The sequence below is a fragment of the Hyperoodon ampullatus genome (genome assembly GCF_949752795.1).
Source record: "Hyperoodon ampullatus genome assembly, chromosome: 15".
In the NCBI taxonomy this organism is placed as follows: Eukaryota; Metazoa; Chordata; class Mammalia; order Artiodactyla; family Ziphiidae; genus Hyperoodon; species Hyperoodon ampullatus.
In genome coordinates this window covers 16,230,828-16,375,006 of record NC_136928.1, presented here as the reverse complement: position 1 = coordinate 16,375,006, position 144,179 = coordinate 16,230,828, and the positions used below count along the sequence as shown (strand labels likewise).

At 40.3% G+C, this 144,179-nt stretch overlaps 3 protein-coding genes across 6 annotated transcripts; 2 read left to right on the top strand and 1 right to left on the bottom strand.

The window, feature by feature from the left end:
* Positions 1–27,001: 27,001 nt before the first annotated feature.
* MGAT4A (alpha-1,3-mannosyl-glycoprotein 4-beta-N-acetylglucosaminyltransferase A) lies at positions 27,002–112,593 on the top strand (the record flags this gene model as incomplete). Of its 4 annotated transcripts, XM_079721036.1 has the most annotated exons (16): positions 27,002–27,095; positions 27,813–27,839; positions 48,892–49,059; positions 51,617–51,757; positions 67,328–67,461; positions 87,271–87,317; positions 88,106–88,219; positions 89,959–90,034; positions 97,701–97,815; positions 98,930–99,060; positions 102,050–102,157; positions 102,273–102,466; positions 104,297–104,375; positions 105,029–105,095; positions 112,325–112,437; positions 112,567–112,593. In XM_079721036.1, the coding sequence occupies 16 exons, from the start codon at positions 27,002–27,004 to the stop codon at positions 112,591–112,593; spliced, it is 1,635 nt and encodes a 544-aa protein (XP_079577162.1). The 4 variants fall into 4 exon arrangements, with proteins under 4 accessions (XP_079577162.1, XP_079577164.1, XP_079577163.1 ...); XM_079721038.1 differs by lacking the exon at positions 27,813–27,839 and having other exon boundaries at positions 48,892–49,032; XM_079721037.1 differs by lacking the exon at positions 27,813–27,839.
* A 5,424-nt stretch (positions 112,594–118,017) lies between these two features.
* Positions 118,018–127,795, bottom strand: UNC50 (unc-50 inner nuclear membrane RNA binding protein). The gene is made up of 6 exons (XM_079721487.1): positions 127,783–127,795; positions 126,432–126,715; positions 125,554–125,674; positions 121,551–121,690; positions 121,361–121,462; positions 118,018–119,465 (listed from the first exon to the last, which is right to left on the bottom strand). Exons 2-6 carry the CDS (start codon positions 126,709–126,711, stop codon positions 119,329–119,331), a joined length of 780 nt encoding a protein of 259 aa, XP_079577613.1. The 5' UTR covers positions 126,712–126,715; positions 127,783–127,795; the 3' UTR covers positions 118,018–119,328.
* A 199-nt stretch (positions 127,796–127,994) lies between these two features.
* On the top strand, positions 127,995–136,479 carry COA5 (cytochrome c oxidase assembly factor 5). Its single transcript, XM_079721488.1, has 3 exons — positions 127,995–128,192; positions 133,704–133,787; positions 135,953–136,479. Exons 1-3 carry the CDS (start codon positions 128,094–128,096, stop codon positions 135,992–135,994), a joined length of 225 nt encoding a protein of 74 aa, XP_079577614.1. The 5' UTR covers positions 127,995–128,093; the 3' UTR covers positions 135,995–136,479.
* The last annotated feature ends 7,700 nt before the right edge of the window (positions 136,480–144,179 follow it).

Here is a 144,179-nt window from a genome sequence, read left to right as displayed (position 1 = left end):
CCTTTACATTTACTCCTAACCAGGGAAGTTAGAACCAGGCTCTGCCAAAGGCAGTTAATCCTGAGTTATAAATGCCTCCTGGTGATTTCTTTCTAAGTCAACGATGTAAATCCAGGAGATTCAACCAAGGAGGTGTTTTAATTCATCTGTGGAAAGATGGGGGCACAGTTAGAGAAACTAAGGGGCATTGCCCTGCTGTGCACCAGCTGTCTGGGCATTCATAGGTCCAAGGAGAGTGATAACCACCACAGACAAAGATAAATCCTGTTGGGGCACAAACCACTTCCACTAAGGTGGGACTATGATGGATTCATCTGCAGGGATTGTTGCATTTGCCCATTCAAGCTGGAGGTCAGTTAGGTTTTCTCTGAGTCTGAAATCAAAAGTTGTTCTAGGGCTTCCCTGGTGGCGCAGTGGTTGAGAGTCCGCCTGCCGATGCAGGGGATGCTGGTTCGTGCCCCGGTCCGGGAAGATCCCACATGCTGCGGAGCGGCTGGGCCCGTGAGCCATGGCCGCTGAGCCTGCGCGTCCGGAGCCTGTGCTCCGAGGTGGGAGGGGCCACGGCAGTGAGAGGCCCGCGTACCGCAAAAAAAAAAAAAAAAAACAAACCCAAAAAACTTGTTCTAAATTCCTGAGGTTACTCCCCTATCACTGGCAATACGGGTTATGGTGTTATCTTTCTAGGCCAATGCCAGAGTAAAGGGAAAAAAGACAAGAAAAAATGGTTTCATGTTTAGTTAAAGTGTGAAGTCTTGATCCGGCATCTTGGGAAGAAGCAGTCTGCGTCACTGCCAGCTGCTTCTCTTCCTCATCAATGTGATTTGGAGGTCTCCAGGGTCGGCACAAGACAGATGTCAGGTGGAGCCTTTTTCGGCTGTAAGATGTGTATCTAAGGTTCCAATCCCTGAAGTTTGGCTGCCATCTGGGGATGAGGAGGACCTGGTATAGTCTCTTTCAAGGAAAGTCAAAGGCCATCTTTGCTCTTACTGATTCCAAATCAGAAGAGTGGGAGAAGATTAGAAAAATTAGCTTGGAGAGTCCTAGCTAGATATTTGAAGAAAGTATAATTTAGGATCCAGTCCAATTTACAGCTATATAACAAAACCTCAAAGACAATTAACAGGCCTAGAATCTCGTGTAGACAAAGATGCAAACATAATTTTTCCCTCTACAATTATTCCCATTTCTTTATCAAAGATAATCATGGTAAAACTAATCTGTTTGTTTGCATTAAACTTGGCCTGAGTATTTACATAAGTGTGGCAGGAATAATTTATTGGCCATATAAGTTCTCTTTAAGACTGCTTTGCTGGAACCTTGTAAGCAAGGTATAGGTCGATTTTTCCAAGGCATCCTGTTGGCTCCATAAGGTCAATCTTAGTTCCTTAAAGCTACCTGGTCATATCTATGTGTATTTTTCTCAAATATGACAATGCAGTAGAAGCCTTGGTAATATAGCCAACATTTCCAATTGTGTCCTGTTACAAGGAGAATAATTTTTATTGATTTATGCAAATAACTAACTGTGTTGCCATGGAAAGATACTTAAGAGCTTCCAAATTCTGAAGGGATCAGGGAGGGAGAAAGGAAACTGTTTCATCTTTTCTTACAAAGGTATATTTTATCAAATTGTTGTAAGTCATAGACAGCTTGAGAGAAAAAGTTTCCTTAAACATGGAAAAGCAAAACATTAAGGAACCAGCAATGTTTTAAAACAACAGGTCATAAAAATTATAATCCTCCTCCTCAATTCATTCGGTTCCATGTTGTCAATTTTTGTTCTGCTTGAATCCAGTCTGTCTATTAGTTCCAGAAATTCTTACCCCGTTCAGTTTTATGATCTTAAATTTATGAGAAACCTGTAGTTGTCAAAAGTCCTTTCCATGAATCTTCTTGAAGATGAAGCACTTTTGCAGGAACACTTTTGCATCAGAGTAAAACAATAGCTCTTTGAAAATGACAAAAGACTTAAAAAAAATGACCATTGTTAAAGATTTGACGAAAGTTCATTATAATGGAATTGATAAGGAAATTTTGTTATTTCTGTGGCACACAACATTTTAAGATAATATCTAGAATTATGACTGATAGCATTATACCAGGACATATCAGAATTTTAGGAGTTTCATATAATTTCTGGAATGCTTATATTAATAACATATATTCACACAGATATAATCTAAGAATGTTCAGCATCACTTATTTGACAGTGCTTCCCATGTAATTTAACAAATAAAATAATCCTAATCAGTTTAGTATCTTTCTTTTTATAAAAAGAGAGAACAAATCTTTGGAGATGTTCCAGGGTCCATCTGGAAAATCCCAAGATTACCTCCAGGTCAAAAAAGACTTCATTTAGAATTTGAATTTGGGGAATTTTGTCAAAATTATAAAAAAAGATTTGGACTTTTGACTAAATAGGATCACAGATCATTATGAAATGACACTTAATTAGCTACTTAACCAAAAAGACAATAAAAGGTTTCAAAGGCAAATGCAGAAAATTATATAGTTGTGAGCAAAACTTAGTTCTTTTAATATCGAGAAGACTCAGTTTTCTTAATTCATCAAAGACCTGATGAAGACATTTGGTAAGACACAAAGTCTTTGTTTTCCAAGTAGACTACCTAAAAGGTGAAGGAAAACCTTTCATAATCTCTTATCAGGAGTCGATCAATGGTCCAAGAAACATTTATCCTTTTAGCAAATGAAAGAAAATTAAGTTTTAGCTTTATATAAGTACACTACTGATATTAAAGTTTATTTTTAAAACCCTTGTAATAGCAATTCAATTCTTAGACAACTTGACCATGCAAGATTTCCTCTCCGCCCTCCACCCTCTCTCTCTTCTCAGCTTTCTATGTCCATAGTTTTTCCTTCATTTTCTTCCTTCCATCCTGAAATAACCAGCTTTATTTTAGGACAAAATTATTTTCATTTTCCTTAACAAAAACACATCTCCATATTTGATACCTTCTCTTGGCCAAAAACATATTCTACTTTCTTTGCATACAGAGTTGTTTCCCTTATTATTTCTAGTAACTTTAATCACATACCTTAGATATTTTAAACCTTCAGAAACCTTAATTTCTAGTGAAAATAAAGAAGAAAACAATTTTGAACTTTTACCTTAGCATTCTGTGGCTTGGCAAATTTATAAATACTTTTTATAACTTCTACAAATATGTGTCTCTTCATAGTACAATTTTTATGGAACATGCTTACTAATAAACCCATATGTCTTTAATTCTTCTATAAAAGGAAGCCAAAAATGGATAAACCTGTGTTCAGTAATTAATATTTCATTACTTTATCTTACTTGGAAATAATCTAGGTATTCAATGAATTTCCATCGTTTAATTTAACTTAGGAAAACTCTAAGGGTGTAAGTTACCCAAGAGATTTGGGAAACTGTTTAAGTAGACATATAAAATAATTACTGCTAAAGAGTTCTAAAAATTCATCTAAAAACTTTTATCTTACCTATGCCTATTTATTTGTTCCTAGCAAGCATACTTACTCATGAAAATTTCATGAGACATTAAAGCAGTTAGCCATCATTTCAAGTTATGCATATTTTTTCCTGACAAATTTTATAACAGAGATAACATGAGCTTATTTGACTTTTAGTAAACCTAGGTAGAATAAAATTGTTATACTTAATGCTGATAATTCCAGACATGTCTGTATTAAACTAACAAATTTAAACTAGCTTTTATTTACTGCAAATCATCCTAGATCGTGTGAACTTGAAAAATATTTGGATTTGTTTCTATTATGTTTTTGAAAATTTTTATGAATAGTAGATTTATATAGGTGCTTGTTTGTTTAAGCCAATTAAATAGAGCTCTTTTACAAAGTAATTTTAGTAACACCGTTCAGAAGTAGAGAAATACCATATCTAAAACGTACATCATAAACATATAAACACAGAGATCTTATAACTCTCGTTCAAAAATTTTAGCCACGAATCAAGTATAACAATAAAAAACTCACTGGCTTATAAATAATAGTTGGAATAAGTTAACTTTATCCACTCAGATGGCTAATGCTTTTTACTATTTGTGTAGGAGACTTTTAAGATTTGTATTTGCCCTGGATAAGTAACCTTATGGAGGATGTGGTAAGGGAGCCTTTATAGCAGTTTGTATTTTTAAAATGCCTCTTTCCCTTTTTATTTTTCCTTCAGTCTCCAGAGAGAGTGGACTGTGTTTACATTTCAAAGACATGATAAGATTTACAACTTCAAGGAACAGCGAAAGAATGCAAGTTTTTTCCTCAGGGTTTTGGGATATATATGTCTATTGTCAGAAATCTAGGATAATTATAGTTAACATTTTTCGTCTTTTTCTTAAGTACGGGACAATTTTGTTTCTAATATCCTGATCTTTTATAATATCTACAAGCATTTTGAGGAGAACAGATGAGGTTTTGGGGACTGGGAAAGATAAGTGGGCTGTGAATTGCTTCTGGAGTTGCATTTCTGGTTTTGTAGAGATTTGCAAGACGGTTGCTTCTAATTCCTCAATGAATTGGACTGTAACTTAAATGACACCATAAATGATCTACCAACCCAATTACACTATCCCCAATTAGCTTCTTTCCCTCTGGGTACACTGTTTTATTTTAGCTTAGGGAAAAAGGCCTAAAAACAAAAATTCTTATCAGGCTCTGAGTTCAGTCAAACCAGTGGCCTGCCTCCCATCTTATTTTACCTTTCTTCTTATCTATCCATTCATCTCAGGAGGTAATCCATTTACAAAAACTTCTATGGGTCCTGCCTGGCTTTAAGAAATTTCTTAACTATGGCCCTTGATTTCGCCTTTGACCAAGGAGTAAAAGATGAAGAGGATGGTATGTAGCTTCAGGTGTTTTTTTTTTTTTTTTGCGGTACGCAGGTCTCTCACTGTTGTGTGGCCTCTCCCGTTGTGGAGCACAGGCTCGGGACGCACAGGCTCAGCGGCCATGGCTCACGGGCCCAGCCGCTCCGCGGCATGTGGGATCTTCCTGGACCGGGGCACGAACCCGCGTCCCCTGCATCGGCAGGCGGACTCTCAACCACTGCGCCACCAGGGAAGCCCTCAAATGTACTTCTTAAATGATCTCACCTAATTGGAACGCTCCTCAGGATGGCCGTTGTACTTCCCCGGAGAGCTGATAGCAGCTTGGTAGGACCCTTAGCCACAAATGGGGTACAACCCACATTTCTGTCCGGCCATATTTTTGGGCCCCCAACCTGACAGTTACCAAGCCCAGTTCTCAGGACACAAAATTTTAGGTTGTCTTTAGTAAGTTTGGAGCCATTTTTGCAAACTATTTACAGCTCCTGGGGCCATAGTTTTTAGACATAAAATCAGCAGGAGTGCCAGAGGTGGGACGCTTGAAGATCCCATTAACTAAGTCTTTGGGTTATTCGGAGCCAAACTAATACCTAAAAGGGATGTGCCACTGGATGGGGGATGGTGTGGTGGTTTACAGTGTGCCTGGTTTTGCACACACACTTTCTTGAGGTTGGCAAGTGACCTGGTGTCAATCTAAGCTGTTCCGTGACCAATTTATCCTAACACAGGTGTCTTTGGGTTTGGTGTCGAGCTCCCCAACAGCTTTTAAGTGTTTGATCTGTGCGCACCAATTTTTGCAGCTTTTTGGCCTCTGAGATCACTGTTAATAATAGCCTTTATCTACACAAAACAAGACAAACATGTGCACCTTAACACACCGGCAGTAACCATGAGATGTTACTACAGCCTGGCCAAGAGAAGGCCATGCACATCACCAGCAATTCCCAGCGTGGACTAACCCAGTAGACTCCAGTATGTGGGCTAGAACTGGGGAAAGGGATTCCAAACACCTGGGGAACTGCAGACTGAACCAAGGCTAGGGACTCGGGTCCCGGATGAGACCTTCTGCCGGCTCCTTCTGACCTGCTAAGCTCCGCACTGGAAAGCCAGTTAGATGGGGAGCTTAGTGCAAAGACAGCAGAGCTCAGAAGTGAGAGAGAGCTTAGCCACGGCCTCAGAAACAGCGAGAGGAGACAGCAAACCCAGAAGGGACGTGTTTCTCGCTGTCCCCAAAGCCGTGGGAAATCTTCTTTGGTCCCGCTACTACCACCAAATCTGTTAAAGAACAATAGTTCAACTGAGTAAATTTAAAGATCAAATTGGATTTATTCAATAATTCATAAATCGGGCAGCATCCCATTCGACAATAGGAAGGAGCTCTGTCAGACTCTGGAAAGGGCAAGGTTTTCAAAGGTAGAAAGGGGGCGGGCGGAAAAAGGAAATCATTATCAAAGAATGCATTGTTTCAGACAAGGTCTCCCTCCTAAGGGAACCAAAGGGCCTATAGCGGGGATTACCTCACCAGTGCTGACCAGGTAATTCCAGGTGGACTGGTTAAAGGTTACATTTCACCGGTGGGGGCGGGGTGAGACTGCCTCTAGGTTAGGTAGTAAGTCTCAGTTTGCTGACGTGGGGTTTAGCACGAGGGACTCCATTTTGGGCCTGCTGTCTCTTTTTAGCACACCTTATGATTTAAAATCATATTTTTCTGAATAGTATGAGGAAGGAGAGGCAGGAATGCTCGTGGTGTTTTTGAGGGAAAGTATCATGAGTTCATGTTGGTAAACAGGAAGCTGCAGGTCCGGGGCAGGTCTGAGTGCCAGGCTGAGGAGTTTGAAGCTTATCCTTTCCAGCAGATGGTGCGCCCCACGCACCCACCGCTCCCCAGTCCTCCCTGCTAAAGACTAACTTCTTATTGCTGGATGCACCCCGGTTTTCGGTTCTAGTTCTTGGCTTCAATCCCTCACAAAGCCCAGATGTTATCCCCTTTTTATGTTTACACTTGATTGCGGAGGTTTCTGTAACACTCTGTCAGAGGCTGAGGTCAGCAGGGCTGGTCCTAATGAGGAGGCAGGAGAAATGAGACAAAAACGCCTGTACAGTTTATGAAAGGCGGACAGATCAGGAGTGGGCAGCTGAGTCCAAGTGCAGGGGAGACAGGGAGAGGATCAAAGGCTGCGTCTGAGAGTCCAGCCTCAGCTCCTGGGAACAAGAGCCCACACAGAGGTGTGGGAGGAGAAGATGTATTTTGGAGAAAGGTGATGAGCTTGGTTTGAGAAGGGAAAAGGACAGGAACCAGTTTGTAACATGTTCTGAGAGCCCACTCTGGGCTCGTTCTGTGCTGGCTGGTCTACAGCTGGGGGGACAGTCAGGTGAGGATGCAGCCAGCGAGTCCGAGTCAGGGGGGCCAGCTCACCAAGAGGTCTGCTGGGGGCAGAAGTGGAGATGGAGGGGTGCGCTGGTAGAAAGGGGGAGGACTCACAGGAGGAGGGGGATGGAGGGGCCGAGGGCTGAGGACTGGACCTTGGGTCCCTTGACATGACAGGGCAGGAGGAAGGCATAAAGTCCGAGAGGCAACAAGCAAGGGGTGGCAGGCTCAGAACAAGGAGCGGCACAGAGTAGTGACATGCAGTGCAGAGCAGAGGGAATCTCAGAAAGGGCCTGGCAGAGCTGAATGCTGCTGAGAGGGTCTAGAAATCAGACTGGGAAGACATGTCAGATTTGGGAGTTTGTCGGTCCTGGGAAAAAATTGTCCACTTGGCAAGGACAAAGATAGAAGTAGACCTCTCCCATCCACATTTTGGTATATTCCACACAGGATGGTTTCCTGACTTGCGTACATATATATGCTCTTTCTTTTTACAAAGTTTGAATTGTATTTTTCACATTGACTATTACCTGCTTTTATTACACTGAATGTAGTGTGCTCGCCGCAGCGTCTGGATGGGTCTGGACTAGGGCCAACTTCAGGGGTGCTGGAGGGCTGCACCTGCTGAGGCTGCAAAGCAGGGGGAGAAGCCACCATCCCCCGCTGGCTGGGCCACTGCCTGCCCCAGGTGTGGCTTCCCTAGCGCCTTCCTGCCACAGCACTTTCTCCTCACCCTTTGTCCAGTCTTAGAAGTTGAACGCTCCTGGAGAGGGTGCTGTGTTACACCAGCACTCACAAAGGCTCGGCCAGTCATGAAAAGAGGAGAGCTGAGGATGAGAAAATGTGTCCAGTTGTCAGCGTTCCCTCCCGCGGCTGCTCCAGACTCTCCCCATGTCTATCCGTCCTCTGATCCCATTCTCCTCCGCCTTCCTCTGGCTTGAAGGACAAGTGTTTTTTGTTTTTGTTTTTTTTGCGGTACGTGGGCCTCTCACTGTTGTGGCCTCTCCCGTTGTGGAGCACAGGCTCCGGACGCGCAGGCCCAGCGGCCATGGCTCACGGGCCTAGCCTCTCCGTGGCATGTGGGATCTTCCCGGACCGGGGCACGAACCCGTGTCCCCCTGCATCGGCAGGCGGACTCTCAACCACTGCGCCACCAGGGAAGCCCAGGACAAGTGTTTTGACAAAATATCAAACCTAGGAAACCCCAGTGTCAGGTACCTTCCCCCAGAGTATTCGATACAATGGAAAAGATCCCTGCAGGGTGGCCCATGTCCCGTTCAATGTACAGATGTGAAAACTGGGCTTGTAAGAGTTAAGTATAACTGGTAACTAGGAGTGGCCTAATTACTGGATTAATATAATATATAACATATATTCTAATATGCAACACGTACATTATTAAAATACATACCACAAATTCATATATAAGACATGTGCTGGGGCCCTCCCTGGTGGTGCAGTGGTTAAGAATCTGCCTGCCAATGCAGGGGACACAGGTTCGAGCCCTGGTCCGGTAAGATCTCACATTCCGTGGAGCAACTAAGTGTGTGCGCCACAACTACTGAGCCTGTGTGCCACAGCTACTGAAGTCTGCACGCCTAGAGCCCGTGCTCCACAACAAAGAGAAGCCACCGCAGTGAGAAGCCTGTGCACCTCAATGAAGGGTAGCCCCCAAGCGCAGCAACGAAGACCCAACACAGCCAATAAATAAATAAATAAATAAATTTTAAAAAGAAATAAAAATAATCCTTAAAAAAAAAAAAAGGCATATACTGAATGAAAACCCTGGGAGTCAAACTAAGTCTAAGAGCCACACCCATTGGTTCACATTAGGACGATGAAGACTAAGAGGGTTTCACAGAGGTTGGAAGCCAAGGTCCACAAGCCAGATATGGCTAGAAAATGTGTTGTGTTTGGTTCTCCTGCTATTTTAAAATAGGATAATTAACATGAGAATCAGAATTTCAGTTTCTTGGGAAAAGGTGGGTCTGGGCTTCCATCACCAGGAGGCAACAATTGGCAGGGAGTTGTGCAGTGGCTTCCCCTTCAGACAGCTGTGTGCTCTCCAGTTCACCCAGATCCCACCGCTCCCTCTGGCCTCCCTGCATCAGGGACCAAGCTCAGCTGTCATTCAAAATTGTGACTGAGCTGGAAATGTTCTCACCCTGGCTCTTGTCACTTGTCTTCATGCCTGTCTGGGTCCACAGGCCTGTGTCAGTCTTGGTGTAATGCAGTGTCCTTGCCAGGATCATTCACTTGAAAAAACAATTTATTGAGGAATAATTGACAAATATAATTGTACATATTTAAAATGTATAACATGATAATTTGATATATATATACGTTATAGAATGATTACCAAGATCAAGATAATCAACGAAGGGAAAATCCTTAAACTGAGTGGTAAGTCATAACAAAGTACTAATGTTTGGGCAGCAGAGAATCACCAAGAAAAGTATTTTTATCTGGGGTAACCCCAGTGTCCATAAAATCAAACCCATATAAATAAGGGCCTATTCTGCGTAGTCTCAAATTTAAGCTGGAAATTAGTCACATTTGATGTGAAAAGTAAGTAGTTTTGTATTTTCCTTAATTCATTTAATTTAATCATACAAGTAGAGTGGCCTCAAAATGTAACGCATCCCTAAGCTGAACGCAAAAGATGATCTTTGGATAGTAATAACTTCTCCCTCTCCTGCTTCTGAGATTTAACACCATCCAAAAAGCTGTAACAGTTTTGGGAGAAGCCGTTATTTTGCAAAATGTGCTTTTCTTTCTCTGCCTATGTGTAGGGCCATTTAGGGAACAGCCGTGTTTGCACAGTAAGGTTTTTGGTGGAAAGTTGTTTTTGCAAGAGACACTCATTTAGTGTTTCCATATTACTGCATCCCTGTTGGCAGCAGGATGAAATGCCGTTAGAAGGTGAAAGTTACCATCTGCAGCTCAGACGCTGGGAGCCTCAATGTTGAAAAGAAGTGGACAAATCCTAAAAAGGACCAGGACCAACACTACATAGTTCAAGTCATGTGTTTTGGTACAACCATGGGTTTTTTTCTGTAGGATCCAAGAGGGTTCTGCTGAGGTTATTTTCTTGCTTCCCTAGTGGATCAAGGGGAGATCCACGGACTATCAGTACTTTTCCTGTGCATGATTCTCCTCTAATTGTTCACTTATATGGATCAATTAACTAATTTTTTATTGAGGTATAGTTGATTTACAATGTTGTGTTAGTTTTTGGTGTACAGTAAATATACTCTTTTTCATATTGCCTCCCATTATGGTTTATTACAAGATATTGAATATAGTTCCCCACGCCATACAGTGGGTCCTTGTTATTTATCTATTTTACATATAGTAGTGTGTATATGTCAATCCCAAACTCCTAATTTATCAATATCCCCCTTTACCCTTTGGTTACCATCAGTTTGTCTTCTATGTGAGTCTGTTTCTGTTTTGTAAATAAGTTCATTTGTATCATATTTTAGTTTCCACATATAAGTGATATCATATGGTATTTGTCTTTGTCTGGCTTACTTCACTTCGTATGATAATCTCTAGGTCCATCCACGTTGCTGCAAATGGCATTATTTCATTCTTTTTTATGGCTGAGTAGTGTTCCGCTCTATAAATGTATCCCATCTTCTTTATCCATTCATCAGTCGATGGACACTTAGGTTGCTTCCATGTCTTGGCTACTGGCTACTGTGAATTGTTCTGCTATGAACACAGGGGTGCATGTATGTATCGTCAATTAACTAATTTAAAGACATTCTTTAAACACTCATGGGCCAGGGGCCTAATCTACACTTTCGTCTGGGCGTAGAGTGTGGGACCCAGTGGTAGGGGGTCGGAGTGGGACTGGGATTGGGGGTTAGGGAGAGAGAAAGAAAATGAGTCAGACCAAATGGCTGAAAGGATCATGCAAACTCAGGAAAAGGCCTGAGGTGGGCTGCAGCCTGTGGACAGGTCAGTGCCACTCACCCTGACCCTGAGCTGGGTTCTGGGGTGCAGCCTCGCCCTGCTGCTTCCTCCTCTCTCGACGTACCCCTCTCCTCTGTCTCCCTCACTCCAGCTCCTTTGGATGCAGTGGAAATGCTCAGAATATTGAGTTCCAGTCTTAGTCGGCCTTTAGCTGGTGATATAACCTTGGCCAAGATGTTTTGTTGCTCTGGCTGGTGGTTTCTTTTTATGTACAAGTAAGTGCTTGAGCAGAGGGGATAGGGTCCCACCTAGCTCCAAGAGTCCCCATTACTGGGCTTATGATATTGGCAGATTTTTCAGCTCGCCTACATAACTGTTTGCCCTGAAACAAGTGATGTTGAACTTAGGCTGTGTCACTCTCTAAAATGAGCCAGTCCACAAATAAAATGAATGTTTGAAAGCTTTCTACGATGGTGTTTAGTTTCTGCAAAATTCCTAGGACTCCTTTAATACCTTTGCAATGGTGGGGGAGGGCAGCACCATGACCAAGGGCACAGACACCTGCAGGTTGCCCGGGCTGACTCCTAGCTCAGCTACTACCTCGTTTTGTGAATTTAGGCAACTTGTTTGATGTTTCTTGCCTCCGTTTCCTCCTGTGTAAAGAGGTAAAATGAGAGTCCCAACCTTTTAGGGTGATTGTTAGGATTAAGTTAATTAATATGTATAGATCTCTTTGTGGGATGCCTGGCAGAGTATGAATGTTCTGGGAATGCTAGCTATATTTACTATAATTTCTTTCTTATTTGCAATTATAGAAAAATAGCAGAGGCCTAGGGGATGGTTCAGAATACTAAGCTGATAAATCCAAAAGGGCATGCTGAGTAGGAGGTGGCCAGTGATGGGGGCGATCCTGATTTATCATTTAGATCTCCTTTTTCTGGCTTTTCAAATATTTCTGATCTTAGGAACAAAACCAGGATGACTTCACGCCACCCTGCAAAGCACAGCCCAAGCTGTCTTCACTTCCTTACCACCCACACATCCTCGGCAAATGGCCATGGAGCCTTTGCTGATGCTGCTCCTCTGAAATGTCCCTTGTGAAGGTGGCCCGTGACCTAGCTGGTAAACCCAATGGTTTCTACTCACCCCTCATCCCTCTCCATCTTGCTGGTGTTACCTCCTCTTTCTCTTAAATTCTAACGTCCATGTCTCGTTCCTGCGAAAGAGCAACACCTCTGTGTCTCTTAACAACTCCATTTCAGTAGGGTCAAAGTTGAAGTCATTTTCCTCCTAAACATCTCCTTCCCTGTGATCTCTGCTTTGGTTTGGAAACCTGCCATCAGCCCCATCAGTGGCCTCAAAATCTCCATGCCTCGGGACTTCCCTGGCAGTCCAGTGGTTAGGACTCTGTGCTTCCACGGCAGGGGACACGGGTTCGATCCCTGGTCAGGGAACTAAGATCCTGCATGCTATGCGGCGTGGCCAAACAAAACAATGCCTCTTCTGCCCTCCTTCTCTCACCTGTCCCTGCAGCAACCCTAAATTGGGACTGACTAGCTGTCCCTCGGAGGACCCACCCTCCCTCCCCTACCACCCACTGTACTGGCTGCCACCAGGAGGACCTCCTGACCCTTAGCTCTGAACGCCCATTCTCAAAAACATCCGATGACTTCACATTATCTACTGAATAAAGTCCAAACTCCTTATGCTAGTGCCGAATCCCCCGGCACCCACTGCCCCTACAGAAAAAAAAAAAAAAAAAAAAAACCTGACCCCAAACCCCAATCTTTCTGTGCAACCTCGTTTCCTGCTATACTCCCTCACTCCAGACCGACTGAAGAGCCGAGTTCAATTGTCTGTGCCACATGGTGTTTGGTGCCAGAACACGGTAAGCCCTCAGCAAATATTTGTCGAACAGGAAAGAAATACGATACGTTGTCAAATAGGAACTATGGCAAATGCTAAACTTCATGAGGAAGAAGCTTCCTAAATATTTGTTCTTCTCTGCAGAGGCCAAGATGATGACTTTTCCCCTAGTGCTTGGAAGGTGAAGAAATTGGAACATACTTTCACTGCAAGGTTGAAGCTTTCGCTTGAAAGGAGAAATTATTTCAGGTTGCTGGGCAGAAGGTACTTTCACAATTACAATAACATTTGACAGACGCTAAAATGTAATGTCCCTTTATAGGAAGGCAATGAAACGATGAATTATAAGGACCATTAGATGATTGGAAGGATTTTTTTCCCCCCTCTTTATCAGATTTTTCTAATAAAGACTCAATTCTCATTTGAGGCAAGTTCTTTTCTGCACTTTCCCGATACAATTCCAATTTATTTTTCCATTAGCGGGGAGCAGTTCTTAGATTTTTTTCATTATAAGCCCACAGTGCCACGTCCTGCCAGAAGTGTCAGGGTCCCACTCCCCAATACTTCTGAATATCACCTTCCTTGCCTCTCTGTTGTTGCTGAATGGCAACATAAATGTGGCCAGTGAGATAGGATTCAGGCTGGAAAATTAGAAAACTGTTAAAAAATATATATATCCCACAGGGAGTTCTCGTAAACGCTGAAATACAAGACGATTTATCTGTGTGATCTCATGTTCTGGGTTTGGGGAAAATGAATGGAATGGAGAAATTATGATCATCATTATTAGAAATAGGTCATTTTGGGGGCTTCCCTGGTGGCACAGTGGTTGAGAGTCCGCCTGCCGATGCAGGGGACGCGGGTTCATGCCCTGGTCCGGGAAGATCCTACATGCCGCGGAGGGGCTGGGCCCGTGAGCCATGGCCGCTAGGCCTGCGTGTCCGGAGCCTGTGCTCTGCAGTGGGAGAGGCCACAGCAGTGAGAGGCCCGCGTACCGCAACAAAAAAAAAAAAAAAAAAAAAAAAAAAAAAGAAATAGGTCCTTTTTGTCCTCTCTAAGGTGGTTTTAGGATGTGTATACGCATAAGTCACACGTTGATGGAACATTTACTTTCTGGGTCTCCAGCCACCTTGATGAGGTTTGGCTTCTTGGTCTCGCTACCCCTTCAATCCATGCTCAATTGTATTAAATTCAAGTTTTAAACTGAAAATAAGTATAACTACATACGTTTTTTCAACTAATGAGTGACAGGAGTGTGGAATTACGGAGTGCATAATAAACGCCGTGGATGGTCTGAAAAGCCTAAAACATTTCAGAATGTTTTGGTTTCGCGTTTGAATGTGCATATGTCATCTTGTAAGAGCTCAGGGTCCTTCACAAAAACAATCAAGCCCTGGGGACTTCCCTGGTGGTCCAGCGGTTAAGACTCTGCACTTCCACTGCAGGGGGCACGGGTTCCATCCCTGGTTGGGGAACTAAGATCCCACGTGTTGCAGGGTGCGGCCCCCCAAATGAAAAACAGCAACAATAAAAATCAAGTCCTATTTTTGAAGATCTGGCTGCCTTCCCCAAATTCCTGACTCCCTCTCCTCTACCCTTTGTGCAGAGTCATGTGATGGGAAGTTTCGAGAAGAAAAGGAGCACAAACCCACAGCCTCCTGGACAAGTTCAAATATTTCTGTCCCTGTCCTGCCAGTACTAGGCACCCCCATCCTCCCACAGCAGCTCGGCCCCAAAGGCAGCTCCAGCCAGGGGCTCACTCAACTGCTTGGTCTCTGCTCCTCCCCGACCTGCTGCTCTTACCCTTTTGCGGACTCACTTCTCTCTTTTTTTTTTTTTTTTGCCGTATGCGGGCCTCTCACTGTTGTGGCCTCTCCCGTTGCGGAGCACAGGCTCCGGACGCGCAGGCTCAGCGGCCATGGCTCACGGGCCCAGCCGCTCCGCGGCATGTGGGATCTTCCCGGACCGGGGCACGAACCCGTGTGCCCTGCATCGGCAGGCGGACTCTCAACCACTGCACCACCAGGGAAGCCCCTCACTTCTCTTCACTTTCTATCTTTTGGCTTCTTCTACCTTTTTGCTCAGGGCTTCTGCCTACTCCATCCCCTGTCTTTCTGCTTCTGTCCTGAGGCTGAAGGAGACTGTATGTCCTTGTTTCAAAGACCTTCAGAGATGAGATCTGATGAGTTCCCTTGGTCTCAGTCCTGTTTAAATCACCCCTACAGGGCAGGTCCGAGTGTCAGGGCCCTATATCCTGGGATAGTCTGTAAAACAGCTAGGACATCTCACTGTTGTGAATAAGAACTTTTGATTTTCTATCTATCTGTCTACCTATGTATCACTTGATTAATAATAGGAAAATGGTTACTCAGTACATTTAGCTGGTTTGGTGTGTGGAAGCCTTTTAGATAACCTGGAGTCTTTAGGAGAAAAACCAATAGGAACAGGAGGTTCTCAGTGATGAAGGGAGGGGTCAACTATTCAGCTGGTGAAAGAAGTCTACATCCAGGGAAAGGAAGATGGCTCAAGGCTGTGAACCAGGCCTAGGGGTCCCCCAAAAAGGAACCGGAACCCAGCTGGCACAAGACCTGAGTTCCTCTAGAAGGAGGCCTCTGTGTTTGTACTCAACCGTGTTCAGGTTTTTTGCAGCTCTTTTAAAATTGTTCTCTTGCCCCCTAGCCTGGGAAGAACTTGCTGGCTTCTCCCTTACTTCTGGGATAAGACATGCCTTCCCATTGCCGAACCAGAGGCAGGTCACTCTTACAATGTGTCCCCTCAATAAGCACTTTTAAGTTCACAAAGCATATTGCTGTCCAAAAACGTTTTAGAGAATTTTGTCAAAGTTAATTTTACAAAGCATTCTGTGGAGATGGTCTTGGAAGGTTTTATTGACAATTCCGTGCACCAAGATTTTCTATTCAGAGGACGTTCTTGATTTCTTGTACCATTTCTACCTTCCCAAACGCTTTCCATAGAAGCTGACTTGAGCAAGGCTATTGAATGGAACGTTCAGAGTTCTGGAAGATTCTTTTCCCTGAAGAGACACCTTAGCTCTCACTCCTGTTCGTTTCTGAAGCGATAGGGCATTTTCAGTTGTATCTGAGACACTAATATTAGAATGTCCATTGACCAAAGAGAACTGCCTACCCTCTACCCTCCTTCATCTTATCTTAAGTTTTGTGATTTTGATCCTAGGCCAGTGTGAAATTTAAAGTAGGAAGCACAACCAAAGCAATGAGCAAGTATTTACTAAAAGCCTCTAGTGGAGGTGTGTAGACAGCATGTACAGTAGCAGCCCTGCAAATATTTATTGGATGATCATAAGACACATTGTTTTTTCACTCAGGTAAAAACATCACAGCAACTTTCTAGCTGGGGTCAATGACATGAGGACACCTCTAGCCTTGAGGATTTTTGTTACAATGTTGCTTTTTTATCCAGCAATCTTCAGTGTGTTCCTCTTACCAAAGCCTGAGACCGGGTACAATTTTCATAACCTGCCTTGTTTCCCATGATGCCTCTGTTTACTCCCCCTGCCCAGGTGCCATGAATGCTGGTGCACTGCGCTCTTTGTGTGTGTGCTCCTCCTTCTCTTGTAATGCTTATTTCCTTCCCCCCTACATGTGCCCAAATCCTGCACCCGTTCTTCAAGGCTCAGAGAAAGTGTGTCCTCTTCCACAGAGTCCTCCTTCATTCTGTCAAAGAATGCTGGCAGTGGCTCCCATGTGCCTGCCATACAGTGATGAATAAGATGGTCCCTGACCTCAAACAGTGTAACAGCTGAATGAATGAGGCAGATAAGTCAGCAGACGATTATATCGGTGCTGCCCAGCTTTTCTTTTCACTAAGTAAAACACAGAGAAAACAATATTCATCATGCGCCCCCAGCCTGTTTGTAGCTGGAAGGTTCCAGCTGCCCCAGATCTGACCCAACTACTCCAAAGACTGAGAGGCACTGAAGCTTGCCCTTCCTCTAACTAACACCAGCTTGGAAACTCAGGGCGACGCTACAGTGTGATAAATCCACTGGTCGGAGTAGGAACAGAGTACCATGCGTCCCTCTCCCAGTCTTGGGGGAAAGGGAAGGCTTCCTGGGAGGTGGCATCTAGCTGAATCTTGAAGAATGTTAGCTAGCCAAAGAGGACGGTGGGGTGGGGCTGGGGAGTGAGTTGCCAGAGGCAACAGCATGTGCCATTTGGTGGCTGGCAGGGAACGGTTCAGGACGGCATGGCTTGGCTTGAGGGGCAGAGGCTAGAATGTGGCTCTGGTGGCAAGCAGGCATGAGATGAGGAGGGTCTTGGGTGTGCCTCCAACCAGACTGTGAACTCCTTGAGGGTTAAGACCACATTTTCAATTCTGTGTCTTCTAAACTGCTGACCACCTAAGGGCTCCGTACAGCATCAGTGTTTGATAGAAAAGTCTCTCTTTACTAGTGACAGCATCGTGATGGCTGCCATGAGACATGTGAACAAGTCTCTCTTAAGAATGATGTGGGGCTTCCCTGGTGGCGCAGTGGTTAAGAATCTGCCTGCCGATGCAGGGGACATGGGTTCGAGCCCTGGTCCAGGAGGATCCCACATGCCGCAGAGCAACTGGGCCTGTGCACCACAACTACTGAAGCCCGCATGCCACAACTACTGAAGTCCGTGCACCTAGAGCCTGTGCTCCGCAACAAGAGAAGCCACCACAGTGAGAAGCCCGTGTACCGCAATGAAGAGTAGCCCCTGCTCATCGCAACTAAACAAAGCCTGTGTGCAACGATGAAGACCCAACGCAGCCAAAAATAAATAAATAAAATAAATAAATTTATTTAAAAAAAAAAAAAAAAAGAATGATGTGAACGAGAAAGGTGTTTTCTACAGTTTGTGTTAGTCCCACTGGAGCAGAAGGATCTGACAGGCTCCATTCCCTCTTGTTTCCAGGACAAGCTCTGGATTCTCTTTAAAGAGTGCCTAACGTGGTTTTTTATTCTGACACTGATTTGGTTACTTAGGCATTGTCTTGAGCCTCCCATGCTGTTGCCTTTCTATCCTCTGCTGTGTGATGCCAGATCTGGGAGTGAGCTGGCTGCAGTTGCTGGGCTTCCTGGAACTGGCTTTCTGTTAATATCTGCCCATAGGAGGCAATGGTTGGAGATTAGAAGGCAGAGGAAGGAGAGAAGCTTCCTGCTTCTGGAAGTTGTTGGCAAGAGCTGCAAAAGCAGTGGGGGTGGGGTGATGCCTGTCTCGAGATGCCCAGGCTAAGGCAGCATCTTTTCAGGGTTCCAGACCAATAGCAACAGTTCTCCAATAGCGCATCAGCAGATGCAAGCTCCAGGTGTCCACCCAGGGGCACTAGCAGTCTCTGATCCTTGGGTATCCATCCTGCGTCCTCTTTGCTCTTCACGCCCCTTCTTTCTTCATTCAGCCCTTCCAACACCTTTGCAAGCAATCTGCTCTATAATATTCCCTCCATCCAAAATACCTAGGATAGTTTCCTTCCTTCCCTTCCCTCCCTCCCCTTTTTCTTTCCTCCATCCCCCTTTTTCTCCCTTTCTTCCTTTCTCTTTCTTCCTTTCTTCCTCCCTCCCTTCCTTCCTTCCTTTCTCTCTCTCTCCCTTCCTTCCTCTCTCTTTCCTTCCTTCCTTTCTTTCTTTCTTTCTTTCCTCCCTTCTTCCCTCCCCCCCTCTCTCTTTCTCTCTCTCTTTCTTTCTTTCTTTCCTTCCTTCCTTCCTTCCTTCCTTCCGGTCCATGGCTGATATAGACACATACTTGTAGAGTTGTGTTCAGTTGCTATAAAAAAGGGGACAGAAACACTAGGTCTATGAAAAAGATGACAGAGATTATGTTGTCCTGATACCCAGAAGTCCAATGGCCTGATATTTGGCAATCATGGTCCTGGGTATATTATTTGAGTAAAGGTTTTTATCCGGTTTGAAATGTATTGATGGAGTAGCATAGTTGAGCTGCTCAAATTGGTTTTGTGCATGGATGGAGTTCAGATGCAGGGCTGTTGATCCAGCATCTTTTCCAAGTACCAAATTCACAGAGGAAGAAAAAGAAAAGAAAAAAGTGGCCAAGGCTCTGAAATTCTCCAGCACAAAATTCTCTTCCATCATGCCTTTGGAGTATACATCAAATAGAATAAAACCAGTGAGTCAGCTTTAACGGTGTGGCTAAGGCACTTAGTAGGGAAGAGTGATCCCTCCAGGCCTCCTAAACTTCCTGCCACGTGGCATTGCCGAGGGTGCCTGTTCCCAGTAAGATGGTTGGATTCTCTTTTGTTTTGGGGTTTTCTTGAAAAGTTTTTGCAGTGTCTTATATACATATATATACACCACTGGCCACAACACTTGAGTATGGTAAGGGCTTATAATTCCATAATCATGTAGCCACACAGCCTGGCTTTTGTCTGAATAACCTGGTAGGTACACCTACCCCGACAGTGTGAATGTGAACGAATAAGAAAGGCATCTTTCATGGGTTCTTTCACAAAGAGATGAGTGAAGGTGTGGGGAGAAAGTGTAAAAATGAAAAATTAAAATAATTTCGCTCTCTGCTATCCTTCATCTGTATAAACTTTAATGTCTACCTAGAGCTGAATATTAAAGGTGGTGGTTGGTTCTATTTGAATTCTCCCATTAATTTCTTGGACCTCATGTGCCCTGTCTGATTACACAACAGAAATACTGTGTGCCTGTGTCTGAAACACTCTGTGGTTAACAAAGAGTTAATACGCTCTTACTGCCCACCCTGGTCCTAGTTCCCCTCTAACTTCTAGACTAAAGGGATAGAACACACCATTTATCAAGTAAAATGGGAGGGCTCCTACCACCTCTACATGAGCCATTAAAGAAAAAAAAAACAGGAATGTGATGTGATGTGATTCCTCTTGAAGCCTTTACAATCGAAAAAAAGATCCCATTTGAGCCAGTAGCCAAGAAACCAGAATCACGACATTTAACAGCACTCATAAATGATGCAAGTTTGATGGTTCGTGCATGCAGCGGGTGGGAGCAGAAAAGAACTAAAGATCATGTGTTTGATTTCTTAGAAGTTGATTGCTGCAGGCGCGGCCCCCACCAACAACTACTCCCCATCAAAGTGATAAAAGGAAAAGACTAGCTTCCTGTGTGTACTCTGTTTTTAGGTCAGATGTCACCTCCAGGAAGCCTTCTCCGCCCTGAGAATCTGATTGAGGGTCCATCCTATCTTCTGTCCTGGTAGCTTGAGTTTATGGTGCTGTCTGCGATCTCCTTCCTTACCCACCTCTCCCGCTAGTCGGTGAGCACCCCTGGGTAGGCACCAGCTGCCTCTGCACATCTTAGGCACTCCAGAAACATCTGTGGAAAGAACAGCCACCACATCACAGTTTTGTTGGAGACGGAACATAGAATGGTGAAGTTACAGGCAGAACTTCTAGCCTAAGTCCCTCCCCAGTTTCCACTGACTGTGTGAACTTAAAGGCCAGGATAAGGCAAAAAGAGAAGATGCAGAATAACGGAGCTAGAGAATCATCGCGGAAAAGATAAAAAAAGAGAAAAAGAACTAGACTGGACTCAGTGGGGTTAGGAACCCCTTTAATTGTTTATTAAACAAGTTCCAGAGACCTAGTTGGCAAATCCAGGATCGTGTGCTCTGCAGAGTGAGGGTGAATGATCAATCCATTCTAACCCATACCTTGGCATATATCGCATGCCGTTCTGACTTCTTAGGACAACGAACTGAAACCCAGGCCTTCCAGAGCTAAAACGTGATTGGTTTGTGACAAGTTTAACTGTATCACCAGATTTCTTCCAAAACCTGTCCTTCTGCTGCCAGATGGAGTAGCAACAAATGATCAAGAAGGCCCCCTAAGGAAAGCAGTTCTGTTTTTCCTGCTTTTTGTCTTCTGCTGTGGGTTCGCCACTAACCTGCTTCCAGGGGGAATTCCGCCATCTATCCTGAATAAGCCCATTGAGTCTGTAGTTGAAGCTTGTCCTTTGCAGCTTTCCTTTTTCTCTGACATATGCCTCTGCTTATAGAATATTTGTGAATGCTTTCATGTCCTTCCCTCACTGAGAGAGAAAAAATAGAGAAAGTGGAGAGAAACGCATCTTTTTAATATTCATCCACTTAACAACATTTTGTCAGTTGCTGAAGGTGTAAGCAGAGAGGTACAGGAATGGTGGAGGGGCTCTGGAGTCAAACTGACCTGGGTTTGAATTGTGGTTCCATCATTTACTAGTGCCTACATTACTATTTGTATCAGTGTGTATGGTACTACTGTTTGCACTATTAACCTTTCAGGGCCTCCAGTTTCTTCCTCTGTAGAATGCAAATAGGAGCTACCTGGGCTATTTGGTTTTTTGTCCAGTCTCGTGGATGGGGCCTTGTCAAACGGTAGTGCTTTCTTCATCTGCAAGGAAATTGCTTGCCTGTCATTGAGCATTGTAGAGCAAGGCCTAGGGCTTTCCATTCCCAAGAGATATTTCAGGCAAGGTGTATCAAACAATGTATCAAAGGTTTTATCCGAGAGTGGTTTCAGCCTTTATTACTTACATCTGGTCATGAAATTGTTGCCAGTTTGCTACTAGGAAATGTCTTTGTCATAGATTACAGGAAATCTGGCCCTCAGGCCAGTTACTAACCCAAGTCACAGTACATACAAGATACAAAGAAAAACTGGGGCAGACAACTCGGTCTTTCTATAGATGATTATCTATTTGGTTCCGAAGTTAACCTCCAACTTTTTGAAAGGGTGATAGATTAGGACATGTGGCTCAGGAGAAAGGGGCAGGACAGCGTAGTGTAGTGGAAAAAATCAGAGGCTTTAGCACCCAAACGATCTGCATTTAAATCCTAATTTATATTATCTTCTTCCCAGTCGCTTAAGCAAGTCCTTCTCCCCAAGTCCTGGTCTCCTCGTCGGTAAACTGGGGATAACGATGCCTATCGCTGGGGATGTCGCGAGAGCCAGAGACATCTGTGAGGTGCCTGGACGCGCGGGGCCTCGGAAGCTCTTGCTGGATTAGGTCGGGAGCCGCCCCGGGACCTGTCACCGGGAATGCCTCCCTGGCAGGATGGCGGGGACGGGACCCCAGCTGGGGGTAGGGGCTGGGGCCGGGGCACCCCGGGTGGTCGGGTCGCGCCCCAGGCGGAGGCTGGGGGCTCCCCGGGGCCTTTTGTTGGCAGCCTGAGCGGCCTCCACGCACACGCCCGGGAGGATTAAAGCCAGATGTGGCGGCCGGGGGACACCGAGCGCTCAGAGGCCGGGACAGGAGACCCAGACGCCGCTCCAGACCCCGCGGTGGCGGTAAATGAAGCGGGGGAGATCTCACGAGAATGATACAGGCTGCGAGACGGCGCCCCTAAATGACAGCCGGGCTGGCCTCTGGCGGGCGGCTCGGCCGCGCGGGGGCGCCCGGTGGACGGCGCGCAGCACCGGCGGCCAATGGCTGGCGGGGTCGCGGGCGGGGCCGGGCGCGGGGGCCGCAGCGCTCCAGCGGCGGGGCGGAGCCGCGCGGGGAGGCGGGGCGCCCGGCAGCAGCGGCGGCGGCCACAGCAGCCTCCGCGGCGGCCGCGGCAGGACTGGCATCGCCGGCGACGGTTGAGGGGCTCGCGGCGGCGACGGCGGCGACGGCGACGGCTGCGCGCGGGCAGCTTCGAGGTGGTGTGCAAGGCGGCTGCGCGGAGGGCGCGGGATTGAGGGGCGGCCCTGGGTCGCGGGAGATCCACCTGCTGGTAACGGAGCAGCCTGCGCCGCGGCCCGGCCTGGAGCTCTTGCGCCTCCGGCTGCTGCGGGGCCGGCTCGGGGCGCGGGCGGGCCGGGCCTCGGGGCGGGGCGCGGGCCGGCCCGCCTTGGGTTCGCCGTCAGCCCCGCTCCGCCGCCGCCGCAGCCCCGGAGTGCTGCGCGCTCTCGGGGTGGCCGGCCGGCGCCTGGTGCGTTCTCGGCGCTCCTAGGCGCGGCGGGGCTTGTCGACTTTGGGGCAAAGTGGAGGAAAGTGGGGGTTTGGGGATGCAGAGGGGGAGAGAGAGTTGCCCGCAGGACCTGCTGCCCCAGGGCGCACGCCTATCCCGGAGTCGGCGGCGTCCCGGGGCCGCGGGGCAGGTGCGGCGGGGGCGAGGCGGCCCGGGCGCAGGGGCTGGGGCTGCTGCCGGGTCGGCGAGGCGTGCACAGTCCTGGCGAATTTTCCTACAAAGTCAAGACCCGTCGGTCCTCTGTGCAAGCGCACCCCCATCCCCAGGCCTCAGTTCCGCCTTAACGAGGAAGCTGCAAGTGGGACCCTCGGGTTGGGGCCAGGTGATTCCACTGAGTGTACCCGGTGACAGCGCGAAGGCGTGTTTTATGAGCTGGCAGTCAGACCACTCGCGCGCCCGCTTTTTATTTCTCGCAGCGTGTGTTTGTTTCTCTGGAGCCCGTTCATTGCTTACAATCCGAATTGCGAAATATAAGCAGGCGCAGTGCATGTTTTCAGTGCTTTCCATATATTTTGCTGTTGTGCTTTTGCTGTCGGACGACTTCTGATAAAATAGAATGACAACGTCGTTCGTTCGAATTTAGAACCTAAATTTAGAAGTGAATAATACGCGTTTAGTGGTTTATGTTTCTTTTTCTGAATGTTTAAAAAAAAAGTTCCATTAACAGGTTATCCTAACAAAGGTTTCTTTAGCCCACACGTGTAAATCTGAAAACGCACAGGACGACGAAATTATGTAAGCTGTATTGACGAAAAATAGAAATCCTTTTATAAACGGAAAACCAATGAATTTTAACATGATCGCGGTGTATAAAGTTGTAGGGCTTACATCACGGATTTCATGATGGCCTTTCCTTCAGCCATCTCTGTCCTGTCTGTGGGATGGTAATTAAGCCATATGTTAAGTGTTTTCGGCCATAGAACGTATTGACTGTTTCAGAGAACACTTTAAAATCCAACAAAGGTTATGTATCTAATAATAACATAAAGGACTGCAGCCCTTAAAGGACTGTTAATAAAACAGATTTTTCAGTGTGAGATCTAGAGTTGAAAGTTCCATACAGCTTTGTCAGGATGGAGAAGATAATCAGTAACTTAAGCCACTGCCCTTTTTGTTGTTAAGAATTCAGATGTGTTAAGTGATAGTCACAGAGAGTGTCGAGGTGTTAGACTGAAGTTTTTACAAATGTGGACAGTGATGAAAAATATGTGTTACTTCTTCTCTTGCTTTAGGTAGTCAGTCAATCCAAAGGGCTCTTGGCTGTCCAGCCTCACCTCTCCTGTTTTGAGAGCATGGGGATCATTGGTTTTACTCTTGTTCTGTGCAGTTAAACTTCATTAATATGGAAACCCTAATTAAAAATGTATGATGACATTCTTCCTGAGTAAAATGTTCTTGTATTTCTCTTGCAGAATTTCAGGTCTTATTTGTTGGCAGAGTTCATTATAAGTATTTTCTTCAAACCAGAGATTAATTACTTCCTGGCTCCAATATTTAATATTCCTTATGTTTTTCCCATTACCAATACTATATCTATAGTCTACTTTGATTATAGTGTTCATTCACTTTTACTTGTCTCTCTACCCATTTATACTGAATTTTATGGGATTTATTTGTATTTAATAAAACTATGTTTCAAAATATCCTTTATTTTCTGACTCTCTGCTTCTCTACTTCCCCATGATTATTGACTGAATGTCTACTCTAATAACCTGTATACTTTTAGTTCTTTTACCAGGACAGAATCCTTCTTGAAGTAAGGTAGGGCTAAGGATATAGCAACAGAAAGTTATATGAATTTTTATATGATGCCACAACAGGATTAAAATTCCAAGTTACATAATTCACTGAGTTACCCCTTCTCTTTTTATAATCAGAATTCATTATCAAGTGCTTATTGATATAAGACAATATATTAGGCACTTTATGGAAATGAGTTGAAATTCTAAGATTTCACCATGAAGACTGTTGACATGGATATGTTAGAAGATGAATAACTTTGGTTTTAGAAAATTATCAAACTTGAACGTGAGAATATCTTTGGAGTTCTTTGCGGAGAGTAAGGGGAGGGGAGTTCAGTGCTTCTAGAATATTATACCACAGAGCTGCTGGCCAAGGAGGATTAACAGGCTGCCTGGGTGTGAGTGTGGTGGGGAGGGCCTAGCCCAGGGTACAGGAAGTGAGAAATTCGTTTCAAGTTTTAAGTTGAAACTTTGAAATTTCCTGTGAATTTTGCAGTTTATTCCGTAATAGATCCATACTGGTTGTAGAGTATAATTATTTTTTTTAAATTCACACTTAATCTGTTGGGTAAAGGTAACACCCTGGGATGATTCTCTAGTGTAACCTGAGACTTGGAATATCCCTGGCGCTTCTAGGGGCCCCGGTGCAGGTGGCCTAGTTTGAGAGGCAAAGGGTGGGAGATGAGGACTTGGACTTTGGAGTCATGCAAATTAGGGTTCTGTCTCTGGGTTCATTTTTTTTGTGTGTAAAATAGGGTCAGCAATGCCTGCCTCACGGGAGTTGAAGATTGAAGATTTAGAACGTGTGAGGGACACATAGAAAACCCTCAATGAGTTGTAGTGTCTATCATTCTTACTGTTAGTCCTGTGCCCTAGCGATATCTTTTTTCACTAGTGGAGGTTTCTAGCAACATCACTTTTACAAACCAGCTGAGATGGTAGTTTCTGAATTGCCTACAAATGGCCGCTTTAATCAGCTGCCCTCTTCGCCATAGGGAATTGTCCCTTGGACTTCCCAGGCCTTTTTGGAGGTGCATTAACTCACCCCACTGGAGTGTCACTTAGTGGATTGTCAAGTGCATCTCATGGTCCCCCTGTGGCCACCAGGAATCAATGCACATCTTGTCGTGCCTGATATGCCCTGAGGGAATGAGACTGGCTATGCACAGAGCTGCCTGAACCAGTGACTGGCTGCAGGTTTTTGATTTGGTTTTATTTTTTAATACAGTTAACATTTATTGAGAACCTATTAGGGGCTAGGTGACTATGCTTAAGTACTTCTCAGGACATGATTTCATTCTGTTTTCTGAACAGCTTTGCTAGATGGGAGGTGATCTCCAGATTTCCTGAGTTAAAGCAATGCTAAGTGATTAGTCCTGGGTCCTATGGTATCCTGGTTGGATCGCCGCATTTTCTAAATGCTGAAATAGTCCCAGCTTACACCCGGGGAGTAGGTTAATCGTTGGAAAAACGACATTTATTTTACGATGATGATCAATAGCAATCATAACTGTAACCTTTTTATTATTTATGAGAACAGGAGGATCCAGGACAGGGAGTTTTCTCATTTTATGGATGAACCACAAAGCCAAGATAAGTGACATGCCTGAAGTCACGCAAGCAGTGATGGAGCTGGATCTAGGACCTAGGGCTTTTGACCCTCGTAGGTTGTAGTCTGTCAGTTTTCTTTAAAAAATTTAAAACATTAACTATTATTGTGCAACAGGAGGATTGCAGAGAGTGAAGATTCTGTTACTCAGGAACCATTGTGTGATCATTAGAGTTCTCAGCTTGGAATCTGTGGCTTATTATTTAATGAGCCCCACCGCTTCCCCCTTTAAGTAAGTAACCATAACTCTGTTTCCACAGGCAAAACAAAACCAATGAGGAGGGAGTATAGTTGGAAACTTTTTTCCCTGGAGAAGAACCATATCATTCTAGTGTATTAAATGTCATTTGGATATGGGGGTAATCTTTACAGATACAGTTTAGCCCAGGCAAAAATCTGTTTAAAACAGTGACTGATAAATGAAGAAACTGATATTTTGCATCACTGAGCAAGTTCTTCTTTCTCCTTTCCCCCTGAATAGGAAGAAAGAAGCCTGCAACATCCACCTATGAAGACCGTGTAGACAGTCCTGAATAGTAATTGTGGATGGTGTGGCTGCCAGGCTGCTTCTGCCGAGCATCTGAAATGAACTGCTCCTATTGATTGTTTTGATTGGCCCAGAGCCAGGAGTACTGGATTCACCTGACTTCAGGATAAAAAGAAAACAGTTTTGGTTATCATCATAAACGTATGAACCAGTGTGATGTTGAAATGAGATGAGGCTCCGAAATGGAACTGTAGCCACTGTTTTAGCATTTATCACTTCGTTCCTTACTTTATCTTGGTATACTACATGGCAAAATGGGAAAGGTAAGGAAAACATCTCCAAAAATGTGCATGGCATGTAGTAGGTTTTTTGCTTTGTCAACGGTGCGTAGCTGCTTGAGTTAAATGCCCCTACCATCTGCATGTTGCATGCTATCTGCTGGCGGCCTGCCAGTTTCTTTCTGACACAAAAATGAGGCAGTATTCTTGGATGGAGAAGACAGAATTTCTCATTTGAATGGGGTTTGTTTTGTTTTTGATTTCTTGTAATTGCACTTGGAGAAACATGCTCATCAGTGGTTTATATTATAAATGGCAGCCAAGTCGAGTAATAAAGACTTTTGTTTTGGCATTTTATTTTTTATTATTAAATATCATAAATGTTTAATAAGCTTCCTTGTACCGGATGTTGTATAAAACGCTTAAAAGGGCAGTCGGCGCCTTCATGAAATTTACATGCTGATTATACGAATGATTTGGTGCTGTGTAGTTAATGATTTAACCAGCATGTGCTGACAGATTGCTCTTTAGGCAAAAGTATTTTTGAAGTAAGTGAGGAGAAATTCTGATGTGAAAATTTTAAAAGTTTAAAAATTAATTTTGTTTAGACTATCAAACTGTGTTTCTAAGGAAGGTCATCTGTTTAGTGATTGGAAGTATATTCAGGGCTAATGCATTTCTTTGCTTTGTTTGAAGAGAAAATATTTACAGTGAATTCCTACCCCTACTGTTTACCTGTTTCCTTTCCTTATATTAATCTAGGGAATATTGATGGCAAGAAGAATGGAGGTGAGTATTGTGTTTGGTTTGTTAGAGTCAAGGTAGACTAGTAGTTGTCACCTGGTTATTGGAAGGTGGTGTTGCTGGCATTATTTTATTGACTTGTATGAAAGTAACTGAAAAGATGTGTTCACGACTTAATTTTTCTCTGGTGTGTGTATTGATATGTGTATATCTGTGTGAGTATGTGTGTATATATGAAATAAGTTGATATAAGTGGGAAAACATGTTCTGTGCTTTGAGCAAGTGTAGTATTGTTATTGTTTTTCTCTTTTTCTCTGAGTTGGACTCTAATTTCGGAAGGAACTGTTTGGGGAAAATGAATGAAATACTTGCTGAAGACCTTCCTTCTTTGCAGACAAATATATACATTTTAGATTTCATTTTTTAATCGTACCAAAAGGAGAAGACTTACTTAAGAAGAACTTTGGGGCTTCCCTGGTGGCGCAGTGGTTGAGAGTCCGCCTGCCGATGCAGGGGACACGGGTTCGTGCCCCGGTCTGGGAAGATCCCACATGCCGCGGAGCGGCTGGGCCCGTGAGCCATGGCCGTTGAGCCTGCGCGTCCGGAGCCTGTGCTCCGCAACGGGAGAGGCCACAACAGTGAGAGGCCCACATACCGCAAAAAAAAAAAAAAAAAAGAAGAACTTTGAGTAGTTAATCAAACTATTGCTTGTCCCTGACATGAACAGAACAGATGACTGGCCTTAAAAGTCTACTTAGGAAATAAGAGAATTGACCCTAAGAAGAGTATATGGATTTTTTTCTTATCAGGAAACTTATCTATTCAGAGAGTTATAGTAACAGAAACTTGACCCTTTTTACTGTGTCTTATTTAAAGGATTAAAACTTTTGGAATCTCCATTCCTTTTATCTTGTTTCATATGTAAAGCTATTATAAGCATTATTTTTTTGTGTGTTAAGTTGTCTTTAGAATCAAAATTAATTTCAGAAAATATAAAGATCCTTCCACCATGTAGTATTAGAGATACACACAAAAAGCCTCCTCTCTTTGATTATCACTCTTTGAACAGTCTGTAATCCTTCTGTGCATACTTTTCTGCTCAGTGTTTTGTCCGGACTCTTTCAGGTATCAACAGAGGTCTCCTGTTGTGCTTATGTAAAATCCCCTGTGCTTTAATGCCATCCTTTATGTAACCACTCTGACTGCTGAGCATTTGGATTCTTTCTAGATCATTCTGGCAGTCGGCCTGGATTTTCCAGAGCCAGCCTCATTTCAGATGTTTAATTCTTATCTACTCATAAACCACGTGCTCTGCTTTTTATATTGAAAGCATGGTTTCTGTAATCACCGATGTTTCTGGACTCATAATTTTTAGTTTTCATTCATTCATTGGTCCCTTTCATGTACCTGTCCTGTGCCTAGTACTGTGTTATATGCTGTGAATATGAAAAGGAAGAAGACACTTCACACCTTTGGGAAGCTCAAGGACTAGTAGGGGAAGATACAAGTAAAGAATGTGTTACCATCAGATAGGCTAAGATAGAAGCAGTAACAGAGTGCTGTGGTTGTGCTGTTAGAAGCATATTATATGTTATATATTCTCTCATTTAATCCTCATAATGACCTCGAGAGGTATTATTACCCCCTTTCTATACATGAGGAAACCAAGGCAGAGTGGTAGAGAAACTTGTCAAGATCATACATTAAGGGGAAGAGTGAAGTTTAAACCCAGTAAAGCTGGTTCAGAGATTATGCTCTTAGCTATTGGTCTACTGCCCAGAAGAGCAGAGACCAGGCAGAATAGGGGACAGTAGGCATGTCAGGTGGAGGAGGCTGCTGTGCATCCATGAACTTCTGCAAGGGTGTGGAGCCTTCGTGCTTTGGAATTATGAGATGCTCATTGTGATTGGCACGTAGGATTCCAGGACTGTCCCAGGGTTTAGCTGGTAATCCCAGTGCAGTTCCTGTCATATTTGTCATAGGTCTTCATTTACTACTTGGAAGAATACATGAGCTGGTCCACGGGATTGGCCTAAGTTGAGGAGGATGTCAGAAACCCAACCAGGAAAGCTGGAGTTCAGGCCAGGGTACAGGTTTCTGCAGGGTATACAGGATTCTCACATAAAAATTAGGCAGAATTCCAACTGTGTGGAAAGCACAGGTTGGGAAAGGTGTAAGCAGGTATGAGAGTGGGACAAGGGTAATTACATGTCTTACTTGTGTGCGGGGGTGGGGAGTGGGAGGAGGGTTCTCCTAATGGACTTGCTGTTTTGGTCAGGCACAATCCAGAAGTTTCATTCCAACCTTTTTCCGAATATTTTTCTCTTTTTAGTACTATTTCCAAAATACATTTATATCCATTTAATATAATATTTTTCTTCCAGTGTCCACATTTCGGTCACAACTTGTCTACAGGAGGTCCTTTTAAAAAGGCTATTGTCTTTATCTCTTTAGAACTCTCCCTGACATCTTTGGAAGCAGCCTTGCTTTTTTAATTCTATTTCCATGCTTGCAGACATGTCCTGTTTTTTTTCCCCCCCTGTCAGAAGATGTGGAATTAGTTATGCCTTAAGAGTCCTAGTTCCTTTCAGTAGGAATGATATTAGAGACCAAAATTTTGGTGCCTGTGAGACTCCATGATGGACAAGCGTTGCTGTTGTTCTTAGGAAATGGTCATTGGTTGGTTTTTCCAATTTAACCCATCATGGTGCTGTACCCTACTTTCCTTTCTTTATGAGGTTTTATGGAGCACTAAGACCTTGTCCTGTGTTGATGAGCTCCAGCTCTCTAAAGAGGCATTCCAATATGATTGCAGTTCTGTAGGGCAACTGGGCAGCCTGGGACTTGTTACTTAAAGGAGAATGTGAAGTGGGATAGGAAAAGTTTGCCTACAGGTTTCTCTCTTTCTTCACATGGTGGCACATGGCCAGATGTTACTTGAATTTACCTCTTTGTTGGTACTGGCAGGCTTCAGTGTAGGGAAACTTCTGTTGGCACCTTGATTGCTATTTCAAAGTACTAAAAAAAATTTTTTTTTTAAATTTCTTCACAAATCCTGTGTATGAGTTATGGAAAAAGGAGATAAATGTTCCAGGAAATGTAATATTCCTAAACTGGATGTCTGGTGCCTTGCAGCCATGATAGAGTTTTCCCTGGTACCATGTTGTTCTTTCATTAAGTCAATGGAGGTTAAGTTTAAAAACCTGACCTTCAAGGTTTGTGTTGTGAAGTTTTTTTTTTGTTGCCTCTCCTCATTTGAATTTAGCTCAAGTTGTCTCTTTTGTAACTCTGCAGCATTCCTCCGAATCTTTTATCTGTTCCTGTTTTTCCCCATTTCACTTTTAGTCAGTGATAAGGTTCTATTAGTTTGCAAATAATTTTGCAGAGAGATAATAAGACTGATTAGACCTCTGTTATTACTGTATACTGCTGCTGTTTCAGGAGAAATACGCCTGTAGTTTCGAAGAAGATAAGCGTAGGGTTGGTATTTGGGGATGGTAAAGAATACCATTTGATGGTCTCATTCAGTCCTCACAACAGCTCTAGGGAAATAGATGAGTATTAAGTCCCTGTTTGAAGACACTAAGGCAATTAGTAAATTACTTCATCCCACTCTGTTACCTGACTGGAGAACGATAGAGTGCAGGGTCTAAGCCCAGGTGTGTCTGATGCCCAGGTGTGTCTGATTCCCTGGCTTGGACTATCTGAAGCAGACTGCCCACTGCAGTAGAAAACAGGGTTTCCAAAGAGGGGCTTCTGGAAGTCCCATTTTGTTGGTCACCAAATGTGGCTTCTTCATATACTTTTTCTAAAACAGTATTTTCTTTGATAGTATTTAATCATGTTCTAGCCCTATTCATTTATTTTGCAATTTTTTTTAAGTATGAGGCCTTTTTTTTTTTTTTTTTTTTTGCGGTACGCGGGCCTCTCACTGTTGTGGCCTCTCCCGTTGCGGAGCACAGGCTCCGGACGCGCAGGCTCAGCGGCCGTGGCTCACAGGCTCAGCCGCTCCGCGGCATGTGGGATCTTCCCGGACCGGGGCACGAACCCGTGTCCCCTGCATCGGCAGGCGGACTCTCAACCACTGCGCCACCAGGGAAGCCCCTGAGGTTTCCATTTTTAAGAAATTTAGAGAAAAAAATCCAGTTCAGTTTGGTTCTTTTTAGATTAAAAAGTCAGTTCACCCTGCCATTAGTTAAAGGATACTTAGGTCATGCAAATAATCTGTTGCAAAATTCCCTTTAAATTGAAGTGTCTATGTTATTGGTCGCTGGTATTTCTGGAAGAAATGTGTGTTGACTTGAGTGATGATGGTGGGATTTTGTTTTGTCACAGAGTAACAACCGTTCAAGTGTCTTTCTAGCAACATGTTGCCATAGTTTAAGGTGGATATAACCTTTTCTTTTTCCCAGATATAATTACACAGAATCTTAAACTTTCAGAGTTTAGGTTTATTGCTCTGATGCAGGGGAGGACACATAAATCTAGAGGCTTTTGATTAAAATAAAGCACATAATCAATGACTGTATCAAATTTAGTGTTTCCTTTTATTATGGACCTAAAAAGCAGGCTATTTATTGTCAGTGTGCGAACTGAAAGAATCTTGACATTGAGTAAATCACAGAGGAGGATGTCATAGTCTTGACTTCCATATTTTGGTCTATAACAGAGTTGATTAAGGTGAACCTAAGGCAGCTGGCAAAAAAATTTATAGGTAGTTAGAAAATGTAGGTTTGCAGTGTGGAACTTAAGTTACTTTGGAACCGTTTTCAGTGAATGAGTTATAATGAAGGTCAGGTGTATCATGGAATGTGTGAAATTTTTGACTTCTAACAGATGTTTAAATATTTGGATTAAGTCGTAGAGAAGGTCCAGAAAGAACTCCAGAGATTACACATGACCAGCCTTGCTCTGGCAGAGTTGGACTTGATTCCTTTTTAGAAGTGAAAGCCAAGGTGAATGTAGAGGTTATTAAACTCTTAAGATGCTGTTGATAGTTTTCTTTTCCTGAGGAATAATGGCAGTATTATCATTGGGGAAAAATTAGATCCTAGAGATCTTGGTTCTCTTAGAGCTTGTGCTTGGATTTTGGAAAAGTCACTTTAGCTCTCTGGCTTTGTTTGTTTTGGGTTTGGGTTTGGGTTTTTGGGTTTTGTTTTTCTTTTTGCCTCTCATTTCACTGTTAATGATCATGGAGGAATTTTAAAGATTGGGTGAAGTGCTTGAAGGCAACTTGTAGGCAAACAGTTTTTTTGTTTTGTGTTTTTATTTCCCCCTAAGGACGAAAAGGTGGATCTGCAAGTTACAGAGCTTGATGTTTGGGGACAGATATTAGTTGCGTACTTTGAGAGCATGAGTATTTATAAAAAGAAGCAGTGATTGCTGGCAGCCAGCAAAAATGAACTAGGATTGAGTCTAGACAATGAGCCTCTTAAAGGACAAAGACCATGTCCCCACCCTGCCCGACACCATTTTTTAAAATTTCAAAGTATACAGAAAAATATAATGAATAATATAGAAGTATTCCCCCTAGATTTTCATATTTACTTCCAGTCTTTTCATTTTTAATAAATGAAGCATGGCAGATTTTCCTAAAATCTTTCACCCATTTTTCATCTCCGCCCCCTACCTTGACTGAGGCAAACCATATCATGTCTGTTTGCTCTTCTAGTCCACTTTTTATACATTGATTTATGTATATAAGTATCCAGAAACTGTATGTATGTATGTATGTACATGTATATATCATTTTTTGTGTTTTAAAACATTTAAATAAATCATATTGTGCTCTGTTACAGCAGTACTATGCAAGTATTATTCTACATGTATAACAACATCTTGTCTTTTTCTAAAATAAATTTATTTATTTATTTATTTTATTTATTTATTTTTGGCTGCTTTGGGTCTTTGTTACTGCACACAGGCTTTCTCTAGCTGCAGAGAGCGGGGGCCACTTTTTGATGTGGTGCGCGGGCTTCCCATTGTGGTGGCTTCTCTTTGTTGCTGAGCACGAGCTCTAGGCGCACAGGCTTCAGTAGTTGTGGCTCCCGGGCTCTAAAGTTCAGGCTCAGTAGTTGTGGTGCATGGGCTTAGTTGCTCAGCGGCATGTGGGATCTTCCCGGACCAGGGCTCGAACCCGTGTCCCCTGCATTGGCAGGCGGATTCTTAACCACTGTGCCACCAGGGAAGTCCCTTGTCTTTTTTTTTTTTTTTAATCACATCATTTCAGTGTTTCTGAGGTCCCTCCACATCCTGGAGGTCCCTACTCCATCATTTTCGCAGTTGTCACTCTATGGCCACTTTTTACACCATTCTGTTCTTGGCAAGATTGGTCAAGTTCTTCTAACCTGGCTATATAACATTTTCATTCTTGTTCATTCAGCAGCTTGCCTTTTTGGGTTTAGGTCACAGCATGATCAACGTTACTCTTTTGTCCCTGCATACATGGTAGATAACGTTTAGGACACAGTATCAAAACCTTTGTATTATTTTATCAGTCCCTTCAACATGCACGTTGTAGTCTTTTTTGTAGTCATTTTTAGTGTTTGAGTACACTTAGTTCTGGGTATTGAGTCATAAAAAGTCATAAAAATTTTATTGCTAGTTGATTTTCATTAAGGTCAGACTGTTCCAGGATCACGTATCAGTTATTTGACTCTAGATAATATATATATATATATATTTTTTTTTGCGGTACGCGGGCCTCTCACTGCTGTGGCCCCTCCCATTGCGGAGCACAGGCTCCAGACGCGCAGGCTCAGCGGCCATGGCTCACGGGCCTAGCCGCTCCGCGGCATGTGGGATCCTCCCAGACCGGGGCACGAACCCGCGTCCCCTGCATCGGCAGGCGGACTCCCAACCACTGCGCCACCAGGGAAGCCCTAGATAATATTTTTAATGGACATCATTTATTTCCTCAACAGTTAGGGTGATCATATAATTTCTTGTCCAGACTGGGGCACTAGAGAGCAATTATTGTTACTAGTAACAGTTAGGCTGGGATAACAGTTGTAAACTGGAACTGTCCCTAAGCAAAGGTAAGTTTGTAGTCAGCCTATTAAAGAAGGGAAGGACAATGGTAGAAAATGACTGGCCATGTAAGGACAGAACAGGGAAGCTGATTTAGTCGTGATGGGAAGTGAAGCTCTCAGCGATCAGAATCTTTATGAGCCTGTGTACCTGAGAGTGTGTGATCCAGGGCACTAATCAAACACCAAGTGGAACCAGCCCAGGGCTGCAATTAATTCCTTAAGAAGGAAGTGTACACAAGGGAAGAGGGGGAAATCATTCCCCAGGTGGTGGCAAGCTTCTGCTGAAGCAGTAATGAAAGGAAGTTACCTTTTAGTGTGTTGATTGTGATCTAGAAGGTTAATCAACCCTCTTCTCAAGGGAAATAAGCATTGCCCTTTCTGACCTGATTGGATGAAAGAGTAAAGATAACTTGGGTTTCCTTATCAGAAAACTAAGAGATAAGGTAGAAATAAGACACTGCGGACATCCCCCTGTCACCTTCCTTAAGGGAAGTTCCTTCCTGCCTGTGGACTGTGCCTCTTGTGTTCTTTTGATAAACTGGCCAGAAGTTAATACGCAAACTATAGGGAAGTAATTGAACAAGGCCGCCCCTCCCCCACCCCAGTCTTACTGCTTACACTGCTCGGTGATGAATTCTATCTTGAAGGAAATGTACTAACCCCAGTGATAGGATATTGGTGCTTTATTGCCATGGTGCTCTTTGGTTTGTAAGTAGCTTTCTTCAGATTGCTCCTTTTTCTCTCTTCAGCTCAGTTAATTTATTCATTCACCTTATGCTTATTGAGCATGTACAAGGAACTGTTCCACGAGGCACTGGCAGTATAGTGGTCAACAAGGTAGTTGACATCCTTGCTGTCATAGAGCCTATTTATCCATATCTTCAGTGGGCAGGGGGGTTACACAGTAATAGCTGAACAACTGAACAGCCTAGATGACTTAATGAATATTGACAGTAAAACACCCTAATGCGATGGGCAGTGAGTGACAGAAGGGGGAATGAGGACTGTTTAGATACAGGTAGTCAGAGAAGGCCTCTCGGAGGGGGTGACAGTTGAATGGAGGCCTAAGTGATAAGAAGCCAGACAAGGAGGGCAAAGAAGCCAGAGAAGTAGGGCCAGAAGTAGAAACAGGAAGTACGAAAGTCAAGGGTGAGCTCTTTCAAAAGGCATGTTGAAAGAGCATAAGGAAGAACCAGTGTGGGTGAAGCATAGTGAGAGGAAGCGGGTGTCGGGAGTACGGTAGAGATGGTGTCGTGAGTTCTGTGATAAATGCGAGGTTCTCAGGCCAGAGGTGGAAATGTGCATGTTGTTGGCATATTGAGGAAACTGAGAGTCATGGGAATGGACGAGAAGAATCACTTGAGGGAAGTGTTTGCAGACGGAGGAAAGTTGTCAGTTGTATGGAATGACGCTGAGAGGTTGTGTAAGGTGAGGACGGACCAATTTTATGTACAATTTTTAAGTGTCTCATCCTGACCTTGCAGGGGTCTCCAGGATCTAGCTCATCTTCATCTTTTAAGTCATCACCATCCGAATACTTAACATTAACCGAAAATCGTTGGCCTTCTTTACTCTTGCGGATGTTCCTCTCCTCATCCTCTTTGCCTCAGCTTTCTCTGTTCCATAGGTTCTGGCTTAAACGACTCAGCAGTCCGACAATCTCTAGCTGTCCCTTTGACCCTCATGGCACCTCCCTGCCAGTGTGTCCACTCATGACCTGATCTCAGAACTCCGTACAGAAGTGCCCTCAGCCTCCTAGCAGTGTCTCCCAGGGCATGGCATCTTGGTACCTCTTTACCCTCCTCTTCCCAATGCGCTCAGTTCCCCCTGAGTTCCACCATCATGACTTTTTCATGTTTGTTTCTTCTGGTCCCCCTGTGAAGCAGTGTGGATCTTTGAGTTCTGTTTCCTAGGTGCTTCAATTAAAGCAGTATTATTGCTCTATGTTTATGTGTTGTGTGCTTTTAAATTAAGTAAAAATTTTTATTAAAGTGAAATATGCTCATGGTTAGAAAAAGTTTTTTTTCATAACACTGAAAGGTGATATTGAAAGAATGACATCTAGCTTCATCTCTTTGTACTCTCCTAGTCTCCTGTCCCAAAAGGAGCTCTATTCGGTTCTCTTGGCTGTTCTTTTTGGCATTTCCATGTTTATAAATTGTACGTGTGTATGTATGTAAACTACTCTTCCTTGATTTTGTTTTCACTTTTAGACATCATCTGTGGGCTTCCTCTTGTAGATGAAAATTTAGCTCTTATTCCCTCTTTCCTTCTCATTCTTCCAATATAATAGTTACATCACAATTTTTAGCTAAATCATGACTCCATATTTACATTATTGTGATTGAGTGAATACATCTTACTTCTGAGCCAAGTACTGTACTTGGACCTTTCCTTTATTGTACAACTTTTTGTTTCCCTGGTATTAACAGTTCTCATTCTGGTATAATTTTCTGCATGCCTGCTTTATTCCGGTTCGTTCTCTATGCCATATGTCTATTAGTAGTTCTCTCCAAATGCTTTCATACACCAGATAACTTATCAGTTTTATTTTCTTCCCAGCTGTTTCCTTCCTGAAGCTCTGTGTCCTTCTCCAGTCTGGACTGGTCACACTCTAGGCCTCTGCAGAGCTGTCTTCTGGGTCTGCAGTTGCCATTATCCCGGGAGTTCCCTTTGTCTCCCTCTTGGGAGTGTTTTCCAGATCCCAAGTTTTTCTTCTTCTTGGCTTTTTTCCTTTGCATGTTCTCCAGCAGCTTCCTGAATAGGTATATGTTTGAATATTTTAAAATCCTAGTTTGGGGACTTCCCTGGAAGTCCAGTGGTTAAGACTTCGCCTTCCAATGCAGGGGCTGCAGGTATGATCCCTGGTCAGAGAGCTAAGATCCCACATGCCTTGTGACCGAAAAACCAAAACATAAAACAGAAGCAATATTATAACAAATTCAATGAAGACTTTAAAAATGTTCCACATCAAAAAAATCTTCAAAAAAAAAATCCTAGTTTCACACTTCACTAATGGCTGGCTAAAGAATTTTAAGTTGAAAATTATGTTTCCTCTGAATTTTTAAGAAATGCTTTCACTGTCTTCTAGCAGCCAGTGTGGCTATTCAGTTCCATATTCTTGGTATAATACCTCTACCCCTTTAGAAACCTTTAAAATGTATTTTATCTTCCTCTCTCTCTTTCTCCCTTTCCTCCTCTCCCTCCCTCCCCCGCCCCATCCCCCTCCCCTCCTTTTTCTTTATTGTACTGGCTAGAAACTCCAGTGTAACATCAAATAAAAATGACATGAGTGGACATCCTTGCTTTATTCCCATTAAGTATATGATGTGAATTATAGAGCTTTTAAAATCATAAGCGAGTTGGATTTTGTCAAATGCTTTTTAATGCATCTATTGAAAATCATGTTTTTTAATCCTTTTCTATTAATATGGTATATTAATTGATTTATGATGTTGAACCAACCATACATTCATTACCATCTGAGCCTGGGTATTTTTCTTTGGGAGGATTTTTGAAAAGAACTAACTTTTGGCTTTATTGATTTTTTTCCCCCCAATAGTTTAAGTTGGGGAGAACTGACATCATGAAATACCTGTTTAGATCTTCTTTGATTTCTTTCAGCAGAGTTTTGTAGTTTTCTGTATATAGATCTTGGACATATTTTGTTAGGTTTATACCTAAGTATTTTATTTTGGGGAGTGCTAATGTACATGGTATTGTGTTCTAAACTTTAAATTCCAGTTGTTGCTGGTATATAAGAAAGCAGTTGGTTTCTGCACATTAACTTTGTATCTTGAAACCTCTCTGTAACCACTTATTAGTTCCAGGAGTTTTTTTTATTGACCTTTGGGATTTTCTACATAGACAGTTGTCATCTGCAAACAAAGACAGTTTCCTTTCTTTCTTCTCGATCTGTATATGTAATTTTAATTTCCTTTTCCTGTTTTATTTCAGTATGATGTTGGATAGGAGTGGTGAGAGCAGACATCTTTGCCTTTTTCCTGATCTTAGTGGGAAAGCATCTAGTGTCTCACCATTAAGTGCAGTGTTAGCTGTAGATTTTTTTGTAGACGTTCTTGCTCAAGTTGAGGAAGTTCCCCTCTATTCCTAGTCTGTGGAAAGCCATTGATTTTTTCCACATATTTTCTCTCTCCTCTCCGTCTGGGTATAGTTGGTGATAGCTTATACCATAAGGCTCTGTTCAGTTTTCTTCAGTCTTTTTTTTTTTCTGTTCTTCAGATTGGATAATTTCTACTCCTCTAACTTCAAGTTCACTGATTCTTTCTTTTGCCACCAGAAATCTGCTGTTGAGCCCCTACTGTGAATTTTTCATTTTAGTTACTGTTCAGCTCTAGACTTTCCATTTTGTTTTATAATTTATAAATGTATAATTTATGTTCATTGCATCAGTTTCATCACAGTGTCCTTTAATTCGTCAAATGTGGTTTTATTTAGTTCTTTGATAGTAGCTGTTTTGAAATCTTCATCTCCTAAATCCAACAATTGGGAACGCTCAGCGACATTGCCATTGACTGCTTGTAAATTTTTTTCCCCTGGAGTACGGGTCACACTTTCTTTTTTCTTCGCATGTCTTGTAAATTTTTGTTGACTACTATATATTTTAGATAGTATAGTGATGCCAACTCTAGATTCTTACTTTTTACCCTTGAAGTTGTGGTGGTGGTTTTGTTGGCTCATTTGTTTAGGAACTTGACTGAATCTCTGGAGTCTCTCTCCCACAGTGTGTGACTACTGATGCCCTACACTTTTGGTTTGGTTTGTTTTTATTTTTGAGCCTGGTTTCCTCGAGGGGTTGCATCTGTCTGCACAGCATTGTGCTCAGCCACAGGTTGGTCAGAGGTTGTAGTTAAGCCCTTGGAGCAGTAAGGCTCCCTTCCCTGCTGGTGATGCATGTGGACAGTGGAGCAGTCATACTTGAGGCTTTCCTCTCCCCTGGCCTTGTTCGGTTCCTCTTTGTGAGGGCTTGGGTTCTGCCGGCCAGGCATCTGTGGGTGGCCTGGGCCCTCTCTGGTCTCTGCTGTGCATGCTCATAGCTCCCAGTCAACCTGGGAGATGTGAAGAGCCTTTTAAGCCCCTGTAGCTGTCTGAGTCTCTGGAACTCCCTGTTAAGTCTCTGGCTAGTCTGCAGTGCCCAAGTCCATTGCTCACCCCAAACAGAGCGGCATCCTCAGGCTCGCATAGCTGCCGGCCCTCCCTGTGCGTTTGCCTCTGGATTGCACTTTGCCCAGCAACGCTCCAAATCAAATGAGTCCCCTCCGAGAATCTGCCGGTGTCAAGGCCTGTCTCTGCCTCGTTGAATGTCTGAAATGGTGGAACTGGGGAGGCAAGAAGGCAGCTACTGGCAAGAGAGTCACAGACTACCCTGTTCTTACCCGAAGTGCAGCTGTTTTCATGAATAAACACTTCTCAGTTTGCTGTATGTCTTTGGTTGATGTCCAGAGCGCTGAAATGGTGGGTTTTTTTTTTTTTTTTTTTTTTCCCCTCTTCTGTCCAGCTTTATAGTTGCTTTTCGGGGGAAGGATTTGTGGGCCTCCTCAAACTTTTAGGCCAGTAGTTAGAAGTTCCCTGAGCAGTTTTAAAATGTTCCCTCAGGTGATTCTGATACTCAGCCAGCATTGAGAGCCACTACACCTAGGATTCTTCAAGCTCTAAATACAAACACATAAAATCATAGCATAGCAAAGTTTTTACCATACTGAATTTCTAAAAGAAAAAAGTCTTTAATATCTGAGGTTTTATAAATAAAGGACTAATTTTAATATAGTACCTAAAGAGGGGCTACAGTATAAACCTATTTCCTGCCAAGTTGGCCAGCAGCCTCTCTTGTTTTATATATTAAAGTTGGTAGATTTGGCCCTTGGACTTGCTGTGGTATTATTTTATGTTCAGCTTAGTTGGCCAGCATCCATTTCCTAAAACAGTTTCCTAATCTAATTTTTCCAGGTTGGAAAGCTTCTTAAGCAGTACATGTGCTCTGCTCAGAGAGTGTCTGGAATCTATGCTTGATGTATTCTTAACTCTGAAAGGATATTATTCATGGCTGACATATTAGCGGAGACAAAATTCAGACCATTAGCTAACTGAATTTTTTGTGCTGCTTTAGAAATACTGCCAGTCAGATGTTAGGTATGTGAGTAATTGTCCAGCCCTAGACTCCATTATTTAATGAAGTACATGGATAAAAGGTGCACTGGACCCTTTAACCAGTAGTGGAAAAGAATAGCATAAAAAAAAGATGAGTAGATTAGTCTTACTTAATAAAATATAAATGCATGGAAATCTTAAAGTGCTAATCAATGGCGTCTAGCAGTTAGAGCAATGTTAACATTTTTGGTTATTTTCTTTCTTTTTTCTGGACTAGTGGTTCTCAAAGTTTGGTCCAAGGATCCATGAGGATTCCTGAGACCCTTTCAGGAGGTTCATAAAGTTAGGGCTGTTTTTATAATAGTACTGATGTGTTATTTGGTTATTTCCCTTTTCCACTCTTGTAAGAAATAACAGAACCAGATTTGAGAATTTAGCAGTATTATTAAGCCAGACTTTTTATTAAGCCAGCAAACTTCACTCTATTAAATTTTTTGTTTTAGAAAATAAAGTTATTTTTGATAAAATGTGTTTTTTATGTTAACATGTAATGGGTTATAATTCACATAAACAAAAGGTCTTTAGGGTCCTTTAATTGTGAAGGGGTTCTGAGACCAAAAAGTTTGAGAACTACTGTATTAAATATAAATAAAACGTAATTGACATATTGTGCATGTTGTATGATGTACATTTTTGCTTAATATACCACAAATGTTTCCCATGTCCTGATTTTTAGTGGGTCCATAATATTCCATTGTATAATTAGCATCTTTAGCTTAATCTTAAATAATGCTATGACAAATTTTGTACATATCATTGATCAGTTTCTTATGAGTTTTTTTTTTTTTTTTAATTTAAGAGGATTTGCCTTAGTTCACTGGCATCACTACTAATTACCTGGCATTCTACAAGGCATTGGTAGTTAGAGGAAAATACCTAAATAGGATTCCTGCTGTAAAGAAAAGAGTTAACAACAGATCTGAGATTGCTTATCGTTAGAAAGGTCTGCTTGCAAGGTTGGCCCTTGGCTGGCTTCTGGGAACTTGGCTGGTAAACACTGACATAAAACTTTCCCCACATGCCAGAAGCAGCTCACTGTGCCTAAACTATTTGTACAAGCTGTTTGGTCTGGAATTTTGGTATGTGCTAGGCAGAGGCTGCCTGCATGACCAGCTCCCAGTGACACCCGTGGGCACTGAGTCTCTAAGGAGCTTCTCTGGTGACAGCACTTTGCATGTGTTGTCATAACTCATCGCTGGAGGAATTAGGTGTGTCCTGGACCACTCCACTGGGAGAAGACTTGGAAGTTTGTGCCTGGTTTCCTCCAGACTTACACCCAAGTGTCTTTTCCCCTTGCTGATAACTGTGTACTGAGTCCCCTGTATGCTTCTAGTGAATCACTGAACCTGGGTGTGGCCTCGGGAATTTCTGGCACACCTGCTATCATGGAACTCACACTTTAGAAGGGAAAAGGAGACACATGTGTCATTATAGTGAGTGCGGTCGATGCAAAATGGGAGTGTAATTAAGATAAAGTATAAGATAAAGAGGAGCTAAAAACAGGACAGACGTCAGAGAGAGCTTCAAAGGGAAGACAACCAAAGAGTATTTTGAAGGATGAATGGAATTTTATCAAATGAAGAAAGAGGAGGATGGCTCTGATAAGCAGACTGCCTGAGCTATGAGGGATAAAACTTCTTAGTGTGTTTGGAGAACTCCAAGCAGTATGGGAATGTTGAAGCAAGACATGATCCTGGGCAATATTCAGAGATAACACTGGAGAGTGAAGCAGGGAGCCATTTAAGGGTTTCCAGTTTAGAAAGTAAGCTATGTGATGGTCCAGGGAATAGAGGGGATGCAAGATGGCATGGAGAACAGTTATGTTCTGATCCAGGTGCGGGATTAAAATGAGGGCTTACAGTGGCATCTGTGTGAACAAGAGAGGATAGATGAGCGGCAAGGTAAGCAATTACCTTGTGATGAAATTTTCAGGGTGTATGAACAGCTTCAGCATTCAGAAGGGTGCGTGGGTAGGGCCCAAGGATGTGTGTGTTTTTCGTAGTAACTGCAGCCTCTGCTGTCTCTATGAGGAGGGCCATCCTCTCCGTCCCCCTTACCTCACCAGATAAAGGAGATGTCGCATTGGCTTAACCGTGTAGATGACCCTGTAGGAACTGTTAGAGTGGACTGAATCATGAGATGTTGGGTGAACTCACTGGTCCTTTCTATCTTATGCAGCATGATTCTGAAGACTAGAACCCCTACCCATTGAGGTTTTCTCTAGATAGTGTGGGAAGAGGTGAATTGTGGATGGAAGGAAGTGGTCGTTTCCCTAAACTCTGTCTAAAAACCCTCATTATACCAGGAAAAATAGACATCAGTGTTTACTGTCTGGGTCCAGTGGACGCCTTTTATTTATTTTTATTGTAAGTGATTTTATAAATAATACAGAAATAGGAATAAAGGGACAGTGAAATACAACTCTAATGTAAATTTTAACAAGAAATTAAACATAGCAAAGCCAAAGTTTTATCCTCGTATTTCTGGTTTGGTAGGTATATAAACTGAAATGGGCAACGCCCTTTGAATACAACTGACTGTTCACTAACGGTCATACGTGAACCTGGGATACATCCTTCTTGTAAATTCTAATTCCAGATTTCAAATACATGTCTAATGGGTTCTAGTTCATCATTACTTCTAGTTCTTCTGCACCTCTATCATCAAAACACAAAACTTTTGAAAACGTTTGTAGTTCATAATTTTGTTGAAGAGAGGATGGCCATCTTCTTTGTTCCTTGTTTGCAAAACATTTTCATTATTAAATTTAGAATGATCAATCCAATGAAGTTTTTTCATTTCTGAATCCTCTCTTTCTAGTCACTTTTGTATGCACACAAGCCTTCATGATTTGTCTACTTATGAACCTATCCAGTATATCCTGTTGCACAAATACATCATAGGCAAAAGGATATTGTTACCCATCCTTTTAGCAAAACAGGATGTTCTGTGTTCTTATAGCTCATTGTGATGAGGTCCTTCCAGTTAAATGACTAACTTGATGAAAATGCTGTTTCCTTTTTGTCTTTAGAAATGATTATTCATTCATTGATTCTTGTTTTGCTTGTTTAAAAAATCATCAGTTCTTTTTTGTTTTGCTTTTTAAAAACTATTTAAAAGAATTATGGAATTATGGGAAGCTGCAAAGATAATACAGAGAGATACAATGTAACTTTCACCCATTTTCCCCCAGTGGTTACTTCTTTTTTTGTTTGTTTGTTTGTTTTGTTTTTTAACATCTTTATTGGAGTATAACTGCTTTACAATGGTGTGTTAGTTTCTGCTTTATAACAGAGTGAATCAGTTATACATTATACATATATCCCCGTATCTCTTCCCTGTTGCGTCTCCCTCCCTCCCACCCTCCCTATCCTACCCCTCTAGGTGGTCACAAAGCACGGAGCTGGTCTACCTGTGCTATGCGGCTGCTTCCCACTAGCTGTCTATTTTACATTTGATAGTGTATATATGTCCATGCCACTCTCTCACTTTGTCCCAGCTTGCCCTTCCTCCTCCCCATATCCTCAAGTCCATTCTCTAATAGGTCTGTGTCTTTATGCCCGTCTTGCCCCTAGGTTCTTCATGACCTTTTTTTTTTTTTTAGATTCCATATATATGTGTTAGCGTACGGTATTTGTTTTTCTTGTTCTGACTTACTTCACTCTGTATGACAGACTCTAGGTCCATCCACCTCACGAAATAACTCAATTTCGTTTCTTTTTATGGCTGAGTAATATTCCATTGTATATATGTGCCACATCTTCTTTATCCATTCATCTGTTGATGGACACTAAGGTTGCTTCCATGTCCTGGCTATTGTAAATAGAGCTGCAGTGAACATTGTGGTACATGACTCTTTTTGAATTATGGTTTTCTCAGGGTATATGCCCAGTAGTGGGATTGTTGGGTCATATGGTAGTTCTATTTCTGGTTTTATAAGGAACCTTCATACTGTTCTCCATAGTGGCTGTATTACATTCCCACCAACAGTGCAAGAGGGTTCCCTTTTCTCCACACCCTCTCCAGCATTTATTGTTTGTAGATTTTTTTTTTTTTTTGCGGTACGCAGGCCTCTTACTGTTGTGGCCTCTCCCGTTGTGGAGCACAGGTTCCGGACACGCAGGCTCAGCGGCCATGGCTCACGGGCCCAGCCACTCCACGGCATGTGGGATCTTCCTGGACCGGGGCACGAACCCATGTCCCCTGCATCGGCAGGCGGACTCTCAACTACTGTGCCACCAGGGAAGCCCACGTTTGTAGATTTTTTGATGATGGCCATTCTGACCGGTGTGAGATGATATCTCATTGTAGTTTTGATTTGCATTTCTCTAATGATTAATGATGTTGAGCATTCTTGCATGTATTTGTTGGCAATCTGTATATCTTCTTTGGAGAAATATCTATTTAGGTCTTCTTTTTGGATTGGGTTGTTTGTTTTTTTGATATTGAGCTGCATGAGCTGCTTGTAAATTTTGGAGATTAATCCTTTGTCAGTTGCTTCATTTGCAAATATTTTCTCCCATTCTGAGGGTTGTCTTTTCATCTTGTTTATGGTTTCCTTTGCTGTGCAAAAGCTTTGAAGTTTCATTAGGTCCCATTTGTTTATTTTTGTTTTTATTTCCATTTCTCTAGGAGGTGGGTCAAAAAGGATCTTGCTGTGATTTATGTCATAGAGTGTTCTGCCTATGTTTTCCTCTAAGAATTTGATAGTGTCTGGCCTTACATTTAGGTCTTTAATCCATTCTGAGTTTATTTTTGTGTATGGTGTTAGGGAGTGTTCTAATTTCATTCTTTTACAGGTAGCTGTCCAGTTTTCCCAGCACCATTTATTGAAGAGGCTGTCTTTTCTCCACTGTATATTCTTGCCTCCTTTATCAAAGATAAGGTGACCATATGTGCGTGGGTTTATCTCTGGACTTTCTATCCTGATCCCCCAATGGTTACTTCTTGTGATAAGTTATGTGTGTATAATGTACGATGTCTAAATCAGGAAGTTGACATTGATACCATGCGTGTGTATAATTCTATGCTGTATTATCACAGTGCAGATTCTTGTAACCACCACCCCTAACAAGATGAACAACAATCTTATCACCACAAAGCTCTCCTTTTGTGCCACCCCTTTATTGTCACACCTGCTCTTCCATCCCCCACCATCCCTGTCTCTTGGCAACCACTAATCTGTTACCTATCACTATAACTTTGTCATTTTGGAACTGTTATATAAATGGAATCATACAGTATGTGACCAGTTGAAATTGACATTTTTCACTCAGCATAATTGAGATCCATGCAAGTTGTTGGCTGTTTCAATAGTTTGTTCCTTTTTATTGCTGAATAAGATTCCATGCTATGGATGTTAGTCTTGTGGACAGCATATAATGGGATCATGTATTTTAATCCACTTTACCAATCTCTTTTAATTGGTACATTTAGACTATTTACATTTAATGTGATTAGTGATGTTAGGTTAAATAAAGTCTGTCATTTTATTTTTGTTCACTATTTGTTCCCTCTATTTTTTGTCTTTGTCATCTTTCTCCTGACTTCTTATGGGTTACTTGAACATTTAAAAAATTCCATTATTATTTATTTATAGTGTTTTTGAGGTATCCTTTTGTATAGATATTTTAGTGGTTGCTCTAGGTATTATAATACACACGCATAACTTATCATAGTCTACTGCCATTGGCATTTTATCAGTTTGAGTGAAATATAGAAACCTTATCCCCTTTAAAAGCTCTTTTTCCCTCACCAGTTTATTATAATTGTTTTAACTGTTTCTTCCACATTGAGAACCAAATCAGATGTATTATATGTTTTGCTTCAGTCATCAAACATAATTAAGAAAACTCAATAAAGAGAAGGAATGTCTATTGTGTTTCCCCATATTTTTGCTCTTTTAGTTCCTTCTTCCTTCTTGATGTTCCAAGCTTCCTTCTTTTATCATTTCCTTTCTGTTTCAAGAACTTCCTCTAGCCATCACGTTAGGGTAGGTTTGCTGATGACAAATTCCACTAGTGTCTGAGAATATCTTGATTTCCCCTTCATTCCTTAAGGATAATTTTGCCAGATATGGAATTCGAGGTTGATGTATATTTTTTTCAGTATAGTCCCCAACTTATGATGGTTTTGCCTAATGATGGTTCTACCTAATGACGTTACGGTGGTGCAAAAGCTATACACATTCAGTAGAAAGCGTGCTTTGAATTTTGAACTTTTCCCGGGCTAGGACTATATGGTGTAATACTTTCTTGTGATGCTGGGCAGTAGCAGAGCAGTGAGCTGCAGCTCCCAGTCAGCCACGCCATCACGAGTGTAAACCATCAGTACACCTACTACCATGCTGTACCCATACAAACATTCTGTTTTTCACTTTCAGTACAGTATTCAACGAATTACATGAAATATTCAATACTTTATTATAAAATAGGCTTTGTGTTAGATGACCTTGCCCAACTGTAGGCTAATGTAAGTGTTCTGAGCATCCTTAAGGTAGGCTAGACTAAGCTATGATGTTCAGTAGGTGAGGTGTATTAAATACATTTTCTACTTACGGTATTTTCAACTTACAATGGATTTATTGGAACGTAATTCCATTAAAAGTCCAGGAAGATCTGTGCTTGAAAAATGTAGTGCCACTTCCTTCTGACTGTCATGGTTTTTGATGAGAAATCTGCAGTTATCCAAATTATTTTTTTTCCTAATGGGTAATGTGTCGTTTCTCTCTGGCTGCTTTCAAGACTTTTTCTTTGTCTCTAGTTTTTTGACATTTATTTGTGGTGTTTTTTTGGCATGGGTTTCTTTAGGTTTATCCTGTGTGGGATTTTCTCAGCTTCTTTTTTTTTTTTTTTTTGCAGTACGCAGGCCTCTCACTGCTGTGGTCTCTCCCGTTGCGGAGCACAGGCTCCGGACGCGCAGGCTCAGCGGCCATGGCTCATGGGCCCAGCTGCTCCGCGGCATGTGGGATCTTCCCAGACCAGGGCACGAACCCGTGTCCCCTGCATCGGCAGGCGGACTCTCAACCACTGCGCCACCAGGGAAGCCCAGGGATCAGGAATTTGACCAAAGTCTGGCCTAGGGAAATTTTTGCAGAATAGGAAGTACAGAGGAAACAGCCTATGGGAATGAGTGGTTACGCTATAAAATATGTTATATTCATTATATTATTAGATATATTATCATTAGTTTCAATGCTTTGTCTCTATCTTCATACAAATAGAGTCTTTATAGTTGTTTGTACCTTTTGAGAAATGATCTTGGTATTATGCTTGAAGTGTTAATTCCAAAAACTTTGTCTTTTTCTCCCTATCTTTAACTTTCTGAAGTGCTAATTAGAAAGCACCCATATTCTTACAGATATTAATAGCACTAAGTTAGTGGTGGCTTTGCCACCACTTTGTTAGTTGGGGCTCTTTTTTATTTTCAATTCTGTCTCAATGAATTCATAAATGAATATCTGTCTCTGAAAAATGCAACTTTAAAATCGCTAATGTTGGGGCTTCCCTGGTGGCGCAGTGGTTGAGAATCTGCCTGCTAATGCAGGGAACACGGGTTCGAGCGCTGGTCTGGGAGGATCCCACATGCCGCAGAGCAACTAGGCCCATGAGCCACAACCACTGAGCCTGCGTGTCTGGAGCCTGTACTCCACAACAAGAGAGGCCGCGATAGTGAGAGGCCCGCGCACCGTGATGAAGAGTGGCCCCCGCTTGCCACAACTAGAGAAAAGCCCTCGCACAAACGAAGACCCAACACAGCAAAAATAAATAAATTAATTAATAAACTCCTACCCCCAACATCTTAAAAAAAAAAATCGCTAATGTTACAATTCTGTTTCGATCATAGTGGGTTTTTTTTTTTTAAAGAAATATACTAATAACTTTTGGTTTTGCTTCTAGAAAAACTGATTGCTTATCAACGAGAATTTCTTGCTTTAAAAGAACGTCTCCGAATAGCTGAACACAGAATCTCTCAGCGGTCTTCCGAACTCAATGCCATTGTACAGCAGTTCAAGCGTGTAGGAGCAGAAACAAACAGAAGTAAGGATACGGTGAATAAATTTTCAGGTACAGACGATATTTTTGGTTTTATGAAAAGATGACATTTTCAATGGGTTATGTGAAATACTCTCTTTGAAAGTTGTCTAGAGTCGCTTATCAGTCAACATTTGTTACCCTCTACAGAGAGAAAAATCACCATACAAAACTTTTTGTATTGTGGTTAATTATAAAACAAGTTTATTAATTGCTAAATTTGATTTAAAGAGAGTAATATTAAGTTTCAGTTGTATAAATTTCATTGCCAGTAGTGAAGAACCAGCATATTTAAAAAAAAACATTTAGAATGAGACTAAAATTTAACTTAGTGTTTATGCATGTTTCTGTTGAGACTTATGTGGACTTCAGATGGACTCTGGGGAACCTTTGAGCTATTTGAAGCAATTAGTACTCTCAGATATGACTTACAAGAAATAAAAAGATATAGTTTTATAATGGGTACTTTTGGGGGTACCTGACTTGTTCCCTCTCTGAGAAATTCTGGTCTGAGTGAAATGAATATCAACCATCTTCTGTTTCTGTCCTATTCTTATTCTAATGACTAAATTGATACATGTATAAAATCAGTTGACTCCAAATCTACATTATCTTCCAAGAATAATATACTTTTTCCTTTAGCATTATCTGTTATAATCTTTCACCATTAATTCCTCTCATCTTGAGAGTCACTACCTTACTTTATTTTTAGAGATTCATACCCCTTTCTTCCCCTCCTGATTATAAAATTTGTATTATGGCACAGTAACATTTAAAATTGTGGAATGGGGCTTCCCTGGTGGCGCAGTGGTTGAGAGTCCGCCTGCCGATGCAGGGGACACGGGTTCGTGCCCCGGTCTGGGAAGATCCCACATGCCGCGGAGCGGCTGGGCCCGTGAGCCATGGCCGCTGAGCCTGCGCGTCCGGAGCCTGTGCTCCGCAGCGGGAGGGACCACAACAGTGAGAGGCCCGCGTATCGGGAAAAAAAAAAAAAAAAAAAAAAAAAAAAATTGTGGAATGGTTAACATTCTTTGTTTTCTTCTAGTCTTTTTTCCATGCATATTTTTCTTCAGAATTATAATTGTGTGTTTTATGGCCTTATTTTTGCTCTTGAAATTATGCTATTAGCATTTTACTATGGCATTGAATATTCTTTTAAAATACCATTTTTTTTTTTTTTGCGTTACGCAGGCCTCTCACTGTTGTGGCCTCTCCCGTTGCGGAGCACAGGCTCCGGACGCGCAGGCTCAGCGGCCATGGCTCACGGGCCCAGCCGCTCCGCGGCATGTGGGATCCTCCCGGACCAGGGCACGAACCTGTGTCCCCTGCATCGGCAGGCGGACTCTCAACCACTGCGCCACCAGGGAAGCCCTAAAATACCATTTTTGATGACATATATATCAGCTAATCACATACTATATTAAATATTTTTCTACAAATAGGCAAATAGGATTTTTCTGGGTTGTTTTTGTCCCCCAATTTATAACTCTGTGAAGAACATCTCTGTATATAAATCAATTACTTTTATGGTAGGCCTTAAGTTATTTTCATTAGATTATGACTTTCTTAAAAACGGAATCTGTGTTTTGATGACTGTTGATTTCCAAACATATGCCACGGTGGCTGGAACAAAACCGATAATTCACTAAATATTTATTGATTGCATAGAAGTTAAATTCCTAAAAGGGAAATTACTGAATGATAGGGCAGGAATGTTTTGAGGGTTTTGATGCTGTTCTTAATAGCTGAAACATTTATCACATTATCACCACAATTTAATATTACTGTTTAATCTGCTAACTTAATTTGATGGGTAGATATTGTTGTCTTGTAATTTGTAGTTGTTGCTTTTACATGAGGTTAAACTTTAATTTCATGTGTGATAGCCAGTTTCATTTCTTCTGTGAACTTTTGGTTCTGAATATTCAGAATATTTTAAGGGAATTTTCATATTGCTCTGTATAAAATTGTTATTGAGACTGCAAGTCCATACTGCTAACTTCCTTATTTAAAAGGTTAAGTTCTAGTTCAATGGAATTTTAAAACAATATTGATTATCCTGTCAAGGTTTTATTTTCTATTATATTAAATGGTTCATTGGTTCCTCTCATAAAAACTGAAAAATGATTTGAAAGTTATGAACTGTACCAAACATTCTCAACTTGTGCTGTTTAAATTAGTGTACTTGAACTAAAAAAAAAATCTTCCATGTGAAATTTTGGTCAAATGTAATAGCATAAAAAATGAAAGTTACTGGTGGTTGTATTATTACATTTTCATGAATGGATAGCGTGTTTACAGTCTGTCCCCCAGGGCTTGAGTTCTGACACATTATAAAGGTGAGTGGTTCACATTCTATCTTCTCATGATACTCTGACTGACCTTTTTAGCTTCATTCAGACTGTTTTCATCATCATGACTCTGTGAGACTCTGGTTGCCTAAGTGTCCATAGAAATCTCATTGACCAAAGTATGAAATTAGGATAGAAAATTCTTTTAGTTCTCATAAATTTTTACCACTATCTTTGTAACATCAGCAACTTCTGTAAGTAAGGTATTACCGTGGATTGATTATACGTCTGTATTTCAGATGGTACCCTAAAGCTCTTGAGGGAGTTAACAAGCAAAAAATCTCTTCAAGTGCCAAGTATTTATTATCATTTGCCTCATTTATTACAAAACGAAAGAAGCCTTCAACCTGTTGTGCAGATTGGTAATGGAAGAACAGGAGGTATGTTTGTTTTGTTTCCTATTGTATTTGCACTGCTGGTCTTAATTATGTCTTGGAGTATTATGTTGACCATTAGAAGTCAGGCAGGTCGGGAGTCAAGATGGCGGACTAGGAGGATGCAGAATTCGCGTCTCTGCACAACTAGGGCACCTACCAGGCACCAGTGGGGAATCACAGACACCTAAGGGGCGGGAGGGACCCCCAGTGATGGGGTGGGACGTGGGGCGTGGGGGGAGTGAAGGGGGAGAAGTGGAGGTGGGACGGGACTGGCGTCCCTGAGGGGCGGCTGGGGGAGGGGAAGGGATCCCATGCCAAAGCGGGAAATTGGGGAACCCCTGGGAGAGCAGAGGCTCAAAAGGGAGCGTGGCCAGGTTTCCCCTGCCCACTTGGGCCCATGGGAGCCTGCTGAGATCCCAGAACTGGTCCTCTGCCCACCAAGGCCCCCTCCAGCCACGCGGGCCCTGAGGGAGTGGGAAGGAGGGAAGGGGAGCAAAAATAAAGGCTGGACCTCTGGGTCCGGCACCCCTGAGGGGTGGCTGGGAGAGGGGAGGAGTTCCTACACCCAGCGGGACCCACCACGGTTGGGGGTCCAGTGGTGATGGGGGAGACCCTGGGGGAGATGGTGGGGGAGGGGCATGGAGGAACAGAAGGGAATGTGGCCAGCGCTTTCCCTGTCCACTTAGGCACTGGGGAGCCTGTTGGGCTTCTGGGCCTAATCCTCCACCCTTGGAGCCTCCCTCTTGCTGCGCAGAGCCCAAGCCCTGACCCTACACCCCACCTCTACACTCAGAGACCCCCTGAAACGCGCTGGGCCTAAACCCCACCCACACATCCTCAGTCAGGGCCTTACCTCCAAACTCCAGAACTCCGCACTCCAGAGGCCCTCCTTTGGACGAGCTGCCTCTCCCCTTCCATGCAGGTCCTAAGCAGAGGCCCTGCCCCATGCTTGAACATCACCCTGCCTAGGCCCTGCCCCCAAGGCCTTTTCTGGCTGTGTGTGTCTTGAGCCTAGGACCCGCCCCATGCTCAAACGTCACCCCCCACCCGCCTTGTTCCCCTCCACCCTAAACCCCGCCCCTGCCTAAGTTCCACCCCTGCCTAAACTCCGCCCCCATAGACAAGGCTTTTTTTTTCCCTTTTTTCCTCTTTTAGATTGGGCTTCTGTTTTACCTTGTTGATTCATTTATATTCTTATTTTTCCTAACTTTTATTTTTCTAGTTTTATTTTATTCCTTATACTTTGTTATTGTTCTCTCCTTTTGGCTTGTTCACCCCCCTTTTTTTCTTTTTTCTGTTGTGGTTGTTTCAATTATATTTTTATTTTTCCTAATATATTTTTTATTTTTCTAATTTTATTTTGTTTTTTATTATTTGATATTGTACTGCTCCTTTCTTCCTTTCTTTCTTTCTTTTATCTTTTTTTTTTTTTTTTTGCTATGTCATGCAGCTTGTGGGATCTTGGTTCCCAGGCCAGAGGTTGGGCCAGAGTTCCTGTGGTGGGAGCTCCAGTTCCTAACCGCTGGACTAACAGAGAACCTCAGACCCCAGGGAATATTAATCAGAGTGAGGCCTCCTGGAGGTTCTCATCTCAGCACCAAGACCTGTCTCTATCCAACTGCCTGCAAACTCTGGTGCTAGACACCTCAGGCCAAACAACAAGTAAGATAGGAATATAGCCTCACCCATCAAAAAAAAAAAAAAAAAAAAAGGCAAAAAATATGTTACAGATGAAAGAGCAAGGTAAAAACCTACAAGACCAAATAAATGAAGACGAAATAGGCAACCTACCTGAAAAAGAATTCAGAGTAATGACAGTAAAGATGACCCAAAATCTCGGAAGCAGAATGGAGAAAATACAAGAAACATTTAACGAGGATCTAGAAGAACTAAAGAGCAAAGAAACAGTGATAAACACAATAACTGAAATTAAAAATACTCTAGAAGGGATCAATAGCAGAATAACTGAGGCAGAAGAATGGATAAGTGACCTGGAAGATAAAATGGTGGAAATAACTGCCAGGGAGCAGAATAAAGAAAAAAGAATCAAAAGAATTGAGGACAATCTCAGAGATCTCTGAGACAACATTAAATGCACCAACATTCGAATTACAGGGGCCCCAGAAGAAGAAGAGAAAAAGAAAGGGTCTGAGAAAATATTTGAGGAGATTATAGTCGAAAACTTCCCTAACATGGGAACGGAAATAGTCAATCAAGTCCAGGAAGCATAGAGTCCCATACAGGATAAACCCAAAGAGAAACATGCTGAGACACATATTATTCAAACTATCAAAAATTAAATACAAAGAAAAAATATTAAAAGAAGCAAGGGAAAAACAACAAATAACATACAAGGGAATCCCCGTAAGGTTAACAGCTGATCTTTCAGCAGAAACTCTGCAAGCCAGAAGGAAGTGGCAGGACATATTTAAAGTGATGAAAGGGAAGAACCTACAACCAAGATTACTCTACCCAGCAAGGATCTCATTGAGCTTTGACAGAGAAATTAAAACCTTTACAGACAAGCAAAAGTTAAGAGAATTCAGCACCACCAAACCAGCTCTACAACAAATGCTAAAGGAACTTCTCTAAGTGGGAAACACAAGAGAAGAAAAGGACTTACAAAAAAAACCCCAAAACAATGAAGAAAATGGTAGTAGGAGCATACATATCGATAATTATCTTAAATGTAAATGGATTAAATGCTCCAACCAAAAGACATAGACTGGGTGAATGGATTCAAAAACAAGACCCATATATGTGCTGTATACAAGAGACCCGCTTCAGACCTAGGGACACATAGAGACTGAAATTGAGGGGATGGAAAAAGATATTCCATGCAAATGGAAATCAAAAGAAAGCTGGAGTAGCAATTCTCGTATCAGACAAAATAGACTTAAAGATTGTTACAAGAGACAAAGAAGGACACTAAATAATAATCAAGGGATCAATCCAAGAAAAATATATAACCATTTTAAATATTTATGCACCCAACATAGGAGCAACTCAATACATAAGGCAAATGCTAACAGCCATAAAAGAGGAGATCTACAGGAACACAGTCATAGTAGGGGACTTTAGCACCCCACTTTCACCAATGGACAGATCATCCAAAATGAAAATAAATAAGGAAACATAAGCTTTAAATGATACATTAAACAAGATGGACTTAATTGATATTTATAGGACATTCCATCCAAAAACAAGAGAATACACTTTCTTCTCAAGTGCTCACGGAACATTCTCCAGGATAGACCATATTTTGGGCCACAAGTCAAACCTTGGTAAATTTAAGCAAATTGAAATCGTTATCAAGTATCATTTCTGACCACAGATCTATGAGACTACATATCAATTGTAGGAAAAAAACTGTAAAATATACAAACACATGGAAGCTAAACCATACACTACTAAACAACGAAGAGATCACTGAAGAAATTAAAGAAGAAATCAAAAAATACCTAGAAACAAATGACAATGAAAACATGACGACTGAAAACCTGTGGGATGTGACAAGAGCAGTTCTAAGAGGGAAGCTTATAGCAATACTATCCTACCTGAAGAAACAAGAAAAATCTCAAATAAACAACCTAACCTTATACCTAAAGCAATTAGAAAAGAAGAACAAAAAAACCCCAAAGTTAGCAGAAGGAAAGAAATCATAAAGATCAGATCAGAAATAAAAAGAAACGAAGGAAACAGTAGTAAAGATCAGTACAACTAAAAGCTGGTTCCTTGAGAAGATAAACAAAATTGATAAACCATTAGCCAGACTCATCAAGAAAAAAAGGGAGAAGACTCAAACCAACAGAATAAGAAATGAAAAAAGAGAAATAACAGCTGACACTGCAGAAATACAAAGGATCATGTGAGATTACTACAAGCAACTCTATGCCAATAAAATGGACAACCTGGAAGAAATGGACAAATTCTTAGAAAAGCACAGCCTTCCGAGACTGAACCAGGAAGAAATAGAAAATATAAAGAGACCAGTCACAAGCACTGAAACTGAAACTGGGATTAAAAATCTTCCAACAAACAAAAGCCCAGGACCAGATGGCTTCACAGGAGAATTCTATCAAACATTTAGAGGAGAGCTAACACCCATCCTTCTCAAATTCTTCCAGAATACAGCAGAGGGGGTAACACTTCCAAACTCATTCTATGAGGCCATCATCACCCTGATACCAAAACCATACAGAGATGTCACAAAAAAAGAAAACTACAGGCCAATATCACTGATGAACATAGATGCAAAAATCCTCAACAAAATACTAGCAAACAGAATCCAACAGCACACTAAAAGGATCATACACCATGATCAAGTGGGGTTTATCCCAGGAATGCAGGGATTCCTCAATATATGCAAATCAATCAATGTGATAACACCATATTAACAAACTGAAGGATAAAAACCATATCATCATCTCAATAGATGCAGAAAAAGCTTCTGACAAAATTCAACACCGATTTATGATAAAAACCCTCCGGAAAGTAGGCATAGAGGGATCTTTCCTCAACGTAATAAAGGCCATATATGACAAACCCACAGCCAACGTCGTTCTCAATGGTGAAACACTGAAAGCATTTCCTCTAAGATCAGGAACAAGACAAGGTTGCCCACTCTCACCACTGTTTTTCAACATAGTTTTGGAAGTTTTAGCCACAGCAATCAGGGAAGAAAAAGAAAGGCATCCAAATTGGAAAAGAAGAAGTAAAACTGTCACTGTTTGCAGATGACATGAGACTATACATAGAGAATCCTAAAGATGCTACCAGGAAACTACTAGAGCTAATCAGTGAACTTGGTAGAGTAGCAGGATACAAAAGTAATGCACAGAAATCTCTTGCATTCCTATACACGACTGATGAAAAATCTGAAAGATAAATTAAGGAAATATTCCCGTTTACCATTGCAACAAAAAGAATAAAATACCTAGGAATAAACCTACCTAAGGGGACAAAAGACCTGTATGCAGAAAACTATAAGACACTGATGAAAGAAATTAAAGATGATACAAATAGATGGAGAGCTATACCATGTTCTCGGATTGGAAGCATCAGCATTGTGAAAATGACTCTATTAATTACTCTATTACCCAACGCAATCTACAGATTCAGTGCAATCCCTATCAAACTACCAATGGCATTTTTCACAGAACTAGAACAAAAATTTTCACAATTTGTATGGAAACACAAAAGACCCCAAATAGCCAAAGCAATCTTGAGAAAGAAAAACGGAGCTGGAGGAATCAGGCTCCTGGACTTCAGTCTATACTACAAAGCTACAGTAATCAAGACAGTATGGTACTGGCACAAAAACAGAAATATAGATCAATGGAATAGGATAGAAAGCCCAGAGATAAACCCATGCACATATGGTCACCTTATCTTTGATAAAGGATGCAAGAGAATATGATGGTGAAAAAACAACCTCTTCAGTAAGTGGTGCTGGGAAAACTGGACAGTTGCATGTAAAAGAATGAAATTAGAACACTTCCTAATACCATACACAAAAATAAACTCAAGGCTTCCCTGGTGGCGCAGTGGTTGAGAGTCTGCTTGCCGATGCAGGGGACACGGGTTCGTGCCCCGGTTCGGGAAGATCCCACATGCCGCGGAGCGGCTGGGCCCGTGAGCCATGGTCGCTGAGCCTGCGCGTCTGGAGCCTGTGCTCCGCAACGGGAGAGGCCACAACAGTGAGAGGCCCGCATACCGAAAAAAAAAAAGTAAACTCAAAATGGATTAAAGACCTAAATGTAAGGCCAGACACTATAAAACTCTTAGACGAAAACATAGGCAGAACACTTTGTGACATAAATCACAGCAAGATCCTTTTTGACCCACCTTCTAGAGAATGGAAATAAAAACAAAAACAAATGAGACCTAATGAAACTTAAAAGCTTTTGCACAGCAAAGGAAACCATAAACAAGACAGAAAGACAACCCTCAGAATGGGAGAAAATATTTGCAAACGAACCAACTGACAAAAGATTCATCTCTAAATATACAAGCAGCTCATGCAGCTCAATCTCAAAAAAACAAACAATCCAATCAAAGATGGGCAGAGGGCTTCCCTGGTGGCGGGCGCAGTGGTTGAGATCCTGCCTGTCCATGCAGGGGACACGGGTTTGTGACCCGGTCCAGGAAGATCCCACATGCCACGGAGCGGCTGGGCCCGTGAGCCATGGCCGCTGAGCCTGCTCATCCGGAGCCTGTGCTCTGCAACGGGAGAGGCCACAACAGTGAGAGGACCGCGTACCGCAAAAAAAAAAAAAAAAAAAAAAAAAGGCAGAAAACCTAAATAGACATTTCTCCAAAGAAGATACGCAGATTGCCAACAAACATATGTAAAGATGCCCAACATCACTAATCATTAGAGAAAAACATAACAAAAACCACAATGAGATATCACCTCACACTGGTCAGAATGGCCATCATCAAAAATACTACAAACAGTAAATACTGAAGAGGGTGTGGAGAAAAGGGAACCGTCTTGCATTGTTGGTGGGAATGTAAATTGATACAGCCACTATGGAGAACAGTATGGAGGTTCCTTAAAAAACTAAAAATGTAACTACCATATGACCCAGCAATCACACTATTAGGCATATACCCTGAGAAAACCATAATTCAAAAAGAGTCATGTACCACAGTGTTTACTGCAGCACTCTTTACAGTAGCCTGGACATGGAAGCAACCTAGGTGTCCATCGACAGATGAATGGATAAGGAAGATGTGGCACATATATACAATGGAACATTACTCAGCGATAAAAAGAAACGAAATTGAGTTATTTGTAGTGAGGTGGATGGACCTAGAGTTTGTCATACAGAGTGAAGAAAAAAAGAGAAAAGCAAATACTATATGCTAACACATATATATGGAATCAAAAAAAACAAAAAACGAAAAAAAACGGTTCTGATGAACCTAGGGGCAAGAGAGAAATAAAGACGCAGTCATAGAATATGGACTTGAGGACTCGGGGAGGGGAAAGGGTAAGCTGGGATGAGTGAGAGAGTAGTACTGACATATATACACAGCGAAATGTAAAATAGCTAGCTAGTGGGAAGGAGCTGCATAGCGCAGGGAGATTAGTTCGGTGCTTTGTGACCACCTAGAGGAGTGGGATAGGGAGGGTGGGAGGGAGACACAAGAGGGAAGGGATATGGGGATATATGTACACATATAGTTGATTCGCTTTGTTATACAACAGAAACTAGCACAACATTGTAAAGCAATTATAGTCCAATAAAGATGTTAAAAATAAATAATTTTAAAAAAAAAGGGCAGGTTAAAGAACAAAAAGTTCTTGATCTGTGCATAGTAACTCAGGAGTCATTCTAAATTCCATGTTGAAGGGAGTTGGATATTTTTCTCCAAAGACCAGAGTAATAGAGCTGAAAAGGATTATGAGACATCTAGTTCAAGCCCTATCTCCAGGCAAAACAGTGTTTAAACTTTTGAAACTTTTCTATTTTAAAAATTTGAGAGGTAAAGAAATAACTTTTCTTTCTTGTGTCTTATTTCAACATTACTAGCTCTTACCGTCATGTCAAGAAAGTTCTTCATATGTCTGCCCCTACTTTTCTTACTGAAACATAAGTATATAGTCACTTATATTTAACCTTTCATGCAGTAATAGAAATAATTTAGTTTGCATCTTTTTCCCAAAATACCTAAAAGATAATCTGTGGCATTTTTTTCTCCTCTTGTTAGAGTCACCAGAGCTTCTTGAGTTTTCCTTGTGGGACTTTTATATGATTCTTTTATACTTTTTATTTCTCCACTTTGACTTTGTTAATCTTTTCTTTGTTGATTTTAGGATGTAGAGACAAAAATATTATTTTGCTCCTAAGTCTTTAACAAATGACAAAATCATTACTTCTTAGGTATTGAAATGCATCTTTATGATAATGTTTTTGAAAAGCTGATCCAGTCTGCATTTGATTCAATAGGATTCTTAGGTATCTTACTGGTTTTCGATATTCTAAGTTTTCACATTCGTCATTTTTTAGTTCTGCCATCTTTCTTTTTATGAACCATTTAAAATTATACACTTTTCCTATGGAGGTGATACTTCTTAAATTATGTTCAGACTAACTCATTCTTCCATGTCTTTATTGATTCAAGGAATATTTATTTTTATGGTACATACTGGATTACAAAGACTAATAAGATATGTAGTATGTTCTAAATTATGTTCTTTAAACATTGATCATTAATTATTTCTGAAGTTGATAGTGTGTCTCTTCCTTTAATAATCACTATTTGGGTAAGTTGCCTTAGCCATTTCATGCAGTTTTTGGTTTAGCCTATTTCCTCATGAATAAGAAGCAAATGAAAAGAAAGTAGAAGTATTTTTAAAGTTATTTAAAACTTCTGAGGTCTCTAGTAAGTTCTTTTATAGTCAGCTCTTCTTATTTTATGAATGTGACATTCTCTTTCTTTTTTGAAGATGCTTATTCTAGCCCATTTGTTTATGACTTTATCCATCATAAATATAATACAATCTTGGTCGACCAGCTTTTCAGTGGTTAACATTTTTATTAAGCTGAAACTGTTTTTTAAAGGTAGAAAAAGCAGGCAACTTGGGGGAAAAAACCCAGACAACCCACAGAGTTACATTACAAATTTTTCAGCAATGGTTCTTAATATTTTTAGAGTAATAGAACCCTTTGGCTATCTTAGGAAAGTTATCAACCTTCTACTTAGAAAAATACACATAGAAAAAGTACTTTTATATGTAATTTCTGGGGTTTTGTGGAGCCCTAAAACCTATCTAGGTACTTTATATTAAGAACTTCAGTTTTTTAGATCAGAGAAAAGCGTTTTCAGCTAAGCATTGTGTTCTTCAGCAGTGAGGCTGATTAAGGATCAGCACTCAGACCAGCTAAGCCTTCCTAAGGCTAAGGAGGGAGAATTGTGCTGGAGGCAGCTACTGACCCGCTCAGGAGAGAGGTTGGAATTCTCACATCCAGAACGAAAAACTCCCACCCACACCACGTCCAGATGCTCCCACAGATTTACAGAGGCAGGCTGCAGTAAACAGACACAGCAACTACAGATGGGTAAAGGGCCATCTTATACAGTTAGGATTCCCAAACACTTAAGAAGACCAACATCATGAATGACTCAATGACTTGTAGAGCACACAGAATATAATACAAAAAGAAAACATAAAATATTTTCAGAGGGATGAGAAAGGACAACTCATAAGTGACTATTATAAAAGGGTCAGTTAGAAATCTTTGTGTTTTTATGTCAATAATTATATTTTAATTTTCCATATAAATGGTCTGATAAGCAGAATAGACACAGCTGAAGATCGAATTAGTGATCAGAAAGATTGAGCTGTGTAGTTCTTCCAGAATGCAACACAAAGGGCACAAAGAATTGGGATAGACCAACATTCTAACATCTACCTAATAGGAATTTCAGAAGGAGAGAACAGAGTGAAGGGGAGAAATAATCAAACGAATAATAGAAGAAAATTTCTTACAGTTGCAGAAACACACATGTCTTCAGATGAAGGGTCCATTCTGAGCAGGATGGCTGAGAAAAGACCCTCCACAGGTTACCTACCAAAATGGCATTACTGATTAGTAGAGGACAGCAGGTAGTTCTTTAAGTATTTGCTGAAGTTAAAAAAAAAAAAAATCCATGGGGGGCTTCCCTGCTGGCGCAGTGGTTGAGAGTCCGTCTGTCGATGCAGGGAACACGGGTTCGTGCCCTGGTCTGGGAGGATCCCACATGCCGCAGAGCAGCTGGGCCCGTGGTCCATGGCCGCTGAGCCTGCGCGTCCAGAGCCTGTGCTCCACAACGGGAGAGGTCACAGCAGTGAGAGGCCTGCGTACTTAAAAAAAAAAAAAAAAAAAAAAGTCCATGGGCACTTTTGTGTGCTTTGTTACACAAAATTGGACATGATTCCTAGTCTTGTGAGCTTCATTCTACTAAAGGAGAATACATTAGTCAGTTAATCAATTATATAAATAATTGTACAGTTACAACATTAGTGATATAAAGGATGATTTGAGAGTGAATAGAAGGGCTATTAATTAAGGAGTTTAGGGAAGCCTTGAAAAATACATTTGACCTGAGATCAGAGGAATAAGTAGTTTACTGGTAAAGATGGGTGTATTAGTTTCCTGTTGCTGCTGTGTAGCACCTTACCACAAACCCAGTGACTCGAGACAATACAAACTTATCATCTTACAGTTTTGGAGGTCAGAAGTCCTAAAATCAGTGTGTCAACAGGGGCGTGTTCCTTCTGGAGGCTCTAGGGGAGAGTCCATTGCCTTGCCTTTTCCAGCTCCTAGGGGCCACCTACATTCTTTAGTTTGTGCCCCCTTCTTTCATCTTCAGAGCATAGCATCTTCATATCTCCCTCTGACTCTGACCCTCTTGCTTCATTGTCGCATCTTCTCTCACTCTGACTCTCCTAAGGACCCTTGTGAGTACATTGGGCTCACTTGGATAAGCCAGGATAGTCTTCCATCTCAAGAATCTTTCATCTCACACCTGCAGAGTCATTTTGGCATATAAGGTAATATAGTCACAAGTTCCAGGAATTAGGGTTTTGGCATCTTTGGGGGGTCATTATGCTGTCTCCCACATGGGAGAAAAGAGTATTTCAGAAACGGAGAAGAGCAGCACAAAAGGTTTGTGATGGAAGGGATCATGGAATATTCTAGAAAATGAAAGAAGGCCACTGTCATTGACGTGTAGATTGAGGGGAAGCATGAAACAAGATGAGGCTAGAGGTGTGTCAGGGCAAGTCAAGGCAGGGCTTTGCAGGCCATTTATAGGATTTGGGCTTTTCTCCTAAGAGCAGAAAGAAGCCAATGAAGGGTTTTAAGCAGGACTTAGTAAGGATGACTGTATATGATTTCAATTGTGCAGGGATCCCATTTGCTGCAATGGGATGAATGAGGATGTGCAAAGAAGAACAGATGGAAAGGACCCGATGAGAGGCTGTTGCAGTGATCCACTTGAGAGAGGATAAGCTTGGACTAGGGTGTACTGATGGTAGAGATGAAGAATTGGATTTAGAGTTGTTTGCAGTGCATGGGGACATGCATGGGAGGACAGAGAGAGGGACTGGATTTGTGGACTGAGGTAGAGGGAGTGGAGTGGTCAAGGATAAGTCCTAGGCTGCTGAATCATGCAACTGGACGGATGGTGAGTACTTTTCATTGAGATGGGGACAACAGGAAATGATTGGCAGAATTGGTTTGCAAGAGGGGGTCATCAGTTCAATTTGGATATGTTAAGTTAGGAGGTGATCTTGAGTTATTGTCGTGGAAGATAGGCAGTGGGATATAGATCTGGAACCCAAAAGAGACATCTGAATTAGATTTAATGTTATGAGTCATCGTTTGCAAGTGACAGGTTGTTGAGGATACAGAGATGGATGAAGTCACCTAGGGCCCAGGACTTAGCCTTCAAGGTTCTCTAGCCGTTCATTTCAGGAAAGAGAAAGGTGAAGACAGAGACAGAGAAGGTGCAACTAAGCAGCAGGAGAAAAATAATTGCTATCGGACATAAGGGAAGAAATGAGGAAGAATTGACTAAAGCCATAAGGAAGCACGATAGGCTGAAATATTTGACTAGCAATAAATATTTAAAAAGGAAAGTAGTTTTAACTGAAGGTAGACTGAGGAATTGAAGATCAGGAATGCCAAATTAAGATTGTTCCTAAATTTTTCTTGATTTTAAAGGAAATAAGTACTAGAATTTGAAAACTTCCTGAGAAAGTTGAATAAAACTGATACAACAGATGATAGCTCTGTCATATTATAAACTCCATGAGGCAGTGGCCTTACCTTATGACTGTGTTTTAGATTGTCTAGTACATAACAGATGTATTACAGATGCACAGTTAATACTTGAATAGGAAGTATTGGACAGTGAATCAGTGAAACAAAGTACTCTGTCCAGCCCTTGGGCTCTGTTTCTGTTTGGATCCTCAGTCCACCTTGCTCCTTCTTAAAGGATGACGTGGCCCCATGGTTTATGTTGCTGACATTTTTTCTTCTGAACTCTCACCCCTTAGAATACATTCATTTTCTACATTATAAACCATAGAAGGATAATTGTGTCAAACAGGACAGGCTGGGTTATGAGGTGGTAACTAACAACCCCCAAATCTCAGGAATTTAAGTAATTTAAGGTTTATTTATTTATTTATTTATGCTAAAGTACACATTCATCAGGGTTAGCAGGGAGCCTTGTACATCACTGACCACTCAAGAGATCCAGGCTGATGGAGCATTTGCTGTATTGAATGTTCCCGGTGGCTCTACTGAGCAGGAAGGATTTCACACTGCAGTTACATGTGTTCAGCAGTGAGTTACACAATTGTCTGTTACTAGTCACATCCCCTCCCCCCAGCTCCCCACCCTAAGGGGACCTTACAACATGCCCAGAAGGCAGGAAAAGCTGTCTTTTTTTGTGGTATTCTGTGAATTACCCCTAGCATGGATACTCTAATTCTGTAGATTTAGCCGAAGTTAGTACTTTCCTTTTTAGTGCTTTTGGAGTCCTTGAGTGCCTTGGTTTAAACTAAAGAATTTAAATTTCAGCTCCAAAACAGTCTATTTGGGAGAAGTGGCTTCTTCTCTAAACATGCCATCTAAACTTAAAACAGAAACAGAACAACTTAAGACTGGTAGGGAATAGAGAATTTGCATTATTACTTTATGCCATTTTTCTTTGCATACGCTAAAGTCAGCATGGATTTTGCTTTTTCTGTGAACAAAGTTTCTGAACTTCATATGCATTAACATTTCATAGAAATGCTTCATAGCATAGTTTATACTCTTTTAATGTGTACTCTAAATATTTTAAAATTCTGAGGTAGATTAAAGTATATGGAAATTTGCTTCCAGGGTAACTCATCTTGTCTCTAGGCATCTCAGAGTAACATGGTCAAAACAGAAATCTTGGTTGGGAGCCCTTTCCCCCTCAGGTGTGTTATTCTCAGTAAAAGGTCCCATGTCCACTTACTCAGGTCATCCTCGACCCTCCCCTTCCCTTATCTCTGCCAGCCATAAGCCCCACTGGTGAGGGTCTCCACAGTGGATCCCAGATCTGCTCACTCATCTCCAACTTCAAACATCCTAATTCAAACCACCATCTTTTCCTTAAATTACTGCAGTAACTTCCTAACTGATCTCTCCAAAATGCTTTTATACTTGTTAACACTTTTATGTCTTATTCTCCATAAAATTTGGTAATCTTTTAAAATTACAAATTGGATGTTGTCACTCCCCGGCTTACAACCTTACAGTGGCTTTCTCTTGCCCTCAGAATTAAAACTAAATTTAAGGGTATATGTGATCAGATCCCTAACTAATTCCTCTGAATCTAGGCTGATTCTGCTTTAGAGACATTCTATTCTTGCTATTGCTTGACTGTTCAGATCATCCTCTCTTCAGCGCCTAGCTGTTCCCTCATCTTCTTTCTCTTCTCTTTCTCATCATTAAGTACCAGCTCAGTTGGTATCAGAGAGTCTTTCCATGACTGCACTGTCTGTACAGGTACTTCCTCTTCCCGCCATGCACTCTTTCTAATATTGCCATGTTTTAATTCATATACTACATATCACCCTCTAAAATTGTTTATCTTTTTCCCTCTTCTAGAATGTAAGAAAGGTCCCATGACGGCAGGGACCTTATCTGTGCTGTTATATTCCTAACACCTAAAATAATGCCTTGCATTTAATAAGTGTTCAATGCACATGTTCAGAACAAATATAGCAAATCTTTTTTTTGAACCCTTGGAAACTCTTCATCCCAAAATGGAATAGAGGAATGTGGTATGGAAACTTGGGGGACTCCCTTAAGCTGTTTGGACCTTAGAACTGCAGAATCATGGTGGTAGAATCATGGATCCATGATCTTTACACTTCCTCTAACTTTAGAATTCTCTGACCTCTAAGTGTTTTGTAGTATCTCCAATAAATTGTTACATACTTAAGACTTAATTTTAACTTTTGCAAAATACTTCTCTACTGATCTGTAACACTTAGGATACTAAGACTTTTTTATTTTATGTCTTTATTTTTAAAATTTTTTGGCCACGCTGCGCAGCATGCGGGATCTTAGTTCCCTGACCAGGGATTGAACTCGTGCCTCGTGCAGTGGGAGCACGGAGTCTCAACCACTGTACCACCAGGGAAGTCCCTAAGACTTTTAAAGATATTACATTTAAAAACTAACTGTGAAGTACTCTAATATAACATGTGTTCCTAAATATTACTGTGCTATGCAAAATTGTGCAATAAAAGGAGAAAAATGGGGTTAGGATCACAACACTCAAAAGCTTTGTCAGTTACACATAAAGAAAAGATAAGCTAATAAAAGCAGTGGCACAATTTTGCACATATTAAATGATGGAGAAATGCATAAATACAATAAATATGGTATTCTACCTTGAAAAAGACTTGAGGTTTGCTTGTTAAAGTGGGCTTCAGAAGGACTGCAGCTTGGAAGCTTTTTGTGAAGTGGTACAAAGCAGATTGACTGAAATCTGGCAGAAAGTTGTAACACCAGGTGTAGATAGCTGTGGTTCACAGCATGCAGTGAACTGAGGCAGCTGTGCATTTTGGGTATTTCTACATGGCTTGGTTCAGTATTCTGAACTCAGTTCAAATGGGTACCATTTTCTGTGTTCACCTAGTGAGTGTTTGTCCCAGGGGAGAAATTGCATAAAAGCAAATGTGAAATTGACTTCATGCTCAAATTGTTCTCTAATGTATTAATCATGTAGGAACAATTTGCATTTCAAAACAAGCATTATAGTAGAACTGACTAATTTTAGACTTTAAAATGTTGCATGAATAGTACACAGTTTCCATATACCTCCCCCAGTTTCCATATAGCTATTGTACAATGATCAAAACCAAGAAATTAACATTGATGCTATGCTGTTAACCTTAGATCTTAGAGTTTGTCATTTTATTATTATTATTATTATTTAATCTGTTCCAGGATCTGACTCAGGATCCCATATTTCATGTAATTGTCATGTCCCCTTAGTCTTCTCCAGTCAGGGACAGTTCCTCATCCTTTCTCTGTCTTTCCTGATCTTTGGGGAGTGTCCCCCTAATTTGGATTTGTCTGACATTTCTTCATGGTTAGATTGAGGTTATGAATTTGGGAAGAAAACCACAGAAGTGATGTAGTGTCCTCCTTAGGACATCTTATATATGACATGTGAGACTTTAAATTTTAAGATGTGTTTAATGTTTCTAAGTTTTAGTTGTATAATAAAATCTGTTGTTTATACTTTACCATCAATTCATTTTTAACGTGTGGTTTAATGTCTTTAATCTTTATCAGTTCTTTGACATTGTTTCTTTTCTTATGGAGAAGCCATGTGGAAAAGAATTACTGTATAATAGGTGTGCCCCATATTTTTGATTATTTTTCTTTCTTTCGATGTAGTATATTTGATCCCCCAATTATTTCTATCAATTTGAGAGGGTATAATACTTGTAAAACAGTGGTGGTTTTCTGCATTGTCTTTGCAAAATCTTTTAACATAATTACTATCATTGTTTTGTTTCAGTTTCAATAGTAATGGGAGTTCCCACAGTGAAGAGAGAAGTTAAATCTTACCTCATAGAAACTCTTCATTCCCTTATTGATAATCTGTATCCTGAAGAGAAGTTGGACTGTGTTATAGTAGTCTTCATAGGAGAGGTAATTATTTAATTGTTGCTCTTTTTTTTTTACCACATATAATCTGTAAGAGTTGAAACCATATTTTGAATAATGCTTTTATAAACCTTTTTTATAAAATGTGATGAGTAAAGCTTAGGTAGTATATTCCATCTGATAGTTAAATATAAGTTTAACTTGTGTTTGCCTTAACTTCTCTTGTGCAGTTACAATCCAGGAATGGTAATATCTTGTTAATAGGATGATAATATATTCATAGATCTTTATGAACAGCGAGTCCCCATTTCTGGCACTAGGACCTGAATTTGGAGATTTGCATTGATGTTCTTTGGGAGTTTTGAAACCTGAGAAAGGTTTAGGCTGGGGTTTTATCATCTCTTTATTCTCTCTACCGCTTCTCTGTCCTCCCAAGATGCAGCCACATTATTATTTAAAAAGTCAAATATCATGTTAATTATAATTATTATATTGCTTATATTTTAGTCTCCTCAGAAGATATGGGGAAAGAATAAATCTTGAGGAGGTTTTTTTTTTAATGATGAAAAAGCACCCTAGAGTAAATATTTCCTTAATTATTATATTGAATTTCGGTATGTGAGAAGATTTATAACCTCATCTGGTTCTGGCCCACTGATTCCCACCTTTTCAGTGTTTCCTGTCTTTTTTTTTTTTTTTTTAATGAAAATGTTCTTGTGTCTTCTAATAATATAAAAAGTAAACACATGTATATTGTTCAAAACAATTACAGAAATGTATATTGAAAAATTACCTGTAATTCCTCCATGTAGATATAACTACTATTGCTATTCTGAAATATGTATATCTTAAGAAATTTTTCCTGTGGCTGTATACATATATATAAATGGAATTGTTCTGTATATTTCTTAATACCATGGATATTTTCCCATGGTAAAGTGAATAGTTATCACACCATCATTGTTATGGCTATATTACATTCCATTGTATGGTTTTATCATACCTTATTTAATTTCTGATTGACAGACCAATTGAGACTGTTTCCACACTTTTGCTATTCTTTTCGGCATTGTATTGAACATTACTGTAAATAAATGGCTGTGCACTTGTCTGGTTACTGATGCGGGATCAATTCCTAAAAGTGGAATTGCTGGGTAGAGTGCCACATACATTAAATGTTCACACCTGGGCAAGACGCTCTGCAGAAGTTGAGCCATTAATACCCTTTTTCCAGCAGTCTGCGAGAGAGCTTAGTTCCCTGTCCCCATGCTCTGTGAGATATATTAGTCTTTAAATTTATTTTGGCCAATTTGATGGGTAAAAATGATACATTGCTTTTGTTTAATTTGGATTTGTTTACTGAATGGGATTAAATGTTGGTTTATGTATATTTTGACCACTTGTATTTATACTTATTTTTATAGCCTTTGCTCATTTTTTTAATTTGTAAGAAATTTTCATATATGAGAGGAATTAACTCTTGGACATTAACTCTTTAATTAACTCTTTCGTTGTTTGCTTTTTTCATGAACTTCGTTTATGATGTTTTTTGTTTGTTGTAGAAATTTTACATTTTAAGTAATCAGATTTGTCAGTCACATATTGTATGTCAGTAGAAATTGGTACCGCCTCTTTGGAAAGCAGTTTGGCAATAACTATTACAATGTAAGTTTCCTCTGTGACCCAACATTCTCCTTCTAAAAATCAATCCAGTGGAAACATTTGCAAGTATGTAAATATATTCCAGCACATGACACATTTATACAGCTCCTAATGTGCATTGATAAAATAAGTAGAGAAAATGGTCTTGTGGAATAGACTCGAAACTATTCGTAGCAGTTACTTTGAGAGTTGAGATTTTGGGGAGATACCATACAGTTTTGTAAAATTACAACTTTTTTGCAATGAGCGTGTATTGATTTTTATAAGAAAAAAAGCCTTAAAATTTAAAAACTACCAAATGAAAAATGCTCCTTATGCACTTGAAAAATAGTATTCAGCCTATAGACAGAGATTAGCTGCATGAAGATTCAAGACCCTCTTGCTGTAGCCGTTTCTCTGATCACTCAGATGTAGTAACGCTGGGTTTGGAGTCACATGACCTGTGTTCAGGGTCTGGATTCTGCCACTTGAGCAGGTCGTTTTCTCTTTCAGCCTCAGTTTGTTCATGTCTAAAAGGAGAATAGTGCCATTGAGCCTTGTGAGCTCAGCACTGCTGCAGGGAGATGTAGTGAGATCGTGCATGGAGAGACGCTGTAAACTGAAAATGCGGCCCATGGGTCAGCAGTGTTCTGATCTCGGAGGACTTCTCTCCTGAACTGCAGTGTTTGTATATGTGTGTATATAGAATTTCAATATTTGAAAGAAAATCTATTCTGAACAGAAGAATTAGTTTACAGGATTCATTGCATTGCCTTTAGGCAATCTAAAATTATTAATCACCACGTTTGGTTCTACGTTTGATTAGGAGTTTTCACCTAGGTGTCTGGTAGCCTGGGGCTCATTTAACACTAGTCCCAAGTGCCTGTTCTGCGGCTTTGACTGTGATCTACGTGTGGGATGGTTCCTCATCTAGATCTCTAGCCTCTTCCCGAGTCTCTATTTCCAACTGCCTACTTGATAACATTATTTGAATTATTTCATGGGCAACTCTTAATCTGTCCATAACTAAATTAGTCTGATTTCCCCAAACTGCTTCTCTTCCAGGTTTCCCGTCTGTTTATTAAAGGCTCTTTACATCATAGTGTTAGTAGGTCTGGGCTGTAGTCATTCTGCTCTCAGCTCATTGAATAGACCTTGGATGTTCTCAGTTCTGTTTGTGTTATTCCTCAACCCGAAGCATTGCCTCTTCCTTTCTCTTATTCCTCCTTCGGGCCCCAGCTCATCCCTTTTATGAAACTCTCCCCACTCTCCCACTTGAAATAGAGTAAATAGGCCAAAGTAATTTATCTTTTGCAAATATTTTCAGCTTTTATAAAAGTGTGAATTACCTCAGGTCCACTTTAACATGTGAGGAGAAAATTAAGAATGAAAAAACTGGACAAGAATACACATAGACAGTAAAGGAGATCATAGTCTCTTCATTCTTGTTTTAGTTTCTGTTCTTTGTATTTTTTTTTTTTTTTCTTTGAAGGGAGAACCATAAGATGCCCCTCAGGGAGGAGAGGAAAGAGACAGAAAAGTAATTATTTGCTGTGTTTCTAGTTCTTTGCTCCTGATTTTTCCTTTGGGGGTCCATTGGTCTTATATGATGAGACATTTACAGAACATTCAAGGTTTTGAACAGTTGGCTGTTGATGCATTATTTAAAGTTCACTGACTGTGTTCTGGAATTGCAGGAGGAATGGAGAGGAATGAATTCCACCTGCTCTGAAGGATCCATGAGATAATCCAAGTGTGGTGTTCACATTTTAAGATTGTATCATTCTTGTGTTTACTTTTACTTAGAATATAATGATTATTTTTGTATCCTAATGATCCTTGGTTGTCTGTATGCCTCCTTATTTTTTATGTTATATATTTGATTATTAATTTATAATGTTTCTTCTTACTTTATATAATTATTTCTATTATTTCTGTCATGATCATTTCTGGTAGAATGTTTTCCTACAGTGTACTCTGAATTTTACCAAAAATTGTTTTTTCTGTCCCATTCTTATATCTGGAGAACTCCCCATTTTATGAAGCTTGGTGGGAAGAAGTGTCTTCCTCTCACTATGGAAACTAAAAATGCCAGATATTTGCTTAACCAGTTTTCAGGCATGTGACCTGGGCTCAGCCATGTGGGTATTCCTTTCCTGGACTTTGAATGGAGCTTCATTGTTCTCAGATGACACAGAAAACCCCCTCTAAAACGGATTGTTAGAAATAATAGGGAAGTTTATCAAGGTGGCTGGATACAGGATCAGTTTATATTTCTGTACGCCAGCAGAAATATATTTTCTAAGGAAGCAGGGATTGTGGACAGTCCATTCTGGTGATAGTGGTGGTGGTGTCGTCTCCAGGGGCCACAGGGGCAGTGTCCAGAGCATCGAGGACTGATGGTGAGGGCTTTGCAGGCTGTGGCATTAGGAGCATTCTCTGATTTTTGGCTGTGGTCCAGGGTTATTTCTGCCGCCTTCCTAGCCTGCTTCCTCAGCCTAACTGGAGGTTCTATAAGTTCTAACCAATCATTGTCCAGTAAACTGCTTTTCTGACTATCCTGCGTGAGTCAGTTTCTGTCGGTTGCAACTGAGATCCTGACCGATACAGGTTGTATCTTCAAAAATACCTGAATTGCTATATAACCGCCACAGGCAATCAACATGGAGGCACAAGCGTAGATGGCTAAATACTATTCGAAGTGAAAGAAAGAGATGAAATGAGATTTTGAAGTGGGTTTCAGCCAGAATTTTGCCTAAACCGTAACACCTAGATTATGTTGATGATAACCACAAACATTGCTGGGACTTTGGAAGAAGAACTTGAGATAGCCTATCTTTCATATCATTCTAGGTATTCACATTATTTCTGCAGTTTACCTAGAAACAATCCAAAGGCCATATTTAATTTTTAAGTTCCTAAATGATAGAATTCAAGTGGAGATTCTATAATGAAATAACAAATTCATCATGTTGGAAAAACAGCTAGAAGTAGTCTCTGAAAAACTGAGTTTAGAGAATTTCTGGCTTCTCGGAGTGTTTAGTATTTGGCATGAGAACAGCTTTCCTTTTTATTCACTTTTAGGTTTTACTGTCGTACATATTCTAGTTTGTGTTTTACAGTCAGAGTGCCAGAGGCCTTTACTATGCTGTCTTTAAATTCTTTGGTTTAAATTGGGTTAACAGTACTAGTTGGTTAGCAGGCCTATGGGCAGGATTTGCAGAGCAGGTAAATTTGTAAATGAATACAGAAATTGAATAACCAGAGAGAATTGATCAAGTTGCTGTGGAGTTTTTATTTTTTATTTTTATTTATTGTTATGTATTTTATTTACAAGGGAAGATTATTTCCCACTTATTTAATTTTTTGGATAGGTAATAGGATCACATGGTTTAAAAATTATAAATGTGTGTATTGTATACCTTGAAAAGTCTCTCCTCCAAGGCTGTCCCTCGCCTGTTATGGTGGTTGTACCCGTTCAGCGGTATTTAATGGGTATATGTGTGGATTTTTTTTTTTTCTCCCCTTTTCTACATAGATGGTATAATACTAACTTTTCATATTGTAACATTAAGAGCTACTTAGATTTATTGTCAATTTTGATAAAATATCTTCCTAGAAAGTGGTTCATTTTATCAAAATTTTAAAATTTGCTTTATATGGAGTGGAGCAAAGTAAACTTTTGTTCTTTTTGTGGTTATTTCTCCCCGATTTCTTTGTTTATGTGTTTGTATTTGTGCGCCGTCCCCCTTTTTGATAGGTTAGCTAGTGGAACTGTTTTTATTTATTATCCCCCAAACCATCTTTTGGGTTTATTTATTGTTTCCCTTTTTTTGTTTTCTAATTTATTAATGTCTGCTTTTAACATTATTAATTTTTTCTGGTTTTGTTGGTTCCATTTTATACTTTTCAAACATCTTGACCCAAATGCTAAATTGATTTATTTATTATTTGCTATTTATTTATTTCCTTTTGCTAATATAAGAACTAATATAAATTTTCTTCTGAGTACTGTGTTAGCTATATCCCATAGGTTCTGACGTGAAATGTTTAAATTCTTATTAGTCCATGATTTTTTTTTAATTGAAGTATAGTTTATTTACAGTATTATAGTTTCAGGTGTACAACATAGTGATTCAATATTTTTATAGATTATACTCCATTTAAAGTTATTATAAAATATTGGCTACATTCCTTGTGCTGTTCATTATATCCTTGTAGCTTATTTATTTTATACGTAGTATTGTTAGTTTGTACCTCTTAATCCCCTACCCCTACCTTGCCCTGTCCATGATTTTGGTTTATGTTTCCTCTTTGACCAAGGAGATGATCAAGAGAGTTTTTAAACTTTCTTATTGGTAGGGGCTTTTTGTTTTCTGGATTGGTTATTTATTTTTTGAGGAAGTTTCACATTCATTTTTTAAAACTACTTTGAAATCATTTTTGACTTACAAGGAAATTGCAAAAGTTGTACAGAGTTCCCAGATACCCTTCAGCCAATCTCCCCAAATGCTAGCATCTTACATGACCATAATGTAATTATCAACAGCAGGAAGTTAACATTGAAACTATATTATTAACTAATCAACACACCTTATTTAGATTTCTCCAAATATCCCACTAATGTCCTTTTATGACCTTGACACTTTTGAAGAACACTGGTTATTTTGTGGCATGTCATTCAGTTTCGGATTGTTTGATATTTCTTTTTTTTTTTTTAACATCTTTATCGGAGTGTAATTGCTTTACAATGGTGTGTCAGTTTCTGCTTTATAACAAAGTGAATCAGTTATACATATACATATGTTCCCATATCTCTTCCCTCTTGTCTCTCCCTCCCTCCCACCCTCCCTATCCCACCCCTCTAGGTGGTCACAAGCCACCAAGCCGATCTCCCTGTGCTATGCAGCTGCTTCCCACTAGCTATCTGTTTTATGTTTGGTAGTGTATATATGTCGATGCCACTCTCTCACTTTGTCACAGCTTACCCTTCCGCCTCCCCATATCCTCAAGTCCATTCTCTAGTTGGTCTGTGTCTTTATTCTCGTCTTACCCTTAGGTTCTTCATGACCATTTTTTCCCCCCTTAGATTCCATATATATGTGTTAGCATAAGGTATTTTCTTTTCTCTTTCTGACTTAATTTGCTCTGTATGACAGACTCTAGGTCCATCAGAAGAAGATGTGGCACATATATACATTGGAATATTACTCAGCCATAAAAAGAAATGAAATTGAGATATTTGTAGTGAGGTGTTTGATATTTCTTTACGATTAAATTCAGGTTGTGCATTTTTAGTAAGAACACCATAGAAGTGATGTATTCTTTTTCAGAGCCTCGTGTTTAGAGGATGTTGATATATCTCATTGCCAGCAATGTTAACTTTCATCACTTGATTGAGATGGCGTCTGCCAGATTTCTCTACTGTAAATATTCTCCTTTTCTGTATGTACCTTGTAGCTATCTTGTGGGGTGATACTTTGAGATCATGCAAATATCCTGTTTCTCATCATAAGTTTTTGCCAGCTAATTTAGCATCCTTGATGATTCTTGCCTGCAGTAATTACTATTGCACATTTATTGTACTATCATTACTATAATTACTATTGTATGATTTATTAATTGGAATTCAGCTATAAGGAAGATCTATCCTTTTCCCCAATTTCATTTATTTTCTCAGTTATTTATGTCAGTGTGTTGTGGATATTACTGTAAATTTTTTACTTTGTTGCTCAAATTGTCCCAAATTTGGCCATTTGGGAGCTCTTTGAGTTGGCTACTCTCTCCTTTCAATATGCCCCATCATTTTTTCTTATTTTCTAGCAATATAAGATGTTCTAGGTTTATTTTGTATTTTCCCTGCCCCTGTCCTAGAATCAACTATATCCCCAAGGAACCTGGTTCCTTTTATTGGAGAATGGTAATAGAAACCAAGGCCTGGGCTCTAGATGTGCTCCTTGTTCCTGAGGGATCATTGCTTCTGACGTTTTCAGTGGGCAGAGCTAGGAAATACATGTATTCATACATACACATGCATGCACACATATATACATCTATGTAAGTCCTGTGTGCATCCATTTGTAGGTCCAACCCAATACCACAGGGTTCATCCTAGCCTCCCCCATTCCTTAATTTTAACTCTTTTCTCCAACGGTGAGAAACTTGGTCCTCATGATTCACAATATATTTACTTACTTGCTTAAACCTAAATAAACATAAAGTACATTCTCAATTGATAACCTACTTAAACCTATTGATTAAAGTTCATTTTCTAATTTTCCTCAAGAAAGGTCCTTGTGAGCAATTTTCCCTGAGGTCCTATGTGATCAAAATGTTATCTTCTGCCTTTATATTTGCTTGGGTATAGAAACTGTCAGTTACATTTCCTTTTCTTTCTTTCTTTCTTTTCCCCTTTTTTTTTTTTTTTCCAGAGGATGGGGGAATGGTATAGTGCTATTGCTAAAGCTAGCCAGATGACCTTCCATCTTTCTTATTTGTTGCTGTAAGAAATCCATATTTTACCTGGTTGCCCAAAAGATTCTTTTTTTATCTTTAAAGCCTAGTAACTTTGGTGTACTATGTCTTGATTTTAACCATTGTAGATCATTTTTCCCTGGCACAGGATATGTTCTTTAGGTATAGAGTCAAGTTGTCTTTAATTTCAAGAAAGGACTTTTGAATGGTATTTTTTATTATGAAAATTTTAAGACACACAACAAAATTGAAAGAATTTTACAGTAAATACCTGTTTACATCCTACCTAGATTCTACCAATGTTTTAGTATTTTCATTTATCGCATCTCTATCCATCATTAATCCATTTTATTTTCTATTGTAAAATGTCTTCAAAACTCTGCCCGTTTAAAAAAATTGTGTGGTGGTGGTATTGAGTTTTTCAGAGTTCTTTGTGTATACTGGATACCATTCTTTTGTCAAATATGTGTTTTTGTGAATATTTTCTCCCAATCTGTGGAAGTCTATTCATGTTTTTGCCTTGTCTTGGCGAGCAGAAGTTTTTAATTTTAATGAAGTCTGATTTGTCAATATTGCCTTTTATGACTCTTGCTCTTCATGACCTGAGAAACCCTTGCTTACCCCCAAATCATAAAGATTTTCTTCTCTGAAAGCTTCATGTTTTAACTTGTGCATTAGGTCTGTGATCTATCTCAAGTTAATTTTTGGTCATGTTAAGTTCACTGTTTTTTATATAGATGTCATTTTCTTCCATAACCAGTTATTGAAACACTTTCCTTTCCCCATTGGATTGCTTTGGTGCTTTTGTTGAAAATCCAGTGACCCTGTAAGTGTGAGTCTTTTTTCTGTTCTGTTCCATTGATCTGTGCGTTGATCCTTATGCAAATTCCTCACTATCTTGATTACTATAGCTTTGAAGTATTGAAGACAGGTAGGATTAAGTCCTCCAACTTTGTTCTTTTCAAGATTGCTTTAGATATTTTAGATCTTTTGCATTTCCATGTATATTTTTAAATTATCACAATCATTTCTGCTATCTGGAATTGCTTCACCACAGTAACTGCTTCAACGGGGTGTTTTTTCTTTTCAATTACTGAGGAAATATTTGGTCACAATTTCTCACCTATTTTGTTGCTATCAAGTGTAGCTTTTGTTGTGTGTGGTGTTTTTTTTTTTTTTTTTTTTTTTGCGGTATGCGGGCTTCTCACTGTTGTGGCCTCTCCCTTTGCGGAGCACAGGCTCCGGACGTGCAGGCTCAGCGGCCATGGCTCACGGGCCCAGCCGCTCTGCGGCACGTGGGATCTTCCCAGACCGGGGCACGAACCCGTGTCCCCTGCATCGGCAGGCGGACTCTCAACCACTGCGCCACGAGAGAAGCCCGCTTTTGTTGTTTTTGTTCATAGGTTTTGTTGAAGCTCTCCTTTTTGTCTTACGTTTTTCTGTAGTTGCTGTGTTGGTTCCTTTTTTATGAATCATCATTGAAGGAGGGACAGAGTAGTGTTCCAGACTAACTGTGTGTGTGTGTGTGTGTTTTGTTTTGTTTTTTTCCTTGATCAAACCATCAAACCATTTGTAGCTGCCACAGAGTCGGGCTGCTTCCTGCAACTATAACTACTCTGCACGGTTCTGCACATTACCTCGGGTTATTGGAACCAAACTGGGTTCCTTTTGAGTTTGAGAATTTTGGTTATTAATTTTGGTCTTACTGAAAATGGAGTTTGCAGTTTTGTAACTGTTTCTCCTTGGTGATTGTGTGTAATGTCAGTGCTGTGTTCCTGGGTGAACTCTGTATGAGTGGTTTAGTCTTTTCTGGTTAGACCCTTTAGTGGTGCTTTCAGCCAGGGGTTAGTTACCTGAATGCTTTGGAACTTTTTTCCACCCCAAAGCACCTGAGAAGTACAGTAGCCTCAGAAACAGTCGCCCTGTCTGTACTTATGTTTTCTCAAACTCTCATACTTACCTTTTGTCATCTTTTTTAATAGAGGCAAAAGAACAGATTTCATTCTAAGTATTCTTTTACTCGTTGAACTAAAGTGAGGAAGGTACTGAAGGATATTAAAAATCTTAAAAAAATCCGTTAGACAGTGGATCGTGCCCTTAACTTGTAGTCTGGCATTACACAGGAATATTTTTTTCTGTACCCTTGTCTTCGTTTTTCCTTTTGAAAAAAATATTTATTAGCTATATATGCACATGGCTAAGTGCAGTAGTTCCTCAAGGTTAATTTGCTAAACAGCAGTCTCCTGTCTTCATTCTTCCTACCCCTAGCCCCATTTTCCTTTCTTTCTCTTCCCCACTTGCTCCCCCAGTGAGATCTTTTAGGTCTTTCAGCTCCAGCTGGCTGGCCACCAGGTAAAGTAGAAAAACTTCTGGTGATACTATTCAGTTGATTATCATTTTTTTTTTGGATCTTGTCAAAAACCAACTTTTAGTTTTATTAACTTTATCATTTCTCTATTTTTCATTATTTATTTATTTTTTTATTGAACTGTAGTTGAATTACAATGTGTTAATTACTGCTGTACAGCAAAGTGACTCAGTTATACATATATGTACATTTTTTCTTATTTTTTTCCATTATGGTTTATCTGAGGATATTAAATATAGTTTCCTGTGCTATATGGTAGGACCTTGTTGTTTATCATTCCTCTATTTTTCTATTTCATTAATTTCCACTCTTTACTATTTCCTTCCTTCTGCTTACTCTTAGTTTGGTTTACTTTTCTTTTTCTATATTTTTAAGGTGAACACTTATATTATTGGTTAGAGAGTTTCTTTTCCTAATATAGGCAGTTGAAAGCTCTAAATCTCCCTTTTGAGCACCAGTTTAGCTGCTTCCCATAAATTTTGATATGTCAAGTTTTAATTTTCATTCAGATCAAAATACTTTCTAAATCCCCTTGTAATTACTTCTTTTACTCATGGTTTATTTAGAAATGTGTTTAATTTTTATCTATTTGTGTATTTCCCAAATTTCCTTCTCTTGTTTGATTTCTAATTCAGCTCCATTGTAGTCAGAGAACAAACTTTGCATGATTTCAGACCTTTTAAATTTATAAATACTTATTTATGGACTTGTGTATGGTGTATCCTGATAAGGTTCCGTGTGGTTTACAAAGAATGGATTCTGCTTTTGTCGAGAGGAGTGTTTTATAGAAGCCTGTTAGGTCAAGTTGGCTGATAGTGTTGTTCAAGTCTTCTGCAGACTTGCTGATTATCTGTCTAGTTAATAGTTGTTTCTATTCTCGATTTTAAACCGCAGATTACTGTCTTGGTGCTTCAGTAGTATTTTTGGCCTGTAATTTTTTTAGAAGGTAGATTTTAAGATGTTTACTTATGCATTGGTTATAAATCACAGAAATGCCAGTCAGGAAGAAAGTATATATATATATATATATATACACACATATACACACATATATATGTCTATGTATATATAATATCCTATAAAACTTGCTTGTAATTATACACACATATATATGTCTATGTATATATAATATCCTATAAAACTTGCTTGTAATTCAACAAATATTTACTGACGCAGCAGTAAGTGTTAGGCATATCATCGAATAAAACAAAGCCTGTGCCCCATGAAACTTACATTGTAGAGAAGGACAGATAAAAAACAAATATATGATGTGTTAGATGGTAGAGAATGCTACGGAAAATAAATCAGAGTAAATAAGAAAGGGAGTACAGGGTTGCCAAGGGATGGTTTATTAGAGTGGTCAGGACATTCGGGCAAAGACCTGAAAGGTGCAACAGTTGCACAGTCCAAGCAGACTAACAGCATGTGCCAAGGCCCTCAGGTGAGAGCATTGCTGGGCACATTTTGTGAAACATCAAGGAGAGGCCTGTGTGGCTGGAGCAGAAAAGGTGAGGGGCTTAGCAGTAGGAGTCGGCAGAGGAGGAGTAGGTTGGGCCGGATCACTGAGCATGCTACAGGCCATCGTGAGAACTTTGCTTTTACCCTCAGTCAGGAAACTGTGGCAAAGTTTTTTTTGTAAAGGGCCACATGACAAATATTTTAGGCTTTGCAGGCCATACAGTCTCTGTTGCAACTGTTCAACTCTGCTGTTGTAGCCCCGAAAACACCAGAAACAATATGTAAATGAAAGGATGGGGTTGTGTTCCAATAAAATTTTACTTTATGAAAACAGGGAGTGGGTCTGTCGTGTGAACTGCTAATCTTGAAAGCCATTTGAGGGTTTCAAGTAGAGAAGCCACTTGACTTAACGTTTTTTTTTTTCTTTGAAGGAACTTAAAAAACTTTATTTTGAAATAACTTAGATTTACAGAAAAATTGCAGAAGTAATGCAGAGTATTCCCTTCACTGCTCTAACGTTAACAACTTATGTAGCCAAATAATCAAGACCAGGGAATGAACTTTGATATAATACTATTAGCCAAACTGTAGACATTATTCATATTCCACTTTTTTCCACCTAAGGTCATTTGTCTGTTCCAGTGTACAATCCAAAAGATCACACCGCATTTAGTTGTTCTGATTCCTTAATTTCCTCCTTTTTTTAAAAAAATTTATTTATTTTTGGCTGTGTTGGGTCTTTGTTGCTGCGCACGGGCTTTCTCTAGTTGTGGCGAGCGGGGGCTACTCTTTGTTGCGGTGCGCGGGCTTCTCATTGCTGTGGCTTCTCTTGTTGCGGAGCACAGGCTCTAGGCGTGCGGACTTCAGTAGTTGCGGCACACGGGCTCAGTAGTTATGGCTCGCGGGCTCTAGAGCGCAGGCTCAGTAGTCGTGGCGCACGGGCTTAGTTGCTCTGCGACATGTGGGATCTTCCCAGACCAGGGCTCAAACCTGTGTCCCCTGCGTTGCCAGGCGGATTCTTAACCATTGTGCCACCCAGGAAGTCCAATTTCCTCCTATCTTTGACAGTTCCTCAGTCTTCTCTTGTGTTTCATGAACTTGGAGACATTTCATGAGTACTAGTCAGTTATTTTTGTAGAATGTCTCAATTTGGGTCTGTCTGATGTTTTCTCATGATTAGATTGCAGTTATGCATTTTTGGTATAACTCACCTTTTAAAAGGATCACAGTGGCTTCTTTGGAAAGGGCAGAAGCGAGGAGCCTACTTAGAAAACTTGTAATAATCCAGGCTAGGCTTGGAGGTGGTGAGAAGTCATCAAACTAGGAACATATTTTGAATTGAATGGGTTCTGATCACAAAAGTTTGAGAACTGTTGCTGTAGCATCAGCCGACTGTTAGGAGAAGGAAAGGAAGAAAGGCTATGAAAGATATATTGAAAATGAAGAAGTAGGTTTCTTTTTTTCTCTTGTGTATCCTTTTAACTTCCGCTTTCTTACTTTTATCTTTGAACAGCTTGACTATTTTAGAAACTACAAGCTAACTGTAGTATTTGTTAGCCTCTGTTGGTACATCTGCACTGAATTTAAAGAACCTTAAAACCAAGCACTAGGTGTATAGGAATAGCTTTTCCTTGGACCCCTAGGGAAACAAAATTTATTATGAGCTGCCAGCTCCATTCTGGCACAGGCCTGTCATTTTAGTCCTTTTGATTTGTCACTTGTACACATTCTCTTTTTGGAATTCTTGGAATTTTTGGAATTCTCATTGGTTCTTTATTATATAAAAATGACGTCTGCTTCCAGCCATGATGGAGTTAATAAGGACTGGACTTACCTTCGTGCTATAAGCAACTAAAAAGCTAGACAAAATATACAATCCAGTTGTTCTCAGACAGTGGACAGCAGGCTGTGCAGGATGTGATTCCCTGAGAGAGAGAAATGAGCACCACGATTGTCCCAACTTTCTGCCTGGAGATATTTCCAGATCACGTTGCAGGAAGGGGAATCCCGAAGAGAGCAGCTGGAAATTGCAGAACAGAGTTCCAGAACAGAGATGCTGAACAGAAAATGATGGTGCCTTTGAGTCTTTGTTGGATGGGGACCCACATACACAGGGTGAAGCTCCACAGGTTTGGAAAAAGGATGATCAGGGAGCTGCAACCTGACCATATCCCATTGCTCACGTAGGATGAGGTTGACCGGCCAGAACGGTAAGCCCCTGGTGATAACCCAGGGCGTTCAGTGGAGACGACAAAGGAAGTGGTTATTCTCAACCCACCCCAGCAAAGCTTAGAGGCCTTTAAGGATCAGCTGATCCACAAATAACTGCCTGCTGGAATAAAGCTCAGCGCTTTCTAAAAGAAGACAGCAAAATCAAGACACTCAGCGGTGTGCATTTGTAATGTCCAGTATCAAATAAAAAATTGTTATTGTTAACCAGAATGCCAAGGAGCCCCCAAAAAAGTGACCCATAACTAGAAGAAAATTTAGCCCCTAGGAACAAGGATAGGGAAGACTTGGAACAGAGCTATCAACCGAGTGATATAAAGCCATCAGAGGTTATTTAGAAGATAACCAGCAAAGGTGGTGGATATCATCCTTATTATTATTATTTTTTTTTTTTTTTTGCGGTACGCGGGCCTCTCACTGTTGTGGCCTCTCCCGTTGCAGAGCACAGGCTCTGGACGCGCAGGCTCAGTGGCCATGGCTCACGAGCCCAGCCGCTCCGCGGCATGTGGGCTCTTCCCGGACCGGGGCACGAACCCGTGTCCCCTGCATCGGCAGGCGGACTCTCAACCACTGCACCACCAGGGAAGCCCCATCCTTATTTTTATGGCCTATTTCCAGTGACCACTTGGTGGCCTGTTTGGCTAATTCAACCTTCCTGTCTCACCAGGACTTGTCTTTTCCAGTACAGCAGTGCAAGCCCAGCTTTCCTGCTCAGCATCGCATTAAGCAGCACCCCCCAGTCTGTACATGTGTATAATAATAGCATATTATACCCTCTAAAATATATACAAAATAGAAAATTTTACGCTATGATCTATTCCAGTGGATTATCTTGCACATACCCTGTCTAAGGGCAGAGGCAAAGCCCTAATTAACATATCAATTAATTTACAATATTCCTCTTAGTATTTTCTGTTTATTTTTGTCGATTTGAATAGAAATATGTATCAGATTTGGGCTCAGATGTCAAATCTTCAGACTTTCTTTGACTATCCTGTTTAAATAGGTTGCTTCCTTTTCTCTATTATTGCATACTAGTTATATAGCACTTAATAAATATTCAGTTATAAATATATATATATAATTTTGGTTTTCTTTATGGACTGCATCTTCCACAAATTTTAAATTTCACAAGGCAGAGATCTTGTCTATTTTATTTGCTAGTCTAAACTCAGAGCTTGATGATATGGATATGATACGGATATAAATATCCCCAATTATGGTGTAGACACCAAGTAAATATTTGTGGAATGAAATGATTGGAAAGAAGATAGTAAATTTACATATGAAGGACATTTTTAAAAATCAATTTTTACCTTCAAGTTATTTAAAATTCAGTCCTCTTAATTTTATGTTCTTTTTTGATCTAGTGCTTAAAATTTCTTCCTTCTTTTTCATCTGGCTAACTGTTTTACAACTGGTAACTGTTTAAAGTTTCTGACATTTGTAACATTTGTTTATCTTTCATAGGAGGTTGCCTCTAACTTTCTGTTTTATTCTTTGGCCCATTAGAAATAAATTTCTATAATTTATTTATAAAAGTATCTTCACTCAGATTTCTAGTTCACATATTTGTTCTTTGCAGTATTACTGAACACAACAGCTATAGCATATTCAAAAGTGATGTGTTATTTTATATATTGATTTTAATTGAAAGTTTCCCTGAAATCATATGACTTTGTTACAGTTTCCTGACTGCCGTGACATTTGGCAAAGAATTATTTCTTTTCCAGTTGGACTTTATAAATTATTGATTTAGAGTAAAGATTGGAATTTATTACTGTCATTTCATCTAATTTATACACTACTGGTAAAATTGATTCCTAAGCCAAGTGTATATGTTGATGAATTGTTACGTGTGTATGACTCTATGCTGATGAATTGGTGTCAGTATTAGTGACTTACTTGAACATGCTTTTATGCTTCTTAAACTTTTCCTTATACATCCCTAAGAGAAGCTGCTTGACCCATAGTTCTGTATGCACAATCTGAAATACTTTTTCTTTTTACATTTAACGTTTTTCTATCTCTTAGTTTTTGTTTTTGATTATTTATTTATTTATTTTTTGGAATCACATAACATACAACTCACCTATTTAAAGCCAGAGTTCTGTAGCCATCATCTTAATCAATTTCTGGAAGATTTTCATCACCTCAAAGCGAAATTTCTGCACCCCTTAGCCATTACCCATTAATACTGCTCTCCCCCCAGCCCTAGACAACCACTAATCTACTTTCTGTCTCTATAGATATTTTTAAAATACTGGACATTTTATATAAGTGCAGTTATAAAATGTGTGGTCCTTTGTGACTGGCTTCTTTCACTTAGCATAGTGTTTTCAAGGTTCATCCATGTTGCAGTATGTATTAATAAATCCTTTAGTTTTAATTTAAAAAATTTAATTTTACTTAACCATGAAGAAGACTTGATTTCTCCAGGGGTGGGGGGAATGCTCTTTCTTCTTTTGCTATGTATGTCTACTCTTTTTCCCACCTGTCCCAATCATTATCTCTCACATACCCTAAGAATATACATATCTCATTTATAGATTCACAGATATGTTCTCAGAATTGGAGGACAATATTACCTTTTTTTTTAACATCTTTATTGGAGTATAACTGCTTTACAATGGTGTGTTAGTTTCTGCTTTATAACTAAGTGAATCAGTTATACATATACATATATCCCCATATCTCTTCCCTCTTGCATCTCCCTCCCTCCCACCCTCCCTATCCCACCCGTCTAGGTGGTCACAAAGCACCGAGCTGATCTCCCTGTGCTATGCGGCTGCTTCCCACTAGCTATCTATTTTACATTTGGTAGTATATATATGTCCATGCCACTCTCACTTCGTCCCAGCTTACACTACCCCCTCCCCATGTCCTCAAGTCCATTCTCTACGTCTGCGTCTTTATTCCTGTCCTGCCCCTAGGTTCTTCAGAACTTTTTTTTTTTTTAGATTCCATATATGTGTGTTAGCATACGGTATTTGTTTTTCTCTTTCTGACTTACTTCACTCTGTATGACAGACTCTAGGTCCATCCACCTCACTACAAATAACTCAATTTCGTTTCTTTTTATCGCTGAGTAATATTCCATTATATACATGTGCCACATCTTCTTTATCCATTCATCTGTTGATGGACACTTAGGTTGCTTCCATGTCCTGGCTATTGTAAATAGAGCTGCAATGAACATTGTGGTACATGACTCTTTTTGAATTATGGTTTTCTCAGGGTATATGCCCAGTAGTGGGATTGCTGGGTCGTATGGTAGTTCTATTTTTAGTTTTTTAAGGAACCTCCATACTGTTCTCCATAGTGGCTGTATCAATTTACATTCCCACCAACAGTGCAAGAGTGTTCCCTTTTCTCCACACCCTCTCCGACATTGATTGTTTGTAGAATTTTTGATGATGGCATTCTGACCATTGTGAGATGATATCTCATTGTAGTTTTGATTTGCATTTCTCTAATGATTAGTGATGTTGAGCATCCTTTCATGTGTTTGTTGGCAATCTGTATATCTTCTTTGGAGAAATGTCTAGTTAGGTCTTCTGCCCATTTTTGGATTGGGTTGTTTGTTTTTTTTGATATTGAGCTGCATGAGCTGCTTGTATATATTGGAGATTAATCCTTTGCCAGTTGCTTCATTTGCAAATATTTTCGCCCATTCTGAGGGTTGTCTTTTCGTCTTGTTTATGGTTTCCTTTGCTGTGCAAAAGCTTTTAAGTTTCATTAGGTCCCATTTTTTAATTTTTGTGGTGCTGGGAAAACTGGACAGCTACATGTAAAAGAATGAAATTAGAACACTCCCTAACACTATAGACAAAGATAAACTCAAAATGGATTAAAGACCTAAATATAAGGCCAGACACTATCAAACTCTTAGAGGAAAACATAGGCAGAACACTCTATGACATAAATCACAGCAAGATCCTTTTTGACCCACCTCCTAGAGAAATGGAAGTAAAAACAAAAATAGTACCTTTTAAGAAGTCTCCACAGGCCTTTAAAAAAGATTTCAGGAAAAAGCATTCTTTTAATTTAAAGCAGTGAAGCCCCCAACATCTCAGAGACTTCCTGTCTTATGGGCAACATTTAAGAGTTGGGGAGAGGCAAGGAGCGACCTGAATGGGGACAAAGACTGGCCTGGCTGTGTGTTTCTAGGCCAGTTAGTTACATGTTTACTTTCTTCAGAAGAGCCCCACAACCACTCCCTTGGCTGATACCAGGTAGGGTCACTTCTGGTATATAATGGTGACACCAGTTACCGTCGCTTAAGTGAATCTTTTGCTAGTTGCGTCAGTTAACATGCAACATAAGGATTATGTGTAGTTTTAGATATGGATCACTTGCATTTCATAAATTTTATTATACATTACATAATAGATCTATGTTCACATAAGCTTATTCTTCTTAGCCGCCCTCTTGGATAGCTTACTGGACAGGGAGCTGGACTTGTTCAACTGTATTCCTGTTTCCTTGGCTAGGCAAATCACTGGCTCTCAATAAACGCTTATCAAATTGAATTTCACGTATTACTAAACTCATTAAAGGTTATATAAACCAGACTTGATTATGTTCTCTAAAATCATAGCCTGATGAATGGTAGGATGTGCTTGGGTTTACGTAGGGGAAGGACGGAGGGTTTTGAGCTGTGTGCTAGTTGTGTTTCCATAGTTCTTTAAGAGTTTGATGGATATGGTCTTAATAAGTTGTCTCACTCCTACATCTTTAACAATAAAAATAGGAATTACTTTCAATTAACAGAAATTAAAGTTAAACTACTTTTCCAAAAAGCCTCCTCTAAAACAACTTTTTATAATTCAGTAGTTTCGTAATTTCCAGTGTTAAGACAAACCAAAAAGATAAAGCTCATCTTCCTCAAGTATTAAGTGTTTTGGCCGTCTTTATAACATAGATTGTACTAGGGATATCATTGATTCCTTCTAACAGTTGAGCATTTTAAGTTGTCACTGTAGTTAAAATTGGTCGGGAGTATTGGCTCTCCACTTGTATGTATAATTTAGAAGTTTATAGGTTTGATAAACGTTTTTTTCTGACTGATTAAAGTACTTTTGACTTGGGTTCTCATTATCAGCTTAATAATAAAGTAATAATAATACAGAATAACACTGCTTTTTATTACATAGCTTTATCATGTAATGTCATAGTGTCTGAGGTATTATTTCCTCCCAACCCCCCCCCCCTTTTTCTTTAAATAGGATAGGAAACTGAGGCTCAGAGCTTGACTTTCTTTAGATTATACAGGCCAGTAGCTAGAGAGGCAAATCTGGAACCTGGGTTTTATGATTCCAAGTGGAAAAATCTTTCCCTATAGCGTTCTGCATCTGTTATTTATTCACTACTTACAGTTTGGATATTGCAGAAGAAGTAGAAATAGTTTCTGTGCTCACTTTTTTCTACTGAATTGAACGTAGACAATTGAAAACAATAAAAACTTAAGAATCTGCTTATTGTATGGGTTAGTACTCAGCGATATATAGCAGTGCAATACAGTAGAATACAGAAGTGAAAATCCCATAAGTTGTCTGAAAATTTCATGTTTTCAATGAATGTTTTAATCATTAATTTTGAGTTCAGAATTAAAAGTTAAATAAAATATAAAGGTAAAAATATAAAAACATGAATGTTTGTATAATTGGTTTTTTCTCTCCCAGACAGATATTGATTATGTAAATGGTGTTGTAGCCAACCTGGAGAAAGAGTAAGTTCTTCTTAATTATGGAAATGAAAATATTCTATTTACTATTATCTCTTGGCTTTTTGCTAAAAGAAAACACCTTCTTTTACAGTTCATTTTTTCTGTGGAGTTCAGTGTTCACTGGACCACCTATCATTGGTCTTTTATATTATCATAAAGTAGGTGTATGTATATCAAGTTATCTGATGGGATACATTGGTGTATTTCATTTTGGAAAAGACTTGAATGTCATATATATGTAACACTATCAAACAACAATTTTTAATCTTGAAGACAGTGAATAGAGAGTCATATGAGATCACTTAAATCTTTCACCCTCTGTTTAGCAAGAAAAAAAAATTTCTGCTGTCAGGGCAGCTAGTCAGGTAGCAGTTTCAAACCTCAGTGCTAAACTATGTCTAAAAATCTGCAAAGGTTTATTAACAGTTTATTTTGAGTGGGGCACATAGCAGGTAACAGATGGACAGCTTAGTAAGTTGCAGATACCATTAGTTTTTATAATATTGTCTTTGTAGTTTTAAGAGCAGTATCATGAAATTAGTCCTGATATGGGTTTCTTCATTGAAATGTATCTCTTGTTGCCCCCAAAAGACATATCTTTTACTTTAAAAGGAAAGACAAAAGAGAAGCAAAGGTCCTTGTTTAAGATAATGTGGCTCTACCTTTGTCTATCAATATGCTAAAACCAGAGATCTTTTTAAAATGTATTTTTATGTTATACATATAAGTTGATCATTAAGATATAAAATCCCACAGAACTTAAATAACTCAGCCAACCTTTCTCATGATAGATTTTCTAAAGAAATCAGTTCTGGCTTGGTTGAAATAATATCACCTCCTGAAAGCTATTATCCTGACTTGACAAACTTAAAGGAGACATTTGGAGATTCTAAAGAAAGAATAAGGTAAGCCTGTGCACCCTTGTGAGTATAATAGGTAATAAATATCATCCTTGTTTATCGAAGCTTAACTCATTTTAGGGTTGAGCTAATTAGTTGAGAGCTAATGACTTTTTGATTATTTTATTGGAAATTCTGTGGAGTTTCTGATGAGAGATTGAATTTGGTAAACCTAATGAATTTTATAACTGTACTGCTCTGTGTCGTTATAACTTTTCTTAAGAGTATATTCAGTATAACTCAAAAGTTAGTCCAGATAGAAATCTCATGTCTGTGTGTAACATAAATGAGAACAGATCCAATAAAAGTGATCAAAACAATAATACTCTTGTGCAGAATTGTATTGCAATAAAATCATTAGTCAATTGAATTTATTTATCTCTGAATCTCTAAAATTGAAAGAGAAACTTTCCTTGTGTTGTTATTAAAGACAAAGTAAGCTAAGAGATATTGGCATTATTTTGGGGTTGCCTATAACCAGAAAAAAGGACAAAAACACTGTGTTGGGAAGAGATTTATTGTATTTCTTGAGTTGTTAATTTGTCACAAAAACAGATATGTTGCAAAAAAAAAAAAAAAAACAGATATGTCCCTATAATTGGTTAATTATCTCTCAATAAATATAATGTTATTTTAAAAATTTAGGATTGAATTTGTTTGAAAAAAACTATGGATAGACTCATTAAATTCATATCAGTTGGTAAGGTATTTTCTGGAGAAGTTTACTTAGTGGTTCAAAGCTTTTATTGTGTGCTTTTTTTTAAAACTGGCTTTTAGAAAAACCACTTCTCTTTTTAACATTGGTCAGTGTGTTTCTGTAGACTGCCAAGAATTCACCAAAAGGACCTAATATTGTAAATTTTAATATGATGTTTTGGGTTTTTAAAGCATTTTTACCTGTATGTGAAGCACTAGTTCCTAGAGACATTAAGATATTACTGGAAAAGGGGGCTGTGGTCAAGAAAATTTGGAAAATATTGGATTAAAAACTTTTTTTCAACAAATGTATTTCCTGCTGAATGTTTAAATGCCTCTAATATACTAATATGTCTCTAGAAGAGGAATATGTGTCCTTCCCAAACTTACTTGACATTAGACTCCTTTTTTCCTCAGGACACCTTGAGGATTAGTGTTTTTGAGAATATATTTAGATAAAGCCTTCATTAGAGAAGAGTGAATTCTCATTCACTCTCTCCTAAGTGGATATATCCTGTATGTGTGATATCCATCCATCTATTTATCTACCTACCTATCTTTCTAATACATAAATATACATTGTGTATATATATAATATTGTATATACAATATGTGATGTATATATTGCATATATGTATATATTATAAAATATTTTATATATTATAAAATAGTATACATCTAACCTTATTTTGCTAACTTTGAGTCTGATTCCTAACTTATTTTTATTTTTTTTTTGGCTGCGTTGGGTCTTCGTTGCTGCACACAGACTTTCTCTAGTTGTGGCGAGCGGGGGCTACTCTTCGTTGTGGTGCGCGATCTTCTCATTGCACTGGCTTCTCTTGTTGCGGAGCACGGGCTCTAGGCGTGTGGGCCTCAGTAGTTATGGCACGCAGGCTCAGTAGTTGTGGCACATGGGCTTAGTTGCTCAGCTGCATATGGGATCTTCCCGGGCCAAGGATAAAACCTGTGTCCCCTGCGTTGGCAGGTGGATTCTTCACCACTGTGCCACCAGGGAAGTCCCTAACTTTTTTTGAAAATTCTTATTTCAGATGGAGAACAAAGCAAAACCTCGATTATTGTTTTCTAATGATGTATGCTCAGGAAAAGGGCACATATTACATCCAGGTAAGTGTGTATTTGTTTTTTTTTCACACTTTTAAAGAAAAAGTAATATGAAGGGTATATTTTCATTAAAACGAAGTTTTGAAAGCATAAACCCTCTAAAATATATAAGATCATAACAGTATGCCAGAGCAGAAGGGTTGATCACATCACTGAGAACATGGGCTCTGCAGTTCCACTCGCTGGTTTAGTTCATAATTATTTTGGTGGTCTTATGGTAAATAGTTGTTTTGTGCATTTCAATACATTTTCATTTGTACTGAAGATAATAAAGCTGACATTTAGTTCTAATGGTGCAACTTTTAGCAGCATGGCTAAAAGAGTAAGTCCATCATGGTAAGGGTTTTAAGTTAGCCAGGTAGGCAACAACTTAAATGATTCTAGGAAGCTCTTATTTCTTTCAAACCTCATTCTCCATTTAATACTTAAGCTTAAATGTCACCACTGGAATTTCACTTCTTTAACCAAACATCTTTACCCCTTGTTCAAAATGCAAATACCCCTGAGAGGTATATGGCACCCAAAGCCTGTCAATTATTTTTTTTCCAGTATAAAAAGTTTATTAGATCCTCTCCTGGGTGGATGTTTGGATGAGAGTGGCAAGAAGCAGCCCTGGGCCCTGAACAGGAAGGACATGATGAAGCAGCTGTTGGCAGGGGCTGGGGAGGGAAAGAAGGAAGAAAAGAGGCTGGCATCACATGGGAAGGTGGACTTCTTGAGGGCAGACTTTGTCTCCTTTGACACTGTACCTCGGGCCAGCTGCATTCAAGTGTGCGTGAACCCTTCCTTGGTTCACAGGATGGAAAATGGAAATGATGATAGAGTGCAACATTGTCTATAACAGGATGCAACAGCTGTGCATATAAAAAAACACAATGTCCTAGATATAGGTAGTACCTTTCCTCTAAATGCATTAGAGAAGTCTGATTTTAGTTTTAAGATAATAATTGCACAGCATTTTATTTTAATGTATACCAAATATTATGGTTGTTGAACCTTGCTCTTTGTTCTAGGGCCAATATATAAATATTTACATTATGGTCAAGAACTTTATAGAGAGAATTTAAAAGTGTAGCTATATCACTTTTAAAATTTGTTTCCAGTTTTCCTCCAAGGGAAGAATTAATGGAACCTTAAAGCTTTTGTGGGGAGTGTAGGAAAAGTTAATATTTAAAAATTGAGAAAAGGATGGGGGTTAAGAAAGAGGATGGTAAGGAAAATGTCCCCTAAGCAGGGTCAATATATGATGTATTATAACAATAACAGCTGCTATGAACTAACATTTATTGCATGCTTACCATGTGTCAGGCATTGTCCTTTAAAATTTATGTTTTTCACATATTAACTCATTTAATACAACCCTTTTTATAACAAGAGTGTACTGTACGTACTGTCTTAAAGCCTGTTTTGCTGTCATTTAACATACTGTAGACACCTTTATTATGCCAGTAATTATAGATTGGTATAGTTTTTAATTGCTTCTTGAAGTACCATTATTCAGCTATCACGTTGATCTTATTGTTGGTCACTAAGATTGCTACCAGCTTTTCAGGTCTTTCACATATGGATCCACTGAACATTCTTTTTTTTTTTTTTTTTTTTTTTTTTTTTTTGCGGTACACGGGCCTCTCACTTTTGTGGCCTCTCCCGTTGCAGAGCACAGGCTCCGGACGCGCAGGCCCCGCGGCCATGGCTCACAGGCCCAGCTGCTCCGCAGCATGTGGGATCCTCCCGGACCGGGGCACGAACCTGTGTCCCCTCCATCAGCAGGCAGACTTTCAACCACTGTGCCACCAGGGAAGCCCCCACTGAACATTCTTAAAATTACCCTATTTGCCCAAAAATTATGCCTCAGAAAGGAGGGAGTTGCTTTACCTTCAGGTCTTTACATAATGTATAGCATTCTCTCAGTGAGTTCATTATGATGTACAAAGTATTGTAATCCAGACTTCATAATTATCCCAGGGATATGACTTCAAGATTGCATATGTTGGGGGTGTATCCTACCCAAGACTTTTTTTTTTTAAATTTATTTTATTTATTTATTTATTTATTTTGGCTGTGTTGGGTCTTTGTTGCTGCGTGCGGGCTTTCTCTAGTTGAGGCGAGCAGGGGCTACTCTTCATTGCAGTGCACAGGCTTCTCATTGTGGTGGCTTCTCTTGTCGCGGAGCACAGGCTCTAGGTGCGCAGGGTTCAGTAGTTGTGGCATGAGGGCTCAGTAGTTGTGGCTCTCGGGCTGTAGAGCACAGGCTCAGTAGTTGTGGCATGTGGGCTTAGTTGCTCCGCGGCATGTGGAATCTTCCCGGACCAGGGCTCGAACCCGTGTCCCCTGCATTGGCAGGCGGATTCTTAACCACTGTGCTACCAGGGAAGTCCTCTACCCAAGACTTTTAAAGAGTACTTTAAAAAAGGCAATAGAGGGAACTCCCTGGCGGTCCAGTGGTTAGGACTTCATGCTTTCACTGCTGAGGGTGCAGGTTCAGTCCCTGGTCGGGGAACTAAGATCCCTCAAGCCAAGCAGTGTGGCCAAAAAAAAAAGCCAGTAGAGACAGCAGTTACTCTGTGGTCATCACAGATGTACATCTAAAGGGAAAAGAAAATGTCAGCTGCCCTAGTGTTTTGCTTGTGGCTTGTAATGAAGTTTCCCATTACAGCAGCACACCCGGCTCCATAAAGTGCTATATCACAAATGACTTGGACTTGAAGACAGTCTTCTAGAAAACCGTATGATGATGCACGCACTTCATTGGTGGTACTGCATAGTTCTTCCTTTATAACATAGTGATGCACTTTGTTGTCAGGTTGTCCCACTTTTAGTGATGCTGAGATTTAATCACTGGGTGTAGGGTTGTCAGTCTCATCTCTCCTTTATTAAACAGCTCCCAGCAGCCATTCCTCCTATGGTTTCAGTTTCCATTGATTATTTTCCCCCAGATCGCTTATTTCATTAGAGGTTGCCAACTGGTAATTTTCTAATTCTAAGAATTGTAATGTTCTTATAAGTAGAATTCTTCTATAAGGGACTCTCCCTTAACCATTCGGTTATCTTGAAAAATAGTTCACAAAGGAAGGGAAGAATAAATGCTTGATTCTTTCTCTTAGTTAATTTTTATAGTTGATACCATAGCAATCTCCAGTGGTGACCATTTTTAGAGTGTTGTTATGAACTCATGGATTTTTAAAAAGAGATATGGTTTGCCTCAATCTTTGCAAGCATTATTCATATTGATGCTTGTATTGGCCCATCATAAGCCAGTGGGAATCTCTTCAAATTGGCTCTTGTATTCTTTTCATGTAAGTCCAGTAATCTTTGATCATTTCCTTGCTGACTGGCACATCCTGAACATTTCCTATCTCAGATCTAGAACCAGCCATTTCTCTAGGGAGCCCTGTTCTTTTTAGAGGTATATGGTTTTCAGGACCACAGTCTCTGTGCTTGAGATGCTTATTGCTGTTGTGTCTTTGCTTCTAGGTGTTTTTTGTTTTTTGTTTTTTGTTTTGCGGTACGCGGGCCTCTCACTGTTGTGGCCTCTCCCATTGCGGAGCACAGGCTCCGGACGTGCAGGCTCAGTGGCCATGGCTCACGGGCCCAGCCGCTCCGTGTCATGTGGGATCCTCCCAGACCGGGGCACAAACCCGTGTCCCCTGCATCAGCAGGCGGACTCTCAACCACTGCGCCACCAGGGAAGCCCGCTTCTAGGTGTTTTAATAAGGCAAAGAACATTTTATTTCTCAGAAGAAAAGAAATTGCATTTATATTGATAGTCCCAATTCAAGTGTAAGATTATAGTAGTTTTATTTAACTTTTTTGAATTTTACATATATTTCTTTTCTCTTACATTGAAAGTCTTGGTTTTAGTAAAAATTAAATAACATAATTCTTTTATTCTATAGTATACCTAGAATGGTTTCAAAATAACAATACCAGTATCACTGCTAACCATTAGACTACTAAATGCAATTAAAATTTTTTCGTCCTTTTTTCCTCCCTAAGAGTATATCCTGATATGGATATATAGTCAAAATTCCGTGTTTGACAGTCACTCGACAAAATTCTTCATACTGTGTGACCACACTGACAACCTGATATGAAACTAGGTTCATTTGTTTCCATTTATATTCAGTTTTTAGGATGTTTTTTCCTTTTTAGTTGTAAAAAACATAACATTCCCAAATCAAAAGTTATATAAAATAAGATATATTTACAGAAGTCTCCTTTTTATCCCTGTGTTTTCTCCCTCTACCATGGGTAACCACCATTAGTTTTTGGCTTCTCCTTGTACATTTAAAAAATTGGAGCAAAAAAGTAAATATAATATTCCACCTCTTTCAGATACTACAGTTGCATACTTCAAAAGCAATATTTTACAACTTGTATTTTAACTTCTCTCTATAAACTAGCGACTACTAATGGGATATATGTTAGATTTTTCAAAAAGTGACTCTTGCCATGATAAAACATTGATGTCAGAGAAGCACATATGTTTACTAAAAGACCTGTACGTGCAGGTTCATAGCAGCTTCATTCATAATAGCAAACCCTGGAAACAACCCATATATTCTTCAGCAGGTGACTGGTTAAACTGTGGTGCATTCGTACCGTAGAGTACCAAATAATGAAAAGACATGAACTATGATACACGACATCTTAGATCTCAGGGGAATTATGCTCAGTTTAAAAAGCCAGTCTTTATATAGCATTCTTTTTTTAAATTAAATTAATTAACTAATTAATTAATTTTATTTTTGGCTGCATTGGGTCTTCATTGCTGCGTTTGGGCTTTCTCTAGTTGCGGCGAGTGGGGGCTACTCTTCATTGCGGTGTGTAGGCTTCTCATTGCGGTGGCTTCTCTTGTTGCGGAGCACGGGCTCTAGGTGTGCGGGCTTCAGTAGTTGTGGCTCGTGGGCTCTAGGCGTGCGGGCTTCAGTAGTTGTGGCTCGTGGGCTCTAGAGCGCGTGGGCTCAGTAGTTGTGGTGCACGAGCTTAGTTGCTCCGCGGCATATGGGATGTTCCCGGACCATGGATCGAACCTGTGTCCCCTGCATTGGCAGGCAGATTCCTAACCACTGCGCCACCAGGGAGGTCCCTATATAGCATTCTTGAAATGACAAAATTATGGAGATGGAGAACACTCTTGGTTACCAGAGGCTAGAAAGGAGGGAGAGGAGGGAGGTGGCTGAGGATGTAAAGGGTAGCATGAGAGTCCCTGTGACGGAACTGATCTGTGTCCTAGCTCTACTGGTGCTCCTGCACACGTACACATGTTAAGATTGCATGGAGCTAAACACACACAGACACACAACTACACACAACTGAGTGCATGTAAAACTGGTGAAATTTGAATAATGTGGTTGAATTGTATCAGAGTCAGTTTCCTGGTAATGATATTGTGCTGTAATTATATTGGAGGATATATATTGGGGGTATGTTGGGTCTCTATTATTTTTTATAGCTGCATATGAATCTACAGTTATCTTTAAAAGTTTTTTTGAAAGTGAAGTTGTTTGATGAGGTGTGAGAGTGGAACAAAGCAATTTTTCTAATTTAATATAAAAAATGTAAATTTTTGGTGGTAACCAAATTTAGTGTACTAAATTTTAAGTAGGCATTTAATTATTTCACCTACACTTCTGTATATTTAAATCAGTCCCAAGCTTGTTTTTGTTTTTTAAATTGGGGTATAGTTGCTTTACAATGTTGTGTTAATTTCTGCTATACAACGAAGTGAATCAACTATATGTGTACATATATTCCCTCCCTCTTGGATTCCCTCCCACACTCCCCCATCCCACCCATCTAGGTCACCACAGAGCACCGAGCTGAGCTCCCTGTGCTATACAGCAGGTTCCCACTAGCTATCTGTTTTACACGTGGTGTATATGTCAATCCCAATCTCTCAATTCATCCCCCCCTGCTCCCCCTCACGTGTCCACACGTGTGTTCCCTACATCTGCGTCTCTATTCCAAGCTTGTTTTTTAATCTACTTATTGGAAAAACTTGGAAGTACCTGGTATTGGGGGTCATCTTTCCTTTAGGCGTCCACAACCAATGTTTGCCTGTGAGTGTGGGCATCTCTTCTTTGGGAAAGCAAGGTTAGGTGCCAGCGGGGCTTTGTGCTTTGCCTGGTTTTCCCTCTGGCTTCCCTACAAGCTCTGAGGGTGTAAAACTTGTCTTTTCTGTTCACTGGTGGGTTCCCAGGGTTTAGTACTGTGTCTGGAACATAATCAAAGCTCAGTAAATATTGGGTGAGTCAAAATCGTACCTTTCCAAATATTGCTGCTGTTTCTTCACAGATAGGAAGAAAGCTTATAGGACTTAAACACATGAACAAATCTAAATACTAAAATAAGTGAAAATTACTTGCAGATAACTAGAAATGATAATGTGTCATTAAGAAAAGAAAGAGTTTTCTTATGATATTAAAATCATCCATGGAAAAGAATATTAAAAAATAATGTATATATGTAAAAAAAATCATCTTATGACTAAAATTTTATGAAGGGAGATTTGGGGAGGAAGTCTTTGCAGATACTCATGATCCCTGGTCTCTGTCGACTCCCTGTTGAACTGGTAAACATTCCAGTAACACACATGGTGATGGCAGAGCACATGCAGTTAACTGGCACTCTTAGTTGCTACAGCTTCTTAAGTATTTTGAAGATACCTTTTAAAATATAAAAAGAGAACTTTTAGGAACCCATCCTGCAGAAATGAATAGCACTGATATGAAGTGTAAGCATTGTTTGCATTGACAAAGAATGAGAAACAACCTGGGTGTCTGCCTGTGAGCAGGTGAATGATTTGTCCATCAATCCCAGGGAATAGTATGAATCTGCTAGAGAGAATGCTTTAAATATATACTTTTTAACCTGGAAAGATATTCATGATATATTAAGAGAAAAAAGCCAGTTTCATAACGTGATCCCTTTTTAATAAAAACATAAAGGTGGCAGGAACCTTAAGGTAGGTATGGGTCTACCTGTGCTGCATGCCCATATTGAAGGTGTCCAGTGGGTGCACTACCCAACCTTGAACATTGGTCACTTCTGCTAGCAGGGTGGAGGGCAGAGAAGGAGAGCTGCTAGCTTTTTTCTTTTTTTGACTTGTTACATGTATTATGTAAAAAGCAAAAAAAAAAAAAAAAAGAAAAAATTAAAAGGCCTATAAAATTCTTTTCCTTTGAAAAGAAAACAGGGTAATGTGAAATCATGTTGGGAGCCATAAAAGGACCCAAAGGAGTGGAGTGGTTTTGTTATTTCCCATGGTAAGGGAGTGGTTTTGTTGACTTGCTATGTGCATCTGCCATTTTATTTTCCTTGCTTTCTTTTAATAAAATTTATTTTTATTTTAGTTATTTTTTATAATTTTTCCTTTTTATTTAATCATTATTATTATTATATACTTTTTGGCCACACCACGTGGCATGTGGGATCTTCCCTGACCAGGGATGTAACCCGTGCCCCCTGCATTGGGAGCGTGGAGTCTTAACCACTGGAATGCTAGGAAAGTCCTAAAATTTATTTTTTATATTTTCATCATTTTTGACCATTGTTTCCTTGATTATCATTATAAAAGTGTGCTTGAGTTTTTCCATAGTAAAGAATGTCCTCTTTAAATCTTCCTTCTCTTTCTGATTTATTAATATGATTGTTCAACTTTCTTTAGCTTGAAGATGATATTATTGTCAAACAGAACTACTTTAACACCATAAAAAATTTTGCACTTCAACTTTCTTCTGAGGAATGGATGATACTTGAGTTCTCCCAGCTGGGCTTCATTGGTAAGAAAAGTTTTAGATTTATTTACTTTTCAGAAATAACTGTGACTTAGAATCTTAGACTATTTTTTTTTTTTACCTTAAAGTTGTCTTTTTCCTCTGGAAATGGATTGCTTTTGAGAAAATTTAATTTCGGTAAACTTCTGTGTATAAAATGTTGAAAGTCAACCCAAAATAGTATTTGGAGAGTTCTAAGATGGTAATATTTACTCTGGAGTTCTGCAAGGCAGCCCTGCTGGCTTTTCATGTCCACAGAGAGCCAGCCACTGTCCTGGGGAGCATGTCTGGTTCCTTCTTCTCAGACACTTCGAGTTCCTGTTTTAAAGCCCAGAGCTCTTGCAAGATTGGGTTTCTTTTAAGAAGAGTCCTGCACTAGTGGTTTTCTAATAGGAATTCCTGGTATTTGACATAGTACATGAAGTTCTTGTTCAGTCATTAATTTGTATTCATGTGTTGCTTTCATGGACTAGTAAGGGTACTTATTTTTAAAGTTTTTTTTCATTAAAATTCCTAAAGTATCCAACTAAAGAGAATATGTTTAAAGTTGAAGGTTGAAGGAAATTTATAGATCTTAAAAAACACCCCAGAGAGTAACATTTCACTTCTTCTAATGCTTTAAATCTGTAAGTATTAGAGGCTGGGGCTTTGATCTTGTTGATCATTTATCTGAAAACTTAATTTAAGACTCAAAAAACATCTTTATTTGTGAAGGTTTCAGTGAAGACAAAATCAGGAGTCCTTGTTTTTTGCTTTTATTGATTTAGTTAATTTTTTTTACTTAAACCTCTTAAGTTCCTTTTTTATGGGAAGAATTTTAATAAGACATGAAGGAAAAATCTCCAGCTTGCTTCTTGAATCCTTTGAGCTAGTAGTTGTATGATAGATTTTGTAATGGAGAAAGTTAGGAGTTCAGTACCTTCTTCTGTTTATACTCAGGTGACAACTAAACTTAGCTAAAGCAAGTTTGTTTTTGATAAGACAGGTGGGGAAATTATTGACAATGATTTATAGTTGAAAGCACAAGCTTTAGTGTATTTGTTGTACGGATTTCACTCATTTAAGCTATTTTGATGCTTGGTTTCTTTATTATAGTTACTGATTGGGAATATCTTTTCAGGTAAAATGTTTCAAGCGCCAGACCTCACTCTAATTGTGGAATTCATATTTATGTTCTATAAAGAGAAACCCATTGATTGGCTCTTGGACCATATTCTGTGGGTGAAAGTCTGCAACCCTGAAAAAGATGCAGTAAGTTAATTTCTTATGCGAGTGGAAGAGGCTTCTTTTATGTTTTTAGTGAAAGTGATGACTCTTAGGGAATCAGATGTTGTAAACGAACAGTTAAAAAGGTAGCTGAAAGAAAACAGTGTTTCCACTTACCAGTGTAAGCGCTTGCCTTCTTTCTAGAACTACAAGAAGTTCCTGTTCTGGAGGGACTTTTAAGTCAGTGAAGCGCACCTTTCTTTAAATTGCTGATGAATGTTTATTGTGTCTTGAGGCTCTGGTGTTTCCTTGCTGTTGGCCATATCTGTCCTGTGTGTGGGGGGAGTTGTTTTGGTTTTCTTCACATCCTCTGTCAGCTTTCTTTTTTCAAATACTTTGGGGACAATATCGGACCCCAGCACACCTGGATATAAGCAATAGAATGGAGGTCATATTTTATACCAAAACAATGACAAGTCAAAAGTGTACCTTTTTGTATTGTGTTACTTTTAAGAAGCTAGTGATATGCTGACCTTTGGGATGTTGGTGACAGGTAAGTAAGTGAACAATGACTTTTGCTTGGACTATTCAAATATTAAGTTATCTCCATTGAAATCTTATTGTAGAAAGTAAATATGTTTTTCTTATCTAATTTGAATTGTATCTCTGGAAAAAATTTTTAATTATTGGCTATAAGCATAAATAAAATATGAATACACATTCTTAAAAATGAATGAGTCACTTTGATATGTAATAACAAGGAAATCTTTATTATAAGCATATGTCATTATAGTGTTGACTTATTCTCACAAATAAACAATTTGATTTCATGACCTTATATTCCCTAGAACAGTTTGATCATCCTATCTGCCAGTTAGTTTTTAGGACACCCTCTTCAGGTGTCCGTAAGCTATTGCTTTCTCTCTCTTTTAAAAATAACCACTTTCTTAGAGCAAATCACGGTGTGTAGCGAAATAGCAGAGTACCAGCTTTCCAACAATGACTGAACATATAAATCGATTCGATCAACTCATTTTTATGATGTAAGCCCTTACCTGTATTTTCTTTGTGATTTACAGGAATTTTTATTGTAGGACACAGAACAATTCATGTCATCTTTACATTTGTACAACACACTTGCCTTTAATTGGTCCTGTGCAGTTTTATCTCATATGGTGGTTAGGTTCTTAAGTGAGCTTGTGAGGTGAAAATCTCTGAAAGTAAAAATTAAAACCATGAAGATACATTCTTTCACCCTTCTTTCTATGGCCTGTAATTTTTCAGCTGCTTCCACTAGGATGTCACAGAAGCTGTCACCACATACTTACTGGCCCCAGGATCACATCCCTTTGACAGTGGTCTAGGAGACCCTTCCATTCACACTTATTTCACTGAGCATAATACCCTCAAGGTTCATCCATGTTGTTGCAAATGGAAAGATTTCATCTTTTATATGTCTGAGTAGTATTTGTGTGTGCATGTGTGTGTGTGTACACAGCACATCTTTATCCATTCATCCGCTGATGGGCACTTAGGTTGTTTCCGTATCGTGGCTCTTGTAAATAATGTTGTGATGAACATAGGGGTGCATGTGTCTTTTCTGATTAGTGTTTTCGTGTTTTTTGGATACATACCCAGAAGTGGGATTGCTGGGTCATATGGTACTTCCTAGTTTTTTGAGGAATCTCTATACTGGTTTCCACAGTGGCTGTACCAGTTTACATTCCCACCAGCAGTACCGAGCAAAAACAAACACGTAGTTACAAGGACAGGGTAGTGGTTACCAGACGGGACGGGGCAGGGTCTGAGTGGTGGGGTGAAACGGGTAAAGGGGGTCAACTGTGTGGTGATGGATGGAAACTGACTTGGTGGTGAGAACACTGTAGTGTATACAGAAGTAGAAGTATAATGTTGTGTATTTGAAACTTAGATAATGTTATAAACCAATGTTACTTCAAAAAAAAAAAAAAGCATTCACACATTCTTCCAAAGGTTTATGGACCCGCTTTGACTCTTCGGGCCCGAATGAATGTGTCCTTCCTTGCCTGTGTGTTGAGTGGCGGGCTCGGTCTCAGGCACTGCTGCTTCTCCTCCTCTCTCGCCTCCACCATCCCACCTCCCCTCTCCTTGCTCCTCCCCGTCCTCTCCATCCCTTACCTTCCCTCTCCTTCCACTTGAGTGTTTTATTTGTGTAAATAAAATATACAGTTTCACCTCTGCTCTCCTGTTAGCAATAATGCTAATGAAGTAAACCTCTTGAGAAAAATTAGGCATTTTAACACCCAGGAAATAATTGGAGGTCTTTCAAAGTGGAAATGTCTTATACCTTTGTCTTTTTCAGTATGTTCTTGGCCCAAAACTTATAAAAGTCATTGAAAATGGAAAGGGTTTCTAAAAGCATGACAAGGTAGCCATGGCTGTCCTGAAGCACTGAGCTGATGAATGCACGAGAGTCCTGCCAGAGCTGTAGGTCCCACATGCCCTGATCACGAGAGCAGGTTATAATCGAAAATCTGGGCCATGGGGCACTTAGAGCTGAAATATAGGTGTCCCCCAACTGTGCTGAGTTGGATTTGTCTGTTTTGATGTTGTTTCCTTGCTTGTAGTCCACTTGCTGGATCACATTTTCAAATTGCTTTCATGCAACAAAATGTGCTTTTTCTTATCTGCAAATTCTTCATTATAGTATCCAATTAAAGGTATTTTGTGTATTTGAACCAAACCTCTAGATTTTGTGCATTTTAACATTAAAAGTCAAATCTATATTGACCTATTTTGAAAGGTGGTTGAAATTAAATCCTTAACTCTTCCCTTGGAAGTGCTTATTTTTAATTTCCACATCGTGTCTGTTTATCAGGTAGGTAGCAAATCTATTAATGCCTCAAAGAGGACCCTAAAAAAGCACGACTTGGAATTATAAGATGAAGTTGGATTTTCTTTTCAATATTTACCCTTCTAAAGGGCTTCTCATCTTTCAGAGGAGGACAGGATTTCACTTTATAATGTAACACTAACGTTCCCGTTTAATATTTAGAAACATTGTGATCGACAGAAAGCAAATCTGCGGATTCGCTTCAGACCTTCCCTTTTCCAACATGTTGGTCTGCATTCTTCACTAACAGGAAAAATTCAGAAACTCACGGTTGGTGATTTAATTTTATTTTTCTCATGCACAGACAATTTGTTATCTACTGTATAATCCTTGTTCTTCTTAAGTATAAATGAGCCGTATGTTGTTAATATGTCTTTCCTCCTAGGATAAAGATTACATGAAACCATTACTTCTTAAAATCCATGTAAACCCCCCTGCAGAGGTATCTACTTCTCTGAAGGTCTACCAAGGACATACACTGGAGAAAACTTATATGGGGGAGGATTTCTTCTGGGCTATAACTCCAGTAGCTGGAGACTACATCCTGTTTAAATTTGACAAGCCAGTCAATGTGGAAAGGTAGGTCATTATTGAAATATAATTTGGTCTTGCAATTCAGACCTCTTATTCATAATGTGATTTATGACGGAATTTTTGGTGTATATAACACATGTGAGCAGTCAATGAGTCGTAAATGTTGGATTATAAAATACATTTTGTGTAACTCAGTAACAGTATGGGTATGTTGCTTACAGATGTAATACCAGCATTTAGTATGTTTGATAAATTCTGTTGGTATTTCTGAATGTATATTTAGTATAGATTTTTAATACTTTTATGTAGAACTCTCCCTCAGAATCCCAAATTAGTTTTCACGTCCTTATCCTAGAATATCCCTTAAGATTTGACTGTGAGCTAGTGGATGGCCCAGCAATTTGGTTGAAATGATAAATTTGACAGACTATGACTATTCCTATTCAGTGCTTTTGCAAGTGCTGGAAGTGCAAGTGCTTTTAGTACACCATGGAGGAATTTAAAACCCTTTTATGTGTTTCAGCATTTCTGTTCACCTTACAAAATTTGGGACTTTTTCTCCCCATTTTTTACTTAACAGTCACAATTCCTTCAATCTTTCCTCAGTTTTGGGTATGTTCCCCAGACTGTCTGTGGCATACTTCCATGTAATCCCCAGAATGTGATGTGATGTGTTCTCTTTTGAAGGCCATTTGGTTTTTAGAATCTGCCAAAAATAATTTGGAATAATTCTGTTTAGGGTGGTCAAAAACAATGCATAGCTACATGTAATGCTATTAATTTTCTTTTGTTACTCTAAACTGATTCTAAAGAGGAATTTAAGTGTAAAAATGTTATAAGCAATGGGAAGATCACTGGCAAGACATAGTAGCATACTTTTGAGTAACATTTTGCACTTATATGAGTATATAATATCAGTTTTGTTGTTATTTAATGTTCATTTTTATACTGTGTGGTGGAACTCTGCTCTGTGAGGTATTGTTCACCACGCTTGAGTCCTCACAGAATTAGAAATAGCACTCTTCTTTTGCCTCAACAAGAATAGCCTCAGACCACATTTATGGGTTTATTTTTAGGAAATAAAAATAATTCCATCAAAGAATCTGCTAAAGAGCTCATATATTCGAGATCAAACTTAGTAACAACAAATATATTTACAATAAACCTCTGTAAAATGAGGTGTATAATGCCCCTACTGAGGGCACTTTCCTAGCGAAACACAATTCTTCTAAAATGACAGTATATATGAATTTTCTTGGAGTGCATGCACAGACCCACCCTTCCTAGGACAGAGAAAAGGGATCATTTGATTTTCACCATAACTTATTTGCTGAGAGGGGAAAAAGCAGAAGTTGTATTTATTAATACAGAAGTGAAGTGTTAGGAAAAAATTCTCTGTGTAACATATGTATGTGTTCATTATACAAGAATTTTAAGGTGTGAAGAATGAGGAAAAAAATCATAACCCCAAGGATACCATTATGACCATATTGACACTTTTTTTTTTCTTGGTAACTGTGTGCACTTTCTACTTTGAGATCATGGTCTACATGTAATTTTATATCATATATTATCCAATATACTCTGTCATAAGTGATTCACAAGCATTTTAATGGCTGTATCAACAGCAACAAAACACTGTCATCTTTTTTTTTTTTGTCAAGTACATTATTGTTATGCAGCAAACATGCCCCTCTGATAGAGGAGTTGTTGCATCCACCTTAGGTTTTAATTTCCCTGCAACTATTCAGAACATATGATGTGCAGTCACTACAGACTTTAGCGTTGTCGACCTTATTCTGAGGTAAGGCCCCCTTCTGAACCTTTGTTGAGGATAGTCTGACTATATTTTTATTTTTATGTTTGTCTTTTCAGTTATTTGTTCCATAGTGGCAACCAGGAACATCCAGGGGATATTCTGCTCAACACAACTGTAGACGTTTTGCCTTTGAAGGTATGACTACTTTTTTCCCCTAAATTTTCCTTGAGAACTAATATTAATAGACCTGATTTGAGGCTCTTCCTGTTTAAGAAAGAAATTCTCATGATGGCAGGACCTTAGTGGTGAGTAGTACCAACTTCTTTTGGCAATATGGAACACCTGGTTTATTGTCCCGTTTGCCTTCATAGAAAGAGCCTTTATTTTGTTTCCTGTTGGAAAGTAACTTGGACATTTGTATTGGGAAAATAAATGAACCATTATTTTACTTTAATGTTTACTTGCTGTTTGTATTTTGAGTCCCAAAATACCATGCAGTTTTAATGCCTGTTGAATAATGTAGAAAGTTAATTTATTGGTCTCTAAGGAATGCTTAATTTCGTTCAAGTTAACACACAGTTCTTTACTTCTGTATATTTTTAATAGAAAACAGCATTCTATTAAATTGATTTAAACTGGAAATTAATTAAAATTAAAAATTTCTAGCCAACAGTATATTGTATACAGATTGAGATGGAGCACTTATACTGATTGATAAACCTTTTAAGGTTCAAGACTGACATGGCATTTTCTCTTTTCAGAGATAGCTGTGCCACAGATGCCACTTTTAACCTAGATTTGTTTTAAATAGAAGTAATTATTTATAAGATGTTTTTGTTCTATTTTAGAGTGAAGGTTTGGAAATCAGCAAAGAAACCAAAGACAAACGATTAGAAGATGGTTATTTCAGAATAGGTAATACCTACTTGAAACTAGTAAAATGTCCTTTACTTTTTTGGACTTAGTCCTGAAGTAATTTTAAGTTCTTTTCAGATATCAAGCAGCTTCAGGATTATAAATACCAGTGTACTCTTTTATTTGTTCTCTGTGTTCTAGTACATACTTTTATTATTATCTTGACCCAACTAGGGTTTCAGATCAAAGGTTCATTTCATGGTTCCTCTTTCTCTCTTCATCTGGTGCTTCACTGTTGTCACTGGTAGCTAATCCGCCTTCAGCTGCCTTCTGCAGTCTCGTACTGGATGATCTTAGCTGGCTACTCTCATGATCCCAGCAATATCCGTATGCCAGAGTCTGAGCCTTTAGCCCTGCCTCCCTCCTGAGCTTTAGATCTGTACTGAGATGCCAACTGACAAACTACGTGGAGGCCACGTAGCCATCTACCCGGAGCGTCTGTAATATGGCCATTTCGTCATTGGTCACCATGGTTTGTGCTGTCACGATTCATCTAGCTGCCTGAGTCTAACCTTGGGAGACACTCTGAAACCCCGCACCCACCTTCCCTGTCCATTAGCATAAAATGTCTATTTGTGTCTGAATGTGCATTCACCCTACTGCAGCGATACTCTGCCTCTGTTTCCAAGCCAGTCCACCGAGCCTCTGTAGCTCCCTTGCCAAAACCTAAATGCTGTATTAACCTGGCTGAAAACCTTAATGACCTTCCGTGATCAGATTCCTTAGCTCCCACCCACTTTCGTTTCTTGTTACTTTCCTCTTATGCTTCATCTCTCCAGTCCTAAGACGTGTTCCTCTAATGCCCTGTGCTCCCAGCCGTGTCTCTGTCCACTTTCCCTGCCTGAAACGATGCATTGGTGTTTCTCCTCCTGATGAATGCTTTCTGATCTTTTATTAACAAGTTTAGCTGCCTTCTCCTTGGCTCTTCTTACCACAGCGCATGCTGCACCTGTTCTGTGTAATCACGTTTCGTAGCTCAGTTCTGTGCGCTCACCGTGGAAGGGGGAGGGGGCTTTGTTGCTCAAGCATCTCCTGTGATTAACGTAGGACCTGTCCTTTGATGGACATCAACTCAGTGGATGATTATATATTTTCTTTTACTTAAATTAATGCTTCTCCTAGTGGTAGGCAGAAGAGATTATTGGGCAATTAATATTGTAGGTATACAGGACAGAGGCATTCTTATAACTCTCTGAAGCAGTTTTACGTTTGGTGAATGTCATTCAGTGTTTGCTACAAGGCTTGTACAATCACCCTAATTTCTATATAGCTTAGTGGATAGATGAGTTTAATTATTTTCATATTTGGGTTATATTTTAGCCTACCCTAGAAATGTTCATAAGATTAGCTGCGTATACGAGACATTTATTAACCCTATTACCTATGAGTTATTAAATTTCTGAGAATGTTGCGTTCTAGATTATGAAAGTAGCATAGGAAATAGAGACATTTATATGATTGCAGTAATTTGAAGATAATGACCATCTAAAACATCAACTCATACATATTTAGAACTAGAAGAGAACTAATGGGTGATCAGACCTAGGACCTTGTATAACAAAAGTGTGCATCAGAAACGAAAGCAGCTGACTTTTTTCAAGTTCATATAAAAAATTCTGCTCCCTTAAGAAGTATGCTTTAGCTGAATGGCATGTGAGGGGCTCTGCAGACCTTTTTCTAGTGAGACAACCATAACTGGTGAAAGGTAGTTTTTTAGAAAAGTACAGCAAATAGAGAAACATTAACTCGTAAAGTCTGAATCTCAGTAACAGCATTAAGAGTCTATGGCATTGGAGCCCTAACCCGCTCATTACCCACGCTGGCCAAGCTCAGTGACTTGGAAGCTCTACTCTGCATGTCCAGCCAAAAACAGACTCCCTCTCCCACCAGCCCCCACTCCAGGGCTGCGGTATCTCACCAGGAAGGGCAGGCCACTAGCATCTGTCACCTCCCCAGCTCCCTGTTGTAGAAGCTCTGTTCCAGACATGAGCAGCTTAGAAATCTGAGGCTCCTTTCCTTGACCTAACTTCCATTCATCGGGCGAACCTTTGCTGTAGGCACGGCAGCGTGAGAGTCCTTGGCCCTGACCACCTCCCCCAGCCCACTGGTCCCCGCACACTGGGAGAGGTCAGCCAGGACACGAAGGGCCACTGCTACAACCCAGTGCTCTGCTTGTAAAGCAGGGGTGTCACTTTAGCAGGGAGGTGGGCTGCTGTCCCTGCCAGGGGTCCTGAGCAGTGGTGCAGAGATTTTCTCCAGGGGAGAGGCAGGCCATCAGAGAGCTCTGTAGCGCACCCTAAGGGGACTGCCTTACTTGAAACAGAACTTGGGGAAGTTCAAGCCCAAGGGCACTGTGGAATATGATGGAGATTTTGGTGGTAAACAGTTAGGAGGAGACTGGTTGCTACATTCAAGCTAAACTGTAGCCCATCCAGAAGTTTGACAGAGAGAACCAGAGAAAGAGGTAGCTAATAAGAGCCCTCTTGGGTGGGACAAGCCACAAAGACGGGCACTACAAAGGGGCCTGGATTCAACAGGATCAGGCTATGCAGCAACTTACGCCCAGAGGCATTGTGGGAAACAGTAGACAACCAGCTGGCAACTCGTAGAGACCTGATGCGTGAAGGTGGGGTTGGCTGGATGGGTGTGGCATGGTAACTAAGGACAGTCCTGTGAAAGAAATACCAGATTTATTGGTAGGTTAAAATTATGAGATAGCAGAAGAAGAGCCTTTCACAGAGAAACACTGGAAGAAGGAATGGAGCACCGTCTGGGTAGCAGAAGGGCGTCCACGGAGGGCATGACCTTGGAAGTCCCTCCTAATGCCAGGGTTTGGGGATTCCAGTCACTCTTTAGTCATTTCCTCCTTCATTTTCCCCTTCTTTTTTATCTTATAATGCTTACCTACCAGACCATTGGGTTAAGGACAAAAGTGAAATTTGTTGTTTGGAAAGTTAATACATGTACATGGTACCAAATACAAATTTAAGAGGGTAAACTTGTCTCCTTCCCTCTTCTTTCCCTCCTACCCGGTGCTTCCCAGAGGCAATTGCTATAATGATTTGTATTCTTCTAGAAGTATCTATTCATAAATAAAAATATTTGAGTATATTCTTCGAAAACACACAATCACACATAAATGGTAACATACTCTACAACCTTGTTCTACATCTTGGTTTTTCACTGGACAAAATACATATGTGCATATGGAAGAGGAACATTTTAAAAAAATTGTAAATATTTCAGATGCACAAAAAGATAATAACTAATAATGTAATGAATATCAGTGTATGCAGCTCAAGACTTGCCAGTTCAGTTGCTCTTCCCTAATTATCTTCTTTCCTACCCACCCAGGGGTAGCTACTATCCTAAATTTTGTGGTTACCATTTCCATATATGCTTTTACTACATATGTGTGATATATCCCTGCTTGTTTTGAAATTTGATATGAATGATGACATTCTGTAGTCTAGTTTGCTTTTTTCTCTCACCATTGTGATATTCAACCATGTGGATGTGTGTATCTATGGCTCATTCATTTTCTGCTTTTTTCTCTCACCGTTGTGATATTCAACCATGTGGATGTGTGTATCTATGGCTCATTCATTTTCATTGCTGTATAGATCTCCATGGATGAATATATTACTGTCCTGTTTGGTCACAAAGTGTGTTTCCATCTTTTTGCTGGCCTGAACACTTAGGCACATGTATGAGAGTTTCTCTACAGTGTATTCTTAGGAATGGAAGTAAGTCACAACTGCAGTATCTACAACTTTACTTCGTTCTTTCTATTCTTTCTTCAGTCTTTTAATGGGCTGCCTAATATTCCCTTATATTAGCATATTGTAATTAAATTAGCCAGCCTCCTAATCATGGGCACTTAGATTGTTCACAATTTTTGCTGCAGTCTATATACGCTTTTTGCACATGTGAGAGTATATCCGCAGCATAAAATTGCTGGGTGAGAGTGTTTTAATGAGGCCAGTTATATAATTTGCTAATTATTTTTCTAATTAAATGAGCTCATCAGGTGACAGATTCAGGTACATTATAAGTTAAAATGTTTCAAGTTCCACAGCATTTTTCAGCCCTGAATTCCCTTCCTAACTCAATATAAATAATACTTTTTTTGTAGCATACATTCCCTACCCCAGTCCAGTGCCAAATAAGGACATACTTTTATGAAATAAGTATTAATTTTTTTTTAATAAAAACATTACTTTGGCAGTTCATAAGTTGAATATTTCCTGTACAAATGAAAATGAACTTTCTCCAGTATGGTTTTTCAATTTGAATGTATCTTATCTTACTATGAGCCTAGTCAATATATTTTAAGACTCTAGAATTGACACATAATTTAACGGTTAGCTAACGACAGCCCATGGGCCAAATGTGGCCCACTGCTTGTTTTCTAATAGCCTGTGAGTGAAGAATGTAGAATTTTTTTTCATTATTTTCATTTTTAAATGGTTGAAAAAATAAAAAGAATAGTAATATATTGTGACATGTAAAAACTAGAAAATATTCAAATTTCAGTGTCCATGAATAGAATTTCTTTTAACACAGCTATGCTCATTTGTTTATGTGTTGTCTGTGTACTTTTATGCTACAACAGCAGAGATAAGTGAGCAGTTGCAAAAGAGATGGCGGTGGTGCTCTCAGTGCTTTGAATTGCTGCTCAGTGCACTACAAATAGCTTTGATGCGTTATAATTTGACAGTGTTTAAAGTGCCACACACATAACTCTACTGTGACATTTTTTTAAAAATTACCAGTGATTACCCTTCATGTCAAAACAGGAAAAGTGGACTTTGAATGTTGTGCTTTTTAACACAGTGGAATGTGGGTTGTTTTACAAAACTAGATGGCAGGTTATGTGGTTATTATGTAGTGACACAAGAGCTGTGCTAAAGAGTACATTACGACTACTAAGCACTCACAACAATATCCCCAACTCACAGGAAAGCAATGGTCAGAAAAATTAGAAGATTTAAAATATGATATCTCATCACTGAGAATTTCTTCACAAAAATAAAAGATTCAAATGACACTGTAACCAAAGTGAGTTTCAAACTGGCTCATGTGTTAGCCAAGCAAGAAAACCATTTACCAATGATGAGTTAATTAAATCATGTTTAACTACAGCAGATACGTGTGCCCAGAAAATAAACTCATTTCGGACCATTAGGCTTTCAGCAATAACTATTGCTTGAGGAGTTGGGGACTTTGGGAACCATATCAGTAGTCAAAAAGCAATGCAAATTATTTGAGCAGTTTTCTTTGGCTCTTGGTGAGTTGACAGATATTACTGATACTGCCTAGTTGTTATTTGGAGTCAATGCCAGGTTTGAAGTGACTGAAGAATTGGTCTCTGTGAATAGTCTGTAGAGAACAAGTACAGGCAAGAATGTTTTCAAGCCAGTTGAGAAAACACAAAGTTCATACAAACTGAAGTGGAACCGGCTAGGATGTTTTACAATGAATGGTGGTGAAAATATGTGTGGAGGAGAAGAAGGCTTAGATGGACAGATTTACAAAGCTTGCAACAACGTAAGGTGTTTAAAGCCTATGGTTATGTTATTATTCATCAGCAGGTGCTTTACAGAGAGTATTTGAGTCTGTCGTATATCATTAATTTATTGAACCAGTAGTGTTGCCAGTGAACTTTACTCTCATTGACTTCATCAACATCAGTGCTGTGAATTTTTGTCAGAAATAAGAACTGAATATCCTGACTTGCCCGGCCACACAGCAGTTCTGGGGCTTAGCAGTGATAAAATTTTATTGTGGTTTGTTTTTTGTTTGGTTTTGTTTTGTTTTAGCTCTGAAATAAGACTGAAAATTTTCCAAGTGAAAACTGCCCTCAACCACTATTAACTCTTTGAGAATTAGTTTTTTGCTTCAGACTTGATAATGTTTCTTAATTCAACCTAAAAGTACAAGACAAAGCAGTGCTTATGTGCAAAACTTATATTGCATTCAGGTCACTTTGATGACTATTAACGTTATTTGAACTGCAAGTAATAATATCAAGCTAATTGAGGAGCTTCCCCCAACCTTTGATTGAAAGTGATTCATCTGCAATGTAATGATGAGGCAGATATCAAAGAGAAGAATCTAATAGAATTTTACACAGATACCTTCCAAGTCATGGACATGCTCCATTAAAGTCATGTGCTTGTGGATTAATAACAATATTTGCAGTATCTAGGCTGTGTGAAAGGAAGCATTCAAGATAAAATATATCAAATCTCATTATAGATCCACATTAACAGATGAACATTTGCAATCGATTTCGATGATAAGGAACACTAACTTTGAACCAGTTAATTTAAGTATTATCTCCCCATAAGGAATTACATGCTCCTTAGTATTAGCAGAAAAAAAAACCTTTGTTATTACATTTTGAATTTCATCAATAAAAATTTTGTGAAAATTAGTTTTCTCTTTTTCTATACAAGTACGTGGATGATATTCTCAGATGCCCTCTTGACCCACAAATCCCCAAATATTTACTATCTGCCCTTTTTAGGAAGTTTGCCGATCCCTGGCTTAGAGCAGTGTGGCTCAGAACAAACCATTTTCCTGTCACTTTTTCAGTAGCATTTTTGTTTTGTTTTCTTGCTGTTTCCTCACAGCAAGAAAAATGGAGTACTGAGCATGTTATCTTCTATAGAACTTCTTGGTCCTTATCCTTACAGGAGAGCTTTTTGAGCTTATCATTTATAATGGAGTTTTATGTTGGAACTGCCTTGAGGAGGTATCACCTTTTAGTTCCATCTAGATGTGACCTTGGAAACTGCTCAAGGCCAACCGTTGTGAATCTTAGCACTGAAATTTGTTACTACTGACTTAATCCTCAAAGTGGTCAGACCGAAAGATGGTACAGAGTAGATTTTGTAAGGTTTGTATAAGTCACATTTTGCTAAAAACTTGTGTGTTCGTTGAGGTAAGAACAAATATATTTGTTTTTTTTTAATTTGCAATAAGAAAATATATAGCTCTGCTTCTTTAAATAGGTTGCTTCTAATGTTTTTAAGCATATACTACTTCCTGAAACGTTTAAAAGTTGAATAAAGGTAAAAAGAAGGAAAAAAATTCACCCATGCTCTTTGTGTAAAAACATCCACCAGAAATATTTTGGTGTTTTCCTTCCCTGCTTTAAGTCAGTGATAATTTATGTGTGCTTGTTTCAGTCTACCCAATGAATGTTGATTTTTACTTTGAAGGGAAGTTTGAGAATGGTGTTGCAGAAGGAATGGTGGATCCCAACCTAAACCCCATCTCAGCATTCCGACTTTCAGTTATTCAGAATTCTGCTGTTTGGGCCATTCTTAATGAGGTAAGACCATATATTAAATCAGTGAAACTGCTTAGATTCTACATTTTTTACAGCATTTGGATTTCATAATTAAGACCTTTTTGGAATTGAAAATTGCCATTTCATGCTGTTCACTATCTTGTATTTCAGATTCATATTAAAAAAGTCACAAACTGACTATCTCCTAAGAAACCAACACAATTTTTCCCTGTGAATTTGTTGATTAAAGATGGCTGAGCATGTACCGTTTTTTGGTAACTTGAATTCTACCTCTTGTGAAATCTACTGTAGATAAGATGATTGTCATTTCCACTTGGAAAATGAATCTTCCATGGATAATTGTATTCATTCAAACCTAAGCTGTCCTCCAGTTTTAACTTGACTCAGACATTTTACAGTTATGACAGCCTGTTAATATGACTTGTACTATTTTGGTATTATACTAATACATAAGAGTTGTACATATTGTTACATTCCTTAAAATTTGAGAAAAATTAATGTTAAATACATTTTATGAAGGGGGTACTTTTGAAGTTCATTTATTTTACTATTATAGACCCTCTTTTATAGATTATCAGGGATTATATATATATATATATATATATATACACACACACACACACACACACACACACACACAAATATACATAAAATACTACGGCGTTAATTTATTAGAAACACTTAAGAAGTACATATTTTTGTGCAGTAAATTTTTGAATCAATACTTTTTTTGAAAGCCAGTTACCGTGCTTTTTTAAGTTCTTTCTATATTTTTCTTTGGAAATGCAAACATTACAAGTTAATGCCATTTTTCAAATGCACTGCCATTTAAGAATGATTCTAGATTGATTTCCTAACTGAAGTACTTTTATAATCACAGTGATTCTGAATAAAATATTTTCAAAGGCGTTTGTCATTCCTTAAAGCCAAGATTTTAAAGACCAATGTCCTTCTTGAGGGTTATTTTACTATACTGTGTATGGTGTGTAGCCACAAAAAATCAGTCTGATGAATTTTAATGTGCAGGGGTGATGCATTTCAACCCAAATTATCATAGACTGAAGTCATTACATTTCCTTTGATATGTAAAATGACAGACTCTTCTCTTTTAATCTTTGTCTTTAATCCATGAATTAGAGGCATTTTCTCTTTCCTTGATGCTTTTATATCTGCACTCCGTAAGTTCTGACAAAATGTTTTCTAGGTAATGCTATTGTATGAGTCATAGTTGGTTTAATTTTAAAGAAAAACAAAATTGTAATGTTGTTTTGGTGAAAGGTATTGTAACAGTTGTGTTTTTCCAAAATAATTTTATTCTATCGCATTATGAACTTGTAAGTAAATTCACATCTGAAGAGTATTTATTGCTCTTAAACATGCAGTTCCAAATATCACTACTATAAACAAAAATATTATAAGCCTTAGCAATCGGTGATCTTTACAAGTCTTTTACTTTTACAAGATTATGAATTATCAACATCAGTTCCCAACCAGCCTGGTGTCCTCAGGTGGGTTGCAGGTGGTTACAGGTGTGCAGAGCTTGAATCTCCTGAGCTTTCAGAGTAGCCAGTGGCTGAGGCCTCTGGCAGCTGGAGGTTCTAGCTGGTTGCCTTTAGCCTGGAGGAGCGTCACCTGGTTACCCAGCAGGCTGAACAAACAGCTTCCAGACAGCCTCGTTTTCTGTGCAGTGTTATGCAGTGAAAAAGGCTGGGAAACACTGATAGGGTACAATTATTTCCATTACTCCATCTTTGAATAATTCTTAGTTACTTCTCTTGATTAAAAAGTTACATGTTGCCAACAATGATTTCTTTATGTCCGAGTCCAGTTAAAAATTTTTGTTGAGGTTTTTAAATTTTACTTTTTATTTTCTTTATGTTTTATTTCCTTCCCAAATCTCCTTGGCCCAGCGCCTAACAGGGAAATGTCACTGCAAAAGCATAAACCTTTCATTACAAAATTGTGGCGCCAGCTTTGCATACTAAATTACTGCTGTAACAAATAAGTATCAGGAGGTAAAAATCTGGAGGAATCCCCTTGTTTCCCTGCTTCCCAAGTAGCTAACTCCGATTTGAGGCAGAAAGGCCAAGCTCTGAGAGTCTAGGGAGGTGACAGTAATTGCAGCTCCTGGCCATTTGTTGGGGTGTCTCAGTCTTGAGACTGGGCCTTACGCAACCAGCTTTGTCCTGTTGTGCTCGGTCTCCCCTCCCAGGCTTAGCTCATCCCTCCTGTTCCTGAGAAGACTTTCAGCCAAATCTTATCCATCTTGCAGGGACTCTCCTGTGCACTCCTTCCTCCCCATGGATTTGTTACCAGTGCCTCACTGAGCCCAGAACAGTGCCTGACACGTGGCAGGTGCCCAGGCAGCGTCTGGGGAAGGGGACCAACTGTTCCAGCCCACACTCCCCTTTCTTTTTCTTAACTCTCTTTACCTACTGTCCTTGCCACACACTCAGCTGTCTACTTTGTTTGTGGCGAGTGTGTGCGCACATACACGTAATCACTCTGGCCAAATGTCAAGCTCCTGCAGGCAAGCCTGTAAGTCATGCTTCCTGGCTTCCTCTGCTGCACAGGTGCTCACGGACCCTCGTGTTAGCTGCGCTCTCCTTTCCCCCAGCTTCCACTAGACAATTAGAAGCAGCCAGGCTTGCCTCAAGCAAGCGATTATAGTGGTTGCCCTTAAGAGTCATGTTAGGGACTGAAGTATTGGGACAGAAGATGAGGGGACCTGGAACGAGAGGAAGTACATAATTGACCTTGAGTGGACACTGAACCACTTTTACCCAGAGTGAGTGGGGAAAAGTACAAATGGTGGGACGAATTTTATTTCTATGTATGTAGATGGCATGATGTCTCTGGAGCTGCACTGTCCTCTACAGTTGCTACTGGACACAGGGTGGCTATTTAAGTTTAAATTAATAAAACATTCAGCTCCTCAGTCACACTAGCTCCCTATGGCTAGTGGCCACTGGGTTAAACAGCACAGATATAGAACATCTCCATCATCACAGAAAATTCTGTAGCACAGCACTGTCAAGAGTGCTAATATGAACATTTTAGAATCCAGAATAATGAATTCACATCATGAGGCTAAAAGCAGACATGCAGAATATATCGTAGTGCAAATGATGATGAGTATTTCGGGTGAGAAGAGAAGGTTGAGGACCTAATTCTAGGATTCTAAGATCCAGTTTCTAAGTTCTTTAAGTCTCATGCATTCTTTACAGCATTCACTGTCCCTACTATGTAGTCCCAAAAGAGTGACAACTTGAGGATGAGGTTCCAAAGCTTGTGTGATTGACAAGCTTTGGAAAAGTGAATGCATATGGATTTAGCACACAGCCTCTAGACATGTATGTGAAGGTTAATTCAGCTGCTGGAGATGTCTTTGGACAGGCTTTTAAAGTCAATTGCATTAGTTAATAGTTAGAAGGTGTTATTTTAAAAACTTCAGCAACGCTATGGAGGCTTCTTTTTTAATATGTCATAATAATGAAAAAAGTGGTCTTCCAACAATGCTGTCCTCAAAGACAAGTGTGGTTATATGGAAACAGCATGTTTGGAGAGATTGCTCTAATTAATAGCAGTGAATGTTTGTAGCAGCCAGCATTCCATGGATGACCCCCCCGCCCAATGACTTTGTATATCCTAACCCTTCGAGTATGTGTGGAACCTGTGAGTATGATCCATAATTACGTTGTACAGCAAAAAGGAGATTATCTGCAGACAGCTAATCTAATCAGGTGAGCCCTTTAAAAGCAGAGTTTTCTCAGGCTGTCAGAAGTCAGATTCAAAGCAGGACTTGCAGCACCATGGCTGGTTTAAGATGGAGGAGGCCACATGAGGAGGAATGCAGATGGTCTTAAGCTGAGAGGCCCCAGCTGACAGCCAAGAGAATGGAAACTGCAGTCCTGCAGCCATAGGAACTGAACTCAGCCACCAACCGGAAGGAGTGTGCAGGTGGACTCTCCTCCAGCAGCTAAGAGCTCAGTCCCACCAACACCGGATTCCAGCCATGTGAATCTCTAAGCAGAGAGCTCAGTCCTGCCTGCCTGGACTTCTGGCCTACAGAGCTGTGAGATAATAAATGGGTGTTGTTTTACGCTTTTAAATTTGCCGTGATTTTATGCAGCAATAGAAAATGAATACGATACTTAAAAGAGGTGAAGCGGAGAAGGCTTCCTACTTGATTCCCTCTGGTATGTTGGGTATTTCTTGATAAACTTATGAATAAAGTCTTGCACTAGCAGATCATATACACAGGCCTCATCTGGGATTCTCTCCCAGAGACCTCAGTTAATCCTGTTTGGCAGGTTGTTGGCAAAAACTTGCAGCACCTTTGTAGCGTTTCATGAAGGAACCGCTACATGAGATTGCAGGAGCAGGATCCAGTGTGTAAGGAATCTTTTTCCTGGAATAGGTGTCACTTTATGTTGATTTAGGCTGCTCTGAGCCTGTCAGTTATTTAAGAATGAGGAACAGTGGTATTTTAAGTAAGACATTAAGAGAAAAAAAAATTATGCTTTTATGTAGAGACCAAATAATCTACTCTGTATTGAAGGACTTTTTTTTTTAACCAAAATTTATAGTCTAAGCACAAATCAAATCCTATACGTGCTGACCAAATTTTTGTACTTAGGGAATACTTTTCAAAATACTTCTCTGCTTCCAAGCCGTTAATTGCTAATGAAGTTTAATTTTGGTTTGTCCATTACTTTTTGTGCTTCTTTTACTATATTGCTATAGCCTTGATGTAAGAAAAGTTGAGCTAAAAGAAAGAAAATGAGAGGCTAACATTATTGAAAGGTCAGAAATTTGAGTCATAATCATATCTGAGGTCCTAAGGGAACTTTGACATCTGACCTCTTTAAAGAAAAGGAAACTTTTCAAAGCTATGTAGCAGTGTTTATAGTGTATGAAATTTAGTTTGATAGTTGTAAATTATTAATCTTAACAGATATAAGCCATGATAACATGCTTACTTTATTTCTTCAATGCATGTGAACCTACAGTGCTGAAGAGACCACTACTACAGTATTACTAAAAAACAACAACAACAAAGGATTTGTTATATATATACATATATATACCCATATCATCAATGCTTATATAGAAACTCTTCTCTTCTTACCTGAAACACGTGCTTCACCTGTTTGGGCACTAGCTAGAGCATTTCCAGAGGAACAAACAAGAAAGAGCTGGCACTCCAGTTATGTGTGAGTTGAGAATTTATATGTCGTTCAAAAACGTGAACTGAATGTTGAATGGGAAACACTTTGTGCGGAAAAATGTTAGGAACAGTGGTGCTAAAATTGTTCTAAACTGAAGATTGTCTGTTGTGGGGACCATTCAGTACTCTTGGACACTAGGGAAGCTGTTTAATATGTCACTTGCTCCCAGTGGCTTCATGGTATTAGTAATTAGCAAATTGCCCTGGAATCAAAGGTTTGGTACTTTAGTTTGATTAGCATTCCATTATTTATTTGAAATACTCAGTGTTGGCTGAAATTGGGTGAAAATACCTTTTGAAGACATAGTCTCTGAGCCTTAAAAATGGTGGATATCGACAGTACTGTAAGATGCACTGCCAGCACAGTGGATACTTTTCATTTCAGTGTAGACAGTCACATTTTCTAAGACAGATTTAGAAATCAGCTGATTAAGCTGTAACAACTGTTTTTCATTTATGGAATGAAAAACTGAAGCATTTTTCCTTGAGAACAAACTTTGTTTGGAAAGGTTGTCTTTGTAATTGGGGTGTTTCTGGAAGCACCCCTGGGAGAAGCTGCCTGAGGAACTGCTTTTCCAGGTTGTACCAGATGTTTTTTTCTCCGTAGATGTATTGTACATATTTTCCTTACAATGTCTCCATTGGTTGAATGGGTAATCTCTGTAGTAATATTTTAGGTACCTGTTGGATTTTTAAAGGCAGATTATTTATTTTCAAATTTGCTGCTATAACTGAAAACCTGAAAACTAGTCCTGTTGACTGTGCCTTTCATCACTGTTTCTCTGTGCCACAACCGTTCATGTGTATTTGAGATAAAGAAGTTTAAAAAGCCATGTTGAATTCAAGACTCCTAATAAAAATAAACAGGTAAAACTTCATGGGTACCAAGCTTTTTTTATTATTAGTTTTGCTTAACACTGATATAATAATAGTTTACTGGTACTGTTTTCAGTTAGAAAACAGGCGTAGATTTGATATGTGGGTTTTGGAAAGTCTTTGAAAAAAGAAAAGCAGACCGGTGTTAAGACCGTGATTATCAGTGTCATGCAGGTGTTCACTCAGACCTTGCGTATGCTACTATACAGTCCCCGGAGTAGCCTCCGGGGACCTCTTCGATCTACTGTATTTTGTTTGTTGGGTAATTTTTTTTTTTTTTTTTTGCATGAACAATGGCTGTTAATGATATTTAGAGCCTGTAGTACAGTGATTCCTATTTGAATTACAAGTAGAGGCTTTTGAAGGTTACACTAGGATCCTGTGGCTTATATAAAAGTTTAAAATGCAGCCCATTAGAAATGGGGCTGGATTGTACCTTGTCAGTAACAGTGGGGGAGGGGAGAAGGGGAAACATTATCACCATGTTCTCCAAATGGATACTTTCAAAAATAATTCATATTAAAAAGTTTTACCTTTCTCTTTTCCGCATGCCCTTAGTACTTTGCACATATTCTCTGTGCAGAATAAAATACATGCTTTAGTTTAAAAAATATTTATTATAGAAATGTACATTTAATTAGTTTTAAGGAATGTACTAGATAACGGTGTTAGCATATATATTTCTTCAAATTTGCAAACTTTACACCTTTAAGATATCTACAATGATAGTTTATTTACAAGTTTCACAAGAAATCACCACCTCACCAATACTGTTGATGCATCTAAGATGTAAGAGGCTCCCTGTTTCACTTCACTCTGTACTTGTAGAAGGAGCACAGTGTGTGGGTGAAGTTCCAGCCCAGCGCTAGTGACAGTCCATAGAGCAGGATGAGAGGTGCAAACGGGTAAAGTAGAATCACTGTGTTTTTCAGAAACGGCAGTGCTGGAAAAGGAGCAAACCCACATGCATTGGTGGGAAAAGTAAAGGACTAGTAAACGAGCGTTCTGGAAGACGGCTTCCCCCACAGCACGACGGGCCGAGCAGGCACACAAACTGTGAATCTTACTGAAGCATCTTACTGACGATGCTATATTGCAGCCAGAGCAATATTACTACTCCTCTGTGTTTGTTATTTCCTTCTCATTCATGGCTGTGAAGAAACCGAGCAGAGGTTTCTCAGCACAGAGGCTGAATGAGAAGCAAATCCAGGACTGAGGTTAAGAGTGAGGGTCAAACATCACCAATATTAATGGACGCAGTGGTGAATTTAAACCTGTGATGCTTCAGAAGCCTCCCATCCTAACGTACCAACAGAGATGGATGATGTTATGGGAAAAACCCCAACTTTCAGCTATTTGCGATTTCCCAACGGGGGAAAGCATTACACGTCCACTTTGAGAAGGTGAGATCTCAACTAGTATCCCAGACTTTAGGAAAGAACTGAAACTCACATACAAAATCCATCCTCAGATATCCGTGTTTGTTTCTTGCTCATGGCTTGGTTAGTGGGTCCCTACCCCATGCATTCTAACCTAAATATTTCTCATACAAGTAGTCCTCAAACTGAAACTGAGCTGTGCTCAAAGAATCTTCTAAATCGTAGGGAGTTACCAGGAGAGTCATCCAAAATCCACTTTGAGAAACTATAACGTGGCAGTGTGCTAATGACATTTTAAAACTTTCTCAAAACGTGAAAATTCATTAGAAGCCTAAATATAACATGTCACAAACATTTCCCCTGAACTAGAGAAAGGACTCCCAATGCCCCAAACAAGGTATTACAATGTGGGTGGCAGGGGGGTTTCAGTGGTTCCTGGCAAAGCCAAGGGGGCAAGCGTGGGAAGCTCTCACCATAGGAGCCAGTCACATGTGAGTACAAGTGGCTTGTATTTACAGTAAGAGCCTAATCATCTAGAGTGACAAGAAAGGAAGGGCTAAGAATATAATGCTAACAAATCATAAGTAAGGTCTCTAGATTTAATCTAACTCTATTTAATAGCGATTGTTTCTTAACATACATGAAGAATAATGTAAATATGGTTCTCATTCATACTATGAAAAATGAATTGATAGCAGGATGTAACAATGAATTCACAAACGTCCTGAGCTCAGCAAATCTTCTGTGATTATCTACAGAACCTCTCATCCCTAAGCTTCCCCAGTCCAGCAGGTGGCCTGGCACCTGGCCTTAGGCCCAGGCTGTTGACGCGTAACCACCTCTGCCCCCCTGGGCACTCCCCTGCTCCTGAGCCCCACAATCTCCCTGTGACGGGTGAACTTTGTGTACTGTGTCTCGGGTCCAGTATATGAATTGTGAGCAGGATTCATCTATTTTAAACACAGATGTTTACAAAATAGAGTATTTCAAACCCCCCCAGCCCACAATCATAAAACAGAAAATGAAGCAAAGGTTTTAAACATGCCCACTCATCGGACCCAACCCTTTCCTCACTCTGACTGCCGGTAACCCAGAACCCACAAGCCTGGGAGAAAAGAAAGAGGAAACTGATCGTGGGTTTCCTGCCAGTAACTTGGACAGCATCAATATGGTTTAACAGGGTTCCCTGAAATTATAAAATTTGTTATATACCAGCTATGCCACCTGCTAGCTGCGTGACCATGGGTAAGTTACTTAATCTCTCTGTGCCTGTTTCCTCATTTGAAAAATGGGGACAAGTAAAGCTGTACCATGTATCTGTAAAGATTAAACGGGAGAATTCCTATAAAACACCTGGGACAGTGCCTGTAAGAGCTCCATGAAAGTAAACTAATTGTATTACTGTTAACTTTTCCCCTCCCTGCGTGTTGTCAATCAACCAAAAAAAGCAATTACTTACCACTGTATCCTAGGAAAGTTACGTAGATGTAGTAGCCAACTGCAACCAACCATAACGTATTTCCAACTAAATATCCAATAAATGTGTCTGTTAGGATGACATCTGCGGAAGAGACGCATACAATGAATCTCTTTTCAGTGGGTACAATGAAGACTTTTTGATAATATGTTGAGAACTAACTGCTGCTTACGGTTGATGAAGAAAAGCTGGATAAAATGCAGAATGACGAGGAGAGGGTAGAAAGCGTTCAGGTGCACGTCGAAGGCGTAGCCCCACTCCACGTCGTAGTCTCTGCTCTGCCGCTTCACCAAATACTTGTTAGAGATAAACCTGAAGAGAAAGTTAACATTTGTTTCATAGTACAATAAAATTAATTATGAATATGTACCGACTACCTTCTATGTCCCAAGCTTTATTCCAGACATTTGGAGATACAGCGGTAAACAAACAAAGTTCTGCCTTCAATCTCGTGGGAGTAGTCTGACAGCAATACAAATAGCTGTCTGATGGTCCTATGGAGAAAAACAGAGCAGTACAGAAAGACAGAGAATACAAAGCTGAAGTGTTACCTATGGTGATGGTCCTAAGAGAGCGACCTCTGGGTAAAGTCCCAAGGGCAGTGATGGGAATCCCCCGGGGCAGGGCATTCCAGGCAGAGGGGAGTCCAAGCACAGAGGTGGGGGGGGGTACAGGGAGGTGGCAAGGGGCCCCGCAGGCTTGAGGAATGGGGGAGGGGCGCAGAGTGCCTGGGACAAGTGAGAAGATACGCGGGAAATGGAATCCGAAAACAAACGGGAGCCGGACCTTACAGAGCCTGTGGCCACTGTCAGACCTTTGGGCTTTTACTCTTGGTGGAATAAGAAGTCACTGTGGAGTTCCAAGAACGTCTGACCTACTATACTGACAGGGTTCCTCTGGCTGCCGGTCTGAGAACAGACTCTGGGGACAAGAGTGGAAGCGAGAGGCAGACGGGAGGCTGCTGCGAGCAGATGAACAGGGTGGCAGCAGCGGAGGTGCTGACATGGGGATATATTACCGTTGGAAGGCAGAGCCAACAGGACTAGATGTACTAGACTAGTGCTAGACTTGAGTGCTAGGGTACAAAAAAAAAAAAAGATCAGTCAAGGACGACTGAGAGATTCTGGCCTTAAACAAATGGAAGACTGAGGTGCAAGGTGGGGATGCCTGTCAGTCTGGAGTAAGAAGCATAGAAGGTCTAGAGTTTAGAGGAGTGGTCCAAACTGCGGATATAAACTCATCAGTGTGTAGATGATACTAAAAGCCACGAACCCAAATGCGATCACCCAAAGAGTGAACGCAGAGAACAGGTCCAGGCCTAGGACCTGGGTCTTCCCCCGTGGAAAAGTCAGGGAGTCAGGAGGAACCAGTAAAGAGAGAGGGGCCAGCGGTGTCTCCAGCCACAGGAACAATCACTCAGCTGGTGTCTCTGTTCCACAGCGTGGCCTAATCGTTCCGTTAAATGACGAACGAACGAGAAGACAGACATCCAGGTAACAGAAAGACAGATTGTCAAAGGAAAAGAACAAAAAAGATGATTGTATTATAAACACAGCTGTGGAAATTCAATGGACTCTTCCACGTGTGATTTCATTTTAAGGATACCGTTAAGAAAATGCTATGCCTAGTGAAAATAAAAATAGAAAAAAGAAAGAAACGAGGGAGAAGGTGTTACAGTACTAATAAAGCAGTCCTGTACTCAGTTATCTGAAAGCGGCAAGACAACAGTGCTCGGATCGAGCAAACGAGCTCGCCAGAACACCTTCCACTTCAGCCGAGAACCTGGGCCATTAAAATGAATGGAATAAGCATCTAGCCCACTACTCAAGTTCCCACTCTGGGGTCCTGCTGCCGCCCCTACCCCTCTGCTTAGCCCCTGAATGGCCGCTTTCCAGGCTTCTGGCCTCCTTCCGAGTCTCACCTCTAGAACACGGACACGCCTTCTGAGAGCTCAAAGACAGCTGTGATGCTCCCCTCCCACCTCCGTATTCATAATGCCAGTCATGCCTTCATCTTGGCCAGACTGTTGCAGCTTCCTAGTCACCTACCCCGGTGGCCAATAAACCTTCACTATCAACAAGCCTCCTGAACTCAACACGTCCAACATGGAATGCTTCACTTGCACCGGCCACTGACTGCTAAGCCCCAAACCCCCAGGCCGTCCCAGAGGCCCCGGGTCCTCCTCTTGCCTCCCCTCATCTACTTCTGTGCCACCGCACTAGCCCGGGCCTCCTGTGCTCCAGTGCAGACCCCACGACTGGATCCAGCCTAGCCACTCTCTCCAGCTCCTCCTCCATCTCCACTGCCATAGAGAGGATCTTTCCTCAAGTGTGAACTGGATGGTATTTCTGACTTCAAAGCCTCCAAGCTCCCCACCACTCCCCCTCCCTCCTCCTCCCACATGCAGCCTATGAGCTAAAGTCCAGTTCTTTTCTCTAAACTGCATTTAGGGCCCATTTCTCTATTCCCATCTCCTCCCCAGCCATCCAGTGGCCCCTATGCTCCCACACCTGGCACGCTGTTCCACACCTCTCTGCCTTCACACTTGGTGCCAGGAATCAGCTACCCCATCTGCCCAAATACCTCCTCATGCTGGCTTCTGTGGCGCCCCTGGCGTGACTGGAGTCACGCATGATTTCTATTTCTGGTTCCTCACACGATTCACAGCACAATGTAGTTTCTCAAAAATATACTGAGTCCTTCTCCAATGAACTCAAACTATGATACAGACTCACACTAAAGGTACTAAACTCCCGGCTTCTGCGACCCTCCAGGTCGCAGAATCGCAATGCATTCGAGGCAGAATGCCGGCTACAAACTATTTGTTTGAAAGCCTTATTTATTGAAATTTTTTCGCCTAGCATGTGTCCCTTGGATATCTTGATAATGAATATGCAACTTACATTGGTTAGCAGTACTCTTTTTAGGCCATATTTTAGAATCTTAGGTTAATGATGCATTGCATTTTCCAACTACCTAGCACATACAAGACCTGTACTGGACTAGTCAGAAATTACAAAGCAAAATAACAGGTTGGTATCATCAGAGGTTAGCGTCTCAGAATCTTGCTTAAAATGTTAACAGCTACCATTTATTGAGCACAGACTATATGCCAAGTGCTTTTCATACCACAATCTTTTCAAATACCTCATACATAGATAATCAACTCCATCTTCCAAAAGAGAAGACTGGAGCTAAGAAGTACACAGTAAATGACTGAGCTGGCATTTGAACCCAGGTCTCTCTGTGACTCAGGTTCCAGTGTTTTCTCTGACATACGTCCACCACCACCACCGGCCCCCTGCTGAGCTCACCCACACATCCACCCCTTCCGCCAGCCCCACAGGAGCACTGATCAGGGAGAAGGCGGAAAAACCAAACACCAGATTTATACTCAGTATACTACTGTTGGTACAGCAAACCCAGACAAAGTCAGACTGAGAACCCAGTCAATAAAACCCATGTGTGTGGCTCAGAAGAAAGACACCAAAATTTTAACCAAAACAATCCTTTTTCAGGTGTACTTCATTTCATATCAAAGATGCAAAGTAAGGGCTTCCCTGGTGGCGCAGTGGTTGAGAGTCCGCCTGCCGATGCAGGGGACATGGGTTCGTGCCCCGGTCTGGGAAGATCCCACGTGCCGCGGAGCGGCTGGGCCCGTGAGCCATGGCCGCTGAGCCTGTGCGTCCGGAGCCTGCACTCCACAACGGGAGAGGCCACGACAGTGAGAGGCCCTCGTACCGCAAAAATAAATAAATTAAAATAAATTAAAAAAAAAAAAGAAGATGCAAAGTAAGATTCCATAATATAACCCTCTACATCTTATACCTCTAGAAGTGACCCACTGGCAAAGGCAGCAGAATATTGTGCCGTCATCCAGACAGCTGAAGCAGAATTGGCTAACTGCATAATATTTTTGCAAAATCAAAATTTTTGTTAATACGACACAATCATTACTTCAATTCACTTATCTGCTGTGCTTTGACAAAGCAGACCATCCCCTTAGAGTATTTTCTGATGTAGGTACCGACACAGGAGGACAAGGTATATTAATCCTGGCAGCCAAAATCGATGCTTTCAGTTCATCTATCTTGTTTCAATTTCCATCAGCTGCTCTCTGAAGCAAATGGAGGCTCTACAGCAGCATCTGAAGAACCAAAGTTAACAGTACTTACCACATTAAGGTTGATATGAGAAGGCCGACGCCTACACAGTCTATGAATACAACCCAAAGGAGCAGCTTTATCGTCTCAAAAAATCCCATGTCCAGCACAAAGCCAAATCCTATAGTGGACACTGAAAGAAAGATTTACAAGATGTATTCAGGCACTCTGCTAGATTCTAGGGGTACAGGGCATGGTCTCTGCCCTTCAGATGCCCACTCTAGTGTGGGAGACAGGTATGTAAACCCCAAAGGTGTTAAATGTAACTGATTAAGAAATGCAGACCACCTTGGAACACAGAACTACCACTGAGATATCTGAAGTTTACTGAGGAGGCCCCCGTCTGTCTGTGGTTCACCAGGGTAGCCCCAGCATTCAGAACACAAGCAGCACTCACATATTTTTAAGTCTAGTTAAAGGTGACAAAAAATCCAACACCCTAAAGATGGCTCAGACCCTTTCACTGCACTATTGGAGAACTAAAAGCAGTTTCTCAAGTTCACATTGGTACTTTCAGAACTCTCATTCTGGATTGGCCTGATGGTGAAATGCAATTTCCAACCTCGGTAGTCCTTTTTCACACTAAGTTTGCATTTGGGTATCAATTTATTTATCATGGTAGTTAAAAGACACGGAGTGATTCTGTCCTCTGCTTTTGAAAGTTCTGAGGAAACAGTTGACTCTGGTACCTGCTTGGGACTTTTAAAATCAGGAAGAATACCACGTTCTTTCATGTGAGGAGATTTCTGAGGCTTCAGAGAGGAAGAAAACAGCTTCAGAGATCCCCAAATTGTGACTCACAACATGCTGATAACAAAAGATTCTCCAAATGACAAGCCCAACCTGAAACGCTCATTTATTCTTCAACTCTCCTGCAGACAGACACTTACCACAGAGCCAGAGACTTAACAGGACCAAGAAAGCAGGGTCATCTCTGGCCCACTGATCCTTTGTCTGCTTCCGGTAATGAAAGTTTCTATAAACTCTCTGTGGGGAAGTGAACAGGTAGAGCATCTGCCAGACAGCAAATTCAAAGTCCATCTGCCGGAAACGAAAAAGCCTCCTCAGGTATTTGTAGCGTTTTGCTCCAGCTGTGTGTCTGGCCGCATCCCTGGAACTCAATACCCCGTTCCCCTGCACTGGGGAATTCACTGAAGTACTCGGTAACATCTTCCTAGATGGAAGAAGAAAAAAAATTCTATTCCTAGTCATCTGAAGAAACTGTCAGCTACTAGCACCCCTCTTGTGAGTTATGAGAGAAGTTACCTTACATGTCGGCTCCAATCCCTGCGTAGAGGAAGGGCTCAAAAGCGAGCGGAGTTGGTTCTGGCTGCAGAAATGATCACTGCACTTCAGGCAAGGGCTACCCCACGCCCTCTGAACCTTCATAATAACACTTTCATAGGGTCCACATTTTCCCCACACTTCACTTCCCTCAATCCTCAGCTTCCCGCTTCCCGCCCCCACTCCCCGGCAGGAGCAGTGATACTGATGGAGCCAAAATTTGCACTCAGGCAGTCTGGCTCAAAATTCCACCTGTCATGTGGGCTCTCGACCATCAAGACTTTAAGAGAAAGCCTTTGCTGAAGCCAAACAGAAACGATGTTCCCGACGAGGTAAAATAAATGGCCTATCTCACAGGTCCATCAGCGCACGACCAGCAAGCAACTCGTTCATGACTATGTGATGTAAAAACAAAGCAGAACTCAAATGCATAGTGTTTTACTTCCTGACTAGTTCAGCAGGGGAACGACAGCGTGGGAGTTCCGGTCCAACTAGTCTGAAGCCAGGGGAGCGCCGGTCACCGTCCGGCCCCCACGCCCCGCCCCGGCAGCCCAGTGTCTGGCTCCACTCCCCAGGCCTCCTGCGGGACGCCAGCGGCGCTTCCCGGGCCCTACGGCTCCCCGCCGGCCCGGGGCCTCGGGTAGGGCGGCCAGATTTAGCATAAAAACACAGGACGTCCAGTTACAACTGAATCTCAGATACAAGAGTAATTTTTAATATCAGCAGGTTCGAAACACTGCGTGGGACATACGCAGACGAAAACATTCTTCGCTGGTATCTGAAATTCAACTGTAACCAGCCCCCCTGAATGTGTCTGGCAGCCCCGCCGCAGGCCGAGCAGCCGAACCCGGGCGCGGTCACTCCAGGGCCGGGTGACGTGGGGCCGCGAGTTGACGGAGGAAACGGCCCCCGGGCGAGCCCGAGTCGCGCGCAGACAGGGCGGTCGGCAGGCCTCACCTGGAGCCCCGCGGCGGCCTCCACCGGCTCCAAACTGACCCGCCACCGCCGTACAGCAGCCGAGCCCAGCTGCCGCGGGGCCAACTTCCCTCCCAACAACGTCGTTGGCGCTGGGGGCGCGGCGCGGTGCGTCACGTGACCCACTTCCGCCGCGCGCTCGGCCTCCCGGGACCCATGGTCCGCCGCGCGCCCGCCGGAAGTAGTGGCTGCGGCTTCCGGTTCCGCCCGCCGCGGCGTCGCTGGCGTCCAGTCAAGTCGAGGCCGTCGCGGACTGGAGCTGGTCTGGGTAGCAGCTGGCGGAAGGCGCAGTCATGCCCCGCTATTACGAGGACAAGCCGGAGGGCGGCGCGTGCGCGGGCTTGAAGGAGGACCTCGGTGCGTGCCTGCTGCAGTCGGACTGCGTGCTCCAGGTAGCGCGGCCGGGCGCTCGGGTGACCAACGCCCGAAGCGGGGAGGCGGGGCCGGCGGAGGGCTCTCGGCCGGCCGCGGTGATGGTCAAGAGAGGTGCCTCGGAGTTCGCCGTCCTGGGTGTCGAACGCAGCTCCAACTTAATGAATTTGGGCGCATCCACTGTCAGAGCCTCACTTCCCAGGTGGTGTGAAATTGGAGAGAACGGTGCCGCCCCGTTGGGTTTTTGTAAAGGTTAAACCATTTCGGGTCGAGAAACACGGAATGCTGCCTCTCTGCTAGGTTCTGGAGGCATAAAGGAGAATAAGAAAGGTTTCTTGAACCCTAGAAAATGAGAATCAGTAAATTAGCAGGTAATTACATGAACCTGGCACACTGTATTGCCTAGTAAATTCTCCTTTCTGTGTTCAGTGGTGGCTGAATAGATTCTCCGCCTACCCTGTGTTGGTTTGAACGTGTTGCTGAGTTGAGTTCTGTGCATTCCTGCGTTAAGTTGTAAATGAGGCAGCTCTTTATTTTCACCACTTTGTATCTTGCTCCCCCTACCGTGGATCTTGTGGTTTTACGTGCTGTGATGGGAGCTATTGCTCTCCTGTTTTTCCCTCACTACAGCCCCAGGTCTTCTCAGGAGCCAGTGTGAATGCAGAGAGGTTCAAAGTCGACTGGGGAACCTGGGTTCTGGCCTTAAACCCAACCAAAGCACAAGTACCTTTTCCGATCACCAAGGCCTGATGAGAGGGCAATCCGTTGGGTGCAATTATTTTTGCATTCGGAGATGTAATTTCAGATAGTTGCCCTTATTTCAAAGAAAAGACAACTACCCGAAAATGGACATCAACCATGAGGCTATACTGGTGTTTCTGCTGATTCATGTTTTACATTTGGTTCACTGTTTTTGGCAAGGGCTGTGTAAGCCTTCAGTAAATACTTGTTTTATGAGTACAGGAGCAAAATGCCTCGGGCACCCAGTGGAGAGCAACTTGTTTTGCTTGAGAATTTGGAAACTTCTCACAGGAGGAGGTAACATTTGCTCTGAGTCTTAAAGGTTGAGTAGTAGTTTATCAAGTAAAGGAGTGCAGGCTGTGGTGTTTGTGAAGAGAATCTGAAAGAACAGCACGTGCAGAATCACGGAGATGTGGCAGGCCCACGAGAAGCTGGTTCCCTGGTGGGCTGGAGGAAGGGGAATGTGCCAGAACGCTTGAGAGGACGGTTGCCATGGGTGACGGCCCTTGTGTGTCACAGTGAGCAGCTCCGGCACAGAGTAGGACTGAGGAAAGAAACTCTGGAAGTGGAAGAGAATACTGGTGGCAGGGAGAACACCAAATTGGATTTTTGCAGTGATTGATTGATTTAGCAAACATTTGAGTGCCAAGTCTGATTGAGGGGACATACAGATGAATGGGACACATTGTAGAAATTGGATCTCTGGGAAGCTCGGAAGGTGTAGGCAGAGGTAATGACCCGGACACATTGCAGGGATGTTGCTTTCCTCCACTGAGTATGTGGCCTTTTTGTTGCTGAATTTGGTCAACTAGGAAAACGTGGTGTTTTCCTATAAAGAGTCTCTTAAATGGAAGTGCATTGACAGTTTGTGTTAAATTCATCCTGAATGGTCACTTCAACTGGACTATAAAATGGCAATACTGAGGCAAAACATTGAGTTATGCAGATCCAGGCGGATGTCCTACCTTCTCGGATGGTGTCACTGGCAGCTCCAGCCCACCCCTCCCCCCTAGGAACTCAAGACCAAGGGGAGTTGTGCTGAGGTATATGCCTGCTGTGTATGGCCACCTCATTTATGATAAGGTTTTTGATTCCTCAACTCCTTGAATAAAGAAATTAATCTCATCTTTTGGCAGATGATGCTATAGTCTCTCCTTGCCAATCTTTAACCCACCTGCAAAGCTGCTAGACTTTACTTTAGGGAGGAATTAAACACTTAGTTCTGGGGCTGCACTGAGAGATAACCAAGGAACTGTAGGGGCTCAGAGAAACTCAGGGTAATGGTGAAAAGGATGTAAACTCCGGTGGGGAGAAGAGAAACAAGGAAAAAGCAGATTCAAAAGGCATTTCTTGGATAAACTTCTTAGGATTCTGACTCCTGGGAGTTGAAACTGTGCCCAAGGAACTCAATTACAAGTTATCTCCCTTGCGTCTCTTAACAGCTTCCAGGCCTGCTGACTTTTCATCAGAATCACCTGGAGATGGAGGTGGAGAGCTTAAAAGTACAGATTCCACTGCTCTCCCCATCTCCCTTATAAATTAAAAGTGTCTCAGGTTGATTCTTGGACACAGCCATGTTTGGGAATCACCAGTCTTGACCTCAGAAGGCAAATAAGCTTGGGAGTGTATTAGTTGGGTGATAGGTTCAGACAAATATTACAGAGACCCAGAATAACAGTGGCTTAAAAGAGAGAATTCTCTTATCTTGTTTGCCTGTAAGTAGGGTCTAGTCTGATCCTCTCTGTCTTCCATGGACCTAAACACTGTTGATCGGTGGTGTCAGGTGCCGTGATGGGAGTTAGGATGTTACTCTCTCACTCATGGTCCAAGACTGCCTTGCTTCCACATCATCAGGCCTAGTAACATGGGGGAGGAAAGTGGGGCAAGCCACTTTCCATTACAGACCAACCCAGAAGTTTTACATTTCAGTTCCCTGCATATTCCATTGGCTAGAACTTAGTCACATGACCATACCCAGCTGCAAGGCGGCTGGGAAATCTAGCTCAGCCATATGCCCCACTCAAAAGGAAGAGTGAATATTAAGGGGGCAATTAGCAATCTGCCGTCAGGGGTGGAGGTGGAGGAAGATGAAGTAATATTTCTCTCTTAAGTGTAGTATCTAGATGGATCTTCCCGGTAGGCAGTTGGCAGTATGGGTTGAAAGCTTGTGAAAAAAATGGCATCTCAGATACGGTTTGGGGAAGCATCAGTTTATAAATTACAGTCTTTTGTATAGTTATAGTCTTTTATCTCTGCGTTGTTCATGTGGGCAACCTCATTACAGAGTTTGAGGGAGGAACATAATAGTGCAGAGAAGCTTGCTACTCTGTTCTGGTTCACTTTTGAGATTCACTGATGTAGATGACAATTCAAATCTAGGGCCCAACAGACATAAAGACTGGAATGTGGCCAAGATTCCTGGGGATCAGGAATGCCGTAGATGTGGTACCCGGTAGCTTTTTTCACCCTAAAAACTAGAAGTGTGACTGGCACTTGTAAAATAAAGGTTTTGGAGAGTGATTGCAGTGGTTGAGTCAGGGTATCAAAATCTGCTTGAGGGGAAATCCTTGATGATGAAGAGCAGGTGAAATTTAAGTTACACCAGAGCTTTCAACTTAAGTAGTACTCTAGCCGACCTCATTAACATCTTTCTGAAATGTTGAGAACCAGCACTAAAGCCGTTCAGATTTTAGGGCATCTAATTGGGGCTGTTTGAGCTTTTAAAGTTAACATGGAACAGGGTCATTTTTACTCTCAGACAAAATTGCTTGATTCATTTTGCATTGGAATTCACTTAGAGTTGGAAGATTTCACGATCTTCCTTTATATCGTGAAGCACTGCATAAAGCTAAAGTTTATGAGCAGTATGTTTTATTTATTTATTATTTCTTTAACAGTAATAAAATGTAAGGTTTTGCTTTTTTTCCCTCGTGAATTGCACGTTAGTTTAATGTCATTAAACCTCAGGTGATTCAGAAAATTCAAGTTCAGTCTCCTTTTTCCAGATGTTGTTTTATGCATTTACAGTCCTGGGAGACGGGAACCCCCTCAGCACCTTTCCCTGCCTCCTCCCCCCTCCCCCCCACCTCCCCCACTTTGTGACTTGCTCACACTGCCAGTGAACATTAGCATGTGTATACCTTCTCCTACCTGCTGTTTGAAGCTCTGTGTAGACAGGAATATCTTGTATTTACTTTTTAACCTCCTGCTAAACTGATGTAGGGCAGTTCTGAATTTTTTTTTTTCATAAATTAGTCCTTGTGAGTGTTTAGTTACTAGACAAATTAGTAGGGTAGGGGGTTCAAAAAAATTTTGCAGTAGTTAAATTTTAATCTTGCTTCTTTGAGTTGTGAAATACACTTTCTGTAGATGCTTCTTTGTGTCCAATATATTTAAGTGCCTTTGTGTTAAGTTCAATTTATGACAGTAAATTTGTTCAAAATATTTTAAGATAATGAAGATATGATAATGAAGTCATTTCTATCCCATGTTTACCTACTGAAATACTACTAAATTTTAGCTCTTAATCTGGTTTTGCAGTTACTTTGTCAAGTGTGATTTTTAAAGTCTTATTTGTTAAGAGTCAGAAATAAGCACTTCCCCTGTGAATGTGTTCTTGTAGCACTGTCCTGTCTTGATGGCAGAAAGGGAATGGTTTAATCCATTTTTCTTAAGCTCTTACGAGCTTTCACTGCTTAAAGACCAGTTAATTTCACACTGGGCCCAGGCAGATCTTCCCTTCCAAGTATATATAAATTCTGTTAAAATCTCACTCTCCTCTTCCAATTCTTACTCAGTGAGCTTCTCAGAATAGAGAGCTTGACTGTGGCAGTAGGGGGTGGGAAAACGCAGAGATGTGTTGGAGGTAAACTTGCTTGCATTAAAATGATACTGTAATTGGAGACTTGAAAGCCACTTGATACTACCTCCCAGAACAAACCCTCCCATTCACCACTACAGCATTCCTGATCTCTCACGTGCACGCCCTCTCTCCCTCTCCCCACTTCCTCCCTCTCCCTCCCTCCCTCCTTCTCTCTCTCTCCTTCCCCCCTCTCTCCTTCTCCCTCCCTCCCTCCTTCTCTCTCTCTCCTTCCCCCCTCTCTCCTTCTCCCTCCCTCCCTCTCTCCCCCACTTCCTCCCCCTCTTTCTCTCCCCCCTTCCTCCCTCCCTCTCTCCTGTCTTCCCTTTTTCTCTCCCTCCCTCTCCCTCCCTCCCTCCCTCCCTCCCTCTCTCTCTCTCTCTCTCTCTCTCTCTCTCTCTCTCTCGCCCTCTCTCCCTCCCTCCTTTCCTCCCCCTCTTTCCCTCCCTCCCGCCTTCCTCCCTCTCTCTCTTCCCCCTTCCTCCCTCTCTCTCTCCCCACTTTCTCTCCCTCCCCCCTTCCTCCCTCTCTCTCTCTGTGTCACACACACTACTTTCTTCTCTGTCTTTAGGACCCTGGAGAAACCCCGTTACTACTTTCACCTTTACTCTTTCCCTTTCTTACACATAAGGAGCTGAAGATAGCAGTTTCTAGATTTTTATATAAACATTTTAAAGAAAAGTATCCCATGGAAACCAGTGTTTTCAAAAATTCAAGGGCACCCTTAAAGTGCCCCAAAATTATTTTACATATTTTTTCATTCTATCCTTTTCTTCTTAAGTACCAACAGTCAAAATGAATTATGAATTATTTCTTAATTAGTTTTCTGCTTTTCCTTAACTTTTTAAAAAAGAACTATTTCCAGAAGGACAGTTATTTTGTACTTTGTGAGAAAATTTCTCAGGTATTTATATTGTTTTATGTGTCATAGGAAGGAAAATCCCCTCGGCAGTGTCTGAAGGAAGGAAACTGCAAAGCTTTGAAATACTCATTTTTTGAGTGTAAAAGATCAGTGGTAAGTAGCTAAAGATTTTTAAAACCTTATGCTAAAAATTAGCTCTGTGGAGTTAAATATGTGAGTGACTTAGTAATTATAAATAGGTTGCAGTGATATCACTTGGAAAAAAGGATGTATCTTTTCTTACCCAGTGAGTTAATGTGAGGTAGCATTCATTGCAGACCCGCAGCTGATTGTTCTGTTATTGCTGTTATGCTAACCACAGCAGCTAAACTTCATGAATTTTTGAAAGAGAGAGAGTTCAGTCTTGGCAAGTGTAGATGGGGCACAGTTGATGTTGGTCACTGTGTATTTGGGTCATTTGGCAACTACACACAGACCCATAATGTGGGGTCTACGGTGCGTGCACTGTGCCTTACATGTTGGTGTGATTAGGAGAAGATGTTGGTGTCTGTGTTTGAATTTGTAGAGTGAGGGATTGTGGAAAGACAGCCTAAGAGGACATTACAAATCTCATGGTTTCTACTCTAGTGTTCTTTGATTCCAAAGATCTACAAAGATCTTTGGAATAGAAACCAGGAGCCTTCTCTTTGTGAAAAGAAAATACGAAATCAGAAAAATGGACATCCCTCTAAAGACAGCAGTAACTTGGACTTGAACCTGCTTTTGTTTGTTGAGGAACAGCACTCAGATCCCTTCCCTTTTGTTGATAAGAGAAGCAGAGAGTACAGGATATTATGATCGGGGAGGCCAGACAAGAACTTGAGCATGTTTGCTAACTAACCGGATCCAGGGAGGTGTAAAGTTAGATTAAATTTAGCCATGCTCACTTTCTTTTCTCAAGTGACACAGTTCTTTGCCATATTTTCCTGTCATTTAATGTAAGAAAAGAGGATTTTCTTGCCTTCTCTCACATAGTTTTGTTACCCATGTAAGATGCAAGCCTTTAGATCTTCCAAGAATGTCAGATCATGTTTAAATAATTGAGAAGTTATAATGAACAGTTACTGTAAGACGCGATGAGTTGTCCTTTTTAATCGTAATGATTGAATTTGTAATAAAATCCCTGTAATTCCTGGCCTGAACATCAGTCTTTGCTCTCCAAAGAACTTTAAGAAATCAGAACATGTAAAAATTTTCCACAATTTATCTACCTTCTGCAGAAATTTGAATAAAAAGTAAATGTGCTTTTGACCATTTCAAATATCAGTACAAGGCAGAGCTTCACTCATACTTTTGGACTCCAGAAAGAGCAGTATAGGGAACTTCTTAGCAGACTTAGAGATTCTTGCAGCCTTTCTTTAAGACTGTGACTCACTGTTGGTCCTCCAGCATAGTGGAGTTGCCTCACACTTAACTAATGCAACTTATGCACTCTTGGCAAAACCCTGAAACAAAACAATTAAAATTGTGCTGGTGATTTTGCTTAATATTTCAAACCGTGAGTGTATGACCCAGAGTGAAGGTGAGATGGTGAGTTTGAATCGGCTGTTCCCTCTTAATATAAGCCTCTCATCATCCTGATCATGATTCCCATGTGTGAAGATTATTTATTTTTTGAAAATGTGGCTCTTAGCTACTTTATCTAGTGCTCAGATGAAGAAATAGCAGTCTGTCCCACACTGGCTGTGTCGTCCTCATTAATAGGGTTTAGTTCTAAAATAATTCCTTCCGATGGAATTTCTAGGGAGTGGTATTGACTGTCTATGCAATTTTGCCTTCTCTACTGACTAGGACCCTCCACACTACCACACCACCCTTAAGAAGTGGCTGCACTGTGAAGCTTAAGTCAAAGAACATAGAATTGACCTATGAGTAGTAATTTAAGGAGTTTTAATACTAAAGTGGCTGTTACATAACATTGTTCAAGGCTCTCTCCTCTTTTCAGTTAGTATTTAAAGATTTAAAAAACACTTGAATATTAACCCAAACAAAACCTAATTAGAAAGTCAAGTTTGTTTGAAGAACAACATACATTGAGTGTACTTCAGAGAAAAAGATAAATGAAATTTGGACTCAAGAAGAAAATCCTTATTGTGACCTTAAATGGAACTTTCATTTTTAATGCCATCTTTCCCCCCGCTCCCGCTTGAGAGCTGTGACAACTGCCTTTTTGAGTGTGCTGGAAACTGGTTTACTTCTCTCATATAGTGACACCCGTTACCAAATCTGTGTTTAATAATGGTGTCGAGAATATTATTTAATTGTATATTTATTTTCAGTTGGATGCCAGATCAAGATTTAGGGGAAGAAAAGGATATTGATACTACTATGTTGAAACCAAGATGAAAACAACAAAGGATTTTCTCTGTCATTAAAACGGAGAAACCAAAATAAGAAACATACTTTTTGTTACATCTGTTCAGTTGGAGCAGTTTCTTCCTCCGTGGAACACTGAAGAAAATGGATGAGCATGTATAAAGTAAATGCTTCTCTTGCTCTAAGTTATTTTTAAAAGAAAAATTTAATTGAATAGTTATGAGCTAAGAACATACTAGATGTGTTTTAAGAGTTGTTCTGAAGCACAGAGAATGGAGAGATTGTTATTTTCAAACTTGACTCCTCAACCAAATGACATAGTTTGTACATCCTTCGTGAATATTGTGAAGGCCACTAATGGGACTGTTAAAATCAACATGGTGCCTGGTGAGAACATGTCTATCTTGAAAGTTTAGGATAAAACTTTCTTTTATTCAGTCTGTACTATTTAGTTCTAAAATAAATTGTGTTTGATTCCTTGGAGAAGAAATGCTTCCCTTGCACTGAATCACTGAAGTAACAACCTCAAAATATTAATATCACTCATTAGGCATAGCTGGATCCAAAGCCTGGGATTATGCTGCCAGGGCTCCTTGCCTCCATCTCTTGACTGTTTTTCTCTGTTTCCTGACCTCGTTTTTAGGCTGGCCCTCTCTACATAATGGGAAAGAGGCCAGTGTCCATCAAAAGCACACATCCCTAAGGTCTGTGACCCAAAAAGAAGAGAGATAACCTCCTTTTCTAGGGTCCACTAATCAGACCCTACAAAAGGACTCTTGTCTTCTGTGGAATATCTGCCCCTGAATTAGACCTGTAGTCCTTGTGGAAAAAAGGATGGGACCCCATGATCTTGGCCAGACCTGGGTCTTATGCACTGTATTTGGTAACTCATGTCAGAATCACATTGAATGAATGATGGGCTTTATCCTAAAAGGAAAGAAGGATTCAGAGCCAGTAGGTATTGACTGTAGAAGGCAAGACTGAAAACCATGAAATGCTTGTAAAAGTTTAGAATCATGTAATTTTATTCCGATCACATAATACAGTAGAGCCAGATATGAATCCAAGTTTCCAGCTTTTTTTTTCAGTATTGAAGAATAAGGGAAGGAGCCATAGCTTCTTCATAGACCTGCAGTTTACTGGAGTTAAAGCAATCAAGGTATTGTGTAGCTCATTTGCTTTCTTAAAGGTTCACCTGAAGTTGTGAGAATTCCACATCAGCACTGATCCTTGTTGCAGAAATTCACTGAGGTCTGTTGTATATACTATTCACTGGGAAAGGGAAAAGGGTAGATTTTTTCAATACCTCTTGTATACCTGTTTAAGTGCTACAACTTTTATTAAAAGTTAAGTTTGATAAGAAACTCAAATTATTTTATAGAACCCTATCTTTTTCTTAGTCACAGCTTTATTGAGAGCTTCATTGGAAGAAATTCAAATACCATAAAATTCACCCTTAAAGTATACAATTTCAGTGCTTTTTGTTTGTTTGTTTTTTAATAGTCACAGTCATGAAGCCCAGTCATGAAGCCATCACCACTGTCTAATTCCAGGGCATTTACATCACCCCAAAGAGAAGCCCCATCTCCATTAGCAGTTACTCCCTCCTCCCCCGCCCCCCCACCCCACCCCCAGCTCTTGGAACAACTCATACATTTTCTGTGTCTATAGATTTGCTTATTCTGGACATTTCATAAACATAGAAATATGTAATATGTGGCCTTTTGTGACTGGCTTCTTTCACCATGTTTTCAAGTTTCATCTCTATGTAGCGTCTATCTGTACTTCATTGCTTTTTATTTCTGAATAATATACCATAGTATAGATAATACCACATATTTTTTATCCATTCATCAGCTGAGGAAATTTTGGGTTATTTGCACTTTGGGGCTATTATGACTAATGACATGAACATTTATTAATGAGTTTTATCTGGACATGTTTCATTTCTTTGGGTTATATACCTAAGAGCGGTATTGCTGTGTCATATGATAACTCCAACTTTAACTGATAAACTGCCAAACTTTTCCACAGTGGCTACATCATTTTACATTCCCACCAGTAATGTATGAGGATTTTAATTTCTCCATATCACCAATAGTTGTTATTTTTCACCTTTTGGGTTTTTTTATTATAACTTCTTAAAATTTTTATTTTTTTTTATTTTATTTTTTAAAATTTTTATTGGAGTATAGTTGATTTACAATGATGTATTAGTTTCAGGTGTGCAGCAAAGTGAATCAGTTATACGTATACATATATCCACTCTTTTTTAGATTCTTTTCCCATATATGCCATTACAGAGTACTGAGTAGAGTTCCCTGCGCTCTACAGTAGGTCCTTCTTAGTTATCTGTGGTATATGTAGTCGTGTGTATGTGTCCATCCCAGTCTCCCAATGTATCCCCACTCCCCCCCTTACCCCCTGGTAACCATTAGCTTGCTTTCTACATCTGTAACTTTATATCTGTTTTGTAGGTAAGTTCATTTGTACCCTTTTCTTAGATTCCACATATAAGGCATATCATACGATATTTGTCTTTCTCTGTCCAACCTCCTTCACTCGGTATGACAGTCTCTAGGATCATCCATCTTGCTGCAGACGGCATTATTTCATTCCTTTTTATGGCTGAGTAATATTCCATTGTATATATGTACCACACCTTCTTTATCCATTCCTCTGTTGATGGACATTTAGGTTGCTTCCATGTCCTGGCTATTGTAAATAGTGCTGTAATGAATATTGGGGTGCTTGTATCTTTTTGTTTATTTATTTATGGCTGTGTTGCATCTTCGTTGCCGTGCACAGGCTTTCTCTAATTGTGGTGAGCACGGGCTACTTATTTGTTGTGGTGCACGGGCTTCTCACTGCAGTGGCTTCTCTTGTTGCAGAGCAGGGCTCTAGGCATGCAGGCTTCAGTAGTTGTGGATCTAGAGTGCAGACTCAGTAGCTATGGTGCACGGGCTTAGCTGTTCCACATCATGTGGGATCTTCCCAGACCATGGCTCAAACCCGTGTCCCCTGCATTGGCAGGTGGATTCTTAACCATTGGGAAGTCCCCATGTATCTTTTTGAATTACGGTTTTCTCCAGATATATGCCCAGGAGTGGGATTGCTGGATCATATAGTAGCTCTATTTTTAATTTTTTAAGGAACCTCCATACTGTTCTCCATAGTGGCTGTACCAATTTACCTTCCCACCAACAGTGTAGGGGGGTTCCCTTTTCTCCATAGCCTCTCTGGCATTTATCGTTTGTAGATTTTTTGATGATGGCCATTCTGACTGGTGTCAGGTGATACCTCATTGTAGTTTTGATTTGCATTTCTCTAATAATTAGCGATGTTGAGCATCTTTTCGTGTGCTTTTTAGCCATCTGTATGTCTTCTTTGGAGAAATGTCTTTAGATCTTCTGCCTATTTTTTGATTTAGTTTTTTTGTTATTGAGCTGCATGAGCTGTTTGTATATTTTGGACATTAATCCCTTGTCAGTTGCTTCATTTGCAAATATTTTCTCCCATTTTGACGACTGTCTTTTTGTTTTGTTTATGGTTTCCTTCGCTGTGCAAAAGCTTTTACGTTTCATTAGGTCCCATTTGTTTGTTTTTTATTTTCATTACTCGAGGAGGTGGATCAAGAAAGATCTTGCTGTGATTTACGTCAAAGAGTGTTCTGCCTATGTTTTCCTCTAAGAGTTTTACAAGGTCTTTAATCCATTTTGAGTTTATTTTTGTGTATGGTGTTAGGGAGTGTTTTAATTTCATTCATTTACATGTAGCTGTCCAGTTTTCCCAGCACCACTTATTGAAGAGACTGTTTTTTCTCTATTATGTATTCTTGCCTCCTTTGTCATAGATTAGGTAACCACAGGCGTGTGGGTTTATCTCTGGGCTTTCTGTCCTGTTCCATTGATCAGTATTTCTGTTTTTGTGCCAGTACCATACTGTTTTGATGACTATAGCTTTGTAGTATACTCTGAAGTCAGGGAGCCTGATTGCTCCAGCTCAGTTTTTCTTTCTCAAGATTGCTTTGGCTACTTGGGGTCTTTTGTGTTTCCATACAAATTGTAAAATTTCTTGTTCTAATTCGGTGAAAAATGCCTTTGGTAATTTGACAGGGATTGCATTGAATCTGTGGATTGCTTTGGGTAGTATAGTCATTTTCACAATATTCATGCTTCCAATCCAAGAACATGGTATATCTTTCCATCTGTTTGTGTCATCTTTGATTTCTTTCATCAGTGTCTCATAGTTTTCTGAGTACAGATCTTTTGCCTCCTTAGGTAGGTTTAGCCCTAGGTTATTTTATTCTTTTTGATGAGATGGTAAATGGGATTGCTTGATTTCTCTTTCTGATATTTTGTTAATATATAGGAGTGCAAGAGATTTCTGTGTATTAATTTTGTATCCTGCAGCTTTACCAAATTTATTGATGAGCTTTAGTAGTTTTCTGGTAGCATCTTTAGGATTTTCTACATATAGTATCATATCATCTGCAAATAGTGACAGTTTTACTTCTTCTTTTCCAATTTGGATTCCTTTTTCTTCTCTGATAGCCATGGCTAGGACTCCCAAAACTATGTTGAATAAAAGTGGCAAGAGTGGACATCCTTGTCTTGTTCCTGATCTTAGAGGAAGTGCTTTCAGTTTTTCACCATTGAGAATGATGTTCGCTCTGGGTTTGTCATATATGGCCTTTATTATGTTGAGGTAAGTTCCCTCTGTGCCCACTTTCTGTAGAATTTTTATCATAAGTGGGAGTTGAATTTTGTCAGAAGCTTTTTCTGCATGTATTGAGGTGATCATTTTTCAATTTGTTGATGTGGTTTATCACACTGATTTGCAGATATTGAAAAATTCTTGCATCCCTGGATGAATCCCACATGATCATGTTGTATCATCCTTCGAATGTGTTGTTGGATTTGGTTTGCTAGTATTTTGTTGAGGATTTTTGCATCTTTGTTCATCAGTGATATTGGCCTGTAATTTTCTTTTTTTGTGATAGCTTTGTCTGGTTTTGGTATCAGGGTGATGTTGGCCTCGTAGAATGAGCTTGGGAGTGTTTCTTCCTCTGCAATTTTTTGGAAGAGTTTCAGAAGGATAGGTGTTAACTCTTCTCTAAATGTTTACAAGAACTCACCTGTGAAGCCATCTAGTCCTGGACTTTTGTTTCTTGGAAGATTTTTTTTTTTCATCTTTATTTTTTATTTATTTTTTTGCTTTATAACAAATTTAATCAGTTATACATATACACATGTTCCCATATCCCCTCCCTTTTGCGTCTCCCTCCCACCCTCCCTATCCCACCCCTCCAGGCGGTCACAAAGCACCGAGCTGATCTCCCTGTGCTATGCGGCTGCTTACTTGGAAGATTTTTAATCACAGTTTCAATTTCAGTACTTGTGATTAGTCTGTTCATATTTTCTATTTCTTCCAGGTTCAGTGTTGGAAGGTTGTACTTTTCTAAGAATTTGTCTGTTTCGTCTAGATTGTCCATTTTATTGGTGTGTAGCTGCTTGTAGTAGTCTTTTACCATCCTTGGTATTTCTGTGGTGTCCACTGTAACTTTTTTCACTTCTAATTTTTATTGATTGGAGTCCTCTCCCTTTTCTTCTTGATGAGTCTGCCTAAAGTTTTTTTTTTTTTTTTTTTTTTTATGGCTGCGTTGGGTCTTCATTTCTGTGCGAGGGCTTTCTCTAGTTGCGGCAAGCGGGGGCCACTCCTCATCGCGGTGCGTGGGCCTCTCATTATCGCGGCCCCTCCCGTTGCGGAGCACAGGCTCCAGACACGCAGGCTCAGCAATTGTGGCTCACGGGGCCAGCCGCTCCGCGGCATGTGGGATCCTCCCAGACCAGGGCTCGAACCCATGTCCCCTGCACTGGCAGGCAGACTCTCAACCACTGCACCACCAGGGAAGCCCTGCCTAAAGTTTTATCAATTTTGTTTATCTTCTCAAAGAACCAGCTTTTAGTTTCATTGATCTTTGCTATTGTTTTCTTTGTCTCTGTTTCATTTATTTCTGCTCTGATCTTTATGATTTCTTTCTTTCTACTAACTCTGGGTTTTGTTTGTTCTTCTTTCTGTAGTTGCTTCAGGTATAAGGTTAGGTTATTTGAGATTTTTCTTGTTTCTTGAAGTAAGATTGTATTGCTGTAAACTTCCTTCTTAGAACTGCTTTAGCTGCATCCCATAGGTTTTGGATCGTCATGTTTACACTGTTGTTTGTAGGTATTTTTTGATTTCCTCTTTGATTTCTTCAGTGTTCCATTGGTTATATAGTAACATATTGTTTAGCCTCCATGTGTTTGTGTTTTTTTTACATTTTTTTTTTCCTGTAGCTGATTTCTAATCTCATAGCAATGTGGTTAGAAAAGATGCTTGATATGATTTCAATTTTTAAAAATTTACCGAGGCTTGATTTGTGACTCAAGATGTGATCTATCCAGGAGAATGTTCCCTGTGACTTGAGAAGAAAGTGTATTCTGCTGCTTTTGGATGGAATGTCCTATAAATATTAATTAAGTCTATCTGGTCTAATGTGTCATTTAAGGCTTGTGTTTCCTTATTAATTTTCTGTCTGGATGATCTGTCCATTGGTGTAAGTGGGGTGTTAGAAAGTCCCCCACTGTTACTGTGTTACTGTCAATTTCCCCTTTTATGTCTGTTAGCATTGCCTTATATATTCATGTGCTCCTATGTTGGGTGCAAAACAAGACTCATGTTTGCTGTCTACAAGAGACCTAGACCTTCAGACCTAGGGACACATACAGACTGAAAGTGAGGATATGGAAAAATATATTCCATGCAAATGGAAATCAAAAGAAAGCTGGGGTAGCAATACTCATATATCAGACAAAGTAGACTTTAAAATAAAGACTGTTACAAGAAACAAGGAAGGAAACTACATAATGATCAAGGATCAGTCCAAGAAAAAGATATAACAATTGAAAATAAATATGCACCCAACACAGGAGCACCTCAATATATTTTTCATCTTTTTGATTGCAGTCATTCTATTTGGTATGAAGTGTTATCAAATTGGGATTTTGATTGGCATTTCCCTAATGGCTAATGATATTGAGCATGTTTTCATGTGCTTATTGGCCATTTGTGTATGTTTGTAAAAATGTCTATTCAGATCTTTTGTCCATTTTTCATTTGAGTTGTCTTTTTATTGTGATTTTTTGTTTTTTATTTTTGTATATTAGGTATACAGGTTCCTTTTAAAGACAAACGATTGGCCTTTGACATGTTTTCTCCCAGTTTGTAGTTTATCTTTACTTTCTTGATGCTGTCTTTTGGAGCACAGTTGTTAATTTTGATGAATTCCAATTTTTCCTTTTGGTGTATCTAAAGGAAACCACTGCCTCTTCCAAGCTTATGGAAATTTATTCCTGTTTTCATCTGAGAGTTTTATAGTTTTAGCTGACATGTAGGTCTATAATCCATTTACAACATAATTTCTGATACCTTTATTAGTGCCTATATTTTTAATTTTTATTTTTTTTAATTTTTTTTTTAAATGCTGAAAGTGTTTTCCATAACAGAGGCTTACTTTCCAGCAAAACAGACTTCTCAAGAGCCTTAGTTCCCTGGTGGAAGGGCATCTCCCTGATTCCACCTTCTTCTAGCCTTCCTTTTTTACCACCACACCATCCAGGCTCAACAATGGAGGAAAGCTGACATTTTTAATTTTTAGTTGTGATAAAATGTACATAATGAAAAATTTAACATCTTAACCATTTTTAAGTATATAGTTCAATAGTGTTATGTAATTCAACTTGTTATGCAACCAGTCACCAGAACTCTTCTCATCTTGCAAAACTGAAACTGTGTACCAATTAAACAACTCCCCATTACCCTGTCCTCCCTCCCACCCCCTGGTAACCACCAATTCTACTGATGTTGAGCCCCATTTTATCATTTCAGGTCTTTGTTAACTATTTATAGATCTTCTTTGGAGAAATATCTATTCAAGTTCTTTGCCCATTTTTAAAAAGTGTTGTTTGCTCTTTTGTTGTTAAGTTCTAGATGTTCTTTGTATATTATGATATTAACTCCTTACCACATATATGATTTGGATACGTTTTCTCCCATTTCTTTTCACTCTGTTGATTGTGTTCTTTTGATGCATAGTTTGCAATTTTGATATAGTCCAGTTTATCTGTTTTTACTTTTGTCGCCTGTGCTTTT

What these genes read in the sequence shown, in the direction of transcription:
- COA5 (XM_079721488.1), top strand. Translation starts at nt 128,094, where the DNA reads ATGCCCCGCTATTACGAGGACAAGCCGGAGGGCGGCGCGTGCGCGGGC. An exon ending in AGTCGGACTGCGTGCTCCAG is followed by an intron (nt 128,193 to 133,703) that starts GTAGCGCGGCCG and finishes TATGTGTCATAG; the next exon opens with GAAGGAAAATCCCCTCGGCA. An exon ending in TTGAGTGTAAAAGATCAGTG is followed by an intron (nt 133,788 to 135,952) that starts GTAAGTAGCTAA and finishes ATTTATTTTCAG; the next exon opens with TTGGATGCCAGATCAAGATT.
- UNC50 (XM_079721487.1), bottom strand. Translation starts at nt 126,711, where the DNA reads ATGTTACCGAGTACTTCAGTGAATTCCCCAGTGCAGGGGAACGGGGTA. An exon ending in CCAGCTTTTCTTCATCAACC is followed by an intron (nt 121,463 to 121,550) that starts GTAAGCAGCAGT and finishes TCTCTTCCGCAG; the next exon opens with ATGTCATCCTAACAGACACA. An exon ending in AACTTTCCTAGGATACAGTG is followed by an intron (nt 119,466 to 121,360) that starts GTAAGTAATTGC and finishes CTCCTTTTCCAG; the next exon opens with CACTGCCGTTTCTGAAAAAC.